The sequence below is a fragment of the Neoarius graeffei genome, chromosome 4 (assembly GCF_027579695.1).
Source record: "Neoarius graeffei isolate fNeoGra1 chromosome 4, fNeoGra1.pri, whole genome shotgun sequence".
NCBI lineage: Eukaryota > Metazoa > Chordata > Actinopteri > Siluriformes > Ariidae > Neoarius > Neoarius graeffei.
Window position 1 is genome coordinate 94102980 of NC_083572.1, and position 144179 is coordinate 94247158.

At 41.2% G+C, this 144179-nt stretch overlaps 1 protein-coding gene across 1 annotated transcript; it reads right to left on the reverse strand.

Annotated features, from left to right (window-relative positions):
• Window positions 1-16377: 16377 nt before the first annotated feature.
• On the reverse strand, window positions 16378-68842 carry rgs5a (regulator of G protein signaling 5a). Its single transcript, XM_060920035.1, has 5 exons — window positions 68707-68842; window positions 65490-65603; window positions 35276-35337; window positions 21473-21639; window positions 16378-18588 (listed from the first exon to the last, which is right to left on the reverse strand). The coding sequence occupies exons 1-5, from the start codon at window positions 68748-68750 to the stop codon at window positions 18427-18429; spliced, it is 549 nt and encodes a 182-aa protein (XP_060776018.1). The 5' UTR covers window positions 68751-68842; the 3' UTR covers window positions 16378-18426.
• Between the last annotated feature and the right edge of the window lie 75337 nt (window positions 68843-144179).

Sequence of the window (144179 nt, forward strand, 5' to 3'; positions counted from 1 at the left end):
GTTGTTTCCTGTTCTATTGTTTCCTGATCTATGTATATAGCTTGCTAGCATTAACTTAAGACGTCCATGTCTTACAAAACAGCCTTAGCATTATCCCTGTACACTCAGTGACGTGTTAAGTCGAATCTCTCTGGGAACTCTTACCACTGAAATTGTGTACATTTCTTTCCCTTAGCGATTATTATCCTGTAGGATAAAAAGGGGGGAAATGTGAAGGAAATTTAGTGAATGAACATTCCTATTCTCTGTATTTCTGTGTGTTGAGCTCAAGTGGCCTAGTGTACTGAGAAGAGTTGTTTTTCCACATACTGTAATCGCCTTTCTGTGGCCTTGGCTGGTGATAAGCAGGGTGTCTGAGTTCCTGCACATCCCAGAGCATGCCAGGTGCATGCTTTAACAAAGCTTCATAGAAAATCTTGAGCCAATCACGTGAAGACGCGAGCAGTAAGCGAATGTTTTTAGAGTATAATAGATAACAGTCACTAAGATACAACTCAGAGTGCACGTACTCTCGGCATCACTGAAGTGGTGTCTTCTCTTCTTCTTCTTTCCTTTCCTATTTTATATATCTGTTTTATATGATCTACTATAATAAATAACTGAAAAGACAACTGCTAAGCGTTCTGAAGTGTTTATTAGAAGTTTCCATTACACTGCTCAGTCGGACTTGGCCTCACTGATCTTCATGCAGCTGAATGACCATGCTGAGGAACTTTTGGGGATAGCCGAGTCGCTCCATGATCTGCCACAATCCTTTCCTGCTTACAGTGTCAAACGCTTTCGTAAGGTTGACAAATGTTACATAGAGCCCCTGTTTTGCTCCCAGCACTTCTCCTGGAGCTGTCTGAGGCCAAACACTGTGTCTGTTGTACTAAATCCACACTGGCTTTCTGGAAGGTGGTCTTCACTGATAGTTGGTACCAGTCTGTTAAGCAGTATCCTAGCAAGGATTTTACCAGCAATGGAGAGCAGGGTGATCCCCTGGTAGTTGGAGCAGTCCAACTTTTTCCCTTTGTTTTTATACAGGGTGATGATGACTGCATCACAGAGGTCTTGTGGTAGCTTGCCCTGCTCCCAGCAACAGGTGAAAAGCTCCTGGAGTTTGGTATGTAATGCAGGTCCCCCATGCTTCCAAATATCTGGTGGAATGCCATCAACTCCTGCTGCCTTGTCATTCTTTAGCAGCTCTATGGCTTTGAAGGTCTCTTCAAGGGTGGGTGGCTCGTCTCGCTTGGCTTTCGCTGGTTGTTGAGGAATGCAGAGAATTGCGGAGTCCTGGACAATGCGGTCAGCTCTGAAGAGGGCCTGAAAGTGTTTGGACCAATGGCTTAGGATGGATGCCTTTTCTGTCAGAAGGTCCTGGCCATCTGAGCTGTGTAAAGGACTCTGGGCCTGGTGTATGGGGCTGTATACTGTCTTGAGAGCTTTGTAAAAACCCCTATAGTCGCCAGTGTCTGCGCACAGCTGGGTTCTCTCTGCAAGGTTGGTCTACCACTCATTCTGGATCAAGAGCTGGTGGTCGTGGATGTGGACACATCCTTCGGCCTACATGATGGAGTTTTGTAGGTGAAGTACAGTGTGCACAGAACTGGCCCCACCCTTTACACCCGGGGTTCATCTGCCATGGCCTAGCAAGCTGGGATGGTGACAGCGAGGTCCTCGGGTCGTAGGTTTTATATTGGAGTATTCTTCTTCTAGACAGGTTGCCTACCATGGCTGATGAGCCCCATCTGCCCGGAGTGACCTGGTTATACTGCACCAGGTACCCGCAGTTATCCTCTCCTGTTGGTTTTAATCCAGGTGGCACCACGAGGAGGTCGGAGTAGGACTTGAGGTCTGTGCCACTCAGTGGATGTTTTAGATCCAGTATGGAGCTCACCCAGACCAGCATCCAGTGACTATGTTGGCCCCCATTTGCCCCCATCTTGGAAAGACCATCTAACAAATAAAGAACTATACGGATTTATTCCTCCCACATCGGCAACCATCTGAGAGAGAAGATTACAGTTTGCTGGCCACTGCTGGCGCAACAAGGAAGAGCTGACAAGTGATCTCCTTCTATGGCAGCCTGAACATGGTACCACCTCTGTGGGTCATCCTGCATGTACCTACGTCGATCAACTGTGGGACAACATGGGCTGCCTAGTAGAAGAACTGCCTGTGGCAATGCAGGATAAAGTCAGTTGGAGAGGCAGGGTCGTGGGGGTCCAAGCTTGCTTGACATGATGATGATGATGATGGAGAAACTCCAGAAGGTGGCTGTGTGTAAAAGTCCAGATGAGCAGTTTCTGAAATACTAACCCAGTTTCTGAAATATTAACCCATCTGGAACTGACAACCATGCCATAGTCAGAGTCACTGTTTCATTATTGGGTATGTTTTCCCCATTCTGGTGTTTGATGTAAACATTAGACTACCTGAAGCTCTTTTCCTGTATCTTGTGCTGCTGCAGCATGAACAACTGATTGGAAAATGCCACAAATATGCAAATATTAAGCAAATATTGGATGAGGCTGAACACAATATTATGATTTGTTAGTGGCGAGCAAGCACCAATTATTTGCCAATGCCGAAGGCAGAGGCAAATAATTGCTTGAGAGATTAATTGCATCTCTATTAATGATTGACAATAATTGCATGTCTGATAATTGCATGCCCTCCTTGCCCACTCTGCATGTTTTGGTGGGTGGCCTTCTCTTGTCAGGTTGGTAGTGGTGCCATTTTCATTCCATTTTGCTATAATGGATTTAATGGTGCTCTGTAGGATATTCACAGTTTTGGATATTTTTTATAACCCAACTCTGATTACTTCTTCACAACTTTATCTCTGACCTGTTTGGAGTGCTCTTGGTTTTCATGTTGCTTGCTTAGTAGTGTTGCAGAGTCAGGGTCCTTCCAGAACAGGTTGATTTATACAGACATCATGTGACACTTTGATTGCACACAGGTGGCTCTTAATCAACTAATTATGTGACTTATGAAGTGAATTGGTTGGACCAGCTCTTATTTAGGGCTTTCATATGAAAGGGGGTGAATACATATGCACACTCCAGATTTCTTTTTTTTAATCTTAATTATGATGTCATAATAAAACAACAATTTACACCTTTAAAGTGGTAGGCATGTTGTGTAAATCAAATGCTGCTAACCCTCCAAAAATCCAGTTTAATTCCAGCTTGTAATGCTACAAAACAGGACAAACACCAAGGGGGATGAATACTTTTGCAGGACACTATCTATCTATGATATTTTAAAAAATGTCAAAATGGTTAGTCATATTATTTATTTGTTTATTATTTAAGTCATATTATTACTCAGTGCTACCTCTGCCCACACCTGCTTTATCTCATGGAGCTTTAGTGGAATCCTGCTGTAGATGGTCTGCTCGTCCATTGTCACTTTTATTTCTTCTGCAGAGAAGCTTTCTTTCCTACAACCACCTCGCAAAACCAGTATTATACACTGCTAGAAATAGGGGTACAGTTGGAGTCCATTTCTGTCCCCCAAGCTACAATATACACTATTGTACCCTGTAGGGCTCATTACTGGACCTCAAGGAAACTATATATAACTTTTTTAGGGCCAAAAAGGTACACATATGTTCCCAAGTGGTATATAAAGGGTACAAATAAGTACCTTAGACTAGGGTACTGCACCAGTGACAAGCAGTTGTACCCCTAAAGGTACAATAATCTATATCTATCTTTGTCGTCCGCTAGGATGCCCCGCTGACAAGACACAACTTTTCCATTGATCTCTGTCCATCATTGCAGTTTGCAGTTCCTGAGTGTTCGCTATTCCAGAGTCATTCAGTAGGTTGTCTATATACGTGATTTGTTTTTGTCCTCTGTTGACTTTACCTTCAGTTGGTTGCCAGAGTACAAGTTTGTTGGCCATTTCTTCTTCATGTCTTACACAATGTCCCGCCAATCTCATTCAACGCTGACAAACCTTTGTTGATATTTTGTGGAGTTCTCTGTACAACTCTTCATTTGTGAGGTGATGCCTCCAAGTGACATTGTGTGCCATCCTGAGCATCCGAGTGTAGCATCCATCAAGCTGCTTTTCAAGAGTTTTTGTGAGAGTCCATGTCTTGGCACCATAAAGAAAAAACAGATTCAGCTGTGGCAGTGAATAAGCAAATTTTCAGTTTTCTGGAAAGTTGGGAGGACCATATTTTGAGTAGCTTGTGACATGCACTCCAGGCCAATCCCTTCCTCACAGAGAGAGCTTTCTCTGTGCTTTCTGTCCATGCTCCCAAGTATTTAAAATTGTTTACCACTTTTAGCTTCCTCCCATCTTTCGCTGTAACCTGTACAGTACTGGATGATCCTGGTTAAATGGTTGTACTTCCATTTTCTCTGAGTTGCACTGGAGACCAACCTTCACAGCCTCTTCCTCTAATCTAGATAGCAGTTACTGAGCCTGGTGTACTTCTTCAGTGATCAGTGCAATATCATCTACAAAGTCTAGATCTGTAATCATTGTTGGTCTTGTCCTTCTGCTTCTCCTTCTCTCTAACTGGAAACCCAACTCTTCTTCTCTACCGCCAGTGGCTCTTCTCATGACAAAGTACAATACAATTGCAAACAAATATGGAACAAGTGTATCACCTTGGAAGACACCTGCATGAATCTCAAAGAAATATGTAAAGGTATGATAACGTAGTTTATTTTCTGAGAGTGTAATAGCAATCCACCAAGGTGCAAATGCACCTTGCTTTAAAAGGGAATGGGAGAGGACACTTTTGCATGTTATGCCCAAAACATACCCATGACTTGTGCCGTGTGTTTCAGACTATCTATGATTAAAATAGGACCCATCCTTAGTGTAAAATTGGTTTTCTGCTCATGAAAAAAGAGCATGTGAGAAGCATTATGGGACAAACCCAGCCATTTACTAGCACTTATTTATAACAGGCAGGGTTCAGTTCCTTTGTCAGTAGCTAGTTTGGATGGAACAGCTGAAATGTGGTGCATGCTTTTGACCCCCTGACTTTGATAAACTGCTGTGTGATGCACAAACCTAGTCCTTTCCTCTATGTCTGTATCTTGTGCGCTCTTACATGCAGTGATTCATAAAAGCATTACTAAATGTGTAAATATAAAGAACACGTGCTATTTATTCAATTTAACAATTAAATGTGATGTGAAATGTTTTGTACTGATTGGTTGAGATCAATAATGACATGGACAAAGACAATGATTTTTTTTTTCAGAAGTGCAAAAAAACAACAACATTGAATTTATTTGATTCTGATGCTCTCTTTCTGCCCAGAGAGATGTCTAGGTCTTTCTACAAATAGGTTGTTTACAAGGATTTATCTAACCTTGTATCTGGACATTGTGCATTCACCGCCTGCTTGCTTTCTGGATCAGTTTTTGTGCATTTGTGTCTGGAGCACATTTGTTTCCATTTGTGAGGTCCTATAATGAGCTGGCAGAGCACTGTTATGCTCAGTTTCAGGCCACTGGTTTACACTCTTACACCCACCCACATACCAAAAAAGATCTCCGACCCAATCCTTCACCAAAGTTCAGACACTTTTAAGTGTAATTTTTTTTCCCTTTGGAAATCAGCCTACTTGTTTGGAGACTGAGTGTCTGTGAGAGAAACAGGACTTTATAAACAAGTAGTTTTATTGCTTTGGCTATGAAATACGTCTTCGTATGAGGTTGAATCTGAAAATAACCAGCTTCTGCAGGTTGTCACTGAGATCATTCTGAATGTTCAGTTGTAATAGGTGAAGGTGTACAGACTTTTAAGGCCGCAGTATAAAGTGTGTTTGAAGCTTCAGGCAATCGAATGTAGAATGTAGGCCAAAAACCACCATAAAAAGACCAAGAGATAGTTTCAATTTATCTCCATAAAAGAGAACCCTAATGCAGGCCAATTACAGAGAGAACATGATTTAACCCTGATTCAACAAAGTTGCAAATAATATATCAAATATGTTATGTATTTTGGCTTGCAAGAGATGTTTTTTGACATATGAGCTGCTTAAATAATATGCAAGCTACAAAATGAGCCCAATGACAAAGTAAAACATGTTTAAAAAGTGTTTGTTTCCATCCATCCATTATCTGTAACCACTTATCCTGTGCAGGGTCACAGGAAAGCTGGAGCCTATCCCAGCTGACTATGGGTGAAAGGCGGGGTACACCCTGGACAAGTTGCCAGGTCATCGCAGGGCTGACACATAGAGACAAACAACCATTCACGCTCACATTCACATGTACGGTCAATTTAGAGCCACCAATTAATCTAACCTGCAGGTCTTTGGACTGTGGGGGAAACCGGAGCACCCGGAGAAAACCCACGCAGACATGGGGAGAACATGCAAACTCCACACAGAAAGGCCCCCGTCGGCCACTGGGCTCAAACCCAGAACCTTCTTGCTGTGAGGCGACAGTGCTAACCATGACACCACCAGTGTTTGTTTCCATTGTTATTCATTATTGTTTAGCATCTACGCTGTGGTTTTTGAGGCAAAAGTAAGCCATATTTTTGACCAATGAATAAAAACAGTGTTTGCTGTTTCCAGAACATCCCTTTCCCATGTTCCCCTTTTACTTTCTTCACTAAATATTTTTGTTTTTCTCATCAAAAGTAAATTTGTGCTGCATGAAATTGAATAAAAAAAAAACACAATTAAACTTCAATTTAGACTCAGCAAATGGACTCACAGGAGAAAAATGACACTTAAATACATTATCATTGTAGGGGTGGAAAAATCATAAATTCATTCAAAACTAGGCATCTACAGAACAGAACACTCAAATATGCTTGACCATTCCTATTTTTTTCCCCCAGAGACATAAACGAGACCGTCAATGACAGCGTAGCTCACTCTGACCCCGTCTAGTCCAGAAGGAATGATCTAAAGTGGGCCACCTTGTGCAATAAATGCTGCAAGCTATATACACTACAGGTAGTCGTTGACTTACGACCTATGCGACTTACGACCGATCGACTTTAAGACCGTCTGGTTATGACTGGCAAGTGTTTCCCAGCTAAGCTAGCTGAGCGTACGACAATTTCCACCCCAGCTCCCGGCAGTGCCCAGCATCCAGCCAGTGTTGCCAGATACCGCTGATGGTTTCCAGCCCAAAATATGTTCAAAACCCACCAAAAATGCACTTAAAACCACCCAATCTGGCAACACTGCATCCAGCCTCTTCTGTTGTGTGTGCAGTGTTTCGCTGGACAAACAATGAGCGAGCTACAGCGCTCGTACGGCTTAACCAGATCTTGTGCTATAATGTGCGCAGCTGGTAATCAAAGTAACTTTCACTTTTCTGTTCTGTTACACTGTTCTGTGTCCAATGTCCAAAATGAAAAGTTAGTTTTCAACTGTTCAGCTAAAAAAAATGTAATTAAAACGATTGTGTTGTTGAAATGATGTGTTTGCAATTTATTTATAATCAAAAACTGATACAGGTGGATGAAAGAGTGATAGTGTGATAAAAAAGTACTATACTAGTACTACTGAGTGATAAGAAGTCCTAGTGAATGCTTGATAAGTAAACAATAATAAATAATTAGGTGTATTTTCTCAAAATAATATACCGGCAAGAAATAAAAGTTACTTTCACCCCTGAGTATGCAGTGTTTGACTTAAAGCAAATAATGAGCCAAGGTAATGAAATAAGAAAATGTTGATAAAATAAGACTTTAAGATGATTACAATATCATTACACATCACAATATACTTACGTTCATTTAACATAGGCCGACTTACGACCAGATCGGTTTACGACCGGTCAGTCGTAACCAAACGCAGTCGTAAGTTGACGACTACCTGTATATACAAGCTATATATCGAAGCTACGTATATCCACCCTAGGAATACTGACCTATTTGCCAGAAAGAATCCAAAACAGCGAAGAATCGGCCGAGAAGAAGTGATTTTTGTTGAACTGCTCATTAAGGCTTAATTAGTCCATAACTTCATTGATAATGGTAATTAAGCAAATCTGGGAAGAAGTTATATGCACCCTAGGTACCCCTACCTTCATGCCAGGAATAATCAAAATCGGTGAAGAACTGAGGGAGAAGAAGTGATTTGTGTGGAAACTGCTCGCTAGGGCTTCATTACTCCATATCTTCATTATTAATTGCAAATTTGGGTAGAAGCCATATGCACCCCAGGCAGACCAACTTCCTGCCAAAAAGAATAAAAATCAGTGAAGAATTGAGAGAGAAGAAGCGATTTTTGTGAAATGTGGATGACACGGCAAAAAGTGACATCGAACATAATTTGACTAAAAGGGATGGAAGCTAGTTAGCTATGTCTATATAATGCTACTGAATCAAGAAAATGAGCAAGCTCTTGGATTTCCAAGAAATTGTCACAAATTGGAGCCAGGTCCATGTATAAGAAACAAGTTTAAAGGTAGACTGCCTTTCATATTTTTCAAGTGTAGGTCATAAAAAGAATTTTCCCGACACTCAATTATTTTTGTTTAGTGGACCGAAAGCTACTGAATTTGAGTCACAGACTTCCAATTTTATTATTTTTTTTAAAATAGAACAATTAATGAATTTAAAGCCATGTGGCCCTAAGTTTTCCGCAATTTTTTCCTGCTTCACCATGACCCAGTTCAAGATACTACATCATGCATGACGTGGTGGGCTTTCCCCATTCATGCAAGACATTGTGAGATACAAATTTGAAACAGGAGAGAAAAATGGAGGACGTGAGTGTGTGAATGAAAAGTGAAAGACTGACTACAGTAACAGAAAGCGAGAAGAAAAGATGTTATGTTATATACGAAGGAAAGGAAACGCAGGACCAAACTAATAAATAATCGGTGGTCAGCGAGCACCTTGGTGTGATCAGCTGTTCGTTTAGGGACAGAATGATGTAACGGTCAGTGCACGGTCAAAGGTAAACCTGCGCATGTGCACACACACAAACTTCCTCTGTCTGCTTGACTGTGCGAAGTGAGTGATTTCATGCACATTATTTGCTCGGGAATCCTCTCAAATTAAATAACTTCCCAGACATAAAATGGCCTAATATTTGGTGAGCTATTACAGAAATAAACATATATCACAATAACCAAATTTCAGAGGGAACTAAATTTCATCAATTTTAAGAAATCAAAAGGCCGTCTTGCTTTTAATGTATTAAATTTATTTAAAGTCCAAGTACGCAGGCAGAATAATGGATAAAATTTAACAATGGTCTAAAGATCATACACAGAGAAATACCAGCGGACTATAAAGAGCATCTTCTGTACATGCATCGTTGTCTGGTACGAGAACTGCAATGTCAACGGTTGCATGTCCCTACAGTGGATCATCAGAGTCCCCTTCTCATCACTGACAAAACTGTATAATAAACACTCTATACGCTCTGCAACCAGCATTGTGACAGATGCCTCCTACCTGTCCCATGGACTGTTCACCCCTCTGTTGTCTGGCAAAAGATTTCGAACCACCACTGCCAGATACTACAACAGCTTCTTCCCCCAGGTGGTGAGGCTCCTCAATGTCTTGGTGCCACCTTCCTGTACCAAGAGCCTAAAAACAGACTGACTCACTCCTGGACTGTTTACATTCCACTGACAACTGGCATCAAGTCACTTTATACTCATCATTGTATAATTGATTATACACTGCTCTTTTTTTTTTTCTTAGAGCTTGGTTTAAATTGCACTAACACTTTAAACTGGCACAAAACCACTTTAGACTTTCCATTGTATAAATATACATTAATATTGCATTACTCATTGTTCATTTTGCATGACCTGTTTATCTTTTTGACTTGTACTTTGTCTTGTATGTTGCACCACAGGTCTGAGAGACACATTATTTCAACCTCCCCGTATGCTTAACTGTTATTCTGTGAAATTGAGTCATACATGAGCTGATAACTACAAGCCATGTACGATGAGATTGAGTGGAATAACTGTTTTATTCTATCCACATTCACTGGATTTTGAGAAATAGAGCATTTTTATTTTCATTTTTTGCAAATTCAATAAATAAAAACTTCGTACAAAACATCCGACAAAATCATTTCCGCTTAGAATGTAAACAAACCAGTGAAATGACAGTAGCAATTTGTGAAAAATGCTATAATAATGATTCTTGAAAAATAAAAAAGATAGGTTCTTGCCATCGAATACTTTCATTCCATATTTTCTTGCTTCTTTTTGTATATTTTGGGGTTTTGTTTTTGAGTAGAGTTTTAATTTCATCCTCAGTTGGTTCAGTAACACGCGCCACCATTTTCTTCTTCTTCTTCTACTTTAGGGTTTTTTTGACAGTTGGCAAACCAACTTAAAGGTGCATTACCGCCACCAACAGGGCTGGAGTGTGGAACAGGAGCTATTGGGAAAACAAAAAAACCCACAAAAAAACCCCTATATTCTTTTAGCTATTTCTGTTTCTTTTAAAAGTTCGATAACAAAGTGATACATCTGACTTGATGTATGCCGACATTTCGTTTTTCTCTACTCACAGTATATGAGCTGATATCCTAGTAGTAGAGGAGCCAATCAGAGTGTGCGATTGCTCATATCCAGTGAATTTGGAGAGAATAATTACATATAGACCAGCTGAGAATAAACATCTCTTGAATCTCAAATGTTGATATATAGAAGACAATAGAATCATAACAGCCAATCATGTAGAAGGAGTGCAATGCAATGGTTACTGGTGCCAGACAGGCTCGTTTCAGAAACTGCTGTTCTTCTGGAATTTTCATGCACAGCAGTCTCTAGAGTTTATAGAGAACTGTATGGGGAAAAAAAAAAATCCAGTGAGCAGCTACTCTGCAGGAGGAAACACTCTGTTGATGAGAGATGAGAATAGCCAGACTGGTTCAAGCTGATAAGAAGGCTACGACAATAACTTGAGTAACCATTCTTTACAAACATGGTGTCCAGAAAAGCATCTCAGAACACACAGCATGCTGAATCTGTTGGGGGATGGGCTACAAAAGCAGAAGGCCACATTGGGTCCCACACTTGGGTTCCAGCAGCATCAGGCAATGTTTTCCCAATGACATCAATTTGACATGAACATTAGCTGAAGGGCTTGACCTCTATCTTCATGATTTCATGCATGATGTCCTGCTGCCATGTGATTGGCTGATTGGATAATTGCATAAATATACAGGCACACAGGTTTCTCAATAGAGTGGTTGCTAATGCCGCTTTTCCACTACAAACGCGGCTGAGTCGGGCTGAGCCGTGCCGTGCTGAGTCGAGCTGAGTGGGGCTGTTGGAGTTGCATTTCGACTACAACCGCGCTGAACCGTGCTGGCTGGAAGTGGGTGGACACATTGGGTGGAGTTAGCGAAAGTGGGTGGACGTCAGGTGATGTCGTTAAGCGGCGCAAACAGTGACATCAGTGAGCTTTTAAGCGGTAGTCTCACGACCCGAATAGTACACAATAAACATGGAGGACATGGAGTCATTAGTGTTGCTGGTCTTGGTGCTGTGGCTTGTTGTCACCGACAACGCCAACAGATACTGGCAAGAGCGTATAGATGAGGCGAGGCGCATAAGGCTTCATAATTCTCGTAATTCGTAATTCTCCTTCTTCCGGGTTTATGGTGTTTACAGATCCCAGCGTGCTCGCGGGGCATGTGTGGGCATGTGAGGACACTCCTCCTCACCAATCAGTGCACAGGGGAGTGTCTCCTCACGCCCCCAGCCTCACTCGGCACGGTTTGGCTCGCTTCAGCCCCACTCCAAAACGGTGCGAGTTTTAGGGGCTAAGCAGGGCTGAAGCGAGCTGAGTCGTGCTGTTTTTTGGTAGTTGAAACGCGAGCCGTGTTGGGCTGAAGTGAGCTGAAGCAAGCTGAAGTGAGCTGAAAAAGGGTAGTGGAAAAGGGCCATAAGTGTATGTTCCTTATCTTCTCCTGATAATGTTCATGATGGAGCATATCATGCTTGTTGACTCAAGAAGAATATCATCCGGCCAACATTTTAGCTTTTTGCTGTGTTGTTCTTTCCTTGCATTCAGTTGTTTCGACACATTTCTCCTGCTGTAGATCCTCTTGACCTCTTAGTGGATTAATTTCTTGCCTTCTTAATGCATTTGAGATCAAATTGTAAATAGTAAATAATAAAAATACAGTAAATAACCCTATTCCACAACTGTAGTAATCCATATTATGTCAAAAAACGCTCAACTAAGTAAAGAGAAATGACATCCATCATTACTTTAAGACGTGAAATGACTTTTGATTAATAAAAATAAAGAAAAAAAAAACATTGAATTAGAAAGTGTGTCCAGAGTTTTGACTGGTACTGGACTCAAAACACCCCAAAGTCAGGCTTGGGTTGAAGTGATTATAAGAATAAAGTCATGGAGCAGCTTTGGACACCAAAAGGTCACCAGTTTGATACCCTGGACCAGCAGGAATGGTTGAAGTGCCCTTGAGCAAGGCACCTAACCCCCAATTGCTCTCCAGGCTGCTCTGGGTATGTTGTACATCGCTCTGGATAAGATAATACCGTTAATGTTATGTAATAAATTCAACCATTGGGTCAACATCTTAACATGGAAGCTTGGTTAAGGTCTGATTGTCTGTGTTTTCTTTTCTTTTTTTAAGCCATATTAAAAACTTATTTTGTGTTTTCTGCTCACTGACAGTGACGGTGGCTCAAATGATGAAAACACCAGAGAATCTATGTGCAAGTTTTCTGATGCTCCTATTTGCAGAAATTAATTGGCAATATCACACACACACACACACACACACACACACACACACACACACACACACACACACACACACACAAACAAACAAACAAACAAACAAAAATGCTGTCTGAATGGTCTGAACTCATGTAGACACAAGACATATATGAGTCTGCTTTTATGAATACATTCACATGAATGTGAATCTCTTCACCTCAGACAGTATTTGTGTTGGCAACATTATTCTGTCCTTCTGCTTCATCCCCCCGTCCTCCACCTCAGGTCTTTTTTTTTTTTGGTGAAAAAAGCAAAACAAAACCCAAAACCCTGACCTTGTTAGTGTCAGAAATTGAACAGGCTGTGAAAAAGACAGCATGGATTCAGGAAGCAGCTAGTTCGTTCCTTGCTAGGTTGATGTTATTTTTCTGAAAGCGCTCTCTATTAAATTGAGATATGTCGAAATAAAAGGTTGTGCCACCCATGTACTACGGCTGAGTATTTCATGCGGTCTTGTCCTGTTAAAAGGAAATATATTCATCCATTTTTTGGGGGACAAATAGAATTGCAATAATCTAAAATTATTAGTATATGACCAGTAATCAGTTATCTGACACTTAAACAATAGTCAGTGAACGCAGGGTGGTGTGATGGTCCACTGATTTTCTGTGTTTTATTGGACAGTGATGAAATTGGTTTACAGAGAAATGGTTACCTTTTAGCTGATGACCACTAGGGCGGAACAGTGGTGCAATGGTTAGCACTGTTGCCTCGGAGCAAGAAGGTTCTGGGTTTGAGCCCAGTGGCCGATGGGGGCCTTTCTGTGTGGAGTTTGCATGTTCTCCCCGTGTCTGCGTGGGTTTCTTCTGGGTGCTCCGGTTTCCCCCACAGTCCAAAGACATGCACGTTAGGCTAATTGGTAGCTCTAAATTGACCGTAGGTATGAATGGTTGGTTGTCTCGATGTGTCAGCCCTGAGATGACCTGGCGACTTGTCCAGGGTGTACCCTGCCTCTCACCCATAGTCAGCTGGGATAGGCTATAGCTTGCCCGTGACCCTGCACAGCATAAGTGTTTACGGATAATGGATGGATAAGGACCTCTATGGAGCAATTTCGGTTGGTTCAAACATAGTGTCAGGATCCCCAGTTTGATCCTGAGCTCTGTGAAAAATTTCACATGTTCTCTCTGTGCCCATGTGGGTTTCCTCCAGGTTCTCTGGTTTCCTCCGATATCAAAGAAATGCTGTGAGTGTTCCTGGGATAAGCTCTGGATCCACTGCAACCCTTACCATGGCAAAGCACTTACTACAGATGAATAAATATCAAAAATATTTTCTTGTATTCTTATTGTACTCTTTAATTCGTAACACTGGAGCACTGTGAGGTTTTTATTTTTGGTAAAGGCTAAAAACAGAACATTGTAAGGAACCCGAGAGCATTCCTAGATCAAAGCATGACTGCTAAGACCCTTAACCATCCAAAGACCAGAGTGTAGAGTGTGTATTGTTTAAAAAAAAGAAAAAAAAGATATAATCAGTGACAGCTGCTCATGATATTAGATTGGAAGACTAAAATCTAATATCTACTGACAATGATGCAGCAATGTCCTTAATGTCCGACTGGGTTTGAGGCTGTTTTTACAAAATGTAGACAGACAAGTTCTGTCATGTCTTTTGGCTTAATTTGTTCTTTGACTCAACATCATGTGCTTACTCTATCTACATTTAGTTTCTCTTTCAAAGGCATTTCACTCTGTGTCATCAGCTGCCATGTCTGTCACTAATATAGTATCTTGCAAAAGTATTCATCCCCCTTGGTGTTTGTCCTGTTTTGTCGCATTACAAGATGGAATTAAAATTGATTTTTTTGGAGGGTTAGCACCATTTGATTTACACAACATGTCTACCACTTTAAAGGTGCAAACTGTTGTTTTATTGTGACACAATGAATAGATGAAAAAACAGAAGTCTGGAGTGTGCATAGGTATTCAAACCTCCCCCCCCCCAAAAAAAAAAGTCAATACTTTGTAGAGCCACCTTTTGCCGCACTTACAGCTGCAAGTCTCTTGAGATATGTCTCTATTAGCTTAGCACATCTAGCCACTGGGATTTTTACCCATTCCTCAAGGCAAAACTGCTCCAACTCCTTCAAGTTAGATGGGTTGCGTTGGTGTACAGCGATCTTCAAGTTATGCCACAGATTCTCAATTGGATTGAGGTCTGGGCTTTGATTAGGCCATTCCAAGACATTTAAATGTTTCCCTTTAAACCACTCCAGTGTAGCTTTAGCAGTATGTTTAGGGTCATTGTCCTGCTCGAACGTGAACCTTCATCCCAGTCTCAAACCTCTGGCCGACTCAAACAGGTTTTCCTCCAGAATTGCCCTATATTTAGTGCCATCCATCTTTCTTTCAGTACTGACCAGCTTTCCTGTCCCTGCAGATGAAAAATATCCCCACAGCATGATGCTGCCACCATGCTTCACTGTAGGAATGGTGTTCTCAGGGTGTTGGGTTCGTGCCACACACAATGTTTCCCATGATGACCAAAAAGTTAAACTTTCATGTCATCTGACCAGAGAATCTTCTTCTGTGTCTGGGGTATATATTTCTATTCTTATATTTATATAATATACTTATATTTTAAAGGCATTCTTCCAAAAATATACTTGCATTTTAGATTTCTTGCATAAATGGGCTAGCAGTGGGGGGTTATTGCTACTAGCCCATATACACCAATCAGCCATAACATTATGACCACTGACAGGTGACATGAGTAACACTGATTATCTCATTACAATGGCACCTGTCAAGGGATGAGATATATTAGGCAGCAAGTCAGTTCTTGAAGTTGATGTGTTGCAAGCAGGAAAAATGGGCAAGCATAAGGATCTATGTGACTTTAATAAAAATTGTGATGTTAGATGACTGGATCTGAGCATCTCCAAAATGGCACATCTTGTGGGGTGTTTCTGGTATGCAGTGGTTAGTGCCGACCAAAAGTGCTCCAAGAATCTGAAGGACAACTGGTGAACTAGCAGGGTCATGGGTGTCGAAGACTCATTGATTCACATGGGGCATGAAAGCTAGCCCATATGGTCCAATCCCACAGCAGAGCTACTGTAGCCCAAACTGCTGAGAAAGTTAATGCTGGCTAAAACAGAAAAGTAGGTACTAACCACTGCATACCGGGAACACCCCACAAGATATGTCATTTTGGAGATGGTCAGACACAGTCATCTAACCATCACAATTTGGCCCTTGTCAAAGTCACTCAGATCCTGACACTTGCCCATTTTTCCTGGTTTCAACACATCAACTTCAAGAACTGACTCTTCTCTTGCTGCCTAATATATCCCACCCCTTTACGGGTGCCATTATCATGAAATAATCAATGTTATTCACTTCATCTGTACATTCTTACCATCAGCCACCCTTGATATAACGAGTATCCAACATCATGCGTATTTGTGAATGTGGATGCTAAATACAGTATATCCTGTATACTAAAGTGTAGATTAGAATTTGGTAGCATGGATATGGTAATATGGAAAAAAGCTAGAGTATTATAATAACACAACCCTCATAATTCATGCATCTAGATAAACAGGACAAAGGAACAAGCCTTCACACTCCTCATCATGTGTATTCACAGAACATAACTTCTAAATGACTGAAAACCAAATAGCTTTAAATTATTTACATCTCAAAAAATAAATAGGTGTTCACAACTTTAATGCACTTATACATTTTATGTGTGGCTACAGTAGTACATATACGTACATATTACTTGGATTTACTTTTATATAAGAGGTACTCTATAAGTCCTTAGCAAATGTTTGAATTTAATTTGATGTGAGGGAAGAAAAAAAATCTGTCACAATACTCCAAAACCAAAAGATATTTACTATTTTTAAAATTTCAAATCATTCATGTTTTTCCGACCTGCAGTATTCTGATATTTAATAGTTATTCCATGAAATCGAGTCGTCCATGAGCTGATTTCCAACGAGGCGCGTAGCACCAAGTTGGCTATAAGCCATATACGACGAGATTGAATGAAATAATTATTTTATTATATCCACATTCACTAGACTTTGAAAAACGGAGCATTTTTCTTTTACTTTTTTGCAAATTTGATAAATAAAAACTTGATACAAAATGTCTGTCAAAATCATTTCCACTTAGAATGTAAACAAACCGGCGAAATGACAGTAACAATTTGTGAAAAATACAATAATAATAATAATAATAATAATAATAATAATAATAATTCTTGAAAAATAAAAAGATACATTCTTACCATCAAATACTTTTATTCCATATTTTGTTGCTTTTTTTGTATTTTGGGGAGTTTTATTTTCAAGTAGTTTTTATTACGCTCCACCATTTTGTTTTTCTCTACTCACGGTATACATATATGAGCCGATATCCTAGTAGTAGAGTAGCCAATCAGAGCGCACGATTGCTTATATCCAGTGAATGTGGATAGAATAATTTAGTTTATGTGGCATAACAATAAGGACTTATGGACCACCTATTACGGCATATAATGCTATATACTGTATATACTTTTAATGAACAATAAAATGGTGAAAAAAACAACAAAACATGCAATTGTGTACTGTAGGTGCATCTGGTCAGATTCACACATGCAAAGTTTAATAAGGGAAATCATTTCATACATATGGATACCATGTACTTGACAAATTGTAGGCAACATGTTATGTAAAACATCTATAATTAAGATTAACTGCTCATGTCAAGGGCATGCAATGTTCTCAGGAAAAAAAAAGATAGTCATTAATGATCACATAATGACAATTTTATTATATAGGTAAGTATTTTGAAAGAGACTCATCATTGGGGTTTGCTTAAATCAGAATATATGATTTTATGTTGTGATTTTCCCTTATACTTCCTGGGAAAAGCTGTCCCTCTGGATATATATTTTAAAAAATCCCAATGCTTTATGGAGATCCACTCCTACTTGGTTTTCCCATCTTAGCAACATACACACCACAACAAATCTCCTCTCTGGCTTTTCCCAGGGACTTGATGCATTTAAACATGTCCCTCTCTTCTTTTACTGTGAATGATGATGGGCCTTTCAGGGCTTAAGTGTATACTCCCCCTTCCCTCCCCCCCAACCCCTTGTCCCTTTGACTTGAGTTTTAACATTAATGTGGACGTTTCCAAGAAAAAAGCACGTCATTCGCTCCCGTCCCCACACCAGCCGTATCTCTCTTCACAGCAGACATATGAACACTGTGCTCAGATACTTGTCTGAATTGCATCTCAGAGGCCAGGATGTCCTCTTCAAAAACATGAGCCACTTATCTAGTCTAATTAATTACAAGTGGGAATTAGTCTGACTAGGATTTTCCATTTTATTTAGTAGACAGGGAGCTAAAAATTCCGTCCCGGCTAACAGGTTATGCAAAACAAACTGTTACTGGCATTATGTAATTTGAATGTTTAACAATGTCTTGCCATTCTTTAAAATTTGGTCTTTGGGTTATCAAGAAGTTCTTAACGAAGCTGTAGGGAGACAATTTGGATGTTTTTGCTTTCAAATTCTTACACATTCCAAGATCATTTTTTCTAATCTGATTGATTTTCAGGAGCCGACATATTCTATAAAGTAAAATAATTCACAAATAACAATTGGATTTGCATGTAAGGATGGATTTCTAAAATATTTGCCAAATCCACACGATCAAGGAGGTGTCTGAGTTTTTGTCTCCCTACAGCTGGATAATTGCGTTTACTTGATGAGCTCTTGGTACTGCTCAGATTTGAGGAAGCGGCAGAAGGAATCCTTCTCCATCAGGGTGTAGATGCGGCTCTGAGCCAGGTCAAAGGTGGAAGCGGAAAGGTCAACCAGGTTCCTCAGAGTCACGTCTCTGGTGAAATGGTCAATGTTCACCTGGGGAGTGAAGAGCATTCAGAATGTTATTGCAGGGGAGCACTTTGGGGAATATGATTACAGATTAGGAAGGAAATGCATTTAACTTCCAAATGGAGTGCAATTTTAGTCATTTATTAAAATCAAGGTTTCTTTTTTTTAATTAAGGATGTTTACAGACTGACTACAGGGAATATGATATTTCATTTTATTTAATTTCATTTTATCTAATGGGGTTCATTAGATAAAATGAAATTAACTACATTCATTTATTGAATATTGAATTACTTTCAATGACATAAAACACATCTCTACAAAAACCTCCAAGGATTATACAATGCATCTCAAACTTGACAACAGGCTTATCACAACTATAACACTAGATTTAACAGTAATATCCGAAAAACAGCAGCCAATAGAAACTGGGGCTTGTGGACATCTACAAATTTTGCTGTATACGATTGGAACAAGTTAGATAAGTCCTCAAAGGAAATGACATCACTAAGAAAGTTTTTAAAAAAGGCCTTTGCAAAGTAGTTTTCTTGTATGCTTTACCGAAATAGTCTCTCTCTCTCTCTCTCTCTCTCTCTCTCTCTCTCAAAAAACCCCCACCTGACTTTATCTTATAGATATTGTAATTTTTAATGGAGTGATTTTCATGAACCCTTGGAATCTAAGTTAACTCTTTTTAGCTTACTGTACTTCAGTTGCAGAATTTTCCTTTCAGTGCTCTCTAATCCACTGACTTCATTGGTCAGACCTGTGTTCTTCACTTATATTCAGTTACAGTATCTTGCAAAAGTATTCATCCCCCTTGGTGTTTGTCCTGTTTTGTTGCATTCCAAGCTGGAATTAAAATGGATTTTTGGAGGGTTAGTACCATTTGATTTACACAACATGCCTACCACTTTAAAGGTGCAAGTTGTTGTTTTATTGTGACACAAACAATAATTAAGATGAAAAAACAGAAATCAGGAGGACTGTGCATAGGTATTCACCCCCTTTTGTATGAAAGCCCTAAATAAGAGCTGGTCCAACCAATTCACTTCATAAGTCACATAATTAGTTGATTAAGATCCACCTGTGTGCAATCAAAGGGTCACATGATCTGTCACATGATGTTTGTATAAATCAACCTGTTCTGGAAGGACCCTGACTCTGCAACACTACTAAGCAAGCAACATGAGAACCAAGGAGCCTCCAAACAGGTCAGAGACAAAGTTGTGGAGAAGTATAGATCAGGGTTGGGTAAAAAAAAACATCCCAAACTTTGAATATCCCAGGGAGCACCATTAAATCCATTATAGCAAAATGGAAAGAATATGGCACCACTACAAACCTGACAAGAAAAGGCCCTGCCCACCAAAACTCACAGAGCGGGCAAGGAGGGCATTAATCAGAGATGCAACAAAGACACCAAAGATAACATTGAAGGAGCTGCAAAGATCCACAGTGGAGATGGGAGTATCTGTCCATAGGACTACTTTAAGCTGTACACTCCACAGAGGGGAGGGGGGGCTTTATAGAAGAGTGGCCAGAAAAAAAGTCATTGCTTAAGAAAACACGTTTGGAGTTTGCACAACAGCATGTGGCAGACTCCTCAAACACATGGAAGAAGATTCTCTGGTCAGATGAGACTAAAATTGATCTTTTTGGCCATCATGGGAAATGCCATGTGTGGTGCAAACCCATCACCCTGAGAACACCACTCGTAGAGTGAAGCATGGTGGCAGCAGCATCATGCTGTGGGGATGTTTTTCATTTGCAGGGACAGGAAAGCTGGTCAGGACTGAAGGAAAGATGGATGGCACTAAATACAGGGCAATTCTAGAGGAAAACCTGTTTGAGTCAGCCAGAGGTTTGAATCTGGGACGAAAGTTCACGTTCCAGAAAGGCAATGACCCTAAACATACTGCTAAAGCTACACTGGAGTGGTTTAAAGGGAAACATTTAAATGTGTTGGAATGGCCTAATCAAAGTCCAGATCTCAGTTCAATTGAGAATCTGTAGCATAACTTGAAGATTGCTGTACACCAACACAACCCATCTAAATTGAAAGAGTTGGAGCAGTTTTGCCTTGAGGAATGGGCAAAAATCCCAGTGGCTAGATGTGCTAAGCTAATAGAGACATACCCCAAGAGACTTACAGCTGCAAATGCAGCAAAAAGGTGGCTTTACAAAAGTATTGACTTTTTTGGGGGTGGGGGGTGAATACCTATGCACACTCCAGATTTCTGTTTTTTTTTCATCTTAATTATTGTTTGTGCCACAATAAAACAACAATGTGCACCTTTAAAGTGGTAGGCATGTTGTGTAAATCAAATGGTGTTTACCCTCCAAAAATCCATTTTAATTCCAGCTTGTAATGCGACAAAACAGGACAAACACCAAGTGGAATGAATACTTTTGCAAGACACTGTACACTTAATTTCATGGGTTGATGTAAACCACTCTACTGACTTATGTTTTTCATCATTTATTGTATCACTTTTAATTTACTTATATTTTTGAGGACCCTTCTGTAAATCACTCTGTGATGTTGGCATCATCAATAAAGATCATCATTCATTTATTCATTCATTCATTCAACAATAAGAGGGTAAATTGGATATCAGAACCAAAGAAGAGAAAAAAAAAATTCTCCCAGGTGACCAGAGAAGCACACTGGATCAACTGCTGAATCTCGTTGAAACTTGTAAGTCGAAGGCCAATTCAACCTTGAAGACCCAGTGAGTCCTAAAATGTTTACTGCTGAACTGTTCAACAAATTATTTTTCCTTTATAGCATTTTCACATCATGGACCTCTGATAGGCCTTTTCAGAACTGAACATAAGCACAAGCACTTCATCCACTGTTGGAGTTTAAATAAAAAAAAAAAAAGGAACCTGAATGAGTTCAACCAACCTCTTTGTGTCCCCCAGTCTGAATGAAATCTTCATAAATCTTCTTGGCCTTGGTGACCATTTTCAGCGGAGCCTTGGTCTTCTTAAAATCCTCACAAGCCAACCAGAACTCAATGTTCTCCTCGCTAAACTCAGATCTCAGGAAGCTCCTGAATGTAGCAAGGCCATCTGTGAAATTTAAAACAATATAAAAGACCTTACACTGATGTATGTTTTTACATAATAGACTTCAGGAATGTCCCTATATGCTTTATAAAAATATAATAATAATAATAATAATAATAAATAAATCAATGAATAAATAAATGATTCTTGCTCTGCATGATCCAGGTGCCTGTTCAATAATCTATACAAAATCATTGCCTGAAATGGTAGACTGCAATTAAATGGAAAAAAGGATTTATTGTTCTGCTGTGGTTTCTTTTAAAACCATGATTGTAGGCTTCAATTTTCTGTGAATTAAACTGAACGCTTGTCTGCAGAGCACACAGGATTTAATTATAGTCCAGGCAGAAAACAAAATGGTCTGACAGGCAATAACATCAACGAATACCCATCATCCTAAATAAAGGCTTCTACTTAGTCTTTCCAAATTTGTTTGGCTTCACAAGCATTTGAAGGTCCTCTGTTGCAGGGTTTCTCAACCTTTTCTGCTTTAAGGCCCACCAATTCATACTTGTAACAAGTCAGGGCCCATTAAAAAAGATCCCCAATTATTTTGACTCATCTATTTTATTAGAATCTAATAACCTATTTTAATGTGTATGAATGGGATGCAACATCACTCCCTGTTACAGATGGGAGCCCAGGAATTAAATAAATGCAATAAAAACAAAGTGTATTTAATTGTAAGTATTGTATTTAAAACTGTATGGATGTGCCAGAAGCCAAACCATGCATATCAAAAGGGATTAATGATCCAAAAGTGGAGTCTGGTCCATTAACACAAGAACTTATTGCCATGTTTGTGTTCAGCAAACAAGCAAGTTATTAAAACCAAGAAGTTCACTCAAAAGAAGTGGATATAGAAACCACTCAATGGAATTAGATCCTTACATACTAGCAAAGAAGGATTTTTCCTGTGAAAGAAAAATTTACTCGCTAAATTTGACATTAGTACAATAAATTTTGATTCTATTGTAGCCATAATTAAATACAAAGACACTAGCTATTAACTTAAAGTGAAGGTAATTAACAGATAATCAACAGACTTTAAGTTTTTTTTTTAAAGATTGTGTTTATTTTTCTTCTTTTGTATTTGTAATTATTTGTATCTGTACATGTATGACCCCACCAGCTCGCTGATCAACTTATCATGTTTAAATAGTTATTCATTCATTCATTATGAATTGGAAATTTACCCATCTGTTGAGTTCCCTGACATCTCAAACTATCTGGTCCTGCAGACATCATTCTACATGGAAAAACAGATGAAAACTTGTAAGAGCATGGAGCCCTACAACTTTTTATATGTGGCTGGGTTAAAGGTCTGGGGATCAGGACACTACAAGATAAATCCTGTATTATTTTTGCCTGGGTAAGGAAGAATTTCTGGGCTTTGTACGCGTCTTTGTGATGGTTGCTAGGATACTAGAAGTTTTAGTATCAGGTCTAAACAAACCACAGCTGCTTGATTCTCAATTCTCCCTGCTCTTCTCTTCCAGCAGATCCTTATAATTTACCCACAAACGTATTTATTTATTCTGTTCACTGCGCATGCACACTGTGTGTGTGTGCTCTGTGTGTGTGTGTGTGTGTGTGTGGGGGGGGGGGGTAAATGCAAAGGAGGGACGTGGCAATAAGAAAGACTTATTCTTCTTAATTTACCTACAAATGTATATATTCTACTTGAAAGGTGTACATCAAACCAGCTACCGGATCTGGGACACTACGACATCCTGAACTATTTAGTATTTGTTTTCAAACTTGAAAAAAAATTCAGTGGTTGAGAAACAGTGCTCTGTTGTGTCTCTATTCCATTCCAGTGTTTTGCCCTACAAATCACTTGATCTCAATTAGTTTATGCTTTACATATTAAGTGTATGCAAACACAGCTTAATATTGCACTTAATTTAGAGAATATATGTTATATATAACATTAAAACCACTGACAGGTGAAGTGAATAACACTGATTATCTCATTACAATGGCACCTGTCAAGGGGTGGGATATATGGTATTAGGCAGTAAGAGAACAGTCAGTTCTTGAAGTTGATGTGTTGGAAGCAGGAAAAATGGGAAAACGTAAAGATCTGAGTGACTTTGACAAGGGCCAAATTGTGATGCCTAGTTAATGCTAGCTAAAACAGAAAGGCATCAGCATTTAACTTTTTCAGCAGTTTATGCTACAGTAGCTCTTCTGCGGGATTGGACCATATGGGCCCATGCGAATCAGTGAGCCTTCGAAACCCATGACCCTGTTGCCAGTTCACCAGTTGTCCTTCCTTGGGCCACTTTTGGTAGGTACTAACCACTGCATACTGGGAACACCCCACAAGATGTGCCATTTTGGAGATGCTCATACCCAGTCATCTAGCATCACAATTTGGCCCTTGTCAAAGTTGCTCAGTTCCTTACGCGTGCCCATTTTTCCTACTTCCAACACATCAACTTCAAGAACTGACTGTCCTCTTGTTGCCAAATACAGTATATCCCACCCCTTGACAGGTGTATTGCGATAATCATTGTTATTCACTTCACCTGTCAGTGGTCATGATTACACTGTTCACTGTTTTTGTTTTATTTTGGCTAATTTACTGTACATTTACATAATTTGGCAGACCATATTAATTATTAGACATGCACTTTATGCATTTTATTTTCCTATCACAGAATAAGCCATTCCTAACAATAGATTTCACACAATCCTTATATTAAAAATGGAGGCTGGGGCTTATTTCTTTCTAGCCTAGACTGTGGAGCCGCACAGCCTATTTTTGGTAGTTGTGTCACCTACTGAGATGTTTTTCTTCATGTCAAAACAATGTGGTTTGGCAAAAAAGAGCTATTCAGCTTGCCTTTATATCATTATGTAAACATTTATCAGCCAGGCAGAAATTGGCTGTACATTGCTTTGCTAGAAGTAAACAGGCAAAGCTAACACTGTCCAATTAAAGTACAAACTAAACAAAGAGGTCAACAAATTAAATACATGAGAGAACTGTAAGCTTTGAGTGGTTTGAATTAATTTGCCGGCTAACAAGAAGCATTGCTTTTCTCTTTACTGTGCTTACTATTCAGGAGTGACATGGCATGGAACATTTATGAGTCTGAAACACTTGACCTACAAACAAACAAACAAACAAACAAACAAACAAACAAACAAACAAACAAACAAACAAACAAACAAACAGGAAGCACAAATAGTCTTTCATTGAGAATGTGCACACGCGTATGTTTTTATATTTATATTATATTTTACTACTGAGGACCAAATTTCCCCACAAGGACAGTAAAATCTTAATTTCAACCTTGTGGGGACATCCGGATGGTCCCCACAAGGAAATTGCTGTTGCGTTTTTTTTTTTTAAACAAAAATTGTAAAAAAAAAAAAAAAAAAAGAGCCGAAATGTTTATTTTTCATTACTGAGGTTAAGGTTAGGTTTAGGTGCAGACACAGCATTAATTAACTGCAATCATAATTATGTCAGTGGAAGGTCCTCACAAGGATAGTGAGACCAGTGTGTGTGTGTGTGTGTGTGTGTGTTTCTGTTTCTATTTCGTAAGCCTGTGGAGGATAGTGTTATTACAGAGTTCCTGATTTATTCTGAGATATGTCATATTTCTGGAGTTTATAAATATTGAGTATAAAATGACTAATATGCTTTTATATTAATATTTCAGGAAAAGTTTGTCATCATGTTGCGAATGACTGAATGATATATTTGTGTACACAAACCAGCTTTCTGTAATTCATTTTTTGGGTAGCTCACCCATTTCTTGTTGCTGTTGGCAGTCATTTACAGAGCTCGAGTATGCTGAAGGTACACCGGAGAGGTTGAGTGAACTACACATTCACAGTAACTGTGACAGGGTTGAGACCAGTGTTACTTTGAATGATATTTGAATGGCATTTAATGCTAGTTAGGTTTCAGAGATGTTCCTTCATTTCCAAAAATGGTCTATGTTACTTTATTAATAGTGAAACAATTATATTTTTATATTTTACTTGCCTCTAAGGCTTATACATCTCCAGCTGTTTCTTTCCTAAATGCTCCGACACCTTTTTTATCCCCTTCGCCAGTTCCGTGAAAGATCAATATATATTTTTGTTATTGTGTTCATTGTTTTCCTAATCTAATTTCCTCTTCAGTTTAAGTACACAAAATCCCTACTGACCCAGGAACTTTTTGTATTACTGAAATATCTTATTAAAACAATAAATCTTTAAAAAATGTTTAATTGCTATCACTTGTTTGATCATTAAGATAATTTTAGCTTAGCCCTGCGATGACCTGGCGACTTGTTCAGGGTGTACCCCACCTCTTGCCCATAGTCAGCTGGGATAGGCTCCAGTTTGCCTGCGAACCTGTACAGGATAAGCGGCTACAGATAATGGATGGATGGGTGGATAATTTTAGCCTCAAAGTTGAATATAATTGATTCAGCTCATGAAGAAACACCATCTCTAATACTCTTTTTGGGCAGCACAATGTCCTAAGTAAGGAAGGCTTGGTGGTCCATAGAGAAAGCATGTATAAATTTAAATGGAGAACAGATTAATTAAACAAATCCCAAATTCCCACAAAGTTAATGTGAAACAATCTCTCTGGAGATCCTGACATGACAGCTGGAATTTAACAGTTTGACTTCTGCTGCTTTATTTATAGAAGCTAAATCCTGGAAGTCCACTGTTAAAACACTGTTGTTAGAAAAGGAAACAATCATACAGAGTATTTTTACTCAACCGTTTAAGTCAGAAAATAGCCACAAAAAAATAATTTTATGAATTGTAGCTCACAGTTTCTATTTCCCTTTATGTTCTGAACCATCAGGGTTTCCTTACTGAACTAGTGGAGTTTTCCACTGTGTCTTTCCTCCATGAGTACTCATAGCTAAATCATTACTTTATGACATGACCTTGACCTCATTTGTGTGGCCTTTAAAAGGCCTCCATTACATCATGTTCATTCCATTTCTCATTCTCCTTTTGCCAAGGAATGGAAAAACGTTGAGTCAAGATGCTAAGTAAGCACTGAGAAATCCTTGTATTATATTGTATTATATTCATTCTTCTACTTTATCTTTAGTCAACAGTTTTTCTGGATCAGGGTTGTGGTGAATTTGGAGCCTATCCTGGAAACACTGGCCAGGAATACATATGGGTGGGAATGCTAAGCCAACTGCCTAAAACTATTATCGTTAAATATGCACAATCAAGTAGAGTGCATTTATGTGTACTTGAGGCAATGCTAACTTTAGTAATAAATTTTTCCCTGGACAGATACCACTGACTAAGAAAGCATGTGTTGTATACTATTTTCAACCTTCCCTGGTCTGTTAATTTCCTGTATTTCAAGGCACAAAGCCAAGTTTTTTTTTTTTTTGTTCTGCAATACCCCAGTGGAATGGAGTGATGGACATGACAAATGCCCAAATTGCTTGGGATCAATACCTCTTTCACAAGTGCTTACACACTGGCCTTAACTGCAGCATAATGGTAGTTGTGATCCAGGAATTATACCTTGCAGGCTGCAGAAGAAATGTGACCGATTAAGCAACTATCCCTGATGGTACAGGAGTGCAGCAGGGAACTGATGTGACTGCAGAGCCCACTAGGAAAAGGATTGCAGCCCCTCTATGTCACAATCAACAGAATAAAAGATTGGGTTTAGCTGCTCAGCCCATCCATTATCTGTAGCTGCTTATCCTGTACAGGGTCACAGGCAAGCTGGATCCTATCCCAGCTGACTATGGGCGAGAGGTAGGGTACACCCTGGACAAGTCGCTAGGTCATTGCAGGGCTGACACATAAACACAAATAACCATTCACAGTCACACCTACGGTCAATTTAGAGTCACCAATTAGCCTAACCTGCATATCTTTGGACTGTGGGGGAAACCAGAGCACCCGGAGGAAACCCATGCAGACACGGGGAGAACATGCAAACTCCACGCAGAAAGGCCCTCATCGGCTGCTGGGCTGGAACCCAGGATCTTCTTGCTATGAGGTGACAGTGCACCACTACACCACTGTGCCGCCTAGCTGCTCAGCCATCTGAATTAAAATATAGACATACTGATGTATACTGACAAATGACCCCCAACTACCAAGTAAACTTTTCTTGTTTTGTCTCACACTTTAAGTTTGTTGGATGCAATGGTAAAAATAACTATGAATTTCAATGTTTCTCTTTCTCTCCTTCATTTCATGTGACACCTCAGCCTATCACTTTTGCTGCTTTTCCTTACATCTTTCTGCATGTACCTGTCTACCCTGCATGTCCTTTGACCAGTTACTGGGAATAAGGGTTGATGGGGACCTGAAGTTCTTTGTGATGTGTGGTGAAATTACAGACTAATATCTCTCTGCCTTATGGCTTGTTGGTCATCAATCAAGTGGAATTTTGACATGTATATCCTATTGTGTGGTGCAGTGGTTAGCAATGTCACTTCACAACAAGAAGGTTCTAGGTTCAAGTCTCATGTATAACTGGAGTCTTTCTGTGTAGAGTTTGCATGTTCTCCCTGTGTCTGCATGGGCCCCGTGCCTCCGAGTGCTCCAGTTTCCTCTCACAGTCCAAAGAGTCACCTGGTTACCCTAAATTGCCATGTATTTATCCCTGTGTTAGTACTGCGATAGTCTGGAAACCTGCCCAGGGTGTACTCCACCTCTCACGTAAAGTCAGCTGGGATTGGCTCCAGCTTCCCCCACAACCCTGATGCATAAGAGGTATAGATAACAGATGGATGGATATCACAGTTCACACAGATACAGTGCAAGGAAGTAATCAACTGTCTCAATGTCTTGGTCTAGGTCTTGTTTATTGCCACTTGTGGATACCTGGTTAATATTAATGCTGTTTTGCACATTTCTGGCTTGATAGGTTTCTCTAGGTTGGTGATTTTTCCTCCCCAAACACTCTGAATGATTTTATATTGTGCTCAACCAGCAAATAAAGCGTACCTTTTGGAATACCCGCTGAGACAGTATTTTGTTTGACACTTACAATCTTACATATTTAGCTGAATCATGGATGTGATGTGAATGATAATAATAACTTCTTTTGGGTGGTTTAATTAGAATAAGTTTAAGATAAACCTTGTATACAATGACCTTTAAATGTCACTCTGTGTATTCAAAGCTCATTTTATTTATATGCAACAGCGAGATGTTTATGCAAATTGTTAGTCTTCATGAAAGTATGTCAAGCAGTGGACATCAATTAGAAATGACCCAGAAATGACCAATTTTTGTAGCACAAACACTGTTTGGACCAGACCAACCAAACAAATTCATCCAAATGTTACAAACGTTGTTCAACCCATGCAAGCACATGTGAGCAGCTCATTTCTTATGACACTGGTATGAGCTGATAATCCCAGTAAATATTCCGCCTGGGGAGACTCTCCTTGTAGAGTGGCATGTCAGAGTATTCTGGGCGTTCAGCCCATTTGTAGCATTGGTGATGATGTTCACCACCCAGTGGGCCAGTCTCTGTTTAGACAAGGGATCTTCCATGTTTTTCCATCAAGACAGAAGAACAGTTGGTCTGAGACTTAGATAACCACTGTTCAGTCTAAATAACACTATCGGGCACATACAGTAAGAAATGTCATGCAAGATCACCTTTATTGAACGTATAAGGTTATTTGACTGATCCACATAATTGGATAGTATGATCCCAGATTCAATGACAAGGTCACCCCAGAATCATTGGGCCACCAGTGCATGCAAGGCAAGCTTTCCACCAAAGCATATAACTCCCCAACTCTTTGAACCAAAATGCTTGCTCATGAAAAGACAGCTTTCCGAGACACCCATTTCAACATCCTGAATAGGCTCATAGAGGTGGCCCTTAAGGGACTCTAGAACAAGGTGGAGGTCCCATAGTGGGTTCTCAAGGGATCATGATAGAGAGAAGCACATTAATTCTTTTAGAAAGGCAGCTATGCACCTTTGACACCCCAGAGATTTCATCCATGATACTGTGGTTTGTGGCAAAAGCTGCAACATACATCTTTTCATGTAGATAGGAACTTGCTGCTGTTTAGAAGTCCCTAAAGAAAAGTCAGGATCTTGGGAATCAGGTAGTGTCCCAGTTCCTGTTGATAAGTCAAGTCAAGTCAAGACAACTTTATTGTCAAATATGCTATACATGCTCGACATACAGCACAGATGAAATATCAGTCCTGTCTGACCCATGGTGCAAACTGGCAATACAATAAATAAAAATAGAATAAAAATAGAATAATTGAAAAAACAAACAATATCTCATCTCATTATCTCTAGCCGCTTTATCCTTCTACAGGGTCGCAGGCAAGCTGGAGCCTATCCCAGCTGACTACGGGCGAAAGGCGGGGTACACCCTGGACAAGTCGCCAGGTCATCACAGGGCTGACACATAGAAACAGACAACCATTCACACCTACGGTCAATTTAGAGTCACCAGTTAACCTAACCTGCATGTCTTTGGACTGTGGGGGAAACCGGAGCACCCGGAGGAAACCCACGCGGACACGGGGAGAACATGCAAACTCCGCACAGAAAGGCCCTCGCCAGCCCCGGGGCTTGAACCCAGGACCTTCTTGCTGTGAGGCGACAGCGCTAACCACTACACCACCGTGCCGCCCAAAACAAACAATATAAACAGTATAAACACTCTAGATAGGAACTAGACAGACTAAACACTCAAACAATATAAATAAACAGTATAAACTGTTAGCATACGATAGAGAACTGAAAGATCTAGTATTTTTTTTTTTTACAAATGTTTATATAATTACATTGACCTTGATGTTAAATGTTACACTAGCTTTATTTCTCATGGCCGCACACGGCAAAGTAACTTGTTCAACCTTACAACACCAATCTGTAGAACTAGTACATTTCAGGCCTCTTATTTTAATCGTATTGTTAAATTATGGAACTTAACTTGCTCTGTAATACCTTCTTCAAGTTTTGTAAGTCCAAGTGTTTTTCAGCAATCTGTTCGCAAACTATTATTTGACCGCCTGATAACTACTTTTGATATAGACTGGCCCTGCACATGGTCACTAATTAGCTCGTGCCCGTGTCACGGCACTTAATTTGATTATATTTTTACACTAGTTCTAATTAGTTTTTTTTTCCTTTTTACAATTCTTAATTTCCAGGGCTGCGCCTTGCATGGGTCTTTTGTCCCGTTCGCGCCTTCCCTTTTGGGTGTATCTTATTTTTTTTTTTCCTTTAATGTATTACTTGTTCCCCCCCCCCTTTTTTTTTTGTTTTATTGTCACATTGTAAACATGTTTTAAAACCCAATAAAGCTGTTAAAAAAAGAAAAGAAAAACACTAGATAAGAACAGGACAGACTAAACACTCAGACAATATAAACAGTATAAACACTCTAGATATGAACTAGACTAAACACTCAAACAATATAAACAGTATAAATAAACAGTATAAACACTAGATAACAACAAGACAGACTAAACACTCAAACAGAAAATATAAACAGTATAAACACTCTAGATAGTAACTAGACTAAACACACACACACACACACACACACACACACACACACACACACACACACACACACACACATAAATTGGTACAAATAATCAAACAGTCAAGGGAACTTGAGGTATAGCAGGTAAACATGAAACATTAAATAAGCAGTATAAACAAACTAGCAGCTGTTAAGATGAGGTAGTGCGGAATAGTGCAAATGGGCGAGGTAAAGTGAGATGTGCGGTCCCTGAGTTCAGTGTATTAATGAACGATGAGATGTATGTATATTGCCGCTTTTTCACTACAAACGTGGCTGAGCCGGGCTGAGCCGTGCCGTGCTGAGTCGGGCTGAGTCGAGCTGAGCGGGGCTGTTGGAGTTGCATTTCAACTACAACTGCGCTGAACCGTGCTGGCTGGAAGTGGGTGGACACATTGGGTGGAGTTAGCGAAAGTGGGTGGACGTCACGTGATGTCGTTAAGCAGCGCAAACAGTGACATCAGTGAGCTTTTAAGCGGTAGTCTCACGACCCGAATAGTAAACAATAAACATGGAGGACATGGAGTCGTTAGTGTTGCTGGTCTTGGTTCTGTGGCTTGTTGTCACCGACAATGCCAACAGATACTGGCAAGAGCGTATAGATGAGGCGAGGCGCATAAGGCTTCAGAAATTCTCGTAATTCGTAATTCTTCTTCTTCTGGGTTTACAGATCCCAGCGTGCTCGCGGGGCGTGTGTGGGCATGTGAGGACACTCCTCCTCACCAATCAGTGCACAGAGGAGTGTCTCCTCACGCCCCCAGCCTCACTCAGCTCGGTTTGGCTCGCTTCAGCCCCACTCCAAAACGGTGCGAGTTTTAGGGGCTAAGCAGGGCTGAAGTGAGCTGAGTCGTGCTGTTCTTTGGTAGTCTAAACGCGAGCCTTGTTGGGCTGAAGTGAGCTGAAGCGAGCTGAAGTGAGCTGAAAAAGGGTAGTGGAAAAGGGCCATATGTGTGTGTGTGTGTGTGTGTGTGTGTGTGTGTGTGTGTGAGTGTGTTGGGGGGGAACTGTGAGGATGACATGTCAGATGCTGAAGGGGGGTGTGCGAGCAGAATCTGTGGCAGGGGGCAGAGGGGGGAGGAGGGGCAGAACGGGGAGGGAGTTGAGCCTCCTGACCGCCTGGTGAAAGAAACTGTTCTTGAGCCTGCTGGTTTTGGCCCGGAGACTCCGCAGTCTCCTCCCCGACAGCAGCAGGCTGAAGAGGCTGTGAGATGGGTGGGTGGGGTCACCTGCAATTCTGATGGCTTTGCGGGTGAGGCGGGAGTTATAGATATCCATAAGAGAAGGGAGAGAGACACCAATGATCTTCTCAGCTGCTCTCATGATGCGCTGCAGAGTCTTGCAGCAGGACATGGTGCAGGCGCCGTACCACACAGTGATGCAGCTGGTCAGGATGTTCTCGATGGTGCCGCTGTAGAATGTGTGCATGATGGGGGCCGGGGCTCTTGCTCCCCTCAGTTTGCGGAGGAAGTACAGACGCTGTTGGGCTTTTTTGGCCAGTGATGCGGTGTTGTTGTTCCAGGACAGGTCTTCAGAGATGTGCACACCCAGAAACTTGGTGCTGCTCACCCTCTCCACTGCAGCACCGTCGATAGATAGTGGAGCATGCTGGGTGTGCCCTCTCCTGAAGTCCACAACAATCTCCTTCGTCTTCTCCACGTTCAGACAGAGATTGTTGTCCTTGCACCACATGGCCAAGCGGCTCACCTCACTCCTGTAGATTGTTTCATCGCCGTTGTTGATGAGACCCACCACAGTCATGTCATCCGCAAACTTAATGAAGATTACACTATAAACACTATTTGTAGAAAAGCTTCTTCCTTAGCGCATACAAGACCCTTGTCCTATGACCAAACCTATGGATACAGGTGACCTGGGCAGGGTTGGCAAATTTTTCATTTACATTTATGGCATTTGGCAGATAATCTTCATCCAAATTGGCTAAGCAGAAGTGATTTTTTTAGTATCTATTAAAAACACACCCTTGTGGTAAAAAATCAGTTGACTTGAGTCACTAAATTTGGGTGATTCTCCCCCTGGGGAGAAACCCCAGATCCAATTACAAGGTCACTCCAGAATCATGTGGCCACCAATGCATGCAAGGCAAGGTTTTGTTTTTTTTTTTTGGCATGCATTTTGAGCAGAATGGTGGGACAGGATGGTGGCCCTAGCATTGAAAACAATGTTTTGCTGGCTATATCAGGATCATAGAAAGGAATAATGCCAACTGTGGGCGAGATTATCCTTTTCAAAGAAGCTGTCTGACTCAATTTGCAATCAACTGCAGATCAACTGCAATCAACATAGTGTTGACTCTTTGTTTAATTTGTACTTTGGTCCACTTGTACCTTGCCAAACCTTTCCCATATCTGGGGTACCTCCTGCATGTCACTCCCATGTCTCAATACCATATCCACTGTCATTGTGTAGATGAATTGCTCTCAGTGAGTCTTCATGGATGGGCCCATCCAAGGCAGATAGAGCTGTTCCACCATACGCTCCCATGATAGTGGTGATATGTATTTAGCCTAGAATTAACCTACTGTTCATCTTAAGTCATAAGTCCTTCCCACACCAGAACTTGGTCTTCCCAGGCAGTCTCCCGTCCCAGTACTAACCAGGCCCTTGAGGCGCATAGGGCGGTGCTGATCTCCATTTCCATTGTCCTCGGCCTCTCGCCTGTACAGCTAGGGTTACAGTGGAGGGCTAGTCCTCTGGTAACCATAAGAGTTTGACTCCCCACTTGCATCTGTATTGCAGTGTGCCTTGCCAGAAGGCAGTAGGTACCATTTTTATGATGGTCTTTGGTATGACCTGACCACGAGTAGAACTTACAATCTCCCGATCGAGAGGCAGACATGCTAATCACTAGACCAGCTCATGGTGTACAGCCTACTGTTCATAATTAAGCATAAAGGTTACTGCTCATAATGTAGTTTGAAATCATTGCCATTTAAATAATTATACTTCTTATTGTCCATCTTGGGTCAGGTAGGATTATACCATTTGGGGATAGTTGCTTTTTTCAAACCAAGGAAAAAGACAATGAATGAATGATCACTCTCTGCTGACCTCTAAAATTATTTTATTTAATTTTAAACCTATTTACTGTTGAGTTTCAAAATGAGTTCTTGGAAAAAAGGTTTGGGGTAAAACATTAACATGGAGACTAGTTTTGAGATTGGATCAGTAGGTCAACCTGGTCACTGTGTGTGCTATATATATGTGTATATGTTTTAATACTTTTATTTGGATCTTAACACAGAGAAAGAACTACAGATCCAAATATTAATGGAATCATGTTGCCAATTTGTATAGATATGGATCAAACACAGGATGCTTGCGCTACTAATCATCATCATTATCCTCATTAATATCTGACTCTTGTGATTATGAGTTTTATGGGATTATGGTTAGAGATGACATTATCATCTCCAGATGGAAATTGAAGTCGTAATCGAGCACTTGCATGGGCATACTGCTTAATATATACATATAAAATTCACTTCAACATTCAGTGGAACTTTATTCCATTACAGTGATTGAAATGTTTAATTTTAAAAACAATATTGGATCTGTGTTTCATGCATTTTCCCTAGGATATACCTTAATTGCCTTGTAGTCTTACTTGTACAATTTATTTTAGAAACATCATTACTGTTATCTTCATTGCAAAACATTGGGTTGAGCTGGCTGTCTTGTTTAAAAATGAAGTGCTGACATATTTTCAGAACCAATTTAACCTTCCTATTTTTCATTCCCTCTTCTTTCTGCTTTTCTGATAGTTAGCCCAATATCATTCATCTTATTTTAGTCTAATGAATCATGGCAGTGATAACTCCTTTATGCAGTTGTAAGTTTTGGTAGGATTGGAGAGTACAACCGTCATTTGATTTTTTTTTTTTTTACCTTTTACTTTTTGTTTCTATGTAATGAGAAAAAATGTCTTTGATGGCCATTTGATGATCCTGGCTGTGTAGTCCATTCAGGTGCTCACTACGCCCTTCTGACAATCACTGGACCTTAAAGAAGCATTTCAAACAGCAATGCTGTCTCCGCCTGTATAAACATAGATAGATGAAACACGGATAGAATAAGGAGGTCTTGTTTACTTACAGCTGTTGGTGAGGACTCGGTCCAGAGACTCACGCCACTGGGCAGCCTCTTCAGGGGTTGGTCTGAAAGACACAAATTATAGGACATAGCTGTTACTCTTAAAATGTTACTCTCAAACACCAACATTTATCATCTAATTTGGATGTTCCTGTACTTCTGATTATTTTGAGATTGATGTGGTCACTATGATACCAGGTCAGCACAGTGGTGTACTGGTTAGCACTGTTGCCTCACAGCAAGAAGGTTCTGGGTTCGAGCCCAGCGGCTGATGGGGGCCTTTCTGTGTGGAGTTTGCATGTTCTCCCTGTGTATGTGTGGGTTTCGTCCGGGTGCTCCGGTTTCCCCCATAGTCCAAAGACATGCAGGTTAGGCTAATCAATGGCTCTAAATTGACTGTAGGTGTGAGTGTGAATGGTTGTTTGTCTCTATGTGTCAGCCCTGTGATGACCTGGCGACTTGTCCAAGGTGTACCCTGCCCCTTACCCATAGTCAGCTGGGATAAGCTCCAGCTTGCCTGCGACCCTGCACAGGATAAGTGGTTATGGATAATGGATGGATGGACTATGATACCAGATCTATTTTGATGTTGAGAAGTGATGTATTTGTGAATACCACTGATGTAACAGTAAACACTTTAATATTACATTACAGGATGGAACAGATGCGCTTATCCAGAGTGACATACAACACATGCCCAGGGCCTGGGAAGCAGTTGGGGGTTAGGTGCCTTGCTCATGGCCACTTCAGCCATGGATTTTCCTGCCGGTCCAGAGAATCAAACCAGTGACCCACTGGGCCCCAAGGCTGCTTCTTTAACCTTTAAAATGCATATCCTGGACCAATTTAATTTTTTTTATATGAAAGTATGTCCTTTTACACACTCATCCAGAAGGGATGCACAAGGCCATCTGTCTAAAGCAGAAAAAAATAAAATAACAAAATGCGTCTGGAAAAATCCCAAGGGAGTCTGGATCCAGATTCGTGACATTACCTGCGGAACTGCCAGCAGGCTGTGAGAGCCTGCATGGTTTCAGTGCACAGCCTGTGTAGACCAAATTTAGCAGCTTGTGACTTTGCACTGAAATATGGAATTGTCACCTGAGCGCAATGTTACTTCACCTTTGGATAAAGAATATAATGAGATGTCAGAATTATTTCTTACCCTGGTAACAGTCAACTTGTGAATTGCCAATTTTCTTGGTCTTTTTCTCAGCTCTGCTTGGTTCTCGGCTTCCGGTTGCCTCACATGAAGCGCTCCCATTTCTCTCTCATTGTCCAGTCTTTTGGAAAACAATGAGTACTAATCCCATCAAGATTGGTGTTGCTACACCCTCCTACGATACATCTGTTAACCATTTTAATAATTACGTGATAACGTTGAAGAAATTTGCAGAAAACCACCAGGTTGTTTTCTCATAAACAAACCAGTGCTGACGTAGGATTCAGAGGGAAGCGTCCTGCACACGATGTCACGAAAATCAATATTTGCCGGGAAATTCAAATGCCAAGTTTTTTCAGAGGTGGACCAATTTGCCTCAAATGGCTTGATTTCAACTGAATTTTTCTGGTACTGCGCAAGGTAAAAAAAATTGCACAAAATGCAAAATGTGACAGATATTTGACCAAAGTTTAATATAAAATAGGAGAATTACATTGATCTTGCTCCTGAATTTACCCGTGATATGCACTTTAAACTTTAGGCCATGGCTGCCCCTTAGACTGTGTTAAATTACAAACCTTCATTCTTTGTGATCATGAAATGCATAAAATTAAGGGATAAGATGATCCCATTATGTACTTCCGATACAGATGGAAATGTGGTGAATATTGTAAAATGGGTGGGGCTAGAATTATTATATTTTCAAGAGGTGTGGTTGGGTGTGTTGCTGCAATATCCAATCAAATTGTCTCTTGTCAGTCTTTTAAGAACTGAATGTGCATCATTCATCCAGTAATGGACAAGACTTAGGTGATGTGTGAGAATCCATGTGCAAGAGGTTTCTTTACAAAATCCAAGACAGAATCCAAAACCAGAGTCAAAATGACATCACTGATCAAACAGAGAAATTTATGAATAAACCAAAGGGTAAATTCAAAGCACAGCTGATTATTTAATATGAGATTCAAACCATGGAAATAGCAATCACAGAATGTGGCTCAGAACTTTACAGGAATGTTAAAGTTGGCAAGACTTCACACTAAGTGGATGTTTAAACTGGCTTTATATAGTCTGTAAACAGGAAGTGTCTGGGTGATGAAGGAGGAGTGGGGGGGGATCACTGGTACCATGGAGGTGGATGTGACACAGGGGTTCATTTCCAGAATTATACACAAATAAATTTCAAATTGAAATAGAAATAACTCCCAAGAAGTGTTTCCAGTTTTCTTGAGGGCTTTTGAGGGTTTTCATGCAAACTTTCTGCAAGCATCTAAGACAGTATCCGGTTATTTTACAAAAGTCTTTAGCACAAGTCTATGTTCTTTAGCACAACTCTGGATTATGGTCACAATAATCGAAAAAAATACTCATCTTGATATAGGAAGGGGTTTATTATGATTGCTTAGGGACTGGAAGCCAGAATTTCTGCTGCTGTGCACGTTAAGGATCAGTTGTTGATTCCTGAAACGTGGACTGAAAATCTGATTCTTTGGTGTCTTTGGATATTTGTAGTTAAGCCATAACAAACCGTGAATTGTGGGCACCTTCATAGATAACTTCAGTCACTTCAGATCATATCACAAATTCAATTGACTGTCAATAACACTGGTCAACAATTTTTCCGAAGTTGTCTGCTTCAGAGATGAAATTGGCTGTTTGTTATGAAATTTGGTGTTTTGAATTCAAATATGACAATTAAAACAGCTGATTGGCTACGGCTTCCAAGATATTTAAGATTTTACATTTTATACTATGTACATTGTGTAGATCATAACATTTTAAGTATGAATTGTAAACCTAGGTCTCTTAATGTGTTTATGGTTGCTTTACATGATATTTCACCTGTTCTCTTTATGTAACACTAGAAAATCAGCAAAAAGTTTAAATAAATACAATGTATTATGAACCAAATGGCAAAAAACAATTATGTATAAGTATTGAATAAGTTTAGTCCTTATTCAGTGTGTACTCGGTGCTTTTTGGCAGCTTGTCTCTTGTATTCATGAAATGGAGCATCTCTTGTCAAGCTTGTCAAGCAAAGACCTAATCTCGAGTGCATAGCACTGTATGATTTTTTTTTTTGAGCTGATGTAGGACAATTTGTTCAGCAGAGTGATGTAAGTTTACTTATGATTGCATCATCAGTGACTTCTAGGAATAACATGATATCATGTATGATGCCATCCCGGCTTCAGATTGCATCATTCAATGTTTTGCTAAAAAAGTAAGTACTATCCAAACCCAATCATAGATTTATTCATAGAACCAATCTTGAAAACTAGAGCCAATGAACAATTTTAAGTTTCATTTATGTTCTTAGCGACCAAGAATTAGTAAAGTTTGACTATATTTATTTCAGAAGCATTTTGGCTGGATACCAGTGTAATTACACATTTGCTGAATTAATTAACTGGGGGATTATGTCTCTTGCCCTGCTTGACAACATGTGTTTTGCCAACTAAGAAGTAACCAACAGTTGCGATATGTAAACAAACAAAAGAAACTTCCACTAAAGTGTCCTAGAACGAATGGCAATTAAATAAAGGTGCGATATAAATGTTCAGGAATGACAAAACAACCAAATATTAAGATATCAATTGTTTATAATATGGCAATCGTGAAGCAAGAGGAAGACAAAGAAGAAGAGATTACGCGAAGATGTAAGGGTTGTTTGATCATCAAGACAAGTTTTGAAGCTGTGGCTAGTTTACAGGGGAATTCACTTTGTTGCAGCATGTTTATATTTGATTTCAATATTTCTTTTTTTGTTCAGTGCTATCACCCACTAAAAAATGTTATTTAACACTAAATTATCAAATCAATAACCCACAAACACTCATTTGTAGATTGTGTGAAAAAAACGCAGTGCACAGATGACAGACAATTCGCACAAGTTGATCAGCTCAAGAACAGCTTGCACTTTATTTGAATAATAATAAACTCTATTGTGTTTTTGCATCGTTCTTTTAACCCATCAGTTAAATAACAATGGGATAGATGGCAAAAATTTTCACTCCTCTAATCCTATTGTTTTCTTTTAATTGAGCACTCGGTGAGCAGAAATAACTGGTAAGTGGCCTAGTGGTTAGTGTGTCTGCCTCTCGATCGTGAGATTGTGAGTTCTACTCACGGTCGGGTCATATCAAAGCCCATCATAAAAATGGTGCCTGCTGCCATCTGCCAAGGCACACTGCAATACAGATGCGAGTGGGGAGTCAAACTCTCGCGGTTACCAGAGGACTAGCCCCCCACTGTAACCCTAGCTATATAATATAGGCGAGAGGCCGAGGGCTATGAAACAGAGATTGGCGCTGCCAAACGTGCCATGAATGGTGTGGGAAGGACTTTGAACAGAAATGGATGTATATACTATGATATCCACTGTAGTGTGGAAATGCATTGAAAGCCACGGTCAATGCATGTGCAAGAAACGTGTTGCTGTGATGTCAAAACATCAGTTTCACGTGCCAAAGTGAACAGTTTTAATTACCTGTTGTGTCTATTACTTGTAATCTGACTTTTTTCTCATGATAAAAACATAGAGTTGTGCTAAAAGACTTTTGTGCTAAATAACCGTAAACCTCTAAGACATAGGCTGTGTCCAAAATCACTCACTCATTCACTACTCCCGACTCACCCTCTTGGGAATTCTACATAGAGGATTATTGTGGCAGCGGGGGCGTGGTCAAGCACCGGTCTGTGACAGGATGGTGGAGTCAGGGAAGGTACTGTAAGTGGCAGAATCACTACACCTCATGGCAATTAACCTGTGTTTGTGTGTCTTCCCAGTGACCACACCCTATTTAGGGAGGGAGAGCGAGAGCAGAGGAGCTCATCCCCAAACTAGACGCCGGTTGTGTGTGTGTCTGTTTGGTGTTCAGATTGTTCACTGAAAAGTGTGGCAATAAAGCCTATTTTGAACCTGATCTCTGTCCTGCCATCCTCTGTGCTCCACCCACGCATACTGAACTGCCACAGTGGTGCCGAAACCCGGGAAAAATTGGAGCGCAGCAGCCGATCAGCCCCATGGAGTCCTCCCCGTTCACCAACCTGGTCCACGCCCTCACCACGGCCCAGCAAAGCCAGCATCAGGTGCTAGTCACCCTCCGAAAGGAACAAGAACAGCACTTCGAGGCCCTGGTGCTGGCCCAGCAAGAAGATCGAGAGGCGTTCCGGCACCTCCTCGCGTCGGCAGGGTCCACCAGCGCTCCCACCGCGGGCCCGTCCCCCCTCACCCTAACCAAGATGGGTCCGCAGGACGACCCTGAGGCATTTATCACGCTCTTCGAGCAAGTAACAGAGGCCTCGGGGTGGCCGATGGAGGAGCGCGCAGTGCGCCTCCTCCTGCTAACGGGAGAGGCGCAGCTGGCTGCGCTACAGCTCCCTGCCGACCGCTGGCTGGCCTACGCGGACCTCCGTCGGGCCATCCTCCAGCGTGTGGGGTGCATCCCAGAGCAGCAGCACCAGCGCTTCCGCGCTTTGCGCTTGGAGGAAGTCGGTCGGGCGTTCGCGTTTGGCCAGCAACTCCGGGACGCCTGCTGGCGGTGGCTGAGGGCCGACAACTGCGATGCCAAGGGACTCGTCGACCAGGTGGTGCTGGAGCAGTTCATCGTGCACCTGGCAACAGGAACCGCAGAGTGGGTCCAGTGCCACCGCCCGGCGTCGCTGGATCGGGCCATCGAGCTGGCAGAGGACATTTGGTGGCTGTTCCAGCGGCAAGACAGCAGACAGCCTCTTCTCTTCTCTCCTCTTCTCTCTCTCTCTCCCTCCTCTTGTGTCCCGTCCTTGCCCCATTCCCCCACCATGGAGGCGGGGGCCGGCACCACCCCAGCCGGCCCGCCGCACCCACGGTGCCCTCCCATTTCTCCCTTCTGTGTCTGTCTCTCCCCCCCCTCAGGTGAGTGAGCCCCAGAACACCGGTGCAGAGAGGAAGCCCGGGCCTGTTTGCTGGCACTGCGGGGAACCGGGCCACCTCCAACAGCAGGGCACGGCAATGGAGGTGGGCGCGGTGGTTCAGATCCCTGACGCGCCAGGAGCCGCCCTCGATCGGGCTGGAGCATATCGCATACCGGTGAGTATTCAAGGGGATACATATCAAGCGTTGGTGGATTCTGGTTGTAATCAGACCTCAGTTCACCAAAGCCTGGTGCAAAACGAGGCATTGGGGGGAGCACAGGGGGTGAAGGTGTTGTGTGTGCATGGGGACATTCACAGCTACCCTTTGGTGTCGGTCCACATTTTTTTCGAGGGGAAAAATTTATAGTGAAGGCGGCGGTTAATCCTCGCCTTACCCACTCTTTAATTTTGGGGACTGATTGGCCGGGATTTCGGGATGTAATGTCACACTTAGTAAAGAGTGGGTCCTGCCATTTACCAGGGGGAGATCCCGGTGTCGCTTTGGCGGGAGCAGCTGTCACAGAGCCGTCTACGTCATCTCCGCGTCAGAGTGAGGAGCCGCCGGCCCCTCCTCTCTCTGTTGGGGAATCCCTTGCAGATTTCCCATTAGAGCAGTCGCGAGACGAGACACTGAGGCATGCGTTTGACCAAGTGAGAGTAATTGATGGTCAAACGCTCCAGCCGAACGCCACCCCGTCCTTCCCCTACTTCGTGATTATGAAGGATAGGTTATACCGAGTGACGCAGGACACTCAAACTAAAGAGCGAGTCATGCAGCTTTTAATTCCGAAGAGCCGCTCAGAATTGGTATTCCAGGCGGCTCACTTTAATCCCATGGCTGGACACTTACGGCAGGATAAGACACTAGCCAGAATAATGGCCCGATTCTATTGGCCAGGGATTCGCGGCGATGTTCGTAGGTGGTGTACGGCGTGGCGCAAATGCCAGTTAGTAAATCCAGCGGCCATTCCAAAAGCGCCTTTGCGCCCTCTACCATTAATCGAGACCCCATTCAAAAGAATTGGGATGGATCTCGTCGGGCCATTAGATCGGTCAGCATGAGGGTACTGCTTTATATTAGTTCTGGTGGACTATGCAACGCGATACCCGGAAGCAGTGCCCCTGCACAATATCTCAGCACGCAGTATTGCAGAGGCGCTCTTCCGCGTTATCTCCCGAGTTGGAATCCCGAAAGAGATTCTGACTGATCAAGGCACCACGTTTATGTCACGGACACTGCGCGAACTGTACAGGTATGGGTTATTGGGGATTAAGCCGATCCGCACCAGTGTGCATCACCCACAAACGGATGGTTTAGTGGAACTGTTCAATCGCACCCTCAAGAATATCATTAAAAAATTTGTAAGTGAGGACGCACGTAATTGGGATAAGTGGCTCGAGCCCTTGTTGTTTTCAGTGTGAGAGGTCCCCCAAGCCTCCACAGGTGTAAGCTGCGCGGCATTCTAGACGTGCTGCGGGAAAATTGGGAGGAGGGACCTTCACAAAGTAAAAATGAGATTCAATACGTTATGGACCTGTGCGCAAAACTCCACACGCTCACCCACCTAACCTAGGAGAATTTGCGGCAGGCCCAAGAACGGCAAGCCCGCCTGTACAACAAGGGTACGCGCCTTAGGGAGTTCGCACCGGGAGATAAGGTACTCGTACTGTTGCCCACATCAAGCTCCAAATTGCTTGCCAAGTGGCAAGGACCCTTTGAGGTCCCACGGCGAGTCGGGGACGTCGACTATGAGGTGAGGTGAACGGACAGGGGTGGGGCGCTACAGATTTACCACCTCAATCTGCTTAAACTCTGGAATGAGGAGGTCCCCATGGCGTTGGTGTCGGTGGTTCCGGAGAAGGCGGAGCTGGGGCCGGAGGTTCAAAAAGGGGGCATTGGCATCACGTACCTCTCCGGTCCCCTGTGGAAACCACCTCTCCCCGACCCAACTCACGGAGGTTGCCCAGTTGCAGACCGCGTTTTCGGACGTGTTCTCACCCCTGCCTGGTCACACCGACCTCATAGAGCACCACATTGAGACGCCCCCAGGGGTGGTAGTGCGTAGCCGCCCTTACAGGCTACCCGAACACAAAAAAAAGTGGTTCGGGAAGAACTCGAGGCCATGCTCGAAATGGGCATCATCGAGGAGTCCCACAGTGACTGGAGCAGCCCGGTTGTCTTGGTACCCAAGGCCGACGGGTCGGTCCGGTTCTGTGTGGACTATAGAAAAGTCAACGCGGTGTCTAAATTCAACGCATACCCAATGCCTCTTATTGATGAGTTGCTCGATCGACTCGGCACTGCTCGCTTTTATTCGACACTGGATTTGACGAAGGGATATTGGCAGATCCCCTTGACTCCACTATCCCGAGAAAAAACGGCCTTTTCCACACTATTTGGTTTACACCAATTCGTCACACTTCCGTTTGGGCTGTTTGGGGCGCCCGCTACGTTTCAGCGGCTGATGGACAGAGTCCTCCGCCCCCACTCCACTTATGCGGCCGCTTATCTAGATGATATCATCGTCTATAGTAATGACTGGCCGAGGCATCTCGAACATCTGAGGGCCGTCTTTAGGTCGCTGAGGCGAGCGGGGCTCACAGCCAACCCAAAGAAGTGTGCGATTGGGCGGGTGGAAGTACGGTATCTGGACTTCCACTTGGGCAACGGGCAGGTGCGTCCCCAAATTAATAAGACGGCAGCAATTGCGGCCTGCCCGAGGCCCAAGACCAAAAAGGGGGTGAGACAGTTCCTGGGGCTGGCTGCCTATTACCATAGGTTTATACCTAATTATTCGGACGTCACCAGCCCGCTGACTGATCTCACTAAAAAGGGGGCACCAGATCCGGTCCAGTGGACAGAGCAATGCCAGCGGGCTTTTTATGAGGTAAAGGCTGCACTGTATGGGGGGCCACTATTACACTCCCCTGACTTTTCTCTCCCCTTTGTGTTGCAGACCGATGTGTTGGACAGAGGGCTGGGGGCGGTTTTGTCCCAGGAGGTGGAGGGGGAGGACCGCCCCATCCTGTACATCAGTAGGAAGCTGTCGGTGCGTGAGGGGCGGTACAGCACCATAGAAAAAGAGTGTCTGGCGATCAAGTGGGCAGTCCTTGCCCTCCGTTACTACCTGCTGGGGCACCCTTTCACCCTCTGTTCGGACCACGCGCCCCTCCAGTGGCTCCACTGCATGAAAGATGCCAATGCGCGGATCACCCGTTGGTATCTGGCACTCCAACCCTTCAATTTTAAGGTGGTCCACAGGCCGGGGGCGCAGATGGTCGTGGCGGACTTCCTCTCCCATCAAGGGGGGGGGGGGGGGTCGGCTGCAGGCTGGACAGCCGCCCGGCCTGAGTTGGGCGGTGGGGGTATGTGGCAGCGGGGGCGTGGTCAAGCGCCGGTCTGTGACAGGAGGGCGGAGTCAGGGAAGGTAAGTGGCAGAATCACTACACCTGATGGCAATTAACCTGTGTTTGTGTGTCTTCCCAGTGACCGCGCCCTATTTAGGGAGGGAGAGCGAGAGCAGAGGAGCTCATCCCCGAACTAGATGCCGGTTGTGTGTGTGTGTGTGTCTGTTTGGTGTTCAGATTGTTCACTGAAAAGTGTGGCAAAAAAGCCTATTTTGAACCTGATCTTTGTCCTGCCGTCCTCTGTGCTCCACCCACGCATACTGAACTGCCACAACTATATAGTGAACTCATTGGTAAAAAAAAAAACTTTCAGACACGACTCCGCCGCACCGTAATTTACGTCATTACTGTCGCACAATTAAAACATGCCAGATCAGTCGGCTGATTGGTTTTCAAAAAAATAAATACATGCATGTATTTTTGTGATAAATACATATTATACTGAGTGTATTTCCCACATTAATAAATACAAAGTACTTTGCGTCTGCTGCATCTTTCAGTTCTTTGAAATCAAAACTGAATACTTTCTTCTTTGCCACTGCCTTTTATTAAATCAAATTTGAGGCTTTTGATTAATTCCTCGCTCTGCACTCTAACTTTTATTCCTGTATTTTATCTGCCTTATTATAATTTAGCTTATATTCTATTCTCTTACTATGTTTAATTGTACTTGAATGCCCATTTATAATGTTTTTTCTTCCGTCCATTCACCCCAACACTTTTTTTTTTCTTTCAGTGCAACCACAATGCATGATGGTATATATTGCTTGGTTAGTGACCATCGGTTGTACACTACTTTTCACGATGCATTGTGGGATACTATGAATCTTCTATAGGGTGTAATAATTCTCACTATACATTTGGACAGCACTACAAAATGGTGAACTCACTATATAGTCCACTATATAGTGAGTAGTGAGTGATTTTGGACACAGGGATAAAGTTTATGTCAGATGATTCCTCAATCGCAGCCCAAGGTATTTGTGTGAGTCTGGTATTCAAGTAGTTTTGTTTGACATTTTATTGATTTTCTTAATTTCACGATGCTCCTTGTGTGATTATGTGTCAACCGTCAAGTTCGCATCGAGTAGCCAAAATTCATTTGTTCTTATTTCTAATTCCACCAATCAACATGAATGGGTGATGTGGGCACAGATGTGTGGACATTTGTGGTGTTTGTGGTATCAGTATGGTATACTTAAAGTGGTGCTTGAAAGTTTGTGAACCCTTTAGAATTTTCTATATTTCTGCATAAATATGGCCTAAAACATGATTAGATTTTCACACAAGTCCTAAAAGTAGATAAAAGAAAACCCAGTTAAACAAATGAGACAAAAATATTATACTTGGTCATTTATTTATTGAGGAAAATGATCCAATATTACATATCTGTGAGTGGTAAAAGTATGTGAACCTCTAGGATTAGCAGTTCATTTGATGGTGAAATTAGAGTCAGGTGTTTTCAATCAGTGGGACGACAATCAGGTGTGAGCGGGCACCCTGTTTTATTTAAAGAACAGGGATCTATCAAAGTCTGATCTTCACAACATATGTTTGTGGAAGTGTATCATGGCACGAACAAAGGAGATTTCTGAGGACCTCAGAAAAAAGCGTTGTTAATGCTGATCAGGCTGGAAAAGGTTACAAAACCATCTCTAAAGAGTTTGGACTCCACCAATCCACAGTCAGACAGATTGTGTACAAATGGAGGAAATTCAAGACCATTATTACCCTCCCCAGGAGTGGTCAACCAACAATGATCACTCCAAGAGCAAAGCGTGTAATAGTCGGCGATGTCACAAAGGACCCCAGGGTAAATTCTAAGCAACTGAAGGCCTCTCTCACATTGGCTAATGTTAAATGTTCATGAGTCCACCATCAAGAGAACACTGAACAACAATGGTGTGCATGGCAGGGTTGCAAGGAGAAAGCCACTGCTCTCCAAAAAGAACATTGCTGCTCATCTGCAGTTTGCTAAAGATCACATGGACAAGCCAGAAGGCTACTGGAAAAATGTTCTCTGGACGGATGAGACCAAAATAAAACTTTTTGGTTTAAATGAGAAGTGTTAGGTCTGGAGAAAGGAAAACACTGCATTCCAGCATCAGAACCTTATCCCATCTGTGAAACATGGTGGTGGTAGTATCATGGTTTGGGCCTGTTTTGCTGCATCTGGGCCAGGATCAGACATCAGATCAGACATCAGACAAAGCTTTATTTATCCAGGAAGGGCAATTAGAAGGGCGAAGAGCGGTACATTAAAATAAGAGCAAGAGAATAAAATCACAAAAGTGGGTGGGCAAAAAAAACCCAAACAAACAGCGTATTATGTAGAATGTACAATGGCAGGCCTGCTGCCAGAAACAAAGAAAAAAAAAGCAGCAGATAAAATATGGCAAATAAATAAAATGAAGCGTGGATAAAATTAAAATGACAATATGATTAGAGTGACATTGTAGTTAAAGTGACAAGGTGATATTGTAATATTGCACATCAGGACATGTGATATTGCACTAGAGTATTGTACAGAAGACTTACGGTAAGTTATTGTAACTGTCTTAGACTTCTTAGAGTTCAGGAGGAGAATAACACTTAGAACAAAGGTTGCTGTCCTCCTCTGGGTCTTACAGGCCGGACAGCGGAACCTGCGACCAGATGGCAGTTGCTCAAATGCCGGGAACAAAGCATGAGTAGAGTCCTTAAGAATTCGACGAGCCAGGCCACTAGCCTGCTGCTCGTACACAGTATTCAGGTGGCGAGCAGGAAGTCCAGTAATCTTAGAACACCCCTTGACAATATTATGCAGGCGGTTCCTATCCTGTACAGTAATGGAGTACTGTAATATCAGCAGCATATAGAAAAAGCTAAAACACTTTCAATGAATGTATAATAGAATGTCAGCAAGATGTTCTGACTGACAGAAAAAGAGTTCAGTTTCCTTTGTAGGTACATCCTCTGGTGGCACTTCCTCAGGATCCCTTCTGTGTTCGAAGAGAACCTCAGTTGGCAGTCCAGAATGGTTCCTAGGTATTTATATTCCTCAACTGTCTTGACCGGAAAACCGTGGACCATAGTGGTGACAGCCTCTGCCAGTTCCCTTCGGCTACTGGAGAAGGTCACCACCATCTCCTTAGTTTTGCTAACATTCAACTCCAGGCAGGAAGAGTCACATCACTCTACAAACTGCTGAAGAGCGGGTCCATGATGGAGGGAGGTGCCGGACAGGAGGGACAGGAGAACTGTGTCATCAGCAAACTTAACCAGGTGACAGTTGGGTTATGTTGATCTGCACTCATCAGTGTACAGAATGAAGAGCAGCGGAGAAAGCACACAGCCTTGTGGGGAGCCAGTGGAGATGGTGAGGAGATCAGACAGGTTATTGTTAATCTGGACACGTTGGATTCGGTTGGTTAGAAAGTCCAGGATCCAGAGGATGAGCTGGCTGCTCGTGTTGAAGTTCTGGTGGAGTCTCTCTGCCAGAATATGCGGTTGCAGGGTATTAAAGGCCGAGGAGAAATCTGCAAACAAGAGTCTGGCGGAGGTATTGGGAAGCTCCAGGTGTCTGTGGATAGTGTTGATGATGAAGGCCTTAGCATCGTCGATACCTTTATGGCTTTGATAGGCAAGACTCTCCATAGCCTTCATCACCTGGGAGGAGAGGGCCACTGGGCGCAGATTGTTCAGGGCCATGGGGGGGCTTCTTTTGGGAATGGGGACAATTGTTGAGTGTTTCCAACATTTGGGGACAGTTCCTGTGTTGATGGAGGTCTGAAACAGTTTCTGGAAAACACTCCCTAACTGGTCCGCACAGTATCTAAGGACCCGGCCACTGACGTTATCGGCTCCAGGTGCACTGTTAGCCTTAGACCTCTTAAGGGCCCTCACTACGTCAGTGGTGGGGAAAAAGATGCAAGGGTCATCAGGTATGAGGTTGGATCTGATGTCCTCTAACTGGGTGGAGTTGTTGATCTCAAATCTGGAGAAGAAGGAATTAAGGTCATTGGGGAGATATGCTGGTGTACTGCCAGGGATGTTAACAGAGTTGTTACTGATAGGAAGGTTAACAGCCACCATTCCCTTCAGGCCCTGCCAAGCTGAGCGAAGATTTCCATCAGAAAACTTTTCTTCCACTTTGTTCTTGTAGTTCAGCTTGGCAATCTAAATAGCCCTCTTGACCTCTTTATTAACCTCCTTTTTCTCCATCTCTGACCCAGAGAAGAAGATCCGTTTCTTCTTATTGATAATGGTTTTTAGCTCCTTGGTGACCCAGGGTTTATTGTTAGGGAAGATGGTAACAGTCTTGGAGGGTATAATGTTTTCCTCACAGAAGTTGATGTATGATGAGATGACATCCACCTGTTCGTTTATGTCATCAGACGAGGAAAGGAGGTTAGTCCAGTTAGTAGACTCGAAGCAACCCTGGAGGATTGCTATACTCTCGTTAGTCCACTGCTTGATGGTCCTGGTAACCTTCTTAATTTTCCTGATGACTGGGATGTAGGCAGGAGCGAGCAGGATGGTGAGGTGATCAGCAGAGCTGAGGGGAGGAAGAGTGACAGCTCTGTAGGCATCTGGGACAGAACCATAGCATCTATCAAGTGTCTTTCCCAGACAAGTGGAGCAATGGATGTATTGTTCAAAGCCTTTCAAAGATTTTCCAAGATTGCAGTGATTAAAATCTCTAAGAATGAATTTGGGGGAATCAGGGTATAAATGTTCAAATTTGTCCAGGGAGCTTTTGATGAGGTCAGTTGCTGAAGTGGAGTTAGCTTTGGGGTGTATGTAAACCAGGACGAAGAAGAGTTGAGGGAACTCCCTGGGAAGGTAAAAGGGACGAAGAGACAGAGCCAGGAGCTCAATGTCTGGAGTGCTCAGCTTCTCTCTGACGTGGACAGTGGAGCACCACCGGGGGTTGATATAGAAACACACACCACCACCATGTTGTTTACCGGTGACATCACTGTCACGGTCAAGCCTGATGGGGTGCCAAATCCATCGATGTACAGCGCTTTGTTGTCATCGCCATGGTTGAGCCAAGTTTCAGTAAATGCCAGAATAGAAGCATTCCTGTACTCATACAGATGGTTCACATTAGCCTGAAGTTCGTCCGTTTTATTCCTTAGTGAGCGGACATTGGCGAGGATGACTGCCGGCAGTGTCAGCTGTTTACCTGTTGCTCGCCGAAGCTGCGCTCTGATACCTCCCTTCTTTTTTCCCCGTCTGGTCGCCTTGTGAAATCTCTGTTTGGAGTTGAACTGATCCGCCTCAGATGTTCGTTTCTGAATCTCCTCAGGAAGAGTATCGGGGGAGAATGGAACCGGACTGAGGTTGAGACGCAGCAGCAGCTCCCGTGAGTATGTAATCCTTATTGTCTCCGAGGGTGAAGCAGCAATCAAATAAACCAACATGTGTAAAGCTGCCAGCATGTAAATAATTCTGGAAAAATACATTCCGATAGTGTAATAAAACAAACAAACCAAAAACACAAACAAAACACAATAGAAAAAATAAAAATAGGAAAAACCACTCAGCGCTCTGACCGGTCGACCACAAGAGCAGTGACCCGGAAGGGGTGTTCCATCAAGGATGGCTTGCCATCCTTGATGGAACAATGAATTCTGAATTATACCAGCGAATCCTGAAGGAAAATGTCAGGACAACTGTCCATGAACTGAATCTCAAGAGAAGGTGGGTCATGCAGCAAGACAACAACCCAAAGCACACAAGTCGTTCTAACAAAGAATGGTTCAAGAAGAATAAAGTTAATGTTCTGGAATGGCCAAGTCAAAGTCCTGACCTTAATCCAATCGAAATGTTGTGGAAGGACCTGAAGCGAGCAGTTCATGTGAGGAAACCCACCAACGTTCCAGAGTTGAAGCTGTTCTGTACAGAGGAACGGGCTAAAATTCCTCCAAGCCGCTGTGCAGGACTGATCAACAGTTACCGGAAACGTTTAGTTGCAGTTATTGCTCCACAAGGGGGTCACACCAGATACTGAAAGCAAAGGTTCACATACTTTTGCCACTCACAGATATGTAATATTGGATAATTTTCCTCAATAAATACATGACCAAGTATAATATTTTTGTCTCATTTGTTTAACTGGGTTCTCTTTATCTACTTTGAGGACTTGTCTGAAAATCTGATGATGTTTTAGGTCATATTTATGCAGAATTATAGAAAATTCTAAAGGGTTCACAAACTTTCAAGCACCACTGTATTTGACAGAGTTGGCACATTAATTATCATTCAAAACTTTTTGGCCATCTGCACTGTAATTTTTCGAGAAGTGCTAAGATAGATCAGTGGTGGGTTTCCAAAAAGCCTCTTCACGCTTAGAGCATCTTGACGAGGAGAGAAAGTGTTCATTGTGTTGCTCATGCTACCATTTAATGATGATCTTTGTGCTGCAATGCTTTGGGGAAACTCAAGCCTGACCATTTGACTCTGTCACTGGTACCTTTTTATATATAAAGCAATTCTGGGTCTGCTCCCTTCTTACTTTTGTGTCTGTATTACGCAGAAAAGTACTGGACAGTATGTACTCCGTGTTCTCAAAACTTCTTTATGCTTTCTGTTCAAATTGCTTGCACAGAAATTGGAAAAAAAATGGGCTTTTGTGTCTTTTGCACCTGTAGCATGGAACATACTGTTGAAGGACTTGAAGCTTTGTGGCTTAATCTCACTAAATGCTTTTAAATCCAGAATGAAAGAGCTGGAGGCCTATTTGTTAAGATGTCACTGTTTTTAACTCACCGAGTTCTCATCTCATTTCATTATCTCTAGCCGCTTTATCCTGTTCTCTAGGGTCGCAGGCAAGCTGGAGCCTATCCCAGCTGACTATGGGCGAGAGGCGGGGTACACCCTGGACAAGTCACCAGGTCATCGCAGGGCTGACACATAGACACAGACAACCATTCACACTCACATTCACACCTACGGTCAATTTAGAGTCACCAGTTAACCTAACCTGCATGTCTTTGGACTGTGGGGGAAACCGGAGCACCCAGAGGAAACCCACACGGAGAACATGCAAACTCCGCACAGAAAGGTCCTCGTCGGCCACGGGACGCGAACCCAGACCTTCTTGCTGTGAGGCGACAGCGCTAACCACTACACCACCGTGCCGCCCAGCTGAAATCATAAAATATTGATTTTTAGTTCTTTTAATTTTGTTACCTCACCCGCGACAGAGTAAACAGGGCAAGGTATTGTAATCAGTGCAGCTTGTTTGTTTGTGTGTCTGTCTGTTAACAATCTAGTGTCTAGACAGTTGCACTCATTGACTTCAAATTTTCAGGGTAGGTGGGCAATAGAGATCTTGCAGTCACGTGACCGGAAAGTACACAACCGCCATCATGTCGGTCAAAAACACAGCTGAATACTGCTGCACTCGTGTGCAGAATGGATCAATTTCAACCGACGGACTACACGGCTCATTTTTCTAATGAACAGATAACTAGATATATGTCTAAAATAAACGATCTACAGATTTGTGACCCTTATGGCTTTCCGGACGGAGTTTTCACAACCGGATTTTGAACTGCCAGCGGAATACCTGGACGTGTATGATTACCTCATCTTTCCCTCGCTGTTCAGTGGTGAAGCACTGCGTGCTTATAAATCTCTGGACAGTTATCTTTACAGAAATTCAGGATTTGTCAGCGACTCAGATGTAGCATCTTGTAAACAAGAAAATGATCCTCACTGGATGGGTAAGTAAGTATTGAGTATAGCACTGACCAGCCGATTATAGAATAGAATAAGGTAATTCCAGTTGTAATTCCAAATCGTCCGTCTTGTTTACATGGATCTGGCGTTGGAGAGGTAGAGGCTTAGCAGTGGAGATTTGAGTAGCTGTTTTCTGAGCTTAGTCAACAGGCCGGCTCTGCCTGCAGCCTTGCTTTTGCTTCCGCTCCCGACGCCGCCTCCTTCGCTTTGCTTCCGATAACAATCCACGGAGACCCCGCTGGTCTCGCAATCTCGTCCGGAATGTTATGTTTTTTTTTTTCTCGTCCGGAATGTTGTGCATGCGATGGAAATCGCTACAAACCGTCATTTTCTGCTGGAAACCAATGTCCAGTAAGTCCATACGGTTGTAGTGGATATTGAAGTCCGGTACAGACGAACAACACGCAAAAATACACACAAAAACCATAAAAAATGTTCACAGGTAGGGAGAGCTTGTAGCCGCAGCCATTGTAGTAGAATTGTATATAGTAGGGTTTTCCAGAAGAAAAGGTAGAAGTAAAAGCAGAAATAGAAGTAGAAGGCGGAATATGGCGTTTGACCTACAAGATGGCGTCTGTCACAATCTGGATCGGCTGTGACGTCACATGCAAGATCTCTATAGTCTGTAGATTACCTGATTAAATTTTGGGGGTAACTGGGTCAAGGTGAAGATCAGAAAAGTCAAAATCTTTTTTTTTTTTGCGATAACTTTCTTCAGATTAATCATTTTGACTTCAAACCAAAACCAAAATGTGCATCTTTCAGTTCTGCTTCCAACCATATGCTGCATGATGGGGTAGCTTGGACAGTCTCCCTAGCAGTTGGGGTTTAAAATCAGGGGGGTCAAAGTCATCGGTCAAAATAACATTTTCCATTATAACTCAAAAATGGTTGCTGATAGATAGATGTTTACTATTATGAGCATATAGGAACTCTCATATGGCCTTTCATTTGGCACCATGATCTTTGAACTTGAGTGACCTTAAAAGGTCAAACTCAAGGCCACGGATTTTCAGAGGGCTGTAACGTGAAAACAGTTGATGGAAGATAGATATTTACCATTAACAACTTATAGGAAGTGCCATATGGGCTTTCATTTGGCACCATGATCTTTAGCCTTGAAAGGTCAACCTCAAGGTCATGGGTTTTCAAAGGGCTATAACTTCAAAATGGTTCATGATAGCCAGATGTTTACCATTATCAACATATAAGAAGTCCCATATGGGCTTTCAGTTTCAGCCATAACCTTTGACCTTGAATGACTCTGAAATGCCAAACTCAAGGTCATGGATTTTCATAGGACTATAACCTGACAGATGATGTTTGAGAAATATTACTATTATCAACATATAGGTATGAAATAAGTCCTGCCAGGCAAGGTTTGTTTTGCCTGGCAACACTTGTTTTCTATAGTGTATCTGTTTGTAACTCTGGGTTTTATTCGTGCTGATGCCTGTAGTGGCTAGGTCTCCCTTGAAAAAGAGATTCTTAATCTCAATGGAACTTCCCTGGTTAAATAAAGGTAAAGAAGACCTTAAAGATTAAGGTTGGGGTGGGTGGGGGTGGAGTCTTCTACTTCCTGCTATGCTACACTATGCTATGCTCGCCTTTCAGCTAACAGTGTGCTTCGGAGAAGTGTGTGTGTGTAGCCTCTACTAATTGGCCATAAAAATGGAAGCTACTTTTTGAGACAAAGTGTGGGCTTGCTTAAGTTTAAATTTCTATTACATCTTACATAATATAAGCTGTATGTTATGAAAAATACTTTAACATAGATTATTATATGGCACAAGCTACTTCCAGTAAAATCGTGCACTCTGATTGGTTCCTTCATGGGCAGTATTTTCCCGTAATCCCTGTGGGCGATTACGGACTTTCTTTTCAAGGCCCCGGCATTCAATGTTGCAAAAAACGAGCAAAAACAAAACGACAAACAAAGATGAACTGGAAATCAAAACAGAATCAAAAACAGCCAAAAGACAAACAAGAGACATTGAGTTATTCAAGAAATGAGCAACAAAGAGCATTCAGAAACCGCTAACCGCTAACAGAAATTCAGTTTTGAAACCGCTAGCTGTTTATTCTGCATGTGTGACTCAACTACGTTACAAATATGTCATGACTGAAAGCAGTGTCATTATAATGACTGTCTGTTTTAATCTCAGAAATAAAAAGCCCATATAATAAACCTTGCTTGCTCGGTCTTTACGGGAAAATATCAGACCGAGGTCTTTTTGTATGGACCTTGCCAATGGCTCAGTCCGTACTGTCAAGACCTTGGTCTGATATTTTCCCATAAAGACCTTGGGCTCACTTAATAAGTAGTTAGTATTGAATTTATTGTTCAATACTCAGACTCAGGTGGCACGGTGGTGTAGTGGTTAGCGCTGTCGCCTCACAGCAAGAAGGTCCGGGTTCGAGCCCCGTGGCCGGCGAGGGCCTTTCTGTGCGGAGTTTGCATGTTCTCCCCGTGTCCGCGTGGGTTTCCTCTGGGTGCTCCGGTTTCCCCCACAGTCCAAAGACATGCAGATTAGGCTAACTGGTGACTCTAAATTGACCGTAGGCGTGAATGTGAGTGTGAATGGTTGTCTGTGTCTATGTGTCAGCCCTGTGATGACCTGGCGACTTATCCAGGGTGTACCCCACCTTTCGCCTGTAGTCAGCTGGGATGGGCTCCAGCTTGCCTGTGACCTTGTAGAACAGAATAAAGTGGCTAGAGGTAATGAGATGAGATGAATACTCAGACTCATCTCAAATAATACAATACACCTCTAGTACAGTATTTGGGTCAAGTACTCTGTTTATATTTCATACCTCATCTAACATATAGTCAACATAAGAAATGCAGTGCTGGAGCTTTTATTTCCCACCCTGAAAACAGTAACTGGGTTTTACACCCAACCAAATTAGTATTGCAGTCATGTTATAGCAGTAAATTACAAAATTACACTTGTGGCTGGAAGAATATAGAGCACTTCCAAATGATGTTCGCACATCTGAGTACAAAAGAGCATGAGATCATGCATTCTTTGAACAATCAGAGTTTTGTTTACAATATGCTAAACAGGATGCATTAAAAAAAAACACTCAATAGTACAGCACGCACACGTACAGGCATACGTACACACAGATGCTCGTCCGTTTCAGGATGCCCATAAAAGGCATTATTGACATATGAAACATCACTCATATTAGTCCTTCCAATCCATTCCACCTGAAGTGTTGATATACAAGGCAGCTTTTCATGGTCTTTTGGGATTTATGGTATAAACAATACTTTGGCACTTTTTTTTAAATTGCAGAATGGACTCTCTCTCTCTCTCTCTCTCTCTCTCCCTCCCTCCAAACTAATGTTCCTCTAAATGCATGATTATACAAGTTTTCTAAAACGGTCTTGAACAAATAACATAAATAATACAGATGGATTTGGTCTCACGAAGTCCACATCAGCTCGAGTTCACACTGCCATTAAAGCAAAATGTGGACATACCAAATACTAAGAAACTCTGAAATTCATGTAAAAATTTCAAAGATTCTAGTTTTCACTCAAACTGTTGCCAATAATATAATTTGCAATACAAATTATTGCATTAAACTAGAAACAAATGGAAAATTGAAGTATTTCCCCTCATGCTTTCAGACCTTTGGACCCCACTGTGTGTATCAAATACAATAATTATGAATAATTAGTTTTTACATAAAATATTTATGATGTTGTAAAAGCCTGGTCAATATTACCCAGTCTTTAGCTGCTAGTTCCATGGAAGTGCTGTGCGTATGTTCAAGGGGCAATAGTGTTTTATTAAATTGATAGTGACGGCACTTTAATTTCCTGCTTTCATCATTTACAGCATAACACTGGCAAAAGGCCCTTACAAAAATTAACCATGGTTTTACTATGAAAACTAACCATGGTTTTACCATGGTTTATATTTATTCATGGTTTTTTGGGTAACCATGAAAACCATGGTTCATGACTATGGTTTAACCATGATTTAACCATGGTTTCACTATGGTATAATCTTTGCACCCAATCGTTTCAACCCAATTGTTTGGGCTAAGATAACCTAGTGTTGAGTTCGTGCAATATTAGCCCAGTGGTTGGGTTAAAGTTGAGTTATTTTTGACCCAGTATTTTTAGAGTGTTTTTGTTGTTGTTTAGGATGTACTATATGCATTTTACCTCAATGTTCACTTAAATTTTTAGGTTCTAAGTAAATGTTAATGTATCTGGGCTGTTAATCGAGATCCTTCTCTACAGCATTGACTGTTGGACGAAAGCATGGTAATACTACAGTTAGTGCATCCTTTTAAAAACCATACTATCCCTTTTTAAACTAATTTCATAGTTATTATGACCTTTTACACATACAACTATGATGCTACCACAGCTACTGCAGTACTATGGATAAACCACAGTAATGCTATGGTTGGTTCATAGTACTTAGAATCACCATGAAATACCATAGTAGAACCATGGTTACTACCATGGATGAACCATAGTAATACTATGGTTGGTTCATAGTACTTAGAATAACCATGAGATACCATGGTAGAATCATGGTTACTACATAAAAACCATAGTATAACCATGGTCACTACATAAAAACCATGGTAAAACCATAGTAAACCATGGTAGATTTTCGTAAGGGGGAGAATGCAGTGCATCATCTGCTTTCAATTTCGAGATGTAATTGTAAACATTTATGCTGAAATTGACATGTAGTTTTTAGACTCTTCATATATGTTTCACATCGTGATTTTTACACATGATTCATTATTCACTTTATCCCTCTAACCCTCTCATTAACATAACAATTCATTTATTTCCACATGTGGTTTCAGTACTCAGACTTGAATTTGGATTAATTTGCAATTGAGAGCATTTTGGGGGGAATAAATTAAAAATAAATAAATTATATTACACACACACACACACACACACACACACACACATATATACACTTTTATTATACTGTCGCTTTCATTTTTGTACTTTTCACTTTCGCTTTCCTTTTTCCGGTTTTTTTTCCGTTTTTTTCTCTTTCTTTTTTCGGAAGAACGCCGAGACCGGAAGCTTTCTTTTCTCTCCTCCTGTGTAAAGTCCACAAGCGGAGGCCATCTGATCTGCTTTAATATCAACAGATCTTCATTTAAGGTACGTGAATCTTTTCATCATGGCACACCTTCAGTGTGCTGAGTGCAGGATGTTTAGTCATTCTTCCTCCGTCACTAGCGATAGCTCTATTAGCTTTACTTGTGATAAGTGCAGATTAGTTAGCTCTCTGACGGAGAAGATTTCAGTGCTAGAAGCGCGTGTCCAGGCTTTAGAGCAGGTTAGTGAGCGTGAGAACAGTGTAGTTTCTGTTAGGGAAAGTCTGGACGCCCTAGGTGGAGTTAGCAATCCCCCAACTCCGGCATTAGAGCCCTTACAGCGGGGCGAATGGGTGATGGCTCGGCGGCATAAGCGTAGAGCCAAAGCTACCGCTGAGGCTCGCCCACGGGAGCACCACTCCTCTCCGCGTCACGTGTCGAACAGGTTTGCTCTCCTTAGTGATGCACCCACTGAGAAACCTGAAAGAGCTCTGGTTATAGGGGACTCTATCATACGGCACGTGAAATTAGCTCAGCCTTTAGGGGCACCAGCAGCTTTAGTCAGGTGTATACCGGGAGCCAGGGCGCCGGACATAGCAGGTAATCTTAGGGTCCTAGGCAAGCACAGGTTCTCAAAGATAGTTATCCATGCAGGAGCTAATGATATACGCCTTCGTCAGTCTGAGGTTACTAAGAGTAACTTTGTAGAGGTGTTTAAATTAGCGAAGGCGATGTCCGATGCTGTAGTATGCTCTGGCCCCATCCCAATGCGGTGTGGCGATGTAGCTTACAGCAGGTTATGGTCGCTGAACTGCTGGCTGTCCAGGTGGTGCTCTGAAAACAGTGTGGGCTTTATAGATAATTGGGCTAATTTTGAGGGCACTGCTGGCCTGTTAGGGCGGGACGGTATCCATCCCACTCGGGAAGGTGCTGCTCTCATTTCCTGCAGCATAGGTCATAGTCTCAGAACAGGCCTAGTTAATTTCTGACAATCCAGAGCCAAGGCCAGGGAGCAGACGAACAGGCTAAACCGACTGTCTGCTAGCTGCACAGAGTCGTCACTCAGGGCCCACTACATCGAGACTGTGTCTGTTCCCCGAGCTCAACAAAAAGGTAGAAATTTTCAGAGAGTTTGTTCCAGTAACCTAATCAATATAAAATTAGATCAGACTGACTGTACAGCTGCTGCCAGCACCTTTGATCTAAAGGTGGGGCTATTAAATATTAGATCTCTTACATCTAAAGCGCTAATGGTTAATGAACTCATTACTGATCAGGAGTTTAATGTACTGTGTTTAACAGAAACATGGATTAAGCCAAATGAATATATAGCATTAAATGAAGCGAGTCCTCCTGGATACAGTTATATACACCAGCCTCGTCTAACTGGCAGAGGAGGAGGCGTCGCGGTTATTTATAACGATTATCTAGGTGTAACACACAAACCTGGTTATAAATTTAATACATTTGAAGTTCTTCATACTCATATAATGTATGTAGCCTCGAAAAATAAGTCTACCCAGTTAATTCCATTGCTTATTATTTACAGGCCCCCGGGGCCATATTCTGAGTTTCTTTCTGAATTTGCAGATTTTATCTCAGATTTGGTTATTTCCTTAGACAAAGCTTTAGTTGTCGGAGATTTTAATATTCACTTCGATAACCCAGAAGACCCTTTAAAAACAGCGTTTGTGTCCATCTTAGATTCAGTCGGGATTAAGCAGAATGTCATAGGACCGACCCATAATGGTGGTCACACCCTTGATCTAATACTAACATTCAGATTAAACGTAGACAATATAGTCATACTTCCACAGTCTGAAGTTATCTCAGATCATTGTCTCATCTCATTCAAAATATGTCTGAGTAATAATATATGCACCTCACCACGCTACTGTATTAAACGTACTTTCACGTCAACTACTGCACAGAGCTTTATAAATGATCTCCCAGAGCTGTCAACTTTGATTGGGTCACTGTCAGCCCCTGCAGAACTCGATCAGGCAACTGAATGCTTAGAGTCAACATTCCGCCATACTTTAGATAATGTAGCTCCTCTAAAAAGGAAAATGGTCAGAGACAAAAAATTAGCACCCTGGTATAATGATGACACTCGCACATTAAAACAGACCACTCGAAAATTGGAACGTAAATGGCGTCAAACAAAATTGGTAGTGTTCAAATTGGCGTGGAAGGAGAGCTTCCTGAAGTATAAAAAAGCTCTTAGTGCTGCGAGATCAACATATCTCTCCTCCCTAATAGAAGATAACAAAAATAATCCTAGATTCCTATTTAATACTGTAGCAAAATTAACCAGGAATAAGTCCACTATCAACACATGCACACCTGCAGTATATAGTAGCAACGACTTCATGAATTTTTTTAATGACAAAATTGAGAATATCCGACAAAAAATTCAAACTACTAATTTAAGGTTAGACAATGAAAGTGACCTTGTAGTTAACAATATAACTGTATCAGATCATCAGTTAGAATGTTTTACTCCCCTAAAAGAAACTGAATTACTCTCATTAATCTCTACATCAAAAGCCTCAACTTGCGTACTAGATCCCTTACCGACACATCTATTCAAACAGATAATGCCTGGAGTAATTGAACCGCTTCTAAAAATAATAAATTCTTCTCTTATGATTGGCTATGTACCCAAATCCTTTAAACTAGCAGTTATCAAACCCCTGATTAAAAAACCTGACCTTGATCCCTGTCAGCTGTCCAATTATCGGCCAATATCAAACCTCCCCTTTATCTCCAAGATCCTTGAAAAAGCTGTGGCACAGCAGTTATGCTCATATTTACATAGGAATAACATCCATGAAATGTATCAGTCAGGATTTAGACCTCATCATAGCACAGAGACAGCACTGGTTAAAGTAGTAAACGACCTACTGTTGGCGTCTGATCAGGGCTTTGTCTCGCTACTTGTGTTGCTTGACCTTAGTGCAGCATTTGATACCATTGATCATTCCATTCTTCTGGATAGACTAGAAAATGTTGTGGGAGTTAAGGGAATGGCCCTCTCCTGGCTCAGGTCTTATCTAACTGATCGTTATCAGTATGTCGATATAAATGGTGATATTTCTAGACGTACCGAGGTAAAGTTTGGTGTTCCACAAGGTTCTGTCTTGGGTCCACTGCTTTTTTCTCTATATATGTTACCTCTGGGCGATATTATTCGTAAACATTGTATTAGTTTCCACTGTTATGCTGATGACACACAGTTGTATGTCTCTGCAAAACCTGATGAGAGACACCAGCTTAATAAAATTGAGGAATGTGTTAAGGACATTAGACACTGGATGCTTATAAATTTCCTTCTGCTTAACTCTGACAAGACTGAAGTACTTGTGCTAGGACCACATACAGCTAGAAGTAAGTTTTCTGATTACACAGTAACTCTGGATGGCCTTTCTGTTTCTTCACGTGCAGCAGTAAAAGACCTCGGAGTGATTATTGACCCCAGTCTTTCATTCGAAACTCACATTGATAACATCACCCGGATAGCTTTCTTTCATCTCAGAAATATTGCAAAGATAAGAAATTTAATGTCATTGCATGATGCAGAAAAACTAGTCCATGCTTTCGTTACCTCCAGGTTGGATTATTGTAATGCCTTACTGTCTGGATGTTCCAATAAGTGCATAAACAAGCTCCAGTTAGTTCAAAATGCTGCAGCAAGAGTTCTTACTAGAACTAGAAAATATGACCACATCACGCCTGTCTTATCCACACTGCATTGGCTCCCAATCAAATTTCGTACTGATTATAAAATACTACTATTGACCTTTAAAGCACTAAATGGTCTCGCACCACAGTACCTGAGTGAACTTCTGCTCCTCTATGACCCGCCACGCCTACTTAGATCAAAAGGTGCAGGCTATCTGCTGGTACTTCGTATAGTGAAGGCTACATCAGGGGGCAGAGCCTTTTCTTACAAAGCCCCACTGTTATGGAACAGCCTTCCAAGTAATGTTCGGGAATCAGACACAGTCTCAGCATTTAAGTCTAGGCTGAAAACATATCTGTTTAGTCAAGCCTTTTGTTAATGGTGTTTATGAGGTAAAGGAGTAGATCTGGAGGGTCCTCAGACATAGAGTGTTTTGGTAAACTGGGATGTATGGATGCTGTCAGTCCCCACTCGCTTGCTCACTCGAGTTTGTTGACGGTGCAGTGGCTGGCTGCTTTATGTCCCGGGGCTCCCTCATGCCTGTGTTACCTTCTGGCTCTCTCCTTTTAGTTATGCTGTCATAGTTAGTTGCCGGAGTCCCTGCTTGTACTCGGTGCAATATGTATACTGTTCCTACTTATTCAGGTGACATTGGGCATACCTAACCACCTGTGTTTTCTTTCTCTCCCCCCCACCCCAAATCTGTCCCTCTGAGTTACATGGAGTCAACAGGAAATCTTTTGGTGGAGACGGTGGGGACCTCGACTGGCTATCGTAGCCTGCAGGGAATCGGCCGTCAGACATTCTGTCGCATGTCCCAGACCCGGTGAAATGTAACTGAATTGTCTTGGCCAGGCCTAAGGGTCCCATCTGCATCTCATCATTGCTGAGGAGTGTGCTCCCATCACCCAATCAAGCATCCAGCCAGAGCAGGTCATGATATATTTTTTACCATATTAACATGCCATTGTGCGTCATGCCTGATGTAAAGACTCTCGTCTCTGCGAGCCTACCACACAGATTTAATACTTGTCATTTTTAGGGCATACCTAACAACGTGTTTTCTTTCTCTCTCTCTCCCCCCCCCGAGTTACATGTTGATCCTGGGATTGAGATGCTGGCCTCTTCTGCCCCTCGGACCTGCTTGATCCATCCTGGTGCCCTGTGTCTGGTCGGAGTTTTATCGCCCCACTCCTGTGAAGGACGGCCCCATGAGGACAGTTGAGGGTTATACCTGTTAAAACTGTTAATATTATAGTCAGGCTGTCTGTTGTTGCCCAAATGAGGATGGGTTCCCTTTTGAGTCTGGTTCCTCTCGAGGTTTCTTCCTCATGTCGTCTGAGGGAGTTTTTCCTTGCCACCGTCGCCACAGGCTTGCTCATTGGGGATAAAATTAGCTCATGTTTTAAGTCGCTCAAATTCTGTAAAGCTGCTTTGCGACAATGTTTATTGTTAAAAGCGCTGTACAAATAAACTTGATATATATATATATATATATACACATATATAAGTGGCAAGAGATAATGAGATTATATACATATATATATACACGGTTTCCCCCACAGTCCAAAGACATGCAGGTTAGGTTAACTGATGACTCTAAATTGACCGTATGTGTGAATGTGAATGGTTGTTTGTCTCTATGTGTCAGCCCTGCGATGACCTGGAGACTTGTCCAGGGTGTACCCTGCCTCTCACCCATAATCAGCTGGGATAGGGTCCAGCGTGCCTGCAACCCTGCATGGGATAAGTGGTTGTGGATAATGGATGGAGCTGGATATTCTATTATCCTATCCACATTCACTGGATATGAGCAATCATGTGCTCTGATTGGCTACTCTCCTACTAGGCTATGAGCTCATATACCGTGAGTAGAGAAAAATAAAATGTCGATGTGTGTGTTGCTGAACCAACCGAGGACGAAATAAAAACTCTCCTTGAAAACAAAACCCCAAAAAATACAAAAAAAAAGCAACAAAACATGGAATGAAAACATTTGAGGGCAAGAACGTATTGTTTTTTAATTTTCCAAGAATCATTATTGTGACATTCCATGTCCCAACAGCTAGCCGCTGTGTCCGGGGATCAGGTCGTTGAGGCTCCTGCCTTCGACTGCCACCCAATCCACACTGCACCAGCCCCCTACTGCTACCTCTGTGGGTGGTGAACCCACAGGAGGTCGGGCCCACGTCACCTCTTCGGGCTGAGCCCGGCCGGGCCCCATGGGCAAAGGCCCGGCCACCAAGCGCTCGCATGCGAGCCCCAACTCCGGGCTTGGCTCCAGGGTGGGGCCCCGGCTGCGCCATACCGGGCGACGTCTCGGTCCTTGGTTGTTGCTCCATTAGGGGTTTTGGTGAACTGCTCTTGGTCTGGCCTGTCACCTAGGACCTGTCTGCTTTGGGAAACCCTGACAGGGGCATAATGCCCCCGACAACATAGCTCCTAGGATCATTCAAGCACACAAACCCCTCCACCACAATAAGGTGGCAGTTTGTTGAATTTTAAGTTATTTTTTAAGTAATTTATCAAATTTGCAAAAAATTAAAATGCTCTGTTTCTCAAAATCCAGTGAATATGGATATATTAAAATAATTATTCCACTCAATCTTGTCGTACATGTCTTATAGCCAACTCGGTGCTATGTGACTTATCAGTAATCAGCTCATACTGTATATGACTCGATTTTGTGGAATAACTGTTAAATATATGATAGAAATATCTGTTTGGCATGCTTGCAGCTAGAACAGGCTGTTCTGGTTGCTGCTTGTCTTGGTTAGTTTAATCTTTGAGATTTATCTTCGCTCTCACATCCTGCTCTTACTTTCTGAAGGTTATGTTGACCAGCAATGTCTTTCTTCTTTTCATGAGACAGTGATCCTGACGGATGATGTAATGGTACATAATGTTTCTCTTCTTTGCTTCATCACACATTTATGTTATACATAGATAACTTGGCTTCATCAATTAAATCATCATCCAATCACATAGCTACAACACACTCCTGAATGTGAATATATCCTCATGTTTGTCCCACAATAAGCGGAGAAACCTCTCTGAGCAGCTGCGTCTGTGTCAGTGATTGTTTGCTCCTGGATTGATCCATGAGGCAGAATGTCTGAGGCAGCAAAGGTCTACAATTTGAGATTATACTTTGTCAATTTGTCTTCCTTCGGTACAGACAGATCAAAACCTAACTATATATAATCAGTTATTCCACGAAATCGAGTCGTATATGAGCTGATAACCGGCGAGGTACGTAGCACCAAGTTGGCTATAAGCCATGTATGATGAAATTGAGTGGAATAACTGTTTTATTCTATCCACGTTCACTGGATTCTGAGAAACAGAGCATTTTTTTTTTTTGCAAATTCGATAAACAAAAACTTCATACAAAACTTCCGACAAAATCATTTCTGCTTCGAATGTAAACAAAGTGGTGAACTGACAGTAGCAATTTGCTCGAATAATAATTCCTGAAAAATAAAAGATACATATGTTCTTCCCATCAAATACTTTTATTCCATATTTTGTTGCTTTTTTTGTTTTGTATTTTTTTGGGTTTTGTTTTCAAGTAGAGTTTTTATTTCATCCTCGATTGGTTCAGCAACACGCTCCGCCATTTTGTTTGTCTCTACACATGATATATGAGCTGATATCCTAGTAGTTGAGTAGCCAATCAGAGCATGCAATTGCTCATATCCAGTAAATGTCATAGGATAATAGAATATCCAGCTCCATCCATGATCCATAACCACTTATCCCATGCAGGGTTGCAGGCACGCTGGACCCTATCCCAGCTGATTATGGGTGAGAGGCGGGGTACACCCTGGACAAGTCTCCAGGTCATTGCAGGGCTGACACAGAGAGACAAACAACCATTCACACTCACATTCACACGTACGGTCAATTTAGAGCCACCAGTTAGCCTAACCTGCATGTCTTTGGATTGTGGGGGAAACCGGAGCACCCGGCGGAAACCCACGCAGACATGGGGAGAACATGCAAACTCCACACAGAAAGGCTCCCGTTGGCCACTGGGCTCGAACCCGGACCTTCTTGCTGTGAGGCGACAGTGCTAACCACTACACCACCATGCTACCCTATATATCCAGTTGTGTGCATTTATTTATTGATTTGATATCCAGCTGTTTCATGGTCAACAGCTCTTTGATGAAAAAGGCGAATAAATACTAATATTGTATGTGCAATATACTGTATGATGGAGAGAGAGAGAGACTCACTTCTGAAGCTTTTCTGGTTTCTTCTCAGGCTTTTCCGGGTATGGGATAATGAGGTCAATGGCATTCTCTGGCTTCTGGAGCAGAGTTCCCAACTTAGTCTTGATCCCTTTAGCCCTAGATCCAAAACAAACACACAAATACATGCATCAGATTTACAGTACAAACTGTTTTCTCTTCCTTGACTTCCTCTATCCTTTTGTGTTCGCCACACTGAACATTTTCTGATGTGTAGATAAAATAAAATTTGACAGCAAACATCTGAGTAAACACAGCTGATTGAACACATCCAGGCTTGATTGCAGTCCCTCATACTGAACTTTATAATCAGCAACTACTCTGAGATAAAACATTGTCAAAATTAGTCTGGAAAGGGTTATAAAACCATTTGAGGTCTCTGGGACAGCACTGAACCACAGTGAGGGCCATCAACTCAAAACTGAGAACAGTGATAAATCTTCCCAGGACTGACTGGTCTGCCAAAATTTCTCCAAGTGTGTTTTGACAACTCATCCAAGAAGTCACAAAAGATCCCAGAAGAACACCAAACAAATTGCAGGCTGCTCTAACTTCAAGTAAGGTCCATATTAAGAATCCACAGAAGAACAGGAGTAGGCAAACAATCGGATTCATGGGAGAGTTGCAAGGCAGAAATCAGAGTTAACCAAAAGAAATACCAATATCAATGGCCAAATCAAAACCATATGGATGATACCAATGCCTTTTGGTGTCACATTTTTGAAAGATAACCCATTTATGAGACACATGTCTCATTATATATGGCATAAAATGAAGAACATCATGTCAAGTCATGGAGATGCTTTTCTGCCTCAGGCCTGGATTATTCAAAGGATCACGAATTCATGAACCTCATATGCCTAATAAATTTATGCAGCAAAACAATGATTCAAAGGATGGAACCAATTCCATGTGGCAGCGCAGGAGGTAAAAGAATGTTTTGGCATGACCGATTCAAAATTCTGACTCGAACCCAATACGGATAATGGGATAGGACATGAAACGAGCCCTTCATTGTTGAAAATCTGCCAATGTGTCTGAATGAAAAGAATCTTGCACAGAGGTGTGGGCTGAAATTTCTCAACAGTGACATTACAGAATGATATCATGGGATATGAAGTAGTTTTATTTTTTTATTCATTTTGAGTAAGTGCTTTATGCTGGTCAGGGTCACAGTGAATCATGAGACTGTTCGAGAAATACTGGATGCAAGGCAGGATGCACCCTGGAGGGAAGCCTGATCCATCACAGGGCATCATGCACACACGTTCACACCTAGGGGCAATTTAGAGTCACTGATTCATCTCCGAGCATTTTGGGAAATGGGAAGAAAACCATATGGACATGGGAGAACATGTGAAACTCTACACTATGTTAACAGTAAAAGAAGAAGCCTTTATTTGTCACATGCACACTCAAACACAATGAAATTCATCCTCCGCATTTAACCCATCCGAAGCAGTGAACACAATGAGCACACACACATACCCAGACCAGTGGGCAGCTATGCTATAGCACCCAGGGAGCAGTTGGGGGTTAGGTGCCTTGCTCAAGGGCACTTCAGCCCAAGGCCACCCCATGTTAATCTAACCTGCATGTCTTTGGACTATGGGGGAAACCGGAGCACCCGGAGGGAACATACACAGACATGGGGAAGAACATGCAAGCACCTCACAGAAAGGCCCCTGTCAGCCACTGGGCTCGAACCCAGAACCTTCTTGCCATGAGGAGAGAGTGCTAACCACTACACCACTGTGCCACCCAGGATCGAACTCAGGATCAAACTGAGGGGGATTTAGTTGGAGTTGATGGTCTACTTATATCAAGGTGGTCCAACCAGTTATTAAGTTTTGGGCAGAGTTTAAGAAAGGTTCTCTTCTTCTTCTTCCCATATCATTCCATCCCATGATCATTCCCTTTGGACAATCCTTCCATCCATCCATTATTTATACCACGTATCTGTCAGGGTCATGGGAGAATCTGGAACCAATCCCAGCCAACTTTGGGTGAGATGTGGGCTACACCCTAGGCAGGTTGCCAATCTATCGCAGGGCTAACACCAAGATGAACAACCATTCACACTCACATTCACACTTATGGATAATTTAGATTAGCCAGTTGACCTAATCTGCACGTCTTTGGACTGCTGGAGGAAACCAGAGCACCCTGAGGAAACCCACACAGGCAGGGGGAACGTTCGAACACAGAACCTTGTTGCTGTGAGACGACAGTACGAACCACCGCACCATCTTGCTCGTCCCCTTGCACCATTTTGAACTTAATTCAAACATCTAAAATGATTTAGATGTTTGAACAACCATTTTGAACACCATTTTGAACAATCCTAGTATGCATCAACAATGGAAATCTTGAAGGGGATTTTTTTTTTCAGAGCACATAGCAATACATTTTTTTCATGCATTTCTGAAGGGCCAGAAAAACCTTTCTGTCTCACTCTTGAATTCCTTTCTCAAAAAACAAAACAAAAAACTTTGTTATTTAAGTGTCCTTTACCCTATGTTATTGAAACCATACCTCACAATATTAAAAACAGACCCTCTATAGTATTTTGTCCTTTACTGAGACAGGGGGAGGAAGGACTGCCTTTGATCACTGTTGGCTGGTATTTTAAACACATGACTTAAATTTCATTACAGTGATCACAACATTCCTGATGTACTGTAACTGAGACTTTTCGCTTCTTTAAAAAAGCAAGCATTGAATCAATGTACCAAAAAAAATTTTATGGTAGGTTTTAAAACACAAAACTATCTTGCCTAAAATCTCATAGACATTAGAGTAAAACTATACAATAATTACACTAAAAAGAAACTTTCAACACAAGTTCAAAGCCCTAAAAGACATTATAAAAGAGCACAGAAATGTAATGCCACTTTAAATAATTAAGATTAAAGATTTTCAGAAAGAATATTATTTAAACCATTTAATAGGAGATATTAGGTAATATAAGACAGCAGTAAAGTGTTCTTTGTATTACTGATTTGACAATTGAGATTCATTTCTGTCAGGTTATTTCAGTCGTATTACACAACAGAGCATCGAAAAATCTCATTTTCAGGGAGGACAGTTTAATATTGCTAAATCTTTCAACTTCATGGTTGAATTTGTATTGTATTTATTTCTTACGTTTGAAGCTGAAAGTATAATCTAGTGCAGTAAACACAACTGTACATCTGCTTACCTCTCCAGACATGTCTGAGGCAGGGCAGCTAATCCTTTACACATGGTTTGGACTCTTTAGGACTGGCTTTACAGGGTTAGTCCACCACCATGAACGGTTCCTTTTGCTTTTTTGAATCTGTCTCCGTGCTCCGCTCTGTTATAAGGAGACCACTTATTGGATCGCAGCCAGCAGCTCTACAGCCAATTGAGTTGCAGTTGATGATTACGCCATGGCTGACTGTGTGCGTGCTGGAGATGTCAACAAGTGCAGGGAAGAGTGGATTTCCTCAAAGCCCTGACAAACGGCCCCAGCACTTTCTGATGAACTAATAAAATACTCAACAAAAGTTTATGTCAAATCAATAAAGTGTCGTATACACTTGAACTATGATACTGATTGAGCAACTTACAAATTAATCTCATCTTCAGCACCAGACTTTATTCAGATCTTGCAGAAGTTATACATTCAGAGGAGATTTAGATTAGATTAGATTAGATTAGATTAGATTAGATTAGATTAGATTAGATTAGATTAGATTCAGCTTTGTCATTGCACGTCTCAGGTACAAGGCAATGAAATGCAGATTGCATCTAACCAGAAGTGCATAGCAGTAAATAACATAAGTGTAATATACATAAATATAAATACAGGAATTACAGGGTATGGAATGGTATAATGATATGATCGATATTTACAGTATGTTCAAAATGTGTAATACGAATGAACTGTAGTGCAATGGTATGATACATAGATATTTGCAGTATATACAAAACACGGTATGAATAAACAGTAGTGCAAATAGTGATAGTGCAATGAAGTCAATTCAAGTCAATTCAGTTTGGGGGGGGTTGTTGATGAGTGTGTGTGTGCGTGTGCGTGCGTGGAGGGGGGAATGTGGGGGTGGAGTTCAGCAGTGAGAGAGCTGAAGGAAAAAAAAACTGTTCCTGAACCTGGTGGTTTTGGTCCGAAGGCTCCTGTAGCACCTTCCAGAGGGCAGGAGAGTGAACAGTTTGTGTGCTGGATGGCAGGAGTCTTTGATGATGTTTATGGCTCTCCTGGGGCAATCACTTCCTGTAGACATCCTCAATAGGAGGAAGCGAGGCTCCCACGACACGCTGGGCGATCTTCACCACCCTCTGCAGTGCCTTCCGGTCCAAGACAGAGCAGTTCCTATACCACACTGTAATACAGTTGGTTAGGATGCTCTCGATGGTACAACGGTAGAAGTTCACCAGGATGTCTGAAGAGAGGTGTTTTTCTCTTCAGAGTCCTCAAGAAAAAGAGGACTTGGTCAAAGGTGAGCCTTCTTGTCCAAGTTGGAGCAGTTGGTTGTCCAGGTGAGGTCCTGCGAGATGTGGATCCCCAGGAATTTGAAGCTGGTCACACGCTCCACTGCTGCACCGTTGATGTGGATGGGTGTGTGTGTGTCAGCATTCCTCCTGAAGTCCACGATGAGCTCCTTGGTTTTATTGGTGTTGAGCAGCAGGTTGTTCTCACTGCACCACACAGCTAGGCGGTCCACCTCCTCTCTGTAGGCTGACTCATCGTTGTCCTTGATGAGGCCCATCACTGTGGTGTCATCCGCAACCTATCCATTTATTTATGGATAACCATGTTAGACAGGGAGAAAACAGCCTGCAGTGGTGTGCTTCAACATTTCAGTGATGGTAAGTCTGATGCCGAGTTAAAAAAACTAAATATGATATACGGCATAAATAACAAAATCATCAGATACAATGTAGGAGGAGATAGAGAGACAGACAGACAGACAGACAGACAGACAGACAGACAGACAGGAGTTTAATTCTAAAACTTTCTGTGACAATCAAGTCAATGATATCAGATAGACATAGATAGATAGATAGATAGATAGATAGATAGATAGATAGATAGATAGATAGATAGATAGATAATTTAAAACCTATCTATCTATCTATCTATCTATCTATCTATCTATCTATCTATCTATCTATCTATCTATCTATACTGAAAAAAGGCATAGACATTGAGAATAAGAGCAAGAAAGAGAGATAGAGGGACATATATATATAGAGAGAGCTCAATAGAAACTCACTTCTGAAGATTTACTGATTTCCTGGAATAATGAGATCAAATGCATTATCTCAGACAGAGATAGATAGATAGATAGATAGATAGATAGATAGATAGATAGATAGATAGATAGATAGATAGTCTTGCAAAAGTATTCATCCCCCTTGGTGTTTGTCCTGTTTTGTTGCATGACAAGCTGGAATTAAAATGGATTTTTGGAGGGTAAACACCATTTGATTTACACAACATGCCTACAACTTAAAAGGCACATTGTTGTTTTATTGTGACACAAACAATAATTAAGATGAAAAAACAAAAATCTGGAGTGTGCATAGGTATTCACCCCCGCAAAAAAAAAAAGTCAATACTTTGTAGAGCCACCTTTTTCTGCAATTATAGCTGCAAGTCTCTTGGGGTATGTCTCTATTAGCTTAGCACATCTAGCCACTGGGATTTTTGCCCATTCCTCAAGGCAAAACTGCTCCAACTCCTTCAAGTTAGATGGGTTGCGTTGGTGTACAGCGATCTTCAAGTTATGCCACAGATTCTCAATTGGATTGAAGTCTGGGCTTTGATTAGACCAGGGGTTTTCAAAGTGTGGGAGAGTCAGCCCCCCCTCGGAGAGCAAATAAACAACAGCACCCCCCCCTTACAATTTGTTGTTGTTGCTATACTTAATGTTCCATTCGTATTTTTAAAAAAAAATGGTTGTTGTACACATTATTTTTTTCTTTTTCACATTTTAAACATCTGTGCTTTTTAAAACATCTTGTTTTACACATTTTAAGCATCTCATAGCATCGTTAGCTAGCATCTCTTGGCAGTCAACACACTGTGGCAGTGGAGCATCTTCAGATCCAGTCCATGAAAATCCAAACTTTAAATAATCGTGGTCATACTTCCTTCTTTTTCCAGTCCCCCAGGATTTTGCGGGCCTTTTTTGTGATTGTTGTGGGCTAAAATGTCTGATGTTGCGGGGGGTTTTCCAAAAAAATTGCAATGAAAGTTGCGGTGTTTTTTAGGTTTTTGTTGCGATTACATTGCGGGAGGAAGTGAAAGTTGCGAGAAATTGTTGCGATTTTCTCTTTTTGTGATTAAAATTGAGTGATATGTTAAATATTAAGTTATTACTGAAAAACTATTGATTAAAAAAACAAAGAGAAATGGTCCTATAAACAACTTTACCAATATAAAAGATTACCAGGACTACAAAAATGCAGAAAAATAGGCTTTACTTATCCAAATGCACCTGTTGGTTCAAAAGTTAAAGTGCATAGAACCTCACAGCACAACATGAAGTTACCTTAAAATATAATATAAATGCCTCAGCTTTTATGTAAGAAAAAAAACCCTATTAATACTAGTACTGTGTGCAGGCAGTCTCTCCTGAAGACTAAATTAAACAATAATTATAAACTAATAAAATAAATGGCTCAGGCTTCATAGAAGAAAAAAACAATTTGAACAGAATCTCACAGTATGATGCTGAAGCTGCCTAGACAATGGAAAATAAAATACCATTTTGGCAAAAATGTTGGCATCCATTAACTTCTTGTATTAAGTAAAAAAAAAATAAAGTGCACACAGTCCTTCACTATAAACATAACACACTTTCAGTGTTGCCAGATACTGCTGACGTTTTCCAGTCCAAAATATGTTCAAAACCCGCCAAAATGCACTTGAAATCGTCCAATCTGGCAACACGACGCGCATGCTGCTTCTCTTGAACACACAGAAGTAAGGCGGAAGGTAGTTTGTCGATGTCACCTCAAGACGATGCCAACGATTGATCAAATTTGCGGGAAAGTTGCGGTGATTGGATATAATTGCAACACCGCCCTGAATTCGCGGGGGTTGGTTGAATTTGCACTGAAGTTGCAAATCGCAACATCCTGGAGGCTCTGTTTTTTTGCTTGGCCCAGACTTTGTCTCCTCACTCACTGTAGCTTTAGGTACTAAAAACCGATCCATTTTGTCTCTCACGTTGCGACCCCCCTGAAGAACTCTGGCGCCCCCCCAGGGGGGGCGCGCCCCACACTTTGAAAAGCCCTGGATTAGACCATTCCAAGACAATTCAATGTTTCCATTTAAACCACTCCAATGTAGCTTTAGCAGTATTTTTAAGGTCATTATCCTGCTGGAACGTGAACCTTCATCCCAGTCTCAAACCTCTGGCTGACTCAAACAGGTTTTCCTCCAGAATTGCCCTGTCTTTCGTGCCATCTATCTTTCCTTTAGTCCTGACCAGCTTTCCTGTCCCTGCAGATGAAAAATATCCGCACAGCATAATGCTGCCACCACCATGCTTCACTGCAGAAATGGTGTTCTCTGGGTGTTGGGTTTGCACCACATGTGGTGTTTGCCATGATGGCCAAAAAGATCAAGTTTAGTCTCATCTGAGCAGAGAATCTTCTTCCATTATTTTTGGGGAGTCTGCCACATGCTGTTGGGCAAACTCCAAACGTGTTTTCTTAAGCAATGACTTTTTTCTGGCCACTCTTCCATAAAGCCCCGCTCTGTGGAGTGTCCGGCTTAAAGAGGTCCTATGGACAGATACTCCCATCTCCACTGTGGATCTTTGCAGCTCCTTCAATGTTATCTTTGGTGTCTTTGTTGCATCTCTGATTAATGCCCTCCTTGCCCAGTCTGTGAGTTTTGGTGGGCGGCCTTCTCTTGTCAGGTTTGTAGTGGTGCCATATTCCAAATTGGTATAATGGATTTAATGGTGCTCCATGGGATATTCAAAGTTTGGGATATTTTCTTTTATAACCCAACCCTGATTTATACTTCTTCACAACTTTGTCTCTGACCTGTTTGGAGGCTCCTTGGTTTTCATGTTGCTTGCTTAGTAGTGTTGCAGAGTCAGGGTCCTTCCAGAACAGGTCAATTTATCCAGACGTCATGTGACAGATCATGTGACCCTTTGATTGCATGCAGGTGGCTCTTAATCAACTAATTATGTGACTTATGAAGTGAATTGGTTGGACCAGCTCTTATTTAAGGGTTTCATATGCAAGGGGGTGAATACTTATGCACATTCCAGATTTCTGTTTTTTCATCTTAATTATTGTTTGTGTCACAATAAAACAACAACGTGCACCTTTAAACTGATAGGCATGTTGTGTAAATCAAAATGGTGCTAACCCCCCAAAGATCCATTTTAATTCCAGCTTGTAATGCAACAAAACGGGACAAACACCAAGGGGGATGATTACTTTTGCAAGGCACTGCAGATAGATAGATAGATAGATAGATAGATAGATAGATAGATAGGTTTTTAAAATATGCTGAAAACAGGCATACACATGAAGAATGAGAGCAAGAAACAGAGAGGGATAAAGCAATAGACAGATAGATCAATAGATAGAGCGAGAGAAAGAGAGAGAGAGCAAAACAGGAACTTAATTTGAAAACTTTTTCTGTGACAACAAGGTAAATGATATCTAAGAGATAGATAGATAGATAGATAGATAGATAGATAGATAGATAGATAGATAGATAGATAGATAGATAGATAGATAGGTTTTTAAAAGATGCTGAAAACAGGCATACACATTAAGAATGAGAGCAAGAAACAGAGAGGGATAGAGCAATAGACAGATAGATCAATAGATAGAGAAAGAGAGAGAGCAAAACAGGAACTTAATTTAAAAACTTTTTCTGTGACAACAAGGCAAATGATATCTAAGAGAGAGATAGATAGATAGATAGATAGATAGATAGATAGATAGATAGATAGATAGATAGATAGATAGATTTTTAAAAGATGCTGAAAACAGGCATACACATGAAGAATGAGAGTAAGAAACAGAGAGGGATAGAGCAATAGACAGACAGATCAATAGATAGAGAGAGAAAGAGAGAGAGAGAGAGAGAGAGCAAAACAGGAACTTAATTTAAAAACTTTTTCTGTGACAACAAGGCAAATGATATCTAAGAGATAGATAGATAGACAGACAGACAGACAGATAGATAGATAGATAGATAGATAGATAGATAGATAGATAGATAGATAGGTTTTTAAAAGATGCTGAAAACAGGCATACACATTAATAATGAGAGCAAGAAAGAGAGAGGGATAGAGCAATAGACAGACAGATCAATAGATAGAGAGAGAAAGAGAGAGAGAGAGCAAAACAGGAACTTAATTTAAAAACTTTTTCTGTGACAACAAGGTAAATGATATCTAAGATAGATAGATAGATAGATAGATAGATAGATAGATTTTTAAAAGATGCTGAAAACAGGCATACACATGAAGAATGAGAGCAAGAAACAGAGAGGGATAGAGCAATAGACAGACAGATCAATAGATAGAGAGAGAGAGAGAGAGAGAGAGCAAAAAGTTAATTTAAAAACTTTTTCTGTGACAACAAGGCAAATGATATCTAAGAGATAGATAGATAGATAGATAGATAGATAGATAGATAGATAGATAGATAGATAGATAGATAGATAGGTTTTTAAAAGATGCTGAAAACAGGCATACACATTAATAATGAGAGCAAGAAAGAGAGAGGGATAGAGCAATAGACAGACAGATCAATAGATAGAGAGAGAAAGAGAGAGAGAGAGAGCAAAACAGGAACTTAATTTAAAAACTTTTTCTGTGACAACAAGGCAAATGATATCTAAGATAGATAGATAGATAGATAGATAGATAGATAGATAGATAGATAGATAGATTTTTAAAAGATGCTGAAAACAGGCATACACATGAAGAATGAGAGCAAGAAACAGAGAGGGATAGAGCAATAGACAGATAGATCAATAGATAGATAGAGAGAGAGAGCAAAACAGGAACTTAATTTGAAAACTTTTTCTGTGACAACAAGGTAAATGATATCTAAGAGATAGATAGATAGATAGATAGATAGATAGATAGATAGATAGATAGATAGATAGATAGATAGATAGATAGATAGGTTTTTAAAAGATGCTGAAAACAGGCATACACATTAATAATGAGAGCAAGAAAGAGAGAGGGATAGAGCAATAGACAGATCAATAGATAGAGAGAGAAAGAGAGAGAGAGACAGAGAGCAAAACAGGAACTTAATTTAAAAACTTTTTCTGTGACAACAAGGCAAATGATATCTAAGATAGATAGATAGATAGATAGATAAAGATTTAATTCTGAAGCTTCTTCTAGGGTAATGAGCTCAATTATATTTTTCTGACAGACAGACAGACAGACAGACAGACAGACAGACAGACAGACAGAAACATTACACACACTAAAGACTAAAAACTATGTCGGTCACACACCTGACTGTCCCAGCAGCCTGACTGTAATGAGACTGACTGAACAACCAGACACTTTAACAGCAGATGAATAGCTGGGAGAACACTGGAAACTGTGCTGCATCTAATTTTCTGTGGAAACAGTTGAGAGGTCAGAGTGTGCTCTAACTGAAAACAGATGGGAGGAAGTGGTATAAATTACATGAAGGTTTGGCAAAGGTAAGCGCTCATAGATCAGTCAGTGCAACAATATTCACACTGCACTGCAACTGTTTGTGCTGCTTTTATTTACATCCACCTAAATGTAGTAAAACTATCCATATCTGTGTATATATGTACAACATCCCCCAATTATATCAATGGTAATTTGTTACAACATCATTGCTTAAGCCATAATCACTAATAATGAAGCATTAAAAGGAAGCCATTCTTACCATTTAGTCATGTTAGTTGCTTATATTGACCTTCACAAATAAGAAATGTTATATAACAATTACAATTTATATTACTAAGTATAACTGGTGCAAGATTTCAGCCTGTCATCAGGACATTTTGAATCCTAGTGATGTGACAGCTATTCACAGGGAGCAATCAATGACCAAAATCGACCCTGCTCTGGAGGTGGCAAGGACAGTCAGTCATTGTCTCTTTTGTGTCAATGAAAGTGATGTTAGCTTATTAGCTACTTGATGACATGTAGCATTTAAAAAAGAAAGGATGGCTGGCTTCACATATGCAGTATGAATGACAGCTAGACCACCATTTCGTTTGCTATACACTTTAGACAGTCAAAATGGTGATTGATTCCTTAGGAGTGCAGTAACTTTCTCTAAAAATGTCCTTCTTTTTCAAAAGCAGTTTTTCCCCCTATGGATTTTTTTGGATGTGCACTGTCAGAAATAGGACTACAGTAGGAGACCATTTCCATCTCTCAAGGCACAATCTACACTAATGTACCCCAAGGGCTCATTATTAGACCTCAAGGTAACTATGTGTCAGGCTTGTCGTACTTGAGTCCAGGACTCAGGTTCGAGTCTGACTCATGCCCTAATTTTAAGGACTCATGACTTGACTTGGGGCGGCACGGTGGTGTAGTGGTTAGCGCTGTTGCCTCACAGCAAGAAGGTCTGAGTTCGAGCCCCGTGGCCGGCGAGGGCCTTTCTGTGTGGAGTTTGCATGTTCTCCCCGTGTCCGCATGGGTTTCCTCCGGGTGCTCCGGTTTCCCCCACAGTCCAAAGACATGCAGGTTAGGTTAACTGGTGACTCTAAATTGACCGTAGGTGTGAGTGTGAATGGTTGTCTGTGTCTATGTGTCAGCCCTGTGATGACCTGGCGACTTGTCCAGGGTGTACCCCGCCTTTCGCCCGTAGTCAGCTGGGATAGGCTCCAGCTTGCCTGCGACCCTGTAGAACAGGATAAAGCGGCTAGAGATAATGAGATGAGATGAGATGAGATGAGATGAGATGAGACTTGACTTGGACTTGAGCACTGATGACTTGGACTTGGACTCGGACTCGTGCATTAACTGCATTCGGACTCATAAATTGGAGACGAGGACTCTGATGTTTTCTTTATATTTGTAACATGCCATAATAATTTGGCATAAGATATTTATATCTACATTCATTTTTATACTAATTCCGTGCAAGAGAATGCACATTCACCTGTTCATACATCATGGTTAGGAACAAACTAACGTTAATGGCACTAAAATGCCTGGAGAGAACACCCCTAGGATTGTCCGCTTTGCTAATACAGACTTCTCGTGCAGTGGGAAAAAAAATGCACTGCTATGTGTACCATATGTAGAAGAACTATCGAGGAGACGACGGGGACAACCTCAAACTTCAGTCATCATTTGGTAAGACTCCACCCAGAGAAGGAAGTGACTTGTTATGTTCATTGCCCTGTTAATAGTGGGGATTGCTTGCTGACCAATGAACTAGCTAGTGTTAACCCTCTCTCATGTTATTTGCCCTGTTGATAGTGGGGCTTGTGTCAGACTCAACTCGGATCAGTAGTGGACTCGATTCGGACTCAACTCAAAATTTTCTTTAATGACTTGGACTTGAGGTTTAGTGACTTGACTACAACACTGCTATGTGTACCTTTTTAGGTCCAAAAAGGTACATACAGTATATGTTCCCAAGCAGTATAATATTTAATAAGTATACTCCTAAGTCAGCATAACTATACTAGGAGTTCAATACACACACAATTATAAATAATCAAGTAACACTTGATTCAGTTAGACTAGAATAACAATTCAAGAATATAAAATGAAATATAAAATATGAGACATCTACATATGAATACTTGTGGTAATGGCTTTAAATTTATCAAGAGTCTCAGGAATTTTGGATATAGGTAAATTATTCTAAGTCTTTATCGTTCTTGGGTAAAATGAGTATTTAAATATATTGTTTGAGGTACTAAGTTGGTGAACAGGCTGACAGTTAGATAATCTGGATACTCTTGTGCTATGAAAGACTTCAGGTGGAAGATGAATGCCAAGATGCCCTTGATTGATCTTGTGGAACACACATTTGGTTGACAGATCTACGATGTTCCAAAGTGTCCCAGCCCAGTGCTTTGATCGTGGGTGATATGTGGCTGAAACAGGAATAATCACTGTAAACAAATCTAGCCGCACGATGTTGAACCATTTCAGTCTTATCAACGTTGCACTGTGTGTAGGGATTCTGTACACTACTAGCATACTTGAGTTTAGGACACATGTGTGTAAGATAAGCTGTATTCTTAACCTCTGGAGTATACGCCTCAGTAGACCAAGAGTTGAAGTCACCTTTTTACAAATGTTGCCACAATGTTCATTCCAGCATAGATTATCAGTAATAATTATTCCCATATAGATGGTTGAAGAAACTCTTGAGATAAGTTGACCATTCAATGAATAGTTGAAATCAACAGGAGTTCTCGTGCACATTATCCCAAGGTATAAAGGGTACAAATAAGTACCTTCGAGCAGCGTTTCTCAACCATTGGGCCGCGGATCATTTGTGGGCCGTGAAGTGCCATCTAGTGGGTTGCAATTTTTTTTTTTCCAAGTTTAAAGCCAAATAGTAAATAGTTCAGGATGTCGTAGTGTCCCAAATCCGGTAGTTGGTTTGCCATACACTTTTCAAATGGAATAAATACATTTGTGGGTAAATTAAAAAGGACAAGCCTTTATTTTGTCACTTTCCTCCTCTACATTTAATGCACAGAGAGAGAGAGAGAGAGAGAGAGAGAGAGCAGTGGGCTGAATAAACAAATACATTTGTGGGTAAATTCCATGGATCTGTGATGCCTGCTGGAAGAGAAAAGCAGGGAGGATTGGGAATCAAGTGACTGTTGTTTGTTTACACCCGATACGAAAACTTGTAGCATCCTAGCAACCATCGCAAAGATGTGTACAAAAAGCCCAGAAATTCCTCCTTACCCGGGCATAAATAATACAGGATTCATCTTGTAGTGTCCTGATCCCCAGATCTTTAACTCAGCCACATATAAAAAGTTGTTCACCTCCATGCTCTTCCAGGTTTTCATTTGTTTATCCATGTAGAACAATGTCTGCAGCACCAGGTAGTCTGAGATGTCGGGGAACTCAACGGATGGATAATTTTCGAACTCATAATGAACAAATGAATAACTTTATTTAAACATGATAAGTTGATCAGCAAAGCTGGTGAAGTCGTGCATGTGCAGATACAAGTAATTACAAATACAAATGACTAAAAATAAACACAAGCTTTAAAAAAAAACCTTAAATCTGTTGATTATCTGTTAATTATCTTCACATTACGTTAATTAATAGTATGCATAACTATTGGCTTTGTAATTAGTTACAGCTATAATAGGATCAAAATTTATTGTACTAATGTCAAATTTAGCAAGTAAATTTTTCTTTCATAGGAAAAATCCTTCTTTGTTAGCGTGTAAGGATCTAATCCCACTGAGTGGTTTCTATATGCACTTCTTTTGAGTGAACTTCTTGATTTTAATAACTTGCTTGTTTTCTGAACACAAACATGGCAATAAGTTCTTGTGTTAATGGACCAGACTCCACTTTTGGATCATTAATCCCTTTTGACATGCATGGTTTGGCTTCTTGCACATCCATATAGTTTTAAATACAATACCTACAATTAAATGCACTTTGTTTTTATTGCATTTGTTTGCTGAACACAAACATGGCAATAAGTTTTTGTTTTATTGGATCAGACTCCACTTTTGGATCATTAAACCCTTTTGACTGAGAATGACCCGCATGCGTGGTTTGGCTTCTGGCACATCCATACAGTTTTAAATACAATACGTACAATTAAAAACTTTTTTTTTGTTTTGCTTTTATTGCATTTATTTAATTCCTGGGCTCCCATCTGTAACAGGGAGTGATGTTGCATCCCATGAATACACTTTACAATAGATTATTAGATTCTAATAGAATAAATGAGCCAACATAACTGGGGATCTTTTTTAATAGGCCTCAACTCGTGGGAATAGGTGGGCCTCAAAATGGAAAAGGTTGAGAACCCCTGCCATAGAGGGTACTGCTCCAGTGACAAGCCATTGTACCCATAAAGGTACAGTAATGTACTTTATTCTCTGAGAGTGTGTAGTCTACTGTATTTTCTGTTTCAGTAAGAGAAATAAAATATTTCTTATTTTACATACAAGACCTTGAGAAGTAGTTAGGTTTGGTATCATAGACTGGAATGCTAGTTTGATGAATGTATCTAAAAACTTTTTTTTTTCCTTTAACAGTAATCAAATGTTGCATTTAAGGTTCATTAGTTATCTTGATCAAGCAGTACTTTTTTATTAGAGTGATTCCATGATAGGGAAGTCATTTAACCTTTGTAACTATCCATCCATCCATTATCTGTAGCCGCTTATCCTGTGCAGGGTTGCAGGCAAGCTGGAGCCTATCCCAGCTGACTATGGGCAAGAGGCGGGGTACACCCTGGAAAAGTCACCAGATTATCACAGGGCTGACACATATGCCGCTTTTCCACTACCAACGCGGCTGAGTCGGGCTGAGTCGAGCTGAGCGGGGCTGTTGGAGTTGCATTTCGACTACAACCGCGCTGAACCGTGCTGGCTGGAAGTGGGTGGACACATTGGGTGGAGTTAGCGAAAGTGGGTTGAAGTCACGTGATGTCGTTAGGCGGTGCAAACAGTGACATCAGTGATCTTTTAAGCAGATAATAAACAATAAACATGGAGTCGTTAGTGTTGCTGGTCTTGGTGCTGTGGCTTGTTGTCACCGACAACGCAAACAGATACTGGCAAGAGCGTATAGATGAGGCGAGGCGCATAAGGCTTCAGAAATTCTCGTAATTCGTAATTCTTCTTCTTCCGGGTTTACAGTGTTTACAGATCCCAGCGTGCTCGTGGGGCGTGTGTGGGCATGTGAGGACACTCCTCCTCACCAATCAGTGCACAGGGGAGTGTCTCCTCACGCCCCTAGCCCCACTCGGCTCGGTTTGGCTCGCTTCAGCCCCACTCCAAAACCGTGTGAGTTTTGGGTGCTAAACAGGGCTGAAGCGAGCTGAGTCGCGCCGCTCTGAGGTAGTCGAAACGCGAGCCGTGTTGGGCTGAAGTGAGCTGAAGCGAGCTGAAAAAGGGTAGTGGAAAAGGGCCAATAGACACAGACAACCATTCACACTCACATTCACACCTACGGTCAATTTAGAGCCACCACTTAGCCTAACCTGCATGTCTTTGGACTGTGGGGGGAAACCGGAGCACCCGGAGGAAACCCACACAGACACGGGGAGAACATGCAAACTCCACACAGAAAGGCCCCCATCAGCTACTGGGCTTGAACCCAGGACCTTCTTGCTGTGAAGTGACAGTGCTAACCACTACACCACTGTGCTGCCCATCCTTTGTAACTAATTAATTAAAAAAAAAAAGAAAATAAGCATTGAATCATTCAGAAAATGTGTTCAACAATTTCAGACAACAGTTTCATTCCTTGCTAAAAATGGCTATATTTTGCTCTTGACAGGGTTCATGAGGAACAGGGTTGAGTTTTTTTTTTCCCAAACATCGAATTCGTAAATATCCAAAAATGTAGTTCATTTGCCTTTGCATGCTAATGGCATGAAGACATTAGAACAGTAAGGACATAATTTTCTATTTGTTTTTAAATAATAATTTAGGGTTGTATTTTCAAAGTGACTTTTTCTATGAATATCACATAAAAATACAGAAAAAAAAACCCCAATGAGACATTTCTTCTTCTCATACTCATCAGAAAATTTGAACTTCTTGTGAAGAAATATGAACTTATTGTGAGGAAACTTCTTGTTGGACATGTAAATTGTGGAATATTCCAAATATTATATAGGTGTGAATATGTTCAAGAAACAGGGTTGAAAATATACTGTACCTAAAATGTACATCATTCATAAACTATAATGAATGGTGAAAAACTGAAAAAGAATGCAAACTGTGATGTTTGTTGCAAAAAATGTTGCAAGGATGTAAAATATGTGAATAAGTGCAGTTATAGTTATATAGTCAGGTCAGTTCAGGAGACCTGCTACTGATATTCTGTAATCCAGTACGACCTGCTGCAACTAAACCATCTCCCCCAATGACTCCTTGGAGGATGGTATGGAGTGTGGCTGGACACTATGATGGAATTGCAAGATTACAGGGCATTGGCTCTGGTGAGCCAATGATGGCCATCCAGCAATTCCTTGAGTCGATTGCAGAGTGGTATTGCTGGGTTTCACGTGACGTCACATCCATCTCATCAGTTATTCAAAGCTTTAGCTGGTGGTCTACCAAAGCTCAGTTGACAAAGCGTTTGTAAGGGGAAGGTGCATTACTCGCATGAAAAATGCCTCACGCTTGCGTTGTTTTAGGTTGTTCGAATCGATCAAACTGTGAAACTGATAAAAGTTTCTTCAGGGTTCCCCGTGAACTAATAAAAAAGGGTGAATGAACACAGGATTTCACAAAAAGATGTCGAGAAAGGTGGCTTTTGAACCTCCCACTGAAATCGAAGGGAGCCGAGTCGAAGCATGCTCGAGTTTCACTTGGTGAAAGGTTTGTATCTCCCTCTCAGCTATGTCCTTAGTGTTTTACAAGTACTTTTCTTGCCATGTGTCATTATTTTACGGTACTTTTTTTAGTCACACAGTGCTAAAGTCCCCAGCTGTTTCTTTGTTTACTCATCAAAGTCCATATGCATGAAGGTCGCAACAAAATTCTTACCCAGCCGTACAGTTACAATGTGCCGTGATCACTTCTCCATATTGTTTAACTAAGATCCAGGTCTTTAAAGGGGTTTCTGATTATCTTTGTGAATAATGTACCTGAGAGATAAAAGCCAACACAAGTGAGAATCAAGCAAACTGTTGTTTGTTTACACTTCAACTCTCAGTGCTTTGTTGTAAAGATGTGAATGAAAAGCTTAAAAAAAAAAACATTCTTACAGGGTTCATTCGGCAGTGACTTGATACTGAGGTCCTTTACCCAGCCACATACAGAAAAGTTGTAAGCCTCCATACTCTTCCACACTTTCATCTGTTTTGCGGTGTAGAAGGACATCTGCAACACCAGATAGTTCAAGATGTTGGGGTATTCGACTGAAGGGTAGTTTTTGAGATCGTATGACAAATCCTTCTTTCCCAGACTGTAGGGGTCGATTACATTGCACATAGCAATCTTCTGAATAGACCTAAAGCGAGCAGTGGCTTCTAGATTACAAGCATACTCTGATAAGTTATCGCTAGTTGTTTGCACTACGGTAGCTGTTTAGACCACCAACTATTTCACTTCCGGTAAAACAGCTAAGAAAAGTCCCGTGAGTGAAACCAAGCAATTCCTTCGACTATTTTAGCCTTTTGTTCCTCATGATGATGGCTAAAGAGACTGAAGTTAACAGAGCCGAAGCTGGAGGAATGGGATGGAGAATGTAAGAAGGATGGCCATCAAGTGAAGTGCCTACAGCCCTTCAAGGGCTAAGGCATGCTGAATCAGAACCAGTTATAATGGATTGGGAGAGGCAAAAACTGTTGTAGATTTTGTAGTTCTTGAAATTAATATTTAGTGATTGCTCTAAAGCAGGGGTTTTCAAAGTGTGGGAGAGTCAGCCCCCCCTTGGAGAGCAAATAAACAGCGCCCCCCCCCCCCCCCCCCTTACAATTTTTGTTGTTGCTATACTTAATGTTCCATTCGTATTTTTAAAAAATGGTTGTTGTACACATTTTTATTTTTTTCTTTTTCACATTTTAAACATTGTGCTTTTTAAAACATCTTGTTTTACACATTTTAAACATCTCATAGCATCATTAGCTAGCACCTCTTGGCAGAGAGCACACTGTGGCAGTGGAGCATCTTCAGATCCAGTCCATGAAAATCCAAACTTTAAATAATCGTGGTCATACTTCCTTCTTTTTTCAGTCCCCCCAGGATTCCGCGGGCCTTTTTTGTGATTGTTGCAGGCTAAAATGTCTGATGTTGCGGGAGTTTCCAAAAAATTGCGATGAAAGTTGCGGTGTTTTTTAGGTTTTTGTTGCGATTACATTGCGGGAGGAAGTGAAAGTTGCGAGAAATTGTTGCGATTTTCTCTTTTTGTGATTAAAATTGAGTGATATGTTAAATATTAAGTTATTACTGAAAAACTATTAATTAAAAAAAACAAAAGACACTGAGAAATGGTCCGATAAACATCTTTACCAATATAAAAGATTACCAGGACTACAAAAATGCAGAAAAATAGGCTTTACTTATCCAAATGCACCTGTTGGTTCAAAAGTTAAAGCGCAGAGAACCTCACAGCACAACATGAAGTTACCTTAAAATATAATATAAATGCCTCAGCTTTCATGTAAGAAAAAAAAAACTATTAATACTAGTACTGTGTGCAGGCAGTCTCTCCTGAAGACTAAATTAAACAATAATTATAAACTAATAAAATAAATGGCTCAGGCTTCATAGAAGAAAAAAAACAATTTGAACAGAATCTCACAGTATGATGCTGAAGCTGCCTAGACAATGGAAAATAAAATACCATTTTGGCAAAAATGTTGGCATCCATTAATTTCTTGTATTAAGTAAAAAAATAATGTAAAGTGCACACAGTCCTTCACTGTAAACATAACACACTTTCAGTAACAGAATTTAAGTCTATATAAACACTGACTCGCACATGCAGTGTTGCCAGATACTGCTGACGTTTTCCAGTCCAAAATATGTTCAAAACCCGCCAAAATGCACTTGAAACCGCCCAATCTGGCAACACTGCGCGCATGCTGCTTCTCTTGAACGTATACACGGAAGTAAGGCGGAAGGTAGTTTGTCGACGTCACCTCAAGACGAGGCCAACGATTGGTCAAATTTGCGGGAAAGTTGCGGTGATTGGATATAATTGCAACACCGCCCTGAATTCGCGGGGATTGGTTGAATTTGCATTGAAGTTGCAAATCGCAACATCCTGGAGGCTCTGTTTTTTTTGCTTGGCCCAGACTCTGTCTCCTCACTCACTGTAGCTTTAGGTGCTAAAAATCGATCCATTTTGTCTCTGGTAAAGGCTAGCTGAAGTTCACTAAATGTCCGCAATAGTAACTTATTCTGGTTTATTTTTCCTCATGTTGCGCCCCCCCTTAAGAACTCTGGCGCCCCCCAGGGGGGGCACGCCCCACACTTTGAAAAGCCCTGCTAAAGCATTCATATACTGTAGGTTGGTGTGAAGGACACTAATGTGTTTAAAATGTTTTTTTTTTCTTTTACTTTACTTTGCATACATAAATGTAATATCAGCAGCACACATCGTGCCCCAGTCATGGAATCACCCATTACCCTGCTCCATGTTTTCCCTATGCTGTAACTCTTGGTTTATCTTGATGGAACATGAACAATATGCCTTGCATGCACCACCCATCTCCCACAGAGCACCGATATATTGTGATTAAACTCAAGCAGTAAGCCAAAATCAAACAGAAGCTTCCTGCTGAGCCGATTCTTTGGTTCTTATTTAAATGTGATGACAGGGAAATCGTAATGGTATTGAGGTGCATAAAATACATTGAGCAGTAGTCAGAATTTTCCATGTGAAAGTAATTAATGCACTATCCAGCCTTTGTGTAGCCTAAACAAATATGAATCAGCTACCTCCTGAGTGGCTTGTTTGCTTCATTGCAAAGGATATCAACTGGCTTCCTGCCACAATGGACCATTAAAGGAGCTGTTGATGGATTCTGCCCCATTGAACGGCTGCACGATTTGCAAGAGTGCATGTTTAAACGTTTGGTGAGACTCCACTCATCTGTGAAGTGAACACATTTGGTGATGGAGCCAACAGTGCAAAGGTGTACTTTAACTAACACTCGGTGGACATCAACAAGTTGCTTTCTTCTTGGAAATGCTTCTGTAGCACACATCACTGCTTGGCAGGATGCTACTGTATGCTTTAGGCTTTAAATGCTTTTGGCAGATGGTTTTACCCGGAGTGAGAGTTTTTAGAAGCCAGTCCAAGTTGTTAGCTGTTTAATGAGCCGATATGAGTCATAAAAGTGCCCAAATTTACACCAATGACCAGAAGTACAACTTGAAGGATGAATAGAGAAAAACATGGGTAAACAAAGGAATCAGAGAAAGCACTACTAACGCCAATGAAATCTACACACTGCTAAACTATTTATCACTCAATCAAAGCGCAGATGATGGAGCTTCAATCATAATACAATACTGATGTTGGAATACAACTAGTTAAAATGAATATGGAAGCAGAAAAGTGGCAGATAAATGTTTAAAAACACTGAAATTGTAATAAGGACATTGTTTCCAAGGATTATCAGCTTCACTTACAAAGACAGTGCTGTTAGCATTAAATAAATGTTCAGTGTGGAAAGATCATAGATCAAGCAATATTTGGAGTGACAAGTTGAGGCTCATGTCAACGAATTAGCAGTGTAAGCTTCTTCCCAAGACTCCATGTATGAAACTATAAGGGCAATTGGTAGAGTGCATACCTCCACCAAGTGACAAATTATCAACATCAAAATCAAAATCACTTGAACCTAGGATACTACTAAAGCTATACTGTACACCAAATTTCATTAAAATCCATTCACTACTTTTTGTGTTACATTGGGAAAAGGCAAAAAAAAATCCTGACTCCACATACATATCTGGTTCGTGGATCTACATACATATCTGGATTTGCATCAAAATGTAATCAATTGTTCCTTGGCCCATGGCCCACCTTTCCTCAACATTTCATCAAAATTCATTTAGTAGTTTTTGAGTTATGTTGGGAAATATTGGGAAAAACATAACCTCCTCCAGCAAAGTTGGTGGAGGTAATAACAGACAGATTGACTAATGAGGTCAGATATTCTCAATCCTGAGAGTCAATCTTAAATGATTGATATTTGCTAAATACAGGCTTGTAGTACTCGAGTCCAGGACTCAGACTCGAGTCCGACTCATGCCCTAATTTTAAGGACTCGTGACTTGACTTGGACTTGAGCACTGATGACTCGAACGTGGACTCGGACTCGTGCATTAACTGCATTCGGACTCATAAATTGAAGACGAGGACTTGGATTTTTTCTTTATTTTTTGTAAAATTCCATAATAATTTGGCTTACGATATTTATATCTACATTCATTCATTTTTGTACTAATTTCCTGCCAGAGTGTCACACCTGCGCACCTTAGTGCGTGTATCAGATAGACTCTCGGGCGCGCTCCGGACAGCGCGTGTGCCAAGTGGACTCTCACACGCATGCCGTAAACAACTTACACCTGCACAGGATTAAGACGCAATCAGTGCGCTGATATAAAAACTGTGAAAAAACACTTACTTTGCGAAGTATTGAGTTGCATTGCTGACACATTACTGAGCCTTATTTCCTTGTTTGGTTTCCTGATCCCTGATTTCCTGCTTCTCGTCTTTGATTCTGCCGAGTCTACAATAGCCTGTTTGTGCCTCGCTCGACCTATTGCCTGTTTCACCGTTTTACGATTTTGCCTGCCATTCTGGATTGTTTCCGTGCCTTCGCTTGTATTAATAAACACACCTTCTGCACTTACATCCATCTCCCAACCATCTCTGACAGAATACTACACACTCCCTGACAAAGAGAAGCACATTCTCCTGTTCATACGTCATGTTCAGGAACAAACTAATGTTAATGGCGCTAAAACATCCACCGTCAAATGGTGTGGTTGGAGTCTTGTTCTCGGACTCGACTCAGATCAATAGTGGACTTGACTCAATTTTTTTTAATGACTTGGACTTGACTCGGACTTGAACACTGGGGACTCGAGACTGGACTCAGACTTGAGGTTTAGTGACTCCACTACAACACTGTCTAAATATACATTGACAGAACTGGACAGTAACATACTTACAAGAAACCAAGCTTTTAGTTTTACTGTATTTCCTGTAGTGTGATAGTAGTAATAGTACTTTTTGAAAAGTAACTTGTGAATCTTTTTACAATTGACTGATTGATTGACTATTGATTGAGGAGCAGATTAACATTGCTAAATCTGAAGAAGAATCCAGGAAGTAACTGCAGTGTACTTCAGTATACATATATAATGAATGTAGTATAAGTTAAACATTGTACATTGACTTTTCAAACAAATTATGGACTGATGAAAGAGTATTAAGCTGGAATTAATCTGGATTTGTGCAGGTGCTTTAAACCATACAATATTAAATGACACTGTGTGGAAGCCCTGCCCATTCCTACATCTCTCATGTTCCTGACTGAACTCACACAGGCAACTTTGCTTTCTGTTGATAATGTTTTGAGTTCATTAATGTATAATTAATATATATCATTGTGTGTTTGACACAATGTAATATCAGATATTTAACTAGAAGGGCACTCAGTAGAGTCCATACCTCTGCCAAACCAAATTTATCAACATCAAAATCAAATCACTTGACCCTAGGATAATATTGAAGCTGTACACCAAATTTCATCAAAATCTGTTCACTACTTTCTGAGTTATGTTGGGAACAAACAAACAAACAAAAATCCTGGCTCCACATAGATATCTGGATTTGCATCAAAATATAATAAATTGTTCCTTGGCACATGGCTCACCTTTCCTCAAAATTTTATCAAAATCCATTTCCTGCTTTTTGAGTTATATTGGGAACAGACAAACAAACAATCAATCAAACAAATGGAGATGAAAACATAACCTCCTCCAACAAAGTTGGCGGAGGTAACAATAGTTAATAATATAGTATTTATTAGACATGCCACTGAAAAATTTTGATCGAAAATGGTCAAAAGAGCTGAAAGAGAAAAAAAAATGAATATTTGGACTGTAAACAATTAAAGGGCTGTCAAATCAAACTATTTCTAAATAATGATAATAGTGAGGATCATGAGAAACTGGTTTCTTTCTTTCTTTCTTTCTTTCTTTCTTTCTTTCTTTCTTTCTTTCTTTCACTAGTCACTAATGAGTTTAAACATTTTGAGAAGAGAACTGTGAAAAGGTGGCTATGTGGACATTACACCAATTTGTAAAATAATTATATTGAACCTGTACTGTTAGGGTTTTATTGTTTACTACATATTATTGCAGAATTGTCTAAAAATCCACTTAAATATGAGTTTTCACAATTCCTGCTGCTGGCAAGCAGTTCCAAATGCACAGCTGATAATATTATTACATCTTTCCCTACTCTGCTTAAATCTGAAATGGTGGAACTTCTCATTTCCTGGCCTTGTTCTAAGCTATCGATTCTGGATGATTAAATCAAGCCTATTGTATAAGACTGCGAGTTGGCCTAGTGGTTAGTGTGTCTGCCTCCTGACTGGGAGATCGCGAGTTCTACTCATGGTCGGGTCATACCAAAGACTATCATTAAAGTGGTATCTACTACCATCTGGCAAGACGTGATACAGATGCGAGTGGGGAAGCCAAACTCTTGCAGTTACCAGCAGACTAGCACCCCACTGTAACCCTAGCTGTGTAGGTAAGAGGCTGAGGGCTACAGAAACGGAGATTGGCACCGCACCCATACACCTTAAAGAGTTGGTTAGTACTAGGACAGGAGATTGCTGGGGAAGACCAGATTCTGGCATGAGAGGGACTTTGAATTTTTTGATTGGATATAAAAGACTACACACTCCCATTAAATTTGCAGGCTTTTTATCTGACAAATCATGTCAGATAAAGTACATCATGATAAATATTAAGATTAATCATGGCAGATATTATTTTCACCTTTAATGTAATGAGCAACCAACAAAATTAAGATGAGAAACAAATAGAAATGTTTTAGGGGAAAAAAATAGAAAGAAGTAACTTAGAATAAACTAGTTGCCCAAATATACACTCTCTTTTATAATGGGGACTATAACTGTGCTCATAATTAACCAATCACATTCAAGCGTATGCTCAAAAGTAATTATCATACACCAGTCATCAATTACATTACATTAATGGCATTTAGTGGACCTCACAAAACATGTTGTTGATGCTTATCAAGCTGGAAAAAGGTTACAAAACCATCTCTAAAGTGTTTGGACTCCATCAATCCACAGTCAGACAGATTGTGTACAAATGGAGGAAATTCAAGACCATTGTTACCCTCCCCAGGAGTGGTTGACCAACAAAGATCACTCCAAGAGCAAGGCATGTAATAGTCAGCGAGGTCACAAAGGACCCCAGGGTAACTTCTAAGCAACAGAAGGCCTCTCTCACATTGGCTAATGTTAATGTTCATGAGTCCACCATCAGGAGAACACTGAACAACAATGGTGTGCATGGCAGGGTTGCAAGGAGAAAGCCACTGCTCTCCAAAAGAACATTGCTGCTCATCTGCAGTTTGCTAAAGATCATGTGGACAAGCCAGAAGGCTATTGGAAAAATGTTTTGTGGATGGATGAGACCAAAACAGAACTTTTTGGTTTAAATGAGAAGCGCTAAGTTTGGAGAAAGGAAAACACTGCATTCCAGCATAAGAACCTTATCCCATTATAACAGTGCTGACCAATCCCAGCTATAGTGTAATTCGGTACCAGTCACCAATGTGGAGGTACTGGTATGAATGTCTTTTATAAGAATGTTTTTTTTTTTTAATTTAAATTGATTGGTGTTTTTTTGTGCTTGTCTATGTTCTTGTTTGTTTGTCTGTTTTTATATTGGGCATGTGTAATCTGTGTGTGTACTTGGACTAGGGCTGCTCGATATTGGAAAAAATCAATATCACGATTTTTTTCAGTAAATATCGATATCGCGATTTTTAAAACGATATTTATACACCTTTTTTTAAAGCCCTGATCATCAACACCTGAGGCACCGGGCCACATTTTTATAGTACAGGCCTCATAGGCTACCTGTCAACCCTTCCCGTTGTACCCTGAAACGCCTTTTACTTAAACTATTTACTGTGCAAGCGCGTACTTTGCATAGGTCCTATCGCCTGCACAAGGCTCACGTTCTCCTCACTCAACATTTCCGATCACAGAGGATGGAGCCAGCGCTGGTATTACCAGTGATTACTGCGTAACGTCCACACTGGCTCGTAGCCAGCCAAGGATAAAATCTCTCTCTCACACACACACTACAACGTAAGCTTGTGTGTTGTTAAGACACCAACATTAAACACGCACAATATAGAGACAAGTCCTTAAGAATTAACATACATGAAAATAGGCTTCTCTTCCTTCATCTTCCAAATGTGGACTCCGCTATCTTTTTGGCATGTCAGCATTGAAATACCATTTGCAGAGATATTTCACTCGCCATTAAGAAAAGTAAAAGCAACACATGATTAGGGCTACATGATTAGCAGGGGGACACCGTTTTAAGCGCACGGAATTTTAAAAACAATGTAATTACATCTGAGTCCGTCTACATCGCACAATAAACCCGTCCTTAGCAGAACCTACTTCAAAGCATGATGCTAGCTGCAGATGCACAAGTCAAAATCAAATGAACCCAAGTAAACATGCCGCGGCGGGCAACATTAATAACCAAATTGCCTTACCTTAAAACGCTGCCTTGACCACAGGACGACTCGCAATTATTCCACTTAAATCCACACGGTTTAACACATCTAACACAGCTAGCAAGCTGGATATGTGCTAATATTGTTGTGCTTGTTTTCTTCCGTAGATGCCATTTTTACATTACCCAGTCCCACATCCAAAAATATGACGTAAATATATGTTAATTGTATTATTATAACTATTAGCAAGCAAATCAAACAACATATTAAGAAATCAATATATCAAATCACCCGACACGTATGAAAACAGAAGAACTGATTTTTTTACTGTTGCGGAGATATCGCGGGAGTAGAATGGATGACGTATGCAAGGCTACGGTGTGCCTTAGGGGACAGAAGGGTTCGTTTTACCTTACTGTCACGTCAATGTTATTGTTGTTTTATTGCCATTGTAGAAATATTGTGCACGTCCCTTTCGACAAATGACAAAAAAATCGTTTCATATCGATATTATGAATTTTGATATCGTTTGACACCAATATCGATATCGTGATAAAAATACGATATATTGCACAGCTCTAACTTGGACCCTGAGTCTGGCGAATAAAGATGATGATGATGATGATGATGATGATACAATCGATATGCGCATCCATATCATACAAGGTGCCTAAAAGTGCAAGAAACATTGTGAATTAAAAAATAAATAAATAAAAATGAATAAATAAATAAATAAATAAGAGAATGAATAAATAACACCTAATAGGTGTAATAAAATGCTAAAATTATAATAAGTAAAAATAATAACCTTTGCAAAACAAACAACCACAAGTCATCTGTGCTCTGGTCTTATCTGACCTTTTTTACCAGCTTAATTGACACAGGAACAAACGAGTTTTTAAATCTGTTCAGTCTGCAGTGAGGAACTCTAAACCTTCTACCAGATGGTAGCAGCTCATACTCGCCATGCATGATGTGTGATGGATCGCAGATAATCTTATTTGCTTGTTGCAGAGTGGCCTGTTCATAAATACTCTGAATGGAAAGTGCTCTTTAACACCAATAATTTTTCCAGCAGCATGAATTAGCCGAAGCAGTTTGTTCTTTAGCTGCACAGAGAGGTTACCAAACCAAGCTGTGATACTATACCTGATCAGACTTTCTAAGACTGCCTTATAAAAAATCAACATAAATCTTTGATCAACACCATGAATTCTCAGATGACGAAGAAAATGCAACCGTTGCTGTAGTCTGCAACAGAGGCTGTCGACGTGCGTGCTCCAGGTGAGTGCGTTGTCAATAAAGACACCCAGGTATACAAATACGGGCCTGTGGTCACCCACTCCTCGAGGGTCGAACACCATTTCTTCCGTCTTATTCACATTCAGAATGAGGTGGTTATCATCGCATCACTCAACAAACCTCTGGATTTCCAGAAAGTAGTCACATATATCATGATTCTTTTTCAACAGTGATAAAATTGCAGTGTCATCTGAGAACTTAATGATGTGATTGTTTGCATAAAAACTTCTACACGCATCTGTGTACAGAGTGAACAGAACCGGTGAACTCACGCATCCCTGTGGTGCACCTGTGCTCAGAGTTTTAGTTTCAGATAAAGTTCCATTAACACTGACCAGCTATCTGCGATTTGTTAAAAACAAAAAGTACCATTTAATAATAAAAGGATGAACATCAAAATCATTTAATCTGCTAATTAAAAGATGTGGCTGCAACGTACTAAAAGCTGAACTAAAATCAACCAATAAAAGACGTGCAAATGAGCTGGAATCCTCCAAGTGCTTATTGATAAGGTGGGTCACAGCTAAAATGGCATCTTCTGTTGCACTTGTAAGCAAACTGAAAGGGATCTACAAAACCACTAACTTCTGTCTTCAAGAAATTGATCATGATTTTCTCAAAACACTTTATTACCAACGAAGTCAGTGCAACAGGACGGTAGTCATTATCCTCTTTACAGCTTGCTTTTTTAGGCACAGGAATGATAACAGAACTTTTCCAGATAGAGGGAACAGAATGAGTGTCTAGTGATTTCTGGAAGATGGGACACCAGGCTTCTGCCAGCTCTTTGCTACAGGACTTCAATAGGTGCCCAGAGATGCCATCTGGACCAGAGGCCTTTCTGGGCAGATGCATGAAAAAAGTCTCTCCACAGCATGCTGGTCAATAGTGATTACTCCAGGGCCTGATTCAGGTACACCATCCATAGCTATTTTCTTCTCATATGAGAAGTCTCTTGAGTCAAATCGGCAAAAAAAAAGTTATAACAACCAAAGATTTTGTTGCAAATAGTCAACAGGGTCACAAAAAAATGTGTGGAGAAGAAAACAATGCAAATTAACCGTAAAAGACTTGAGAAGGATTAAACATGAAGCTACCAGGAACCCATTATCCTCCATCTCATCTCATCTCATCATCTCTAGCCGCTTTATCCTTCTACAGGGTCGCAGGCAAGCTGGAGCCTATCCCAGCTGACTACGGGCGAAAGGCGGGGTACACCCTGGACAAGTCGCCAGGCCATCACAGGGCTGACACATAGACACACACAACCATTCACACTCACATTCACACCTACGGTCAATTTAGAGTCACCAGTTAACCTAACCTGCATGTCTTTGGACTGTGGGGGAAACTGGAGCACCCGGAGGAAACCCACGCGGACACGGGGAGAACATGCAAACTCCATACAGAAAGGCCCTCGCCGGCCCCGGGGCTCGAACCCAGGACCTTCTTGCTGTGAGGCGACAGCGCTAACCACTACACCACCGTGCCGCCCCCATTATCCTCCAGTGCCACCATATTCCAGAACTGCAACCTACCTGGAGGGTCCAGAAGTACAAGGTGTTCAGTGCTCAGAGACATGGCCAAGGTAAGGAAGGCTGAAACATGACCATCACTAAACAAGACTCACAAATTGAAACATCAAGATTGGGCCAAGAAATATCTGAAGACAGATTTTTCAAAGGCTTTATGGACAGATGAAATGAAAGTGACTTTTGATGGACCAGATGGATGGGCCCGTGGCTGGATAACTAACGGACACACAGCACCACTTCGACTCAGACACCAGCAAGGTGGAGGCGGGTTAGTGGTATGGGCTGCTATTATTAAGGATGAGCTAGTTGGACTATTTCAGGTTGAAGATGGAGTTAAAATCAACTCCCAAACCTACTGCCAGTTTCTAGAAGATACATTCTTCAAACAGTGGTACAGGAAGAAGTCTGCATCATTCAAGAAGACCATGATTTTTATGCAGGACAATGCACCATCACATGCATCCAAGTACTCCACTGCTTGGCGAGCCAGCAAAGGCCTTAAAGATGACCGAGTAATGACATGACCCCCTTCCTCACCTGACTTAAACCCTATTGAGAACTTGTGGGCCCTTCTTAAATGTGAGATTTACAGTGAGGGAAGACAATACCCCACTCTGAACGGTATTTCAGAGGCTGTGATTGCTGCTGCACAAAAAGTTGATTGTCAACAAATCAAAAAACTAACAGACTCCATGGATGAAGCCTCATGGCAGTTATTGAAAAGAAGGGCGGCTATATTTGTCACTGAATATTTCTGAAATGCCAAAAGTGTGTGTTTGTTAATTCTGAGTTGTTTATTTGTTACATTTACTCTAAAAGTTAAAATAAACAAGTGAGATGGGAAAAATTTAGCTTTTTATTTAGTTGCATAATAATTCTGCACACTAAATTTTGCCTAATAATCGTGCACACTTATACATTCCCCTGAGAAAGCCTAAACTCCCTTTTCCTTTGTTAAACATTTGGGTTTTAGGTTTATTAAAAATCTGGATTGACTGAGATCATTGTATTTGTTCAACAATAAAATTAATCCTCAGGAATACGACTTGCCTAATAATTGTGCACACAGTGTACTTTTCTTTGACTGGGGCTTTAGTCAAGATGGAAGGAATCATGGATTGCTTCAAATACCAATCGATTTTGGCACAAAACCTGCAGAAAGAAGATGCAGGAAAAAAAAATCCAACATAACAATCCGAAGCACAAATCCAAGTCAGCAAAAGGATGGCTTCAGAAGATGAAGCTCAATATTTGGAACTATGGCCCAGTCAGAACCAAGATTTAAACCCTATCAAACACCTGTGAAATGACTTGAAGAGGGCTGTGCACAGGAGATCACCTTGCAATTTGATAGGTCTGGAAAATTTTTGCAAGAAAGAGCGGAATAAAATTGCCAAATCAATCAAGGTGTGCTAAACTGGCAGAGTCTTACCTGCAAAGACTTTGTGATGTATTACAAGCAAAAGAGCCCTTATCAAAAAGAAGTATACTTCAAGTTCATTTTATTAAGTATACTTAAGTAAAGTTAAAGTATATTTCCTTAAAGCATATATGCAGAACCATGGCCTCACTTTTGTTTATACTGTAAATGCCTTGAGACCTCAAGAATGGCACTGGAATAGTTTTAAGCGCTAACAATAAATCTAATATAGTAATTTTTACGATTAAAGTGATTCATACAGGTAGTGGTCTGAGTGAATGACCTTGACTTCCGTAACGTCACAGCTTCTTCTTCTTTTTCAGGAAAGCTATCGGTCTCATCGCCATTTCGGCTATACTAAAACACAGAGCTGACTGCAACTCCGATCCTCCATTTTGAGCTAATTTATCACCATGCCACGTAGATATGTTGCTGCACCCGCTAGCAACATGACAGAAGGTGGATTTACGTTGCATTCATGGCCCAAGAATGTTCAAACTGCAAAGATTTGGACGCATTTTGCGACAAGTTCATGGGCACATTGGGCGCCTATGAAGTGGTCTCTCCTCTGCTCTGCACATTTTATTAAAAACTCATACGAAACCTCTGATCTGTTGAGGAGCGTTGGCTCTAAGCCCTTATTGAAAGAGAGTGCAGTACCAACAATTAAAGAAAAAGAAAACTACAAGAAAAATTATTTTATTTATTTATTTGTTTATTTATTTATTTATTTAAAAAGCAAAGTTCAGTTGCACCAGTCCTCCCGGAGTGAGCTGAGGGTTGTTGCTAAAACCCAGGATGGAACGGGATGTGACATATCGCTCGGGCAGTGACCTCCCCGCGGTTGTTGCTAAAACCGGTGACATCCTGTTCCATCCTAGATTTTAATGGCAGAGTACTCCGTATGGACAAAATAGAGAATCTGTGGACCAGCCGTCTTATTTCTAAACTGGATATCGCTGCCATCTTGCCCTTACGTGGAAGAAGTGAATGAACGGAGAACTGAACAAACAACTGAAAGTCAGATTGTTTCAAAACAATCGGCCACAAGATCGGCCTTCAAGAAGCGAGAACACAGACGGGTAAGCTCCGACTCTTGTTTGGATATAAAACAACAAAAACAACTTATTTACCTGCATTTAGATTAATACATGTAACGTGTATTTAAGTTAGCGGTATAAGATTATTTAATTTGCTTCAGAATGTGATTGTCTCAGTTCATCTGATTATTTAATTAGCCTTTTACGTTATTAGTGAAAATGCATGCATGTACATGTATGTTGCATAAGTTATAACACCTATCCTGTTTTAATGAGAGTCAACCCACAATCAATGAAGTCAAATCAGTCTTAGTTGAGCAAGTCGGTAACGGTATTTCTTACTTTCACCATAAAGTTTTATTTATATGACTTTGGTCTACAGCTGTAAAAGGCCTCGGCCTTAAAACCGGTTACCGCTGTGACGTCACTCACTCAGGGCTGGCTGGCTCAGCGGGGCAGCGCGAATACCAACCTTGCGGTCGATTTAAACTCTCAAAAATATATATATTTTTTATTCCCATTTACGCAGCGTACAAGAGTCAAGGATGGAGATACTATCCAATCAGAAATGTATTTAAAAATAAAGGTTCTGCATATCTGCTTTAAGTATACTTTTGTGTACCAAGTATATTGATATCAATGTACTTACAGTATACTTGTAAGTAAACTAATCTAATACTTCTTGGGACTAAACTGGCTCACTTTTAGTTTATATAAAGTATACTTTAAGTCTAAGAGAAGTAAACTCTGAGGATACAACTAGTATTTTTATTTTGGAAATGTGCTGACAAACAAAGAGAGTGTATTAAGAAGGTGGAAAGAGTACTTTGAGGATTTATTAAATGAGGAGAATCCAAGAGAGAAAAGGTCAGATTCATTGGAGATGGCAAATCAGGAAGCAGAGTTGGTTAGTAAGGATGAGGTGAGGGCAGCCATGAAAAGAATGAAGACTGGGAAAGCACTCGGACCAGATGGCAAAAGTGAAAGGTAAGATGTATAAGACCGTAGTGAGACCAGCTGTGATGTATGGATTGGAGACCGTACCCTTAACGAAGAGACAGAAGGCAAAGTTGGAGGTGGCGGAGTTGAGGATGTTAAGGTTTGCGATGGGAGTGATGAGGTTGGACAGGATAAGGAATGAGTACATCAGAGGGACAGCACATGTGGAGAGCTTGGGAATGAAGCTAAGAGAGATGAGACTGAGATGGTATGGGCACATCCTGAGAAGAGATGCAGAGCATGTGGGAAGGAGAATGTTGAGGATTGAGCTGCCAGGCAAATGAAAATGAGGAAGGCCAAAGAGGAGATGCATGGATGTGGTGAGAGAGGACATGAAAGTGGCAGGTGTGGTAGAGAAGGACGTGGAAGACAGGGAGCAATGGAGACGAAAGATCCACTGTGGTGACCCCTAATTGGGAGCAGCCAAAAGAAGAAGAAGATTTTTTATTTTGTACTGCAAGTATACCACAAGTAAACTTATATACTAATAGTTTACTAGTTCTATACTTGTAGTCCACTCTTTAGTTTACAAAAGCATACTTCATAGTATACTGGAAATATACTATAAGTTTACTTGTTTTATACTTCTAGTCCACTTTTTAGTTTACTAAAGTATACTTTGTAGTGTACTGGAAATATACTATTGGTTTACTCGTTACACACTTCTAGTCCACTTTTTAGTTTATAAAAGTATACTTTATAGCATATTGGAAATATACTATTAGTTACTGGTTATATACATCTAGTCCACTTTTTAGTTTTGAAGTATACTGCAATTACCCTTCTAGGTATACTATTAGTTTTCTAGCCCGAACCCTTACCTCATGCACACTACCAGTAGACAACTTACCGTAAGTGTTTTGTACCTTAAGTTATAAAGGTAAGAATTCACAAAATAACAACAGATACTCAGGATTAAGAACATATTCATTTTCTTTAAAAAAAAAATCTAAATTTAAAGCAACATTGTATTAAATGCCAAAGTATACAAACATGGCAATGACAACTGAAATTGACATCCAAGCTCTCAAGAAAAATAAATAAACAAATAAATAAATAATCTCACTCAGGAGAAATAAAAAAAAAAAAAAAAACCTTATATGGAACAACAGACATGCCTCAGAGTCAACAATGCTGAAGCACAACTACAGGGCAAGTACACTTAAACATAAGGCACAAATATTTTAATACTTTATTACACTTTTGTTAAGTATATCTTGATCAAAAGTTTAAGTAATTCGACTTTTCTATATACTTTTCAGTATAAGTCAAGTATACTTATGTATAACTTTATTAAGTATATCTCTGATCAGTAAATCAAAAGTAAACTGAAAGCATACTCTTATTTTTAGTTTAAAAGAAGTATACTAGAAGCACACTTGAATAAACTTCTTTTTTGTAAGGGAAGCTTCAATGAAATATTAGTTATAGTAATTTGATCTGACACGATTTATCTTGCTTTCATTGTTAAATCAGAAAAAACTACAGTGTTAACAGGGTTCGTACAGATTTTTAATACCCACTGTATATACAGTATCATTTTAGTAAATTCCTTATTTTAGTGCCATTTAAAACATTGTTTTCTGTAATAATTTAATATATAAATATGCACACAATAGTTTACGATTAGTTATACAGATTTATTCCTTGCCATATTCTATTCCCAAATCACACGTGCAGTTTCTTTGAAAGTACATGTCCTCATAAAACCTGCTACAGATTCGATCTCGTTGGTGTAACTACAGCATTGGTCACAACCCCAAATATGGTCCTGAGCTATGAAGATTTTAACTTGTGATTTGAAAACAATGAAGTCAGTTATTTGCAAAAATGAGTGTGTACCAAAATCACCATCTTGTCTGCAGCTAAATAAAACACAGAACTATCAGATATGATACCAAGCCAGAAAAAGACGGCTGCCAAAACATTATTCTAACATGTCTTCAGGAATTCGAGCTTCAGACCGTTCCATCAGCTTCACCTCCGGGTTTCGGGTTAATCTTTCCACCTTTTACTTCTTCAGAAATCAAATGTAAAGAAAATATATTTTAGTAAAGTGCTGTTACTGATATAGGAGCCACTGTTTAATGGTGTTAGCTAGAGGAAGATACAAAGCATACTTGGTACAAAGAAACACACAGGCTGTTTCACCTGTAAGTTAAAGCCCCTCACTGACATGGGTGTTAAGCTCCAAGAAAGGTGTGAGTTACAAAATTCAGACTGAAGGTTGTTAATTATTTCATGAAAAAATTACTCGTTTTGGCGGCACGGTGGTGTAGTGGTTAGTGCTGTCGCCTCACAGCAAGAAGGTCCGGGTTCAAGCCCTGTGGCCGGCGAGGGCCTTTCTGTGTGGAATTTGCATGTTCTCCCCGTGTCCGCGTGGGTTTCCTCCGGGTGCTCCGGTTTCCCCCACAGTCCAAAGACATGCAGGGTAGGCTAACTGGTGACTCTAAATTGACCGTAGGTGTGAATGGTTGTCTGTGTCTATGTGTCAGCCCTGTGATGACCTGGCGACTTGTCCAGGATGTACCCCGCCTTTCGCCCATAGTCAGCTGGGATAGGCTCCAGCTTGTCTGCAACCCTGTAGAACAGGATAAAGCGGCTAGAGATAATGAGATGAGATTACTCGTTTTAAATGATGTTCATAGATTGGACATGCTAATGTCACTTTTTTTTTATTGTTGTTGTATAGTTAAAGGTAGACTGCCTTTCAGATTTTTCAAGTGTAGGTCATAAGAAGAATTTTCCCTGACACTCAATTATTTTTGTTTAGTGGACTGAAAGCTACTAAATTTGAATCACAGACTTCCAATTGTATTAGTTTTTTTTATACATACAGTAGAACAATTAATGAATTTAGATCCATGTGGCCCTAAATTCTCCACTATTTTTTCCTGCTTCACCATGACCCAATACAAGATTCTACGTCATGCATCATGTGGTGGGCTTTGCCCATTCACGCAAGGCATTGTGGGATACAAATTAGAAGCAGGAGAGAAAAATGGAGGACGTGAGTGTGCAAATGAAAGGTGAAAGACCGACTACAGTCATGGAAAGAAAGAAGAAAATACGTTATGTTATATATGAAGGAAAGGAAATGCAGGACCAAACTAATAAATATCGCTGGTCAGTGAGCACCTCAGTGTGATCAGCTGTTCGCTTAGCAACAGAATGATGTAACGGTCAGTGCACAGTCAAGGTAAACCTGTAGATGGCAGTAATGCAACACTGGATGCCAGCTGCTGTAAAACCCAAAAGAAGAAGGTAAACCTGCGCATGCGCACACGGACTTCCTCTGCCTGCTTGACTGTGTGAAGCAAGCGATTTCATGCGCATTATTTGCTTGGGAATCCCTCAAATTAAATAACTTCCCAGCCACTGAATGGCCTGATATTTTGTGAGATATTACAGAAATAAACATATATGACAATGACCAAATTTCAGAAGGAACTAAATTTCACTGATTTTAGGAAATCGAAAGGCCGTCTAGCTTTAAAAACAATAAAAGCCAAAAAAATTAACACATCAACTTTAAGAAACCATGAACTCTATCACTTAAATGGCTTGGCAATCTTCCTGCAAAGTTCATGGTTTGTTTAAAAAAAAAATCACAACAACAACAGTGTCAATCTGCCTAAAAATGCATAAAGCTTTGCGAGCTAAGTGACATTTCCTCATACAGCAAACATTAGACTTTGATCAAGTTGTTGGATATCACTACGTGACATAATGAACTGAACCTAAGCTTAATCAATTCAGCTTTTAATCAGCTGTCAATATATCAGAATGGAATGTTCAAATACATGCAGTTGAGACTACAAGTCATATATATAGTCATGTGAAGAAATAAGTACATCCCATGGAAACTGTAGACTTTTCCCAACATATTTAACCCTCAAGCGACCAAGTGGGGTCATTTATGACTGCAGGCATATAATTTTGTGTGTAGTTTTTGTACGTTTGATCCGAAAAATATTTCTGACCATGAATTTGTCAGTTAACTCGTCCTACAACTGTTCATAGGTTTTTGCAGGGATCGGCCGAATGGTGTGGCAAGAGTAATGAAAAATTGTGCAGGGTCATTTATGACCCCAGAAAGAAGCATAGGATTTCTTGCAGTAATTCCTTATCAGATTTTGCTTTTACCAACTACTTATCTATATACTGTATTTTTGTTGCTGTGAACCATGGCAAGTAGACCATGAATAGCTAGATTTACAGCACTGAGACAGATACTTGAGGCCCAAAGTGATGATGAAAATAGCTCAATTGATGATGATTAGTATTAGCATATCCGCTAGAAATAGCATGTTAGCTAGTATTAGCATATTAGTTAGTCACTAGTTTTGATGTTACAAAGATCCCATCAACACTGCAATGGATGTTTTTGCTCATACTTTTCTTTTCATGATACATTTTCAGTCAGTGTTGTTGAATGAAGTAAATGTTCCAGTAAGACATAACAAAGACTGCCTAGATTATGTTATATTCTTCTTATGCTGTGTCTCTTTACCTTCTTTCTGCATTAACATTTGTTGTAAACCATACCTATCTACATTTATATATTTTTATAATATCTCTCTTGAACACAGGAAGTGGGGCAGCACGGTGGTGTAGTGGTTAGCGCTGTCGCCTCACAGCAAGAAGGTCCTGGGTTCGAGCCCCAGGGCTGGCGAGGGCCTTTCTGTGTGGAGTTTGCATGTTCTCCCCGTGTCCGCGTGGGTTTCCTCCGGGTGCTCCGGTTTCCCCCACAGTCCAAAGACATGCAGGTTAGGTTAACCGGTGACTCTAAATTGACCGTAGGTGTGAATGTGAGTGTGAATGGTTGTCTGTGTCTATGTGTCAGCCCTGTGATGACCTGGCGACTTGTCCAGGGTGTACCCCGCCTTTCGCCCATAGTCAGCTGGGATAGGCTCCAGCTTGCCTGCGACCCTGTAGAAGGATAAAGCGGCTAGAGATAATGAGATGAGATGAGAGAACACAGGAAGTAGTATATGTATGTAAAACCAAGAGAAAAATAACTAGGTATACAGATTCATGTCCTGAATATAGCAGGGTCATAAATGACCACACCCGGTCATATTAGTTGTTTAAATAGCTTGGTCGCTTGAAGGTTAAACAAGCAAACCTTTTACCCTTTTGATACAGCGCCAACTGATAAAGGTGACATTCCTGAACAAAACAACAAGGAAAATTAGCTCTTTCAAATAATTTATTCAACAAAAGTATCAATAGATGGAATATACTTCTGTGGAGAAAGTAAGTACACCCTTGGCTTCAGAAGCTAGTATTGCCCCCTTTAACAGAAAAAACTTCTTGTAGATGTTTTGCATAAAATTGTCCACCAGTCTCGGACATCATCTTGCTGAAATTTTGGACCACTCTTCCAGTGGAAATTCCTTCAGTTGTAAGATGTTTGAGGGTTTTCCTGCCTGTACTGTTCTTTTCAAATCTCCCCACAACATTTCAATGGGGTTCAAATCTGGGCTTTGACTCAACCATTCCCTAACCCTCTGTTTCTTGTTTTTGAGCCATTCCTTGGAGGATATGCTCATGTGTTTTCTTGTTGAAAGGTCCACCTCTGGCTCACCTTTGACTTTTGAACAGATGGTCTCACATTACCTTCAAGCACTCTTTGATATCATTAAGAATTCATAATTGGATCAATGAATGCAAGCTTCCCAGTCCCTGAGGCAGTGAAGCAACCCCAAACCAGAATATTTCCACTACCATGCTTTACAGTTGGTTTGAGCTTCTTCTTCTGAAAAGCCGTCTTTGGTCTGCGCCACACATTTGATTTGTCTGTCCAGAGCACGTTATTCCAAAAGGCCTGGTCTTTGCCAATATGTTCATTGGCAAACTGTAGTCTTGCTTTAATGTTCCTTTTTGGACAGTAAAAGGTTTTTCCTGGCATGCCTCCCATACAGGTCAAATTTGTCCAATCTCTTTCTGATTGTAAATGCATGCAATTTCACACCTACAGCTGCAAGAATTACCTGCAGCGCCATTAATGAAGTTTTTGGGACTTCTTTTAACATCAAACAGCCTGCTCTTGGGCTGAATTTGCTGGGCAGCCAGTCCTGGACAAATTAGCAGTTGTTTGAAATCTACAGCACTTGTAGATGATGTTCCTTACAGTCCATCCATTCATAAGCGCTTATCCTGTGCAGGGTCACGGGCAAGCTGGAGCCTATCCCAGCTGACTCTGGGCGAGAGGCAGGGTACACCCTGGACAAGTTGCCAGATCATCACAGGGCTGACACATAGAGACAAACAACCATTCACACTCACACCTACGGTCAATTTAGAGCCACCAATTAACCTAACCTGCATGTGTTTGGACTGTGGGGGAAACCGGAGCACCTGGAGGAAACCCATGCAGACACGGGGAGAATATATATATATATAAAAAATGAAAATGACTACAAACTGTCAATTTTATGTGTCATTTGTTGAAGTATACATCTTCTACACAACCTATCTAAATGCACAACAGTTATTCTAACAAACAAGAGTAAAAGTTCTCGTTTGTCAAATGTTAGAGTGGTTTAAGGATACAATAATAATTTCAACCCAAGTGCAAAATTACTAAAATAAATAATAATAAATCAAGCTGTCCAGCAAGATATGGTTAGTGTGAGTGCAGAGAAAGTCTAAGATACAGTTATCTTAGACACATGTATGTGTAGAACAGGATGTGGTTAATTACTTTTGTACAAACATCTGGTTTTCCAAGACTTTAAGATGTCTATGACTGTTGCAGTTTTAGCGACATAATTTTTAATAAACATAGAGGAAAAAAATATAATTTTTTTGTTATAACGTTCAGAATTGTTTCTCACACACACACACACACACACACACACACACACACACACACACACACACACACACACACACACAAGCATCTATCAAAGGTGCAATGATGCCTCATATGCAAAAATAAAATAAAGCTTAAAACCTGTAACAAAAAAAAACTAAAGTGCATAATTAATAAAGTAAAAATTAACTTATAAACATTCAATTAGTAGAAGTAAAAAACAAAAAAATGTTAAAATTGTAACATTTTTTTAACTTGCGTTAAAAATAAAGTTTAAGAAATTATTAAAATACAGACACACCCAAAATTACCGAGATATTTTCTGAAGCAGATTTTTTTTTTTTGGACTAAGGGGCAGCACGGTGGTGTAGTGGTTAGCACAGAACCTTCTCCTCACAGCAAGAAGGTTCTAGGTTCGAGCCCAGTGGCTAACAGGGGCCTTTCTGTGTGGAGTTTGCATGTTCTCCCCGTGTCCGCGTGGGTTTCCTCCGGGTGCTCTGGCTTCCCCCACAGTCCAAAGACATGCAGGTTAGGTTAACTGGTGACTCTAAATTGACCGTAGGTGTGAATGTGAGTGTGAATGGTTGTCTGTGTCTATGTGTCAGCCCTGTGATGACCTGGCGACTTGTCCAGGGTGTACCCTGCCTTTCGCCCGTAGTCAGCTAGGATAGGCTCCAGCTTGCCCTTGACCCTGCACAGGATAAGTGGTTACGGATAAAAGATGGATGGACTTTGACTAAATTTCACTTTGAAATGTTAACAAACATATAATTTACACACAGCTTTGTGAATAAGCACCATTCATTATGAGAGCCCAGGGCTGCCATTTACTCTGTTGTTGAAAAAGCGAGTCTCTGGTGAGTTCATTTTTTAATAAGATATTTTTATCCAGCGGCACAGTGGTGTAGTGGTTAGCGCTGTCGCCTCACAGCAAGACGGTCCGGGTTCGAGCCCCGTGGCTGGCGAGGGCCTTTCTGTGCGGAGTTTGCATGTTCTCCCCATCTCTGCGTGGGTTTCCTCCGGGTGCTCCGGTTTCCCCCACAGTCCAAAGACATGCAGGCAGCGCTCGAAACTAATGGTGTCCTGACGTCCTGGGGACCATAAAAAATGTCATCGGGACACAAAATTATCATATCTGGGACAATCCCGGGACAATGGAAAAAAATAGATCTAGAAAAAAAGTTCTACATTAATATTATTTACAAAGCCGTAACACATGCGTAGACGTTCGCCTAATTTGTCAATTTTAATTTTAAAACGTTAACAGCGAAAAATACACAGTAGCTACACTTTCGATGCACCTGCATCCGTAGGCTACAGAGCAGCGCATTCTGTTCTAGAATCTTCGGCCGGAGTCCGCATTATATGGACTTGGAATGGAATTGCTACCACACACGCTGCGCCGACTCTTGCCAGAACAAAAATGCTTAAGTGGTTGAAGCGGACTGACCGCGGGGAAGAAACTGAAAGCCCAGACATAACGTCTCCGGGACCTTCAGGATCCAAAGTGTCATCGCCTGGTCTGCAGGCAACGCTAGCAACTGAATGAACTTAATGAACACTGTTAGACACGTTATAAAATACAACAGGAATGATGTGGATGATATTGACGGAAGATACCGTTCAACAGAATAAGTGAGTTTTCTTGGTGTCTTTCTAGTTCAGAAAGTTTAGTCAGTCAGCAGCACAACTAGGCTCGGACCTGCTGGCACTATGCTGATGTTGCTAACATTTGCACCCACGTTTCGGCAGCGAAAGTTCATAAAATGGATAACGGAAAGTTCATAAAAATGGATAACGGTAATGGTGAAAATTATAAGTTGACCTTATAAGTGCCAACAGATATTCAAGGTATAAGTAGATGAAATGAACATAAAAGGGGTCTTATTTTCAACTAAAGTGTACTGCAGATGTAGGGAGTTGAAACATTTTCTGAATGAGCTAGTTGGCCCCTTTAAATAAACGGGTATCTATTCATACAGTGAGATCGCCAAAGTTTAATAAACTGAAAATGCAATAACTGTAATTTTGAAGTAGATGATGTATAGGACGTGTCGCTTGTGTCTTGTGACTTATTGTAAAAATGATATAAAGGGTTCAAAATCGCATAGTTACAAATATAATAGTAACTTCATACACAGTAAAAATCATAGTGTCAATTTTACTCTTTAAGAGTTGAATTTAACTCTCTGTCAGATAACATTTGGTCCCACTCAAAATCAGTGTAAAATTTACTCTATAGCCAGTGTAAGATTTTTAGAGTTAATTTTACTCTATTTTGTGTCAAAATTAACAATGAGGTGTGTAAAAATATTTAACACTATAGATAGTGTAAGATTTTCAGAGTTAATCTGACTCTATATTGTATTTTCGAAGGGAATCATCACCCTGCAGAGTAGATTTTGTCGTTGTGTGCAAGTGGGAATTAACTCTCACTTTTGACACTACCATTTAGACGATTTTACTCTGCATAGTGTTATAACTACTCTATCCAGAGGAAAATAGGTTTACACTGCAATATTGACACTCCATTTTTTACTGTGTATGATAATATTAACCACTGGTTATTTCAGAGAGGAAAAAAATGGGGACACTATTTCTTCCATTCGGGACAATACAACACAGAATTCGGGACCACTGGGGGACACAAAGAAAAAAAGTTAATTTCGAGCCCTGCATGCAGGTTAGGTTAACTGGTGACTCTAAATTGACCGTAGGTGTGAATGTGAGTGTGAATGGTTGTCTGTGTCTATGTGTCAGCCCTGTGATGACCTGGTGACTTGTCCAGGGTGTACCCCGCCTTTCGCCCGTAGTCAGCTGGGATAGGCTCCAGCTTGCCTGCGACCCTGTAGAACAGGATAAAGCGGCGAGAGATAATGAGATGAGATTTTTATCCAAAGCAATAACTGCCACAGAATGCAATCCAAGCGTTTAGCTATTAAACAAGCTGACAGGAATGCTAAAAGGTTCAACAAGCGTGAGACAGTAAAGTCAAGTTATACAAGGAAAAAAAATCTATTTTTCTTTTGCACTATAAATCCTAATTAGTTTAGCTTACTACAAAAAAAGCAAGCAAACTAATTGCTTAAAAAAATAAGTACAATAAAATGGAATAAGAATTCTATGTTATACAGGCAAAGAAATAAGCATTTGTTAATACAACATACAATTCCTCTTCCATTGATTTTTTTTTTCAGGCAATTGGTTTCCATGCTTCTTTGAAGTGAGGCCAATTAATTAGAATTGACTGTGCTTAAAAATGTGCTTGGCTTAAAAATAATGAAATGAAATGTTTCAACATAAAAAAAAACACTCTAAACAGCAGTAAGCCATAATAAATGAAATGAAGTCAATATTTTGGTGTGAGTTGACCCTTTGATTAAAAAAAAAATAGTCGTCTCAGGTCCAATGAGTGCAGTTTTGTAAGGAAATAAGCTGTAGGTTTTACTGAGCATCTTACAGAACCAGGACCAGTTCTTCTGGACACTGTCTGTCACACTCGCTTCTTAATTTTGCACCAAAACCCAGTAGCCTTCATTATGTTTTTTTTTTTTTATCTGAAAAGTGCTCTCTTATGTAATATGCTGCTCAGATATAATTTTTTTCTTTAACATTTAATTTTGTGCTGAAAAAACAAACTTTTAGACTCTAAAATGTTTTTGTACTGACTCGATAATGTACAAGTCATAAAATAGAAATTTGTAACAAAGTTTGTATGAAAAAAAGGGTGCCTTAGACTTTTGCACAGGACTATATATACACTCAGGATCTAATCAAGAAAGAACACTAGAGATGGCACCAGGCCGATATCCAATATATTCAATACTCACAGGTCTGATTACAGCAAAAATGGTGGCTCAGATATCCAAGAAAGCATCTGGCAAATCAGATTCTGTAACACAAGGTTCCTCCTCCCAGGGGTTCATGGTGGAATAGTAGGGGGTTTGTGAAAGTGTGATGGAAATGTCAATGACATGTTATGTGAAATTTTAACAATATATACTTTTATAAGGAAAAAAAACCTTTAAACCATTCATGCTTTAGGATTTTGCCATTAATATTGTAACCTTATAAGTTAAAGCAATAGAAGTTTATTGAAACACTCATGGTTCATGCCATGAGAGCGTGAGTAGTTCTTAGCATGTGGGAGTTAAACATAATTTAATGTAAACAAGCCAAATCATTCTTTGGGGCTAAAAGTGTCTTCATCTTGAGAATGCCTTAAAAATCACTTAAAATGGGCAGACATGTTTCCAGCAAAAGAAAATCACAGGAAGGCAACATCCAAGTGGAAATTAGACAACAAAAGCGCCAACGTGGGAAATGTTCTGTAAGTACAGCACAGAATGTTTTAAATTTGGATTCATGTCCATGGATAATGACAAGGCCAAACCCTTTCCTAAGTGGTCAGCAACTTTCTAATGAATGTATGAAGCCAACTTTCTTAAAAATACATTTGAAATCAAGGCATGAAAACCTGGCCATAAAACCAAACAAGGCGAGGCTTTGTAGATTAAATCAGCAACATAAATTGTAAACAAGTAAAACAAACTTATTCAACAAGCAAAAGATTCACTTGACGTTATCGTGCTGAGCATCTCTACGAAAACTTGGAAAAAAAATAAGTAGAAGGGGATCAATTGACAAAGTTTTGGAATGCCTGCTGTGACAAATGGCTTTTTGTTGATTGGAATTGGATTTGAATTTTGGAAAAAATCCATGTGTCCAAATAGAATATGTCCATTTTGGAGTCTGGAAATGTTTACGTATGAAGAGACTTGGCTGTATTTTTCTTTTGCTTGGATTGATTTTATTATTTATACTTTATTTTACTTATTATATTATATGGACACAAGAGTTTTACTGGGAATTATGCCACTCGTATTTTTCATATGAGCTACAGTGGTGCTTGAAAGTTTGTGAACCCTTTAGAATTTTCTATATTTCTGCATAAATATGACCTAAAACATCATCAGATTTTCACACAAGTCCTAAAAGTAGATAAAGAGAACCCAGTTAAACAAATGAGACAAAAATATTATACTTGGTCATTTATTTATTGAGGAAAATTATCCAATATTACATATCTGTGAGTGGAAAAAGTATGTGAACCTCTAGGATTAGCAGTTAATTTGAAGGTGAAATTAGAGTCAGGTGTTTTCAATCAATGGGATGACAATCAGGTGTGAGTGGGCACCCTGTTTTATTTAAAGAACAGGGATCTATCAAAGTCTGATCTTCACAACACATGTTTGTGGAAGTGTATTATGGCACAAACAAAGGAGATTTCTGAGGACCTCAGAAAATGTGTTGTTGATGCTCATCAGGCTGGAAAAGGTTACAGAACCATCTCTAAAGAGTTTGGACTCCACCAATCCACAGTCAGACAGATTGTGTACAAATGGAGGAAATTCAAGACCATTGTTCCCCTCCCCAGGAGTGGTCAACCAACAAAGATCACTCCAAGAGCAAGGCGTGTAACAGTCAGCAAGGTCACAAAGGACCCCAGGGTAACTTCTAAGCACCTGAAGGCCTCTCTCACATTGGCTAATGTTAATGTTCATGAGTCCACCATCAGGAGAACACTGAACAACAATGGTGTGCATGGCAGGGTTGCAAGCAGAAAGCCACAGTTCTCCAAAAAGAACATTGCTGCTCGTCTGCAGTTTGCTAAAGATCACGTTGACAAGCCAGAAGGCTATTGGAAAAATGTTTTGTGGATGGATGAGACCAAAATAGAACTTTTTGGTTTAAATGAGAAGCGTTATGTTTGGAGAAAGTAAAACGCTGCATTCCAGCATAAGAACCCTATCCCATCTGTGAAACATGGTGGTGGTAGTATCATGGTTTGGGCCTGTTTTGCTGCATCTGGGCCAGGACGGGGCGGCACGGTGGTGTAGTGGTTAGCGCTGTCGCCTCACAGCAAGAAGGTCCTGGGTTCGAGCCCCGGGGCCGGCGAGGGCCTTTCTGTGTGGAGTTTGCATGTTCTCCCCGTGTCCGCGTGGGTTTCCTCCGGGTGCTCCGGTTTCCCCCACAGTCCAAAGACATGCAGGTTAGGTTAACTGGTGACTCTAAATTGACCGTAGGTGTGAATGTGAGTGTGAATGGTTGTCTGTGTCTATGTGTCAGCCCTGTGATGACCTGGCGACTTGTCCAGGGTGTACCCCGCCTTTCGCCCATAGTCAGCTGGGATAGGCTCCAGCTTGCCTGCGACCCTGTAGAAGGATAAAGCGGCTAGAGATAATGAGATGAGATGAGATGGGCCAGGACGGCTTGCCATCATTGATGGAACAATGAATTCTGAATTATACCAGCGAATTCTAAAGGAAAATGTCAGGACATCTGTCCATGAACTGAATCTCAAGAGAAGGTGGGTCATGCAGCAAGACAATGACCCTAAGCACACAAGTCGTTCTACCAAAGAATGGTTAAAGAGGAATAAAGTTAATCTTTTGGAATGGCCAAGTCAAAGTCCTGACCTTAATCCAATCGAAATGTTGTGGAAGGACCTGAAGCGAGCAATTCATGTGAGGAAACCCACCAACATCCCAGAGTTGAAGCTGTTCTGTACGGAGGAACGGGCTAAAATTCCTCCAAGCCGGTGTGCAGGACTGATCAACAGTTACCACAAACATTTAGTTGCAGTTATTGCTGCACAAGGGGGTCACACCAGATACTGAAAGCAAAGGTTCACATACTTTTGCCACTCACAGATATGTAATATTGGATCATTTTCCTCAATAAATAAATTACCAAGTATAATATTTTTGTCTCATTTGTTTAACTGGGTTCTCTTTATTTACTTTTAGGACTTGTGTGAAAATCTGATGATGTTTTTGTTCATATTTATGCAGAAATATAGAAAATTCTAAAGGGTTCACAAACTTTCAAGCACCACTGTACATCCGGGACATGGAGAACCAAAACCGTGATATAAATCTCTATATGTCACTTGGGGGGAAAATCGATGAATTGTTTTGATAAATTTGGGTACTTTTTGTTTGTGAATGTGTCGATATAATACAAAGAAAATCATACGTTAGCTTGAAGATCTGAAGTTTATCTTCTCGTGTTGAAAAACTCACATTTTTCATCTGAAATACATCACAGATCTGAGTGACATATTTAAATAATATTGGCTGGTGTTGAGTGGTCTATCAGATATATTCCATTCAGCTAGCATGATACTGAACGAGTCGAAGATTAGTTCAATATCATGCTAGCTGAATGAAACATATCTGATAGACCACGAAAAAAGCCAGCCAATATTATTATTATTAGTAGTAGTATACATACTCTTCATATCAGCATTCTCGAAGGCCAATGCTAGCTTACCCATGAGTCAGCGCCGTCAGCACAGCAGTGAAGTCACCTTCTAGCCGGTATAGCGTTCATCAGTAGTGTTAGCGAATGCTAATAAAGCGGTCAAGTCAGTGCTATCGAGAGCAAGTAGCACAGGCTAATGACCGAGAAACAAAGATTTCTGTCTCCAGACTTTTCTTCTATGCATCCTTACCACAGTATTTTTCACTCAGACTTAAGTATTAATTTCCGCATGTAATACACGCCTCATCGGCTATCAGCTCATGTACGACTTGATTTCATGGAATAACTTAATTATCTGATCAATAGAAACAATACTACTGTGCTACTACATGATACATGTTTTACGAATGATCACGCTGCTACAATTTTCTCTATCTCTCTTTCCACCCACACATTGCATGACCTTGAGTATTTAGTCTGCAGGTTATAGACAATAGTTTGCACTGGTTTCTTCCACTCAAAACAGTTCTGTCCTGGCTATATTATTGAGTGAGTGTGCACTATCATGTGTAATTATTGTACTGTATTGTTTTTGCACTTGTTTCACAATGTCATGTAGAGTATTTACATTTGATGTAGTTCTGTTTACTGTGGTACTGCATTGTTATGGTCCTGAAGGCCATATGATATTTTCTTTCAGTGTACAGTGTCTTGCAAAAGTATTCATTCCCCTTGGTGTTTGTCTTGTTTTGCCGCATTACAAGCTGGAATTAAAATGGATTTTTTTTTTGGAGGGGGGGTAGCACCATTTGATTTACATGTCATGAATACCACTTTAAAGGTGAATTTTTTTTATTTAAAATTCTGACACAAACAATAATTATGATGAAAAAAACAAAACAAACAAACCCAGGAATCTGGAGCTCGCATAGGTATTCACCCCCCCACCCCCCCCAAAAAAGTCAATACTTTGGAGAGCCACCTTTTGCTGCAATTATAGCTGCAAGTGTCTTGGGGTATGTCTCTATTAGCTTAGCACATCTAGAAGGTGTTCATATACGAGGATGAATACATGGAGGAAAAAAAACTTACTTGATTGATTACATGATCCATTACCACACTCTTACCCCAGACTTCTAATCACACACATCTGGTTCAAATCACTATTTACTAAATATAGGCACTTGAAATGCCCTGCGATGACCTGCCAGGGTGTACCCTGCCTCTTGCCCATAGTCAGCTGGGATAGGCTCCAGCTTGCCTGCGACCTTGCACAGGATAAGCGGCTACAGATAATGAATGGATGGAGGCACTTGAAACCTGTTCATTGTGAACTAGTGCTTGGAGTACACTGTTAGAGGATTGAACACTGATTGTTGAAGTTATTGACTTTGCTTTGCCTAGTGTTTGACCCTTCCACATTGTCTCTGCCTTTTGCATTTGTCTGCTTTGCCAACAAGGTCAACTGTGAGCTACTGCTCATTTACGTATCCCCCCGCTCTCGCTTATATCAGAATGCAAGCAATCAAAGGAATAGGACACTTATTATGAATGTTGGCTTCAAAAAATAATTAACCATGAAACAAGTAAGTAAAGAGCACTGTTTACCCCACATTTCAAATAGCATCCTGGTAAACTGTCATTTTGAAATAGCATTTTGCTTCTTGAAATGAAAATAGCAAAAAAAAAAAAGAAAAAATAGCATTTTGCTTCTTAACAAAGAGACAGGAGGCAAAGTTGGAGGTGGCGGAGTTGAGGATGTTAAGGTTTGCGATGGGAGTGACGAGGTTGGACAGGATAAGTTACGAGCACGTCAGAGGGACAGCACATGTGGAGAGCTTGGGAATGAAGCTAAGAGAGATGAGACTGAGATGGTATGGGCACATCCTGAGAAGAGATGCAGAGCATGTTGAGGATGGAGCTGCCAGGCAAACGAAAACGAGGAAGGCCAAAGAGGAGATACATGGATGTGGTGAGAGAGGACATGAAAGTGGCAGGTGTGGTAGAGAAGGATGCGGAAGACAGGGAGCAATGGAGACGAAAGATCCACTGTGGCGACCCCTAATTGGGAGCAGCCAAAAGAAGAAAGATTTTGCTTCTTGGAATCACGTCAAAATCCACCCGATATGTTTTGTACAGTAAATACATTTAGTCGGTAAACAGGAAGTCGATGTGCGACAGACCTGAAAACGGTATGCATGGTATAGAACCCCAAGCTGAAGCTCAGTACTAAATATCAAGCAGCTGTGGTTTGTAGTTGCTGAGAAAAGTGTCATGAAAATTTTGTAAATCCATGCTGTATGTTTTGTAAATACATTCAGTCAGTAAACAGGAAGTCGATGTGCGACAGACCTCAAAACGGTATAGAACCCCAAGCTGAAACTTGGTACCAAGTACCAAATGGCTATGATTTGTGGTTGCTGAGAAAAAGGGTGTTTCGAACAGATGGAAATATGGAGATATGGATGGACGGACAGAGGTAAACCAGTATACCCCCCCTCCTTCAGAGCAGGGGTATAATAATAAACCTACATTTGCATAAAAATCCCTGTCTATTCATAACAGAGTCTGTATTCTGCAATGAGTAAAGGAGGAATGAATGATTAGCCTCAAGCACATGTAAGTGTGTTTAAGTGAAAACGATGCATTCACTTTAATTCACATCCTCTAAAAGAGGCCTTGCGCTCATTCAAGCAGCTAAGTGGATATACTAAAATGCAGCCACTGAACAGATTGCAATGATCTATCCCCCTTTTCATCATCATAAACGTTACAGAATGAGGGTCACGTGGAGCGTTCAATTGACTGCTGGATGCATTTGAGAAGCTCTGTGTTCACAAACACACAAGCCACTTGGAGGAAATTAAAACGATTTTCCCACAGCGCTATTAATTGTTTCCACTTCATAGTTTATTTGCTATGGCTGTTTCAGTTGATCCTGTGCTAATAAAGAAATAATTGTGTCCATAAATAATTTGTTCTGAATTAAAATACCACTGCATCACAATAAATAAATAAACAAATGCAGAGGAAATATGCAAGCGTGATTAAGATGAATTCTAATCTAAGGGAAAAACAAAACAAAACAAAATGATAGGAGGTATCTGTTTAGATATACTTTTTTAAAACATACTTAAGTACAGTGGTGCTTGAAAGTTTGTGAACCCTTTAGAATTTTCTGTATTTCTGCATAAATATGACGTAAAGCATCATCAGATTTTTGCACAAGTCCTAAAAGTAGACAAAGAGAACCCAGTTAAACAAATGAGGCAAAAATATTATACTTGGTCATTTAATTATTGAGGAAAATGATCCAATATTACATATCTGTGAGTGGCGAAAGTATGTCAACCTTTGCTTTCAGTATCTGGTGTGACCCCATTGTGCAGCAATAACTGCAACTAAACATTTCCGGTAACTGTTGATCAGTCCTGCACACCAGCTTGGAGGAATTTTAGCCCGTTCCTCCATACAGAACAGCTTCAACTCTGGGATGTTGGTGGGTTTCCTCACATGAACTACTCGCTTCAGGTCCTTCCACAACATTTCAATTAGATTAAGGTCAGGACTTTGGCCTGGCCATTCCAAAACATAAACTTTATTCTTCTTTAACCATTCTTTGGTAGAACGACTTGTGTGCTTAGGGTCGTTGTCTTGCTGCATGACCCACCTTCTCTTGAGATTCAGTTCATGGACAGATGTCCTGACATTTTCCTTTAGAATTTGCAGGTTAATTCAGAATTCATTGTTCCATCAATGAAGGCAAGCTGTCCTGGCCCAGATGCAGCAAAACAGGCCCAAACCATGACACTACCAGCACCATGTTTCACAGATGGGATAAGGTTCTTATGCTGGAATGCAGTGTTTTCCTTTCTCCAAACATAATGTTTATCATTTAAACCAAAAAGTTCTATTTTGGTGTCACATAGTTTCTTAAATGTGACAATGATGGACAACAGCCAAAGATAGAACTTTGAATACAAGATGTGGCTGGAACAGATGGCCGTGCCTAGGATGCTGCACCTTCCACTCCCTTTGCAGTCTTCGGTCTGTCTCCCTGTTTCCTGTAGTCCGTCTGTTTCCTGTAGTACTGGCTCCGGCTCTGCCATGGATTGAGCCATCTCCCAGTCATCATCTTTCAGTGTGGCTGCCTTGGCTGATGATTTTTGGGGAGCAGCTCCTCTTTGGGTCGAATGAGTCACTTTTCTTCGGCCAGCCATCCCACTTCTGACATTTGGTCTCATCCGTCCACAAAACATTTTTCCAATAGCCTTCTGGCTTGTCCATGTGATCTTTAGCAAACTGCAGATGAGCAGCAATGTTCTTTTTGGAGAGAAGTGGCTTTCTCCTTGCAACCCTGCCATGCACACCATTGTTGTTCAGTGTTATCTTGATGGTGGACTCATGAACATTAACCGATGTGAGAGAGGCCTTCAGTTGCTTAGAAGTTACCCTGGGGTACTTTGTGACCTCGCTGACTATTACACGCCTTGTTCTTGGAGCAGGGATGAGAATGGGACATTTAAAAAAACTCTGAAATGCCTGGCCGGTCTAGGGGGCATCTGCCCAATTCACAATCTCCCTTTCCCACATACATACACACATTTATATATGATTTCAAATTCAATGATGGTTTAAAACGTTTATAAACTTGTTGCAAGGATGGATGGCAGTGGAGCAGACAGAGAGCCGGAAAACTTCTTCCTCCAAAAATATATTTTTTATTTTTTCTATTTTCAAAACTTTTCTTAAAATAGTGCAAATATTTACAGTGCGCCAACCAAAGGTTCAAATTGCCAAAAAGAAAACTATACAAACAAAATAAGAAAACAAAAATAAAGAGGCTTCAAGTTTGCCAGACTAAATCAAAAAAGACCCTGAACAAAACTATTAGTCAGCCAAACCACAGTACCTTCAAACAAGACGTTCCAACCACAACTGAGGCTCTGGAGCTGCTGCAGAGCTTACATACCAGCAGCTCCTCCCACAGAGCTTACATATCCACAACCCCTCCCACAGAGCTTACATACCCGCAGCCCCTCCCACAGAGCTTACATACCCGCAGCCCCTCCCACAGAGCTTACATACCCGCAGCCCCTCCCACAGTTGAGCCCAAATTGCAAAATTAATCAATCAACTAAATAATGACATCCTAAATACAAAATAACAATTTAAAGAAACAAACACAAAATATACAAACATCCAAAATAATTTTCATTAACCAAAAACCCTTCAGTGCATAGTAAAATACATGTTTCCCCAACACCAGTAAAACACCCCTGTTAAAATAGTCCGTTCTACCAAACACCCGCGAAACCCCTCCATAACAAGCCAATAGTACAGTCCCTTGGTTTCTCGCAACAAACAGGAAGTATGTGGAGTTCACGTGATGAGTTACTAAAAACTATTTTGTGTTATAAAAATGCTAGAACTAAAACTTGACGTTAGAAATAACCGGTTTGTACGTGTGTTTCCTAGACCAGAGACAATGCTTAACAGATGGGAGATGAAAATGCTTAGAAATGTGTGATGCGTTTTACATATGAGTGGAGCCAAACAAATGTTACTAGAATGCCGGTAGGCCTTTCCCTGCACTCTTACCAAATGCTGCTCTCGTTAGAAACTATGGCAAACGGTGGAGTATGAAATGCTTGAAAACCAGTAATACCTATACAGAAAACAGTAATGGAAACGAAGTGCAACTCACAGCGACAGGTCAGCCAAGCTGTTTGAACATTACCGGCAGACTGCTGCCTGTGCGCTGTGTGCTTGCGTGAGAGGTGTGTGTGTGTTGCCGGAACATTGCTGGAAATTGTCATGAGTTGTCGTTAGCATAAATATTGAAGGAAGCAATGACGATTTCCGTTATCACAGCTGCAACTAATTTTGCGATGAGCGTTGCCTAAAGATGCTGGCGGGCGGTCGGTCGGTCCTGCCTGCTTGTGCCACCACAAGCCTCGCCTCGCGCCGACCCCCCCCAAAAAAAATTTTCTCAACGGATTTACACGTTTCACAAAAATGACATTTTCAGTGGGAAAAACTCGGAATTCCGTGGAAAATTCTCATCCCTGTTGGAGTGATCTTTGTTGGTCGACCACTCCTGGGGAGGGTAACAATGATTGTGAATTTCCTCTATTTGTACACAATCTGTCTGACTGTGGATTGGTGGAGTCCAAACTCTTAAGAGAAACCATTTTGTAACCTTTTCCAGCCTGGTGAGCATCAACAACGCTTTTTCTGAGGTCCCTAGAAATCTCCTTTGTTTGTGCCATGATACACTTCCACAAACATGTGTTGTGAAGATCAGACTTTGATAGATCCCTGTTCTTGAAATAAAAACAGGGTGCCCACTCACACCTGATTGTCATCCCATTGATTGAAAACACCTGACTCTAATTTCATCTTCAAATTAACTGCTAATCCTAGAGGTTCACATACTTTTGCCACTCACAGATATGCAATATTGGATGATTTTCCTCAATAAATAAATGACCAAGTATAATATTTTTGTCTCATTTGTTTAACTGGGTTCTCTTTATCTACTTTTAGGACTTGTGTGAAAATCTGATGATGTTTTAGGTCATATTTATGCAGAAATATAGAAAATTCTAAAGGGTTCACAAACTTTCAAGCACCACTGTACATACTGAATGAATAAAAGGAGTAAAAAAGTCAATGATAACCCACAACAAACCATTCTGTCATCGGAAAATAATCCACACCAGGGCCATGTGGTGAGGCCCCCTATGAAGTCATGTTATGCTGTATCATGTTATACCACCTCAAAGTTGATTATTTTCCCATAAGAGCACAGCCCACAGTGTTTTATTCCTCTGAATTATTAGAATTTTTAATTTATTACATTTGATACAGCAGCTATAAACAATCATTCCCTCACCAGCCTCTCTTTTCTTCTCTCTCTCTCCTGAAGTAAATCACACAGAAAAAGTCATGTCCTGTTACTGCGAAACCTGAAACCTTACAAATGTCCTGTCCAGTCTTCCTGTCCTGAAGATGTTCTCATGTTAAAAACCAGACAACTGTTAAAGTTCTGACACTGGAGTATCCTTCTGTAAACGTTATATAAACATCTCCAAAGAGAAGCCTTATCATATGAATGATTTGTTTTTCTATGTTTAATAAAAAAACAGCATTATTAAATCTTTATTTTTATCCTTGGATAACGTGGAGTGTTCACCTTTGTACGTTGCCGCTGTAGACACAATAATGTGTTTGAAAGAGTTCATTAATATGAACCTACTCAGAATGACACATTTATTTTCACTGGGATTTTAATTACAGCCAGCAACATTATCAGAGCTGCTGTTGTAGACAATCAACACAATCTGACCAATCAGATTCAAGAGTGAAACAACACCAGTGCATAAAATGCTATTAATATCATATTAATATCATGCTTGATATTAATATGCACATATACAACCCCAGTTCCAAAAAAAGTTGGGATGCTGTCTCATCTCATCTCATTATCTCTAGCCGCTTTATCCTTCTACAGGGTCGCAGGCAAGCTGGAGCCTATCCCAGCTGACTACGGGCGAAAGGCGGGGTACACCCTGGACAAGTCGCCAGGTCATCACAGGGCTGACACATAGACACAGACAACCATTCACACTCACATTCACACCTACGGTCAATCTAGAGTCACCAGTTAACCTAACCTGCATGTCTTTGGACTGTGGGGAAAACCGGAGCACCCGGAGGAAACCCACGCGGACACGGGGAGAACATGCAAACTCCACACAGAAAGGCCCTCGCCGGCCCCGGGGCTCGAACCCAGGACCTTCTTGCTGTGAGGCGACAGCGCTAACCACTACACCACCGTGCCGCCCGGGATGCTGTGTAAACTGTAAATATAAACAGAATGCGATAATTTCAAATCATGGAAACCCTATATTTCATTGAAAGACAATATAACAAATGTTAAAACAGAATTTTTTTAAAAAATATATGCTTATTTTGAATTTGATGCCAGTAACACGTTTCAAAAAAGTTGAGACAGGGGCATGTTTGCCACTGTGCTGCATCACCTCTATTTTTAACAACACTCTGTAAATGTTTGGGAACTGAGGAGACCAATTGCTGTAATTTTGAAAGAGAAATGTTGTCCCATTCTTGCCTGATATACAATTTCAGTTAATCAACAGTTCGGGGTCTCCTTTGTTGTATTTTGCACTTCATAATGCGCCAAATGTTTTAAATGGGAGACAGGTCTGGACTGCAGCCAGGCCAGTTTAGCACCTGGACTCTTTTACTATAGAGTCATGCAGTTTTAAAATGCAGAAAGCAGTATGGCATTGTCTTGCTGAAAGAAGGAAGGCCTTCCCTGAAAAAGATTTTGTCTGGATGGCAGCATATTGCTCTGAAACGTGTATATATCATTCAGCATTAATGATGCCTTCCCAGATGTACAAGCTACCTGTGTCATGTGCACTAATGCACCCTCATACCATCACAGATCCTGGCTTTTGAACTGTGTACTGATAAACAAGCTGGATGGTCCCTCTCCTCTTTAGCCTTGAGGACATGGTGTCCATGATTTCTCAAAAGAATTTTTCTTTCTGATTCATCAGACCTTGGGACAATTTCCCACTTTGCCTCAATCCATCGTCAAAGAGCTTGGGCCCAGAGAAGGTGGCAGTGTTTCTGGATATTGTTACCTCTGCCAAGGAGGTTATGTTTTCGGTAGCATTGGTTTGTCTGTTAGCAACATTATGGAAAAAGTTATGAACGGATTGCTCTGAAATTTTTTCCAGAGGTGTGACTGGGCACAAGTAACAATCCATTAAATTCTGGCAGTGATCCGGATCACTGTCTGGATCCCGGAATTTTTTAAAGGATTCTTGGCGGAGGTCTGCGCTCTCCGAGTGCTTTTCTAGTTTATATCTGGTTTTAACTTGCATTTGTGGATGCAGTAATGAACTGTTTTCACAGACGATGGTTTTCTGAAGTGTTCCTGAGCCCATACAGTGATTTCCACTCCAGAGACATGTCTGCTTTTAATGCAGTGTTGCCTGAGGGCCTGAAGATCACGGGCATCCAGTGTCAGTTTTCAGCCTTGTCTCTTGCATGCAGAGATTTCTCTAGATTCTCTGAATCTTTTAATGATATTATGGACCATAGATGATGTGATCCACAAATTTTTTTGCAGTTTTAGATTGAGGAACGTTATTCTTAAATTGTTGCACTGTTTGCCCTCGCAGTTTTTCACAGAGCAGTGAACCCCTCCCCACCTTTACTTCTGAGAGACTCTGCCTCTCTGGGATGCTTTTTTTATACCCAATCATGTTACTGACCTGTTGCCAATTAACCACATAATTTTTTTTTCACATTACACAACTTTTTCAGTCTTTTTTTGTCCCTGTCCCAACTTTTCTGAAATATGTTGCTGACCTCAAATTCAAAATGAACTTATATTTTTCAAAAAACAATAAAATTTCTCAGTTTCAACATTTGATATGTTGTCTTTCTACTATTTTCCATGAAATATAGGGTTTTCATGATTTGCAAATTGTCATATTCTGTTTTTATTTATGTTTTATGCAGTGTCCCAACTTTTTTGGAATTGGGGTTATATTTAGTATATATTTTTTCTTGTAAAGCATGCACCAAATATTACTTGGGATCTTTTGAGTAAGTAAAATACTTTGTTGGAAAATTGCTGTGTTTTTTTTTTTTTTTGAGAAATAAAACACTTTGAGAGATGCTGTTATAGGAAAATAAACATTTACAGGATTTGGCAGATGCTCTCATCCATAGCAACTTACATTTATCTTATTTACACAACTATGCAGGTGAGGGTTAAGAGCCTAGGGCCCAGCATTATTAGGATTTGAACTCATAACACTCTATAGTCCAAAGTCTTAATCATGTATCTCACATCTGCTGTAGCATCTTTAAAATAACTTTTGGCAATTTGATTTGATCACTGGTTTGTAAATAGATAGTTAGAGCCACAGTACCTCTTGCCAAAATTGAATGTTTTGTTATCCCTGATGTTTCTTAAATAAATCTTTAATATATAATTATGCTGGCTTCCAAATAAAAAGTTTAGACACTGTTTTATTATTATTATTATTATTATTATTATTATTATTATTATTAATAAGAGATTTATGAATAATTAAAAAAAAAAACCCACTGCTGTCTGGTTTTGTTTTCTTTAGATTGAGGTGACAAAGATGAAAGTCTTATCTTTGTCCAGCAGCCCTTCTGTGGGAAACAAATATTTCCCACCCCATGGGCCTCTCTAAACTTTCATCTTTGGCTGGAATTGAAGGAAGTGGAGAATAAAGGCAGTGACTCACTTTTCCAGACTCAAAAAAAAAAGTATGTCTCAAATGATTGCATTGTGAATGCCTATGCATGTTCTACAGCTGTGATGGATCATGCTTTCTTTTGTATTATTTATTCTTAAAATCACAAGCACATGTGGTACTAGTATTTATTTGGAACATTAAAGTACATTTTTAAAATACTAACCTTGGAACACAGTGCTTATTTGGGAAATCATGTATTTGCTTCTTTGAATTCAATGGACGGAGCGTTAAATTAAAAACAGGCACCTTGATACCTGAGGTTTAGGGGATACTTGAGTTCTGAACATACATGTGGTTTCACCCTCGGTTTGTTCTGTTTATCCTGAAAACACTTGAGGCCTGCTCAAGCCTTTACAGTAATGAGGCATGCACTCAAAGCCTTTGTTTTCCAAAAAGCATACACTCTCAATTACGCTGCCTGTCCCCAGCAGGTCAAACATTCCTCAATCTCACATGTTTCCCAGATTTCTTCTGAGATCAGTTCGTCACATCCAACGATCTATGACGCTGTTATTTGATTCTTTGTAATTCTCCAGTTCTTGATGTGCAATTAGCGATACAACCATGATGCTCTGTGTTGGCTGTATTCAGCATTCGTCTTTGTCTTTTGCATTCAGAAGTATAAAATGTCACAATGGAAAATCACATCAGTTTATTTATGAAGAAGTTGAGACAATTAAAGAATCTCTGGAAATGATTAAAAGACCAAGGAATTTATGAGAATTGTACTGCTCTCCCTGCGCGTTAGGTACTTTGTGCACGTTATCATAGTTCAACAGTCAGCCAAACTCAGGTATACCACTACACTTGAGCCAGGTTCAGAGCATCTTGCTCCCTTTATTCCTTTCTTAAATGGTGAAATACCATGAGTGAAACTGCAAATGGAAACAATACAAACCCTTAGTTTCTTTTACAGTATGTCACTAATAAACAGTATAAAATTATGCTATTTTCTAGTAATGCACAAGAACTACACGCCAAAGGTGAGCCCTTCATATTAACAGGCTAATACACGATCACCGCTAGCACACAATGTAGTTACACGCTTACGTTAGCTCATAACATCAACTTTGTGCATGACTTTCCAGTCGATAAACTTCAAACTTTATAATGCTTAACATTACATCACATATTCCTATTCACTCATATAAACTTCTACATTAATAAACTTACAGCCATTGCTTTCGTGAGCATGAGAAGAGAAGATAAGATTCATTGAGTGGCCAACTTTCTTACTGCTGGCTGCTACGTGCCTCAAGTATAAACATTCATCCCTTACCATTGCGCTTCAAAATAAAAGTCCAGTTCGCTGCAGAACTACTGTATAACTGTGTGTGTGTTTCTTATGCTGAATTCCTTACCATAAGTTTAAACAAATACATTCATTAAATCATTTCAAGTACCTTACATCTTACATCAGGAAAATAACTCTGAGGGCAGAACACTCTCCGTCTGGCATGTAATGCCACTAACTTCAAACCATTTTTTTATCCTTCAGTCCATTTCTATTCAGTCTTTTCTGGGAGAAGGACCACATCAGAGATGGGCCGCAGGTAAGTCTTTGAGGTACCTTGGGATGAGGTCTTCACTTCAACTTTGCGGACCTTTCCGTTGCTGCTCTCAGAGGTTGATGTGACCAGAGACATTGGCCACTTGTTCCTTGGCACTTGAGTTGTCTTTAACAGCACAATGCCCCCAGGTTGAAAGTTGCGATGTGTCCTGTACCACTTACGTCTTGGATGGAGAGTGCTCAGGCACTCATTTCTCCAACGGCTCCAGAATTCATTGGCCAGCGCTTGCACCTGTCTCCACTGGCCTTTCAGGAGGTCTTTTCCTGTGAAGTCGCCTGGTGGAGTAAGCAGGCCTGGCTTTTGTGTCAGGAGCATGGCAGGAGACAGCAGGACTGGAGCGGAGGGATCTGATGAGACGGGGACCAGCGGCCTTGCGCTGACTATGGCCGACACTTCTGCCAACAGTGTGCACAGAACCTCATGTGTCAGGTGTGTTTGTTTTGCAGAAGCATAGAGTCTAATATTCTGCATGTCACCCCAATCATACACTCCCACACACCTCCCATGTGGGATGTGTGCGGGGGGGTTAAACTCCCATGTGCAGTCTTTGCTGTGGAGATAATTCAGGATGCTGTTCTGCTTTTCGTCAAAAGGCCTCATTCCTAGTTCTGCACTGGCAGCAATGAAGTTTGTTCCCCTGTCTGACCTGAGCTGCTTTGCTGGGCCTCTGACTGCAAAGAATCTCCGCAGTGCATTTACGGCAGCTGGCAGTGTCCATTGGCTCAGTAATTTCAATGTGTACTCCCCTGGTGCACATGCATGTGAACAGAATGGCCCACTTTTTGCTTTGCGCTGCACCTCCTCGAGTGCGTCGGGTCACCACTGTCCACGGTCCAAATACGTCCAGCCCCACGTAGCTGAAGGGTGGAGAGGTGTTGAGCTGCTCTGGAGGGAGGTCAGCCATCTTTTGCACTTCCAACTTCCCTCTGAGCTTACGGCATATCACACAGTGATGGAGAATAGAGTTGACCAGCTTTTTGCCAGCGACAATCCACAGTCCAGCCGCTCTGATGGCTCCCTCTGTGAACTGTCGCCCCTGGTGCTTCACTTGCATGTGATGGTGTTCCACAAGCAGTTTAGTAACATGGCTATTCTTTGAGAGGATAATGGGGTGTTTTACCTCTGATTCCAGGCAGGAATGCCTGAGATGCCCACCGACCCTCATTAGGCCATCTCGGATGTAGGGGTCAAGGGAAAGGAGTGAACTTGAATTAGGGATTTCTCTCTTTGCTTGAAGAGCAGCATGTTCATCTGGAAATGAGTCTCTTTGGACAGTCTCTATTATGAGTCTCCTTGCTGCTGCGAGTTCTTCAGGAGTTTAAAGTCTACTACACTGATGCCATCCTTTACATGTGTGCTGTGAAGTGTCTGAGATGGAGACTGACTTGTGAGAACGCACCTGGTGTATCAGAAAGGAGACGGCTCTCAGCAAGGAGTTCCATGTGGAAAAACGCTGGAATCTTTGAGAGGTGAGTGGCTTGGCTTCGATGTGAGTGGCTAAAGCAGTCACTTGCGGTCTGACCTCCACATCCATTTCAGGCTCTATCAGTTCAAAGTGTTCATGTGTGTCCAGCTTTGGAGTCTTGTAGAGGAAGTCAGGTCCCTTGAACCACATTGTGCCCATCAGCTGTGATGCAGCTACTGACCTGGTGGCTAAGTCAGCAGGGTTCTGTTCTGAGGGCATGCAATGCCACTGCTCAGGAGATGTTGTCTGACGTATGCGATGCACACGATTGTGAACATATACAAAGAAGCGCTTCGAGTCATTGAAGATGTATCCAAGGACCACCTTGCTGTCAGAGTAGAATTTAACAGTGTCTGGCTTGTAGTCCAGTTCGTCCAAAATCAGCTCTGCCAGCTCAACAGCCAGGATGGGACCACAGAGCTCGAGGCATGGGATTGTGGGCTCTGGCTGCAGTGACAGTTTAGCTTTTCCCATCACAAATCCGACTTCATAATGGCCTTCTTCAGTGACAGCTCTTAAGTAAGCAACTGCCCCTATGGCCCATTTAGAAGCATCACAAAAAAGGCAAAGTTCTGTGTACCTGGGCTTTGAGAGTGACATTGGAACATAGCAGCGGGGCACATGGAGGCTACTCAGCTCCTCGGGTGATGATTTTCACTTTTCCCACGTGCTTGCCTTTTCATCAGCCAGAGGAGTGTCCCAGTCCTGGACTCCACTGGACAGCTCTCGCAGCAACAGCCTGCCTCTGATTGTCACTGGGGCTGCCAGACCCAGTGGATCAAAGACGCTGTTGACTATTGACAGCACCCCGCGATGGGTGTAGGGCTTGTCAGTGATGGCTACCTTGAAGGTGAACATGTCTGTGTTGATGTCCCAGCATAAGCCTAGGCTCCTCTGAGCAGGCAGAGTATTGTCATCCAGGCCCAAGTCTCTGATGCCAGAGGCCAGTTCTTCGGGTTCAAAGGCTCTCATCACAGTGACACTGTTTGATGCAATTTTGTGCAGTTTCAGGTTGGACTCCGTGAGTGAAGCACAGGTACGTTTGAGCAGGTCTATGGCTGCAGACTCGGTGGGCACTGATATGAGCCCATCATCTACATAAGTGTCTTTGCACAAACTGCTTTGTGTCAGTGCCATACCTTGCTTCGCCTTTCTGAGCAGCTCGCCATAGACCATAGATGGCAACCGCTGGCAACGGGCTGCTGCCAAAGACGTGTACCTGCATGCGGTACTCTTGAACTTCTTTAGACAGGTCATTGTCTTTATGCCACAGGAATCTGAGGTAGTCTCTGTGCTCGCGCCTCACCAGGAATCCATAAAACATCTGCTGGATGTCTGGAGTGACAGCGATGAGATCCTTCCTGAAATGCAGCAGCACACCCAGGAGAGTGTTGTTCAGGTCAGGGCCTGTGAGAAGCACTGAGTTGAGGGAGAGGCCGTGCAGTTGGGCGCTTGAGTCAAACACAGCTCGTATTTGCCCAGGCTTCTGGGGTTGATACACTCGGAAAAAGGGCAAGTGCCAGCATTCCTTTGTGTCATCGATGGGTGGTGCGATCTCTGTGTGGTTGTTTTCAAACAGATTTTCCATGAAGGAGGAAAACTGCTGCTTCATTTCAGCATGTTTGCTCAGAGTGCACTGTAGAGAGCTGAGACGGGACAGTGCTTGCTCTCTGGTGCTTGGGAGCAGAAGACGAGGTGACTTGAATGGTAGGGGAGCTACCCAGTTGTTCTTTTCATCCTGCTGGACTTCTTTTTCCATTATTTTCAAAAAGAGTCCATCCTCAACGGACATGGCACACTTGTTGTCACTGTCTGTCCGTTGGAAAACAGTCAGCCTGAGCTGTTCCTCAGCTGGCATAGGCTTCAATGTGTGCGTAGAGTGGCCATACCTGTACTTCCCACCGTAGCATGGTTTCTCTTTCACGCTGATGCTGTTGTGGCAAGGAGTGAGGAGTGACAGACGTCCATTCTGGAGCACGTGTGTTTTGAAGACGCTCAGGGTTGGTTTGTGAATGCTGTCAAGGCAAATTTCGCTTATAATGACCTAGCCTAAGTCTAGACGCTGAGCGAAAGGTGCATTATGAGGACCATTGACTTGATCTCTCACCTTGTGCACGCATATCATGTCTCTCCCTAACAGGATCATCATCTCAGCATCAGGATCCAGCTTGGGAATGTGAGGAGCAATGTGTTTCAGGTGAGTGTGTGCGAGGGCTACCTCTGGAGTTGGAATCTCAGATTTGTTGGTCATTATTTCGTTGCAGTCAGTGAGAGGTGGAATGTCTAGGCACACACCTCCATTCACTGCTTTGATCTGAAAACCTGCTGCCTTTCTTCCGGTCATCTCCGTGGTGCCGGCGCAGGTCTTCATCGGATAAGGGGAGAGGCTGCTATCGACTTTGAACAGGTGGAAAAATTCAGAGCGGGCCAGTGAGTGGTTGCTCTGATCATCGAGTATGACATACATCTTGACAGAGTGCTCTGGCTGGTCCTGAGGGAAGATGCACACTAGGCACACCTTTGAGCCTGAGCATGGGAGGTTGCCCTTGCCACAAACCTTAGTGCATCATGATGTCACTTCGAGTGGGGAACTGCCTTGCGCCGCTGTGTCCATTTGTGGAGGGGGCGATGGATGGGAAGGCAGAGACGTGTCTGGGTACATTGCAGAGCAGAGTCTTTTGCTGTCACACTCACCACATTTCAGTGGTGCCTGACAATCCTTGGCAAGGTGATTTGGGGCGCAGCATTTAAAGCAGCGTTTGTGTTCCTTTAGAATGTCTTTTCGATCCTGCAATGTTTTTGTCCTAAATGATCTACATTTTTCTAATGGATGTGTTTTCTTGTGCACAGGGCAATATCGAGCTGGATCACTGTCTTTCTTTTCAGTGTCTGCGGAGCTTGCGGTGTCTGCATCAACAGTAGCAGACACATCTGTCTTGTGCACAGATACAGCAGTCTTGAATCCACTTTGCTTGAATGGAGTTTTCTCACCTTTGCTGTACAGATGGCTACTGATTGACAGGGTGAAGTTTGGATCATTTCAGGCCTTGGCTTGGCCATAGACAAAGTCCACAAAAAATGAAAAAGGAGGAAAAGTTGTTCTGTGCTGTTCCTTGTACTTCGAGCCTATGCTGAGCCATTTTTCCTGCAGGCAACTTCTCCACTATGGGCTTTATCCCACGAGGCATGTCGAGGTAGGCCAGGCCAGGGAGATATCCATCGTTTTTGGCTGCTAACAGCTCCATGAGAAGATCACTGAGCAATCTCAGCTTTGTGTTGTCTCTAGCAGACAGATGGAAGAAGCTATCAAGTCTTTAGAACAGGGCATTTTCTATTATTTCTGGTGTGCCATAGCATTCTATCAGTCTGTCCCAAGACAGATGCAGGGCAGCTTTGGGATTTGTGATATGGACAGCACAGACCCTCTTCACATGTTCAGATGAGTCTTTACCCAGCCACTTCACTAGGAGGTCCAATTCTTCACTATATGATAAACCTAAGCCCTGTGTTGCATTAAGGAATGATGACTGCCATGCCCTAAAGTTCTCTGGTGTGTCATTGAATTTTATGAGGCCAGTAGTCACTAATTCTTTGCGTGCAAGAAACTTGGCAAAGTCTATCATAGGTGGAGTGCTGGCATGAGGAGGAGAGTACTGACCCTGTTGTGTATGTGGACTGTTCATTGGCTTTGGGGCAGGTGTGTGTCCTGCTGCACATGGAGGCTGTGCTGGGGGGTCTGGAATCAATCTGAGGAGGCCTGAGGTTATCCGGAGGAGGCCTGAAGTCATCGACGGGAGGCCTCATTGTAGTTGTGGGTGCTGACTGCCATCTGGGGCTGTACTCATGTTGCTTGACCACACTACGGGATGTGGAGCCATAATACTGCATGCTGATCCCCTCTTGGCACTGCTCACGTTCCTCACGCTCATTCACTGGTGGTCTGAAGGCATTCCGTGAGGGCATCTCCTCAGCTGCTGCAGGTGGTGGCCTCTGTGTGGGGTTATTCTCGCTGCGCCAGACTCCATTGTAGACCGAAAAGGACAGTGAGTTGAGCTGTGATTGGCGTTACACATAATCTTCAGTGCGCTTTTAAATCACGTGTGGCAGCACGACTTCTCACATTTAGCACGTCTTCATTTCCTATAGCTGCAGCTGCTTCTAAACCTTCTGCTTTCACCCATGCAGCTTCTGCTTCCTTTTCAATTTCTAATTCTTCTAAATCTATGTCTAGCCTAGCTCTTTACCTTTTTTAATTTCCAACTGCTCCTTAGCATAGGTTACCTTGGTTGCTACTGCTTCGGCCGAAGCTCTGGCTCTGACGGCAGCCTCCAGGACAGACTTGTAGGAAGATGAACGCTTGGAGCTAGTGCTAGCTCTCGATGTCCCATTGACCGATGACTTAGGGGAGGGCGGTTGTCGTGAATTCTCCTCGGAGTTTACCGCCTCACTTTCGGCGATGCTGGATACATTCTTGGTGGCCATGCTTGAGTCTTTTGTCATTTCTTCAACTCACTGTGGTGTGGCTTTTCACTGTACTGCTCTCTCTGCACGTTAGGTACTTCGTGTACGTTATCACAGTTCAACAGTCAGCCAAACTCAGGTATACCACTACACTTGAGCCAGGCTCAGAGCCTCTTGCTCCCTTTATTCCTTTCTTAAATGGTGAAATACCACGAATGAAACTGCAAATGGAAACAATACAAACCCTTAGTTTCTTTTACAGTATGTCACTAATAAACAGTATAAAATTATGCTATTTTCTAGTAATGCACAAGAACTACGCGCCAAAGGTGAGCCCTTCATATTAACAGGCTAATACACGATCACCGCTGGCACACAATGTAGTTACACGCTTACATTAGCTCATAACATCAACTTTGTGCATGACTTTCCAGTCGATAAACTTCAAACTTTATAATGCTTAACATTACATTATATGCTCAACATTACATTACATAATTTTCATTTTTGTACTTTTCACTTTCGCTTTCCTTTTTCCGTTTTTTTTTCCGTTTTTTTCTCTTTCTTTTTTCGGAAGAACGCCGAGACCGGAAGCTTTCTTTTTCTCTCCTCCTGTGTAAAGTCCACAAGCGGAGGCCATCTGATCTGCTTTAATATCAACAGATCTTCATTTAAAGTACGTGAATCTTTTCATCATGGCACACCTTCAGCCTGTTCAGTGTGCTGAGTGCAGGACGTTTAGTCATGCTTCCTCCGTCACTAGCGATAGCTCTATTAGCTTTACTTGTGATAAGTGCAGATTAGTTAGCTCTCTGACGGAGAAGATTTCAGTGCTAGAAGCGCATGTCCAGGCTTTAGAGCAGGTTAGTGAGCGTGAGAACAGTGTAGTTTCTGTTAAGGAAAGTCTGGACGCCCTAGGTGGAGTTAGCAATCCCCCAACTCCGGCATTAGAGCCCTTACAGCGGGGCGAATGGGTGATGGCTCGGCGGCATAAGCGTAGAGCCAAAGCTACCGCAGAGGCTCACCCACGGGAGCACCACTCCTCTCCGCGTCACGTGTCGAACAGGTTTGCTCTCCTTAGTGATGCACCCACTGAGAAACCTGAAAGAGCTCTGGTTATAGGGGACTCTATCATACGGCACGTGAAATTAGCTCAGCCTTTAGGGGCACCAGCAGCTTTAGTCAGGTGTATACCGGGAGCCAGGGCACCGGACATAGCAGGTAATCTTAGGGTCCTAGGCAAGCACAGGTTCTCAAAGATAGTTATCCATGCAGGAGCTAATGATATACGCCTTTGTCAGTCTGAGGTTACTAAGAGTAACTTTGTAGAGGTGTTTAAATTAGCGAAGGCGATGTCCGATGCTGTAGTATGCTCTGGCCCCATCCCAATGCGGCGTGGCGATGTAGCTTATAGCAGGTTATGGTCACTGAACTGCTGGCTGTCCAGGTGGTGCTCTGAAAACAGTGTGGGCTTTATAGATAATTGGGCTAATTTTGAGGGCACTGCTGGCCTGTTAGAGTGGGACGGTATCCATCCCACTCGGGAAGGTGCTGCTCTCATTTCCTGCAGCATAGGTCATAGTCTCAGAACAGGCCTAGTTAATTTCTGACAATCCAGAGCCAAGGCCAGGGAGCAGACGAACAGGCTAAACCGACTGTCTGCTAGCTGCACAGAGTCGTCACTCAGGGCCCACTACATCGAGACTGTGTCTGTTCCCCGAGCTCAACAAAAAGGTAGAAATTTTCAGAGAGTTTGTTCCAGTAACCTAATCAATATAAAATTAGATCAGACTGACTGTACAGCTGCTGCCAGCACCTTTGATCTAAAGGTGGGGCTATTAAATATTAGATCTCTTACATCTAAAGCGCTAATGGTTAATGAACTCATTACTGATCAGGAGTTTAATGTACTGTGTTTAACAGAAACATGGATTAAGCCAAATGAATATATAGCATTAAATGAAGCGAGTCCTCCTGGATACAGTTATATACACCAGCCTCGTCTAACTGGCAGAGGAGGAGGCGTCGCGGTTATTTATAACAATTATCTAGGTGTAACACACAAACCTGGTTATAAATTTAATACATTTGAAGTTCTTCATACTCATATAATGTATGTAGCCTCGAAAAATAAGTCTACCCAGTTAATTCCATTGCTTATTATTTACAGGCCCCCGGGGCCATATTCTGAGTTTCTTTCTGAATTTGCAGATTTTATCTCAGATTTGGTTATTTCCTTAGACAAAGCTTTAGTTGTCGGAGATTTTAATATTCACTTTGATAACCCAGAAGACCCTTTAAAAACAGCGTTTGTGTCCATCTTAGATTCAGTCGGGATTAAGCAGAATGTCATAGGACCGACCCATAATGGTGGTCACACCCTTGATCTAATACTAACATTCAGATTAAACGTAGACAATATAGTCATACTTCCACAGTCTGAAGTTATCTCAGATCATTGTCTCATCTCATTCAAAATATGTCTGAGTAATAATATATGCACCTCACCACGCTACTGTATTAAACGTACTTTCACGTCAACTACTGCACAGAGCTTTATAAATGATCTCCCAGAGCTGTCAACTTTGATTGGGTCACTGTCAGCCCCTGCAGAACTCGATCAGGCAACTGAATGCTTAGAGTCAACATTCCGCCATACTTTAGATAATGTAGCTCCTCTAAAAAGGAAAATGGTCAGAGACAAAAAATTAGCACCCTGGTATAATGATGACACTCGCACATTAAAACAGACCACTTGAAAATTGGAACGTAAATGGCGTCAAACAAAATTGGTAGTGTTCAAATTGGCGTGGAAGGAGAGCTTCCTGAAGTATAGAAAAGCTCTTAGTGCTGCGAGATCAACATATCTCTCCTCCCTAATAGAAGATAACAAAAATAATCCTAGATTCCTATTTAATACTGTAGCAAAATTAACCAGGAATAAGTCCACTATCAACACATGCACACCTGCAGTATGTAGTAGCAACGACTTCATGAATTTTTTTTAATGACAAAATTGAGAATATCCGACAAAAAATTCAAACTACTAATTTAAGGTTAGACAATGAAATTGACCTTGTAGTTAACAATATAACTGTATCAGATCATCAGTTAGAATGTTTTACTCCCCTAAAAGAAACTGAATTACTTTCATTAATCTCTACATCAAAAGCCTCAACTTGCGTACTAGATCCCTTACCGACACATCTATTCAAACAGATAATGCCTGGAGTAATTGAACCGCTTCTAAAAATAATAAATTCTTCTCTTATGATTGGCTATGTACCCAAATCCTTTAAACTAGCAGTTATCAAACCCCTGATTAAAAAACCTGACCTTGATCCCTGTCAGCTGTCCAATTATCGGCCAATATCAAACCTCCCCTTTATCTCCAAGATCCTTGAAAAAGCTGTGGCACAGCAGTTATGCTCATATTTACATAGGAATAACATCCATGAAATGTATCAGTCAGGATTTAGACCTCATCATAGCACAGAGACAGCACTGGTTAAAGTAGTAAACGACCTACTGTTGGCGTCTGATCAGGGCTGTCTCGCTACTTGTGTTGCTTGACCTTAGTGCAGCATTTGATACCATTGATCATTCCATTCTTCTGGATAGACTAGAAAATGTTGTGGGAGTTAAGGGAATGGCCCTCTCCTAGCTCAGGTCTTATCTAACTGATCGTTATCAGTATGTTGATATAAATGGTGATATTTCTAGACGTACCGAGGTAAAGTTTGGTGTTCCACAAGGTTCTGTCTTGGGTCCACTGCTTTTTTCTCTATATATGTTACCTCTGGGCGATATTATTCGTAAACATTGTATTAGTTTCCACTGTTATGCTGATGACACACAGTTGTATGTCTCTGCAAAACCTGATGAGAGACACCAGCTTAATAAAATTGAGGAATGTGTTAAGGACATTAGACACTGGATGCTTATAAATTTCCTTCTGCTTAACTCTGACAAGACTGAAGTACTTGTGCTAGGACCACATACAGCTAGAAGTAAGTTTTCTGATTCCACAGTAACTCTGGATGGCCTTTCTGTTTCTTCACGTGCAGCAGTAAAAGACCTCGGAGTGATTATTGACCCCAGTCTTTCATTCGAAACTCACATTGATAACATCACCCGGATAGCTTTCTTTCATCTCAGAAATATTGCAAAGATAAGAAATTTAATGTCATTGCATGATGCAGAAAAACTAGTCCATGCTTTCGTTACCTCCAGGTTGGATTATTGTAATGCCTTACTGTCTGGATGTTCCAATAAGTGCATAAACAAGCTCCAGTTAGTTCAAAATGCCGCAGCAAGAGTCCTTACTAGAACTAGAAAATATGACCACATCACGCCTGTCTTATCCACACTGCATTGGCTCTCAATCAAATTTCGTATTGATTATAAAATACTACTATTGACCTTTAAAGCACTAAATGGTCTCGCACCACAGTACCTGAGTGAACTTCTGCTCCTCTATGACCCGCCACGCCTACTTAGATCAAAAGGTGCAGGCTATCTGCTGGTACCTCGTATAGTGAAGGCTACATCAGGGGGCAGAGCCTTTTCTTACAAAGCCCCACTGTTATGGAACAGCCTTCCAAGTAATGTTCGGGAATCAGACACAGTCTCAGCATTTAAGTCTAGGCTGAAAACATATCTGTTTAGTCAAGCCTTTTGTTAATGGTGTTTATGAGGTAAAGGAGTAGATCTGGAGGGTCCTCAGACATAGAGTGTTTTGGTAAACTGGGATGTATGGATGCTGTCAGTCCCCACTCGCTTGCTCACTCGAGTTTGTTGATGGTGCAGTGGCTGGCTGCTTTATGTCCCGGGGCTCCCTGTGTTACCTTCTGGCTCTCTCCTTTTAGTTATGCTGTCATAGTTAGTTGCCGGAGTCCCTGCTTGTACTCGGTGCAATATGTATACTGTTCCTACTTATTCAGGTGACATTGGGCATACCTAACCACCTGTGTTTTCTTTCTCTCCCCCCCCACCCCACCCCAAATCTGTCCCTCTGAGTTACATGGAGTCAACACGAAATCTTTTGGTGGAGACGGTGGGGACCTCGACTGGCTATCGTAGCCTGCAGGGAATCGGCCGTCAGACATTCTGTCGCATGTCCCAGACCCGGTGAAATGTAACTGAATTGTCTTGGCCAGGCCTAAGGGTCCCATCTGCATCTCATCATTGCTGAGGAGTGTGCTCCCATCACCCAATCAAGCATCCAGCCAGAGCAGGTCATGATATATTTTTTTACCATATTAACATGCCATTGTGTGTCATGCCTGATGTAAAGACTCTCGTCTCTGCGAGCCTACCACACAGATTTAATACTTGTCATTTTTAGGGCATACCTAACAATGTGTTTTCTTTCTCTCTCCCCCCCCCCCCCCATCTGTCCCTCTGAGTTACATGTTGATCCTGGGATTGAGATGCTGGCCTCTTCTGCCCCTCGGACCTGCTTGATCCATCCTGGTGCCCTGTGTCTGGTCGGAGTTTTATCGCCCCACTCCTGTGAAGGACGGCCCCATGAGGACAGTTGAGGGTTATACCTGTTAAAACTGTTAATATTATAGTCAGGCTGTCTGTTGTTGCCCAAATGAGGATGGGTTCCCTTTTGAGTCTGGTTCCTCTCGAGGTTTCTTCCTCATGTCGTCTGAGGGAGTTTTTCCTTGCCACCGTCGCCACAGGCTTGCTCATTGGGGATAGATTAGGGATAAAATTAGCTCATGTTTTAAGTCGTTCAAATTCTGTAAAGCTGCTTTGCGACAATGTTTATTGTTAAAAGCGCTGTACAAATAAACTTGATTTGAAACTTGATTTGATTTGATTACATTACATATTCCTATTCACTCATATAAACTTCTACATTAATAAACTTACAGCCATTGCTTTCGTGAGCATGAGAAGAGAAGATTAATTGAGTGACCAACTTTCTTACTGCTGGCTGCTAGTGCCTCAAGTACTGTATAAACATTCATCCCTTATCATTGCGCTTCAAAATAAAAGTCCAGTTCGCTGCAGAACTATAACTGTGTCTGTGTGTGTGTGTGTGTGTGTGTGTGTGTGTGTGTGTGTGTTTCTTACACTGAATTCCTTACCATAAATTTAAGCAAATACATTCATTAAATCATTTCAAGTACCTTACATATTACATCAGGAAAATAACTCTGAGGGCAGAACAATAATGGATGAGAATTAATTAATGGAGCATCCACTAGAAACTTTGCAGGCAGACTGCAGTGCGCTGAGAAACAACTGGTTTAAATAAAATTGCTTCACTCCAGCAGCACTGAATAATTAAAGGACATCATCAAACAGACCACTCAATCGACACTTCACATCTTTATTGCTGTCTAGTCAGGCTTTTTTTTTTTTTAATGAATATCATGTCAAGTGACCAGATGTCCCTTTTCATGAACATTTCCTCTTTTTAACATCTCAAGTATTGCTTTGATGATCCATCCATCCATCCATCCATTATCTGTAGCCACTTATCCTGTCCTACAGGGTCGCAGGCAAGCTGGGGCCTATCCCAGCTGACTATGGGCAAGACGTGGGGTACACCCTGGACAAATCGCCAGGTCATTGCTGGGCTGACACATAGACACAGACAACCATTCACACCTACGGTCAATTTAGAGCCACCAATTAGCCTAACCTGCATGCCTTTGGGGAAACCAGAGCACCTGGAGGAAACCCACGCGAACACAGGGAGAGCATACAAACTCCACACAGAAAGGCCCTCGTCAGCCGCTGGGCTCGAACCCAGGACCTTCTTGCTGTGAGGCGACAGTGCTAACCACTACACCACCATGCCGCCCGTGCTTTGATGATGATTTATAAAATTTCTAAGAAGAAAATGGTCTGTCATTTTATTTTCCTCTTAAGGCTAGTTCCTAGAATGAATTTTTGGCATCAATCAGAAAAATCATAAATGCGAGATGCTGCTTTGTCAAAAACCTGTTTGAAGAACAGCTTGTGAAACTGATGTATTCTTTGCTCACAATAGCACTGTGCAGAGATTTGCCATGAGATTTTTAGTACTGGGTTGTAAAACTATGACTAGTCTCTACTCCATATTACCCAACTGACTGAATGAATGACTAAAACCTTGCTCCTATCAGCTGTCAGCAAGTTATTATCCAGGAAATTATGTATCATTCACACTGAAATAGAAGCCTGGATTACAGACTGTGGAAGTGAACCTTGGCTACATGTATGGTATAGATCTTATGGAGTTCTAATATACTTAACAAATATACTTTAATATCAGTGCACAGTTTTCCAAGCTTCTAACCCTGAGGTTCTTAGGTTTCTTCCCACCTCAGGAAAACACATCAGTCCATGGACTGGCTAAGATAAATTGCCACAAGGTGTAAATGATTGTGTATGTGTGACATACATACACACACACACACACACACACACACATATATATATATATATATATATATATATATATATATATATATATATATATATATATATATTCTTGCAAATGTATTCACCCCTCCCCCTTCGTGTTTGTCCTGTTTTGTTGCATTACAAGCTGGAATGAAATGGGTTTTTGGAGGGTTAGCACCATTTGATTAACACAATATGCCTACAACTTTAAAAGTGCAAACTGTTTTTTTATTGTGACACAAACAACAATTAAGATGAAAAAACAGAAATCTGGAGTGTGCATAGGTATTCACCCCTTTCATATGAAACCCCTAAATAAGAGCTGGTCCAACCAATTCACTTCATAAGTCACATAATTAGTTGATTAAGCTCCACCTGTGTGCAGTCAAAGTGTCACATGATATGTCACATGATGTCTGTATAAATCAACCTGTTCTGGAAGGACCCTGACTCTGCAGCACTACTAAGCAAGCAACATGAAAACCAAGGAGCCTCCAAACAGATCAGAGACAAAGTTGCGGACAAGTGTAGATCAGGGTTGGGTTATTAAAAAATATCCCAAACTCAGAATATCCCAGGGAGCACCATTAAATCCATTATAGCAAAATGGAAAGAATATGGCACCACTACAAACCTGACAAGATAAGGCCGTCCACCAAAACTCACAGAGCGGGCAAGGAGGGCATTAATCAGAGATGCAACAAAGACACCAAAGATAACACTGAACGAGCTGAAAAGAGCCACAGCGGCGATGGGAGTATCTGTCCATAGGACTGCTTTAAGCCATACACTCCACAGAGCAGGACTTTATGGAAGACTGGCCAGAAAAAAGTCATTGCTTAAGAAAACACATTTGAAATTTGCCCAACAGAATGTAGCAGACTCCCCAAACACATGGAAGAAGATTCTCTGGTCAGATGAGACTAAACTTGATCTTTTTGGCCATCATGGGAAATGCCATGTGTTGCACAAACCCAACATCCTGAGAACACCATTCCTGCAGTGAAGCATGGTGGTGGCACTATCATGCTGTGGGGATGTTTTTCATCTGCAGGGACAGGAAAGCTGGTCAGGACTGAAGGAAAGATGGATGGCACTCAATACAGGGCAATTCTGGAGGAAAACCTGTTTGAGTCAGCCAGAGGTTTGAGACTGGGATGAAGGTTCACATTCCAGCAAGACAATGTCCCTAAACATACTGCTAAAGCTACACTGGAGTGGTTTAAAGGGAAACATTTAAATGTCTTGCAATGGTCTAATCAAAGCCCAGACCTCAATCCAATTGAGAATCTATGGTATAACTTGAAGATTGCTGTACACCAGAGGTGGAAAGTAATGAATTACATTACTCGCGTTACTGTACTTGAGTAGCTTTTTTGTGTACTTATACTTTTTCAAGTAATTTTTAAAGAGTGTACTTTTACTTTTACTTAAGTATGTTTTCTTTTAAGTAGTGTACTTCGGTACATTTTACATCACAACCGTTACTGAGTAAAAAAAAAATAAATAAAAAATAAAAAAAGGCTAAAACGGAGAAGGGGAAATGCGTTCTGGAAATGAATCATGGGAAGAACAGTTGTCGCGCGCGCGAGTCTCACACAGACGATGGCGGACATGCACCGGCGCTTTGGGGGGGGGGCTTTGGGGGGCTCAAGCCCCTGGGCCACAGCCAATCAGGGGCCTTGTAATATTAATAAAATAATAAACTGTCGGAATCGTGGGTCTACATTAATGTACGGATAGAAATAAGGTTAGAAATAAATGAGCGCACAGTAGCCTGCTGTAAGAGACATGGTGGATGTGGTTCGTGAAACGAACACCCACAACTGTACCAGAATAAAATGTAACAAAATGTTACGTCACGCACGAAAGCGCGCCAAAGACTGCAGACTACAGAGACACAAATTTAGAGGCTTTGAAAGATGAAGCGTTCACATGTTAGCGGGGCGCATAAAAGGAAAAAAAGAGAGATGCAGGTAATGATAGAATCATTGCCTAAAGTCACAGACTTTTTTAAGGTAAGGATCACCAATTTGTTCAGAATATCAGCTACTTATCAGTTATCAGCCTACCAGCAGCTAGGTTATGTGCAGCTAGGCTAGATATGCTATGATCTGTCCAACAGTAAAATAAATCAGTTGTGATTTGAATACGTGTCGTGTGATTTGAGTTATAATCCTGTTAGTATAATAGCATATTTCGATGGGGATAATAAAATGTCTAAAATGGCATCTACTGAAGAAATTGATGAAAAGATTGTAGCCTATAATTTTCACAGTTCGGGCAGCAGACAGAGTAAGCATACTGAAGAGAATAGCAATACAAAGCTAGAGCATATCCACATTTCTCGCTAGCTGTGTTGGGTGTGTTGTTAACCCATGTGGATTTAAGTGAAATACTTGAGAAGTTCTGTGGTCAAGACAGCGTTTTAAGGTAAGGACACTTGATTATTAATGTTTGCCCACCGTGGCTTGTTGTTGACGAAAGGCCCACATGATTTTGCCTTATGCAGCTACTGCTAGCGTCATGCTTTGAACTAGGTTAAGCTCATTTGCGCTAAAGGATGGGTTTGTTGAAGGACTTTGATGTAGCTAGTTTCTTTTTAAAAAATCGTATGCTCAAAACAGTATGCCCGTGTTCAGCATGTTCAACTTTTTTCTTGATGGAGTGCGTGAAATATTGTTGAGTGGTATTTCGATGCAGTCATGTCAAAAAGGCAGTTGAATGCACGGTCTTATTCAAGGAGAAGGAAGACTTGCATGATGCTTGAACATAGATCGGTAAAATAGACCCTAGTAGGACTTGGTTTCGTGTATTTCGGTCTGTAGAGTTATGAGTTTGGCCACTGTCCATGGTGTTTACGTTTCATGTGGCCACCGAGCCAAGTACCTTCATCATCATCATCATCATCATGTTCCCCTGTCAAAAGTTAAACTCTCTAGGGGTGCTTCTGCTGTAGCAGTTGCAGCAGTTGCTCAAAGTTCGATTTGTCCATCATCATATGTCTTATCTGTTGGGTGTCTATGCCCAGCAGATTTTCCCATTTCATCCATTTGTAACCATTTTTGTCAAACAGGAGCTGCTTTTGCACTTGGTTATTGCCCATCCGGCAAATGTGAGCAATATATTTTAATTGTTGTACGTAGCAGGATAGTTTTATATCCTGGGTTCCTGTCAGTTTCCGGAGGTCAGCATTGGAAATCTTGTAGCTCCTGTCTATATCTTCATTTGTAGTGTTCTTTTGGTCAGGGGCATTCTTTCGTTTATATCCACCTTTAATCATTTTCCTTAGGAAGCCGTGCCACACTACCTCAATTTTGTGAATTTCACTGGATGATAGTTGCCATGCCTGTGTGCTGTACAGGAGGCGAGATCGAACGCATGCCACTAGGAACTTTATACAGGTTTTTAGTAGTATTCGGTGGTCAGTTAGAACGTGTTTCAGTTCATTCCATTTCATGAATGCAGCACTTATCCTAGCATGCAGGAAGTGTGAGGATTCATCACAGTTGCTGACATGATATTTAAAGGTGCGGACGTTTTTAATATTAGTGCCGCCAAGGGAAATGATACTTGATTTACATTTGATATCCTCATTGACGTTAAAAGCCATTGTTTCTGTTTTGACATATGATATTTGTAAACCAAAGCGGGTGTAGGTCTTATCATACAACTGAAGAATATTCTGAAGCTCCTCGATGGATCCAGCGAGTATGGCCTGATCATCTGCGTATAGAATCTCTGTTATGCAACCCTGTCCTGATGCTCGTGCTTTCGTATGCATTTCTCTTGTGGATACCTCATTTGGAATGCAATATCTGAACTTGAAGCCTGTATCTGGGTACAGTTTTGATATCTCATGCTGTGCAATCCTGACAACAAAGTCCATATAGATATTAAAAACTGATGGCGATTCTAGGGCACCTTGTCTTGCAGTGAATGTTTGTTTTCATGCCACCGAGCTATTTTTATGTATTTTATTTTTTAAAAGGACTTGTCTGTAGGTGTGTGTGTTTTATGTTTACAACACATAGGTCTACATTAGCGCACGTGTGCTTGTGTGGTTATCTCTGGCCATGCCCCTGCGTGAAAGTTACGCAGTATCACTGTCCTGTCCGTGGTAATAATCAGAACCGGCTCTGTAATGATAATGCGCGCGTTCTTCTCTCCCTCTGTGGTTGGATGTGTTGAGCGATGTGAGCGTGGGCCTTGCACAGCTACACTGAGCCAAACGTAACCTATCATAGGCTTCTAGGCTCATTACGCGCTTACACTGTAAATGCTTGACACGTATTGCAAATAAAATAAGAGTGTTTGTTTTCCTGGCCAACGGTAAGGGTAGGGTTGACAGGTAGCCTATGAGGGGCCTAGCCCCTGGGCCATGGGTGTTGATAAAGCGCCCCTGCGGACATGGAGGAGACCGAGGAACCTGTGGTGGACGACCCTGCAGAAAACGCAATTTCTTCCAGTAATGAAGTGCACCCCTGGCCCTACATATGTGATCACTTCAGCTTCGTAGAGAAAAGGGGTGACAGTTTCATTATGCAATGCAGATTATGTGTGCCCAAGAAGACAACCATTGCGGCATACAAAAATTCGACATCTAATCTGCGCAAGCATGTTGAGGTAAGTATTGTCATTGGCATCATAATCACGGGTGCAGATAGAGGGTGGGACGGGTGGGATTCGTCCCACCCAGATTTAAATTCACCTCATTCGGTCCCCCCCACTTATAGGGAGGAAAAAACGTCTATGCTGTCTTTCTTTGCATAAGGCAAACCTCACGAAAAAATCAAAAGACTAATTACCATTTGGTTTATTGAGGTGCACAGCAGTATATACATAGTTGCAACAACTCACATAAAACAAAACAAAGACTGATATTCGGTTGGTTGAGCTGCACAGACTGCACAGGTTGCGAGCTCGAGCTTGGTTGCTATGGTTACCCACAACAAGTTTGACAGGCATATCGGGGTTGGGGTTGGTTTGCTGGCAGCTTTGTCCCCCCCAGTTTTTTGTCCCCCCAGTTCAAAAAACGTATCTGCGCCCCTGATCATAATGTTTCCTTTCCATAGTAAAACCGACAATAGGCTGGTTATATTCCAAAAATAGTGGATGGCATTGCTAATGTTGAAGTAGCAACCTGTTGGTACTGTAACATAACGGTAACTAGTCTGTTATTCGGTTGGCTAATCATGCAAGCAAGTTAGCTCGCCAACCTGACGTGATCAGTCCTCCTACCATTCTACATCCAACAGGCCAGAAAGGAATACTAAGCAAAACAAATAATGTTTGAATTGAATTGTTCAATAACACACAGTGCACACAGGCAAGCTACGAGATTTTGGTGCAACATTTCACTTTCATATTTCGTGTACAATGCTTTGTGTGTGGTCAGGGTGATGTAAACGACATGACTGTGTGTATTGACCTTTTTTGTTTGTCTCAGTTTTAATGCAGCATTATCCTAAGCATTCAATTTGATACACTTCCTTTAAATAAAACATCTGGGTTGAGATGTACATATCCTTGTTTCCTCTTCTTTTTCATTTTTGCACAACACAATGGAGGCAGAAAACACCCATTGTTAAAAGTAACGTTTTACTTTTACTCAAAGTACATTTTAAATGATCTACTTTTTACTTTTACTTGAGTAGATTTTTTGTCTGGTAACTTTACTTGTACTTAAGTAAAATTTCATCAGAGTAACAGTACTTGTACTTGAGTATAATATTTTAGTACTCTTTCCACCTCTGCTGTACACCAACACAACCCATCTACCGTAACTTGAAGGAGTTGGAGCAGTTTTACCTTGAGGAAATGGGCAAAAATCCCATTGGCTAGATGTGCTAAGGCAATAGAGACATACCCCAAGAGACTTGCAGTTGTAATTGCAGCAAAAGGTGGCTCTACAAAGTATTGACTTGGGTGTGTGTGAATATCTATGTGCACTCAAGATTTCTGTTTTTTTTTCCATCTTAATTATTGTTTGTATCACAATAAAACAACCATTTTCACCTTTAAAGTGGTAGACATGTTGTGTAAATCAAATGGTGCTAACCCTCCAAAAATCCATTTTAATTCCATCTTGTAATGCGACAAAACAGGACAAATACCAAGGAGGATGAATACTTTTGCAAGACACTGTAATCTGGATTCTCATCTTATCTCATTACCTCTAGCCGCTTTATCCTGTTCTATAGGGTCGCAGGCAAGCTGGAGCCTATCCCAGCTGACTACGGGTGAAAGGCAGGATACACCCTGGACAAGTCGCCAGGTCATCACAGGGCTGACACATAGACACAGACAACCATTCACACTCATGGTCAATTTAGAGTCACCAGTTAACCTAACCTGCATTTCTTTGGACTGTGGGGGAAACCGGAGCACCCGGAGGAAACCCACGCGGACACGGAGAGAACATGCAAACTCCACACAGAAAGGCCCTCATCAGCCACGGGGCTCGAACTTAGACCTTCTTGTTGTGAGGCGACAGCGCTAACCACTACACCACCGCGCCGCCCAATCTGGATTATACCTGATTTAAGTTTTATAGACTTGAAAGTGTGACAGTGTCACATTTTTTTAACTGATATATATTTTTATTTAAATGTTTTAAA

Coding starts and splice junctions, on each gene's coding strand:
- rgs5a (XM_060920035.1), bottom strand. CDS start 68,750: ATGTGTAAAGGATTAGCTGCCCTGCCTCAGACATGTCTGGAGAG. Junction 35,338..65,489: donor AAACCAGAAAAGCTTCAGAA/GTGAGTCTCTCT, acceptor TGTGTCTTTCAG/ACCAACCCCTGAAGAGGCTG. Junction 21,640..35,275: donor CCGAGTCCTCACCAACAGCT/GTAAGTAAACAA, acceptor TAAATTTCACAG/ATGGCCTTGCTACATTCAGG.